The sequence below is a fragment of the Anarhichas minor genome, unplaced genomic scaffold (assembly GCF_050575085.1).
Source record: "Anarhichas minor isolate MPS153535 unplaced genomic scaffold, ASM5057508v1 ptg000021l, whole genome shotgun sequence".
Lineage (NCBI taxonomy): Eukaryota > Metazoa > Chordata > Actinopteri > Perciformes > Anarhichadidae > Anarhichas > Anarhichas minor.
Genome location: NW_027466467.1, coordinates 6,398,027 through 6,540,689, shown reverse-complemented (window position 1 = coordinate 6,540,689; position 142,663 = coordinate 6,398,027). Strand labels below are relative to the sequence as shown.

General features: G+C 45.8%; 4 protein-coding genes across 13 annotated transcripts; all 4 read left to right on the top strand.

The window, feature by feature from the left end:
• The first annotated feature begins 58,092 nt into the window (after positions 1-58,092).
• On the top strand, positions 58,093-66,984 carry sulf2a (sulfatase 2a). Of its 2 annotated transcripts, none has more exons than XM_076096010.1 (20): positions 58,093-58,291; positions 59,052-59,291; positions 59,385-59,536; positions 59,862-60,031; positions 61,524-61,674; positions 61,945-62,120; positions 62,231-62,359; positions 62,681-62,737; positions 62,868-62,991; positions 63,579-63,792; positions 64,251-64,509; positions 64,625-64,721; positions 64,837-64,934; positions 65,017-65,076; positions 65,160-65,326; positions 65,497-65,639; positions 65,793-65,901; positions 65,994-66,027; positions 66,509-66,562; positions 66,954-66,984. In XM_076096010.1, the coding sequence occupies exons 1-20, from the start codon at positions 58,093-58,095 to the stop codon at positions 66,982-66,984; spliced, it is 2,664 nt and encodes an 887-aa protein (XP_075952125.1). The 2 variants fall into 2 exon arrangements, with proteins under 2 accessions (XP_075952125.1, XP_075952123.1); XM_076096008.1 differs by having other exon boundaries at positions 64,227-64,509.
• Positions 66,985-68,995: 2,011 nt separating this feature from the next.
• Positions 68,996-98,895, top strand: arhgap46a (Rho GTPase activating protein 46a). 2 transcript variants are annotated; one of them, XM_076095730.1, is made up of 10 exons: positions 68,996-69,143; positions 78,903-79,412; positions 87,767-89,213; positions 91,598-92,234; positions 92,515-92,607; positions 94,721-94,794; positions 95,088-95,287; positions 95,906-95,997; positions 96,290-96,459; positions 97,318-98,895. In XM_076095730.1, the coding sequence occupies exons 1-10, from the start codon at positions 69,130-69,132 to the stop codon at positions 97,510-97,512; spliced, it is 3,432 nt and encodes a 1,143-aa protein (XP_075951845.1). In that variant the 5' UTR covers positions 68,996-69,129; the 3' UTR covers positions 97,513-98,895. The 2 variants fall into 2 exon arrangements, with proteins under 2 accessions (XP_075951845.1, XP_075951843.1); XM_076095728.1 differs by having other exon boundaries at positions 91,598-92,258.
• A 1,449-nt stretch (positions 98,896-100,344) lies between these two features.
• On the top strand, positions 100,345-111,437 carry LOC142954551 (PHD finger protein 20-like). Of its 3 annotated transcripts, none has more exons than XM_076095638.1 (16): positions 100,345-100,492; positions 102,451-102,557; positions 103,152-103,323; positions 103,654-103,738; positions 104,066-104,142; positions 104,233-104,827; positions 104,946-104,996; positions 105,088-105,339; positions 105,527-105,721; positions 105,811-105,906; positions 107,039-107,220; positions 107,307-107,406; positions 108,451-108,646; positions 108,779-109,217; positions 109,483-109,663; positions 110,051-111,437. In XM_076095638.1, exons 2-16 carry the CDS (start codon positions 102,475-102,477, stop codon positions 110,191-110,193), a joined length of 2,847 nt encoding a protein of 948 aa, XP_075951753.1. In that variant the 5' UTR covers positions 100,345-100,492; positions 102,451-102,474; the 3' UTR covers positions 110,194-111,437. The 3 variants fall into 3 exon arrangements, with proteins under 3 accessions (XP_075951753.1, XP_075951751.1, XP_075951752.1); XM_076095636.1 differs by having other exon boundaries at positions 108,776-109,217; XM_076095637.1 differs by lacking the exon at positions 100,345-100,492 and adding an exon at positions 101,349-101,551 and having other exon boundaries at positions 108,776-109,217.
• A 976-nt stretch (positions 111,438-112,413) lies between these two features.
• On the top strand, positions 112,414-141,543 carry LOC142954552 (protein NDRG3-like). 6 transcript variants are annotated; one of them, XM_076095640.1, is made up of 18 exons: positions 112,415-112,571; positions 122,761-122,873; positions 123,153-123,236; positions 125,435-125,467; positions 133,601-133,706; positions 133,828-133,948; positions 134,065-134,127; positions 134,223-134,283; positions 135,287-135,373; positions 137,088-137,144; positions 137,556-137,659; positions 137,977-138,042; positions 138,133-138,184; positions 138,273-138,320; positions 138,414-138,449; positions 138,538-138,589; positions 139,870-139,908; positions 140,442-141,543. In XM_076095640.1, the coding sequence occupies exons 3-18, from the start codon at positions 123,180-123,182 to the stop codon at positions 140,612-140,614; spliced, it is 1,155 nt and encodes a 384-aa protein (XP_075951755.1). In that variant the 5' UTR covers positions 112,415-112,571; positions 122,761-122,873; positions 123,153-123,179; the 3' UTR covers positions 140,615-141,543. The 6 variants fall into 6 exon arrangements, 5 of the variants coding, with proteins under 5 accessions (XP_075951754.1, XP_075951758.1, XP_075951756.1 ...); XR_012955732.1 differs by lacking the exons at positions 122,761-122,873; positions 139,870-139,908 and adding an exon at positions 138,830-139,012 and having other exon boundaries at positions 112,414-112,571; positions 140,442-140,564; XM_076095639.1 differs by lacking the exon at positions 122,761-122,873 and having other exon boundaries at positions 112,414-112,571.
• Positions 141,544-142,663: the final 1,120 nt, after the last annotated feature.

The window sequence follows — 142,663 nt, the reverse complement described above, 5'->3', positions numbered from 1 at the left end:
CACTCCCCTCATCCAGCTTTTGTTCAGCTGCAAAAGCTATCAGCACTTCCTACTGACACCAACAATAACTCCACACAGCTGGGCCCTTTTTAGCCTGTTTACAGCACATCAAGGCGAGGGGAGAGGGAAGACAGAGGGAAGAGGCAGAGGAGGGGAAAGAAAAGTGAAACATATTAGCTCCTGATTTTAACTGACAGAATAGCAGTGCCCTTTCCCAGCTCCCCTTTCCCTCCTCCATCGCTGACACAGAATTCACCTCCCAGCGGACTCATTACACGAGAGCCGATTATCACTTGCTATTTTATTGCTGCGACAGGCTACTGTTTGTGACAGTGCTGTTGCAACGTCCTGCATGCAGAAAAGGCAACACTTGTCTTTCTTTTGTTCAGGACATTGTGCTATATTTGTTCCAGCACACAAACCGTTTCCCAGTAGTGTTTTTCAGGATAAATTGTTCCATTTGGGGGAGAGGAAACGTTATTAGCTGATACGCCCTCTTTATCGCCACAGCAAATAGATCTACAAAAGCACACTTACAGGAAGCTGGTGCGGGAATTCACTCAGAGGAAATTCCAGAAATGCTTTCACACTTTTGCTGCTGTTATTATTGCTGCGGGGACAATAAGTAGTGTGCTTACTACTTCCTGAAACATGAAAGTGACCGAAGCACAATAATGGTAGAGGAGAATAAATGGTTTTCTTAGACGGAGGATTTCACTTCAGCATGATTATTGAGAGGCACTGATGAAAAGAAATGTTCAGGAATTTGATTATGAGAGGAGAGCTCCACATGCAAGTTTTCAACAATTTTTACTCACATGCACACAAACACACACACACACACACACACACACACACACACACACACACACACACACACACACACACACATGGGCCATCTCCTCGCAGCTGTGGGATTAGTTTCCAGTTCCCTGTCACGCTCTTCCTGTTTGCTTGATAATGATCACACCTGTGTGCAGGTGTGTGGAGAGGCTCACATGGGACTGGGAGGGGTGATTGCGGTGTCGGATACAAAAGCATTTGCCACACCACAGCGTCACATCTCTATTCACAAGCTGAGTGATGATTGACTGGTGGACGTCCAAGACTCATCAGTCACAGGTTCAGGTGGAGGAAGTTTGCGCTGAATGGGAGGTTTTGTATACTGTGTGTGTCACGGCTTCTGTGGGTGTGCGTTGTGTATGTTTTCTGCCCTGGATTCCTGGTATGTCCCCGCCGTGGCCTGGCACCTCCCTGGGCCGCCCACCCTCTGTAATGACTGAGGACCGGTGGTTGGGAGTCACTTCCTGTGGGAGTCCTGGTTCAGAGATGTGTCATCAGCAGCACAGACCGGCTGGAGCCTTCGCTGCCTGTTTGGTGTTTTTCCTGTGTGCAGGCAGCAGACTGGGTGGGTGGATAGATGCCCTTCCCTGAAAGCCAGGGGCAAGTTACAGGAACACTATCTCCATCGGATAGTTGATGTGCGGCAAAGCCTCACAGAGATCCTTGAAGCCCCACAGGTGTCCTCTGCTCTGTGTCCTTGGCCCGGGAGGACTCGCAGGGACAGCTTGGTCTCTCTCTATCTCCTTCTCTCTCGCGCGTTTATGTGTGCGCATTCACCGGACCCAGAGCTCACCCCTCCTTTACACCCCTGTGGCCATCTCCCTCCGCCTGGTTCCCACACACACTATCAAAGCCCTTTAATGGCTTCTAATTAGCTCCCCATCTGCTGGTGACAGCGCACTGGTGGCATGCTAAAGCACCCATTGAGAGCATAGGCATTGTGCTCTGGAATACTTTCCACTCCAGTGGCAATTGCCTGGAGAGAGAGCTTTAGTTGGGGGTGTGGGGTGCTGGGGTGAGGCTGGGTGAGGAGGGGGTGAGAGGGAGGAGGAGGAGGGGATCCTGGGTAGTGTTCTTTACAGTCAGGGGCTTGGGGGAAGGCAGGGTTGGAGGGATGCACAATGGGAGACAGTGTTACGGCTTGTTGCAAATCTAATAACGCCAGAGTCTCTTTTCCGTCCACTGGTCATCACCCCCCCCACACCACACCACCACCACCACCACCAGAAGCAACTATTTCACAACCCCACCTCACCCCTCCCGCTACTTCTTTCACTTTAGCAACAGTTTGCCGCTGACATCACACAGGGGATGGTCGGTGAGTTACATCTGACTCTGCGCCGAGGCAACGGTGAAACTGGCAACGCAACCTGATGAGGTGCTCCATTGTTCTGAGGAGCCCCCGGGCTATTGCTCCCCTCTTGGACCAAACAATAGGTGCACCTCTATAGAAACTGTAAATGTGGCCTAATGAGGCCTCTTCATTAGCAGAACCTGTCTACGAGTGAATGCGGCCTGTTTGTCAGATCCTATGAGGCCTTCTCCTTTCCAGGACTTCCAGCAGGGCCCAGGGTCCACTGGTAGCAGAAGGGGGGACCAGCTGTTCCCAGCTGGTGGCCAGAGGATGCCCATGGGGGACAATCCTGAATGCTGCTGGCCAGCTGCCCCCTACTATAGGAGGGAGATGAGGGACAAACAAATAACTGCTTCTGGGGAACCATGAGATCAGCTCTAGCATTGTCTATCACCAGCGGTTACTTATTTACACCCCAGACAGCCTTGTTGGACTGGATGTATATATATATATATATATATATATATATATATGCATATATCATTTAATGAAGACATTTAGTTGAGTTAATCAAGTGTATGAAATCAAGCCCAGGTTGTCATCATCAACACCCAACATAAAAGGGTGAGAGGTCAGAGTTCACCAGCAAATTCCCCTGAGAGTGTTCCTGTGATTCAATCAAATCGACAAAAAGAGCAATGAAATCAAGAGCCATGGAGATAAATACCTATTTTTTATATTCCCCAATAGAACTTGTGTTAAGAAAGTGAACTGACGTATTAAAGGCGGGGACTCATTCCAGTTGTTTTAGGATTCCATGGTAACAGAATTCACTACTTTGAAATGACCACGTAGTGCCACGCCAGTGTGTGTCTGTGTGAGAGGAATGGTCTGTCACCTGACCTCTCTCTCCATCCCACACACACACGCACACACACACACACACACAAACCCGCACATCCCCACAGCTGCACAGAGGCGTCCAGTCAGCACGGCCAGGGGACATGGGAGCCAAAGCCCAAAGATGGAGCATGGACAGTGGCAGCTGGGGAGCTGACAAAGCCCCATTCAGAGGGCCCAGGACTGGGGACAATGGCTGGGCCAGGCTGAGCCCTCTCCTCCACTCTTCCACCCAAAGATTAATACTTCAGATGGGCTTCCCGGTGGCAGGCAGGGCTAAAAGGAGAGCCCTCCTGTTTGTCATTGGGCATTGTGCGAGTCGCCTGAGAACCAACCTCTTGGATGGGCTTGACAAATGAGAGCCGCCATTGACAGTGAACAGATTGGGCCTGCCACTTTTGTTTTGATTGTGGAGCGGGTATAATCAAGTTATTTGGGCCTCGGGGAGTTTTTGTTTCTCTCTCCTGATGCTCTTGACACTAAAGTCCCACCTTAACAGCCTCTGCTGGTTCAGCTGTGATCTGAGCCTGCTCAAGTTTCGCCCCTTGTTTGTTGTTTCTTTATATGAAAGCTGTATAGGGGGCACAACAGCGAGAGGAAGTTAATTTTCTTGGGTGTGGGAATCTGGCTATCCATTCATGCGCCCTACAGAAGGCAGTGCAGGTGCAACAGGTGTAGGTGCGTGTATTCTTGTCACAGTCAATAGGGCTGCAGCGCAGACTTATTGTGATGTTTTCTATGCAGATGTCCCCTGTACACCTGACCTGAATAATGTGTTAAAAGAACAGCTCTAAGAACAGACTATAGTAACCAGAGACCCTGTTTCGGTAAGGGTTGGGGGTAAACACAGGCATCTCAGGTGTAAACCCCCTCCACCCCCATCCTCTCTTACCTTTTCTCTCACTCGCTGTGAGTGCAGCGCAGGTGTTTAGCCCCCAGCAAGGTAGCATTTCAGGTTAAACTGTTGGAACGCTGCCCCGCCTCTAACACCACAAACTAGAGCACACAGCGTCACATCTGCACACCTGTGCGCCACCCTGTGTGTGGGTGTGTGTTTGTTTTGCTGCTGTGATCACATCACATGATTTCCCAACAGGAAATATTCTAGCAGAAATTCTTGTCGGATTAGAGAGCACTCATTCAGTCAGCGGGTTGTATGTAAATGTCATTTTAGGCCCCGTAGCTAAATTAAACAGACACATTCATATTGCTCCACCACTCAACCTTTGATTGTTTGACAAGGCAACAAGCAAGGATTGAACGTTTGTTTTCATGTGCTGTGGCTACAGTAAGGGAGGCCTGGGGGCCATCTGCCCTGTCTGTTGTCCCGGTGTTATTGCTGTGCATCGACCAGCCATTCTCACGATAGAGGAATGTGCCCTTCTTGTAAACATGCATCGACCCCCCCCGCAAGAGCCACAAGCGCCATTCCCTGTTCCCTCCTCTCACCCACCCGAGTCTCCATCAACCTCTTATCCAACCCCCCCATGTCCCTCCACTACCAGTCCCCTCAGCCGCCCAGGATGGACCCTCCCCTGGTTCCCATGTAGAATCGAGAGACAAACATCTAAGACAAGTGCCCTGCTTTTAACCCAGGGCCCACTTCCAGAAATCTGCTTGTGTGAAACTTCGATGCAGCAGAAGGTGCCCTACTTTTAAACGTCATTCTTCTCCCTGGGATTGTTTCAGGGGGTTTAACAAAAGGCGAAAGAGCCTGTGTGCGGGTCAGCGGGGGTGTGTGCGTATGTGCATCTAGGTTACACTCGGGTGCATGTGTTCGCGTGCACGCCTGTGTCTATGCAACAGTGTGTATGCGTGTGTGCACGTGAGGGGAGGGCCGGAGGATTATAAAGAGGAAGTGAATGGGAAGTACACACTCAGTGACAAAATAAGAGGGAGACATTCCTTTGCTGCCCCTCCCCTCCTCCTCTCTGCTCCCTCTTTCTCTCCTCTCCCTCCGCTGTGGCAGGGCCCTGGGAAAATCAAACAGGTGGTTTGGGCCTGGCAGGAAAGCTGGCTGGGCCCGGGGTGGGCAGGCCTACAGGCTGCTGGGGGCTATCAAAAGCTCTTAGGCCCAGCTTTAGGCCAGCACTGTGAATGGCCCCAGGCTTCATTATCATGTGAATTCTGGGAACTGCCCCGGGCCCCCAGTAACACCAGTGAGCTGCCCATATGGCGTTCGCTTGGCAACTAGGGAGGAACCCCCCCCCCCCCCCCTCTCCCTTCCATTTCTGCTCCTCCATTCCAGCACTCCTGATATCAAAGGAGGACAAGGAGGAGAGGGAGGCAGAGGCCCGAAGCCCCCCATCCCCAGCCCTCTCCTGGGGGGGCTGGACCACACAGAGCAGCACTGGACAGTCCTTAGGGACCCTGGATAACACCGCTGCCCTACAGGGCACTACAGCTAGCCCGGCTCGGGGTGGATTTAGCTATTGAATTAACATTAAAGACATATTCTAAAGCTGTCAATTTAGCATCAGAGCCAAAGCTTTGACGGATAAAGATGTCGGCAGCCTCTCCACTTCATGAGGTCGCTCCTCCTTTCAACACACAGTTTCTCTTTTGGAGGCCAAATGTTTTCTGAACAATCACTTTTAAAGCCCAGTCATTTTAGAGAGCGACACAGCAAAATTCATAAGAAATATGTTTCTTATGAATTTTGGTGACTTTTTTGCAGGGCTAGCTGGAGAACTACTGTAGCTGGCAAGCTAACTTCTAAGGTAGCTAGCAAGTAACATGCTAGCACAGCTCAGTCACAATAGTTTGTCCTCAGGCTGTACATCATTTTACACAATAAGGGTTATCGTAGGTGGATAGAAGCCCTTCAAGCTTGTTAGCTTGGTTGCTAATGGAACAATACATTGACACAGACTATTCAAAAGATGCATTTGCACCATTGACTCCTGTCTCATATCTGTCTGAAAAAAACATTCCTTTTTTGTGGAGAGGTTTATGATGCTGAGTAAAAAGTTGATGTTGAAACACAGCTGATAGCCCTCCATTTCCTCAAAGGTCAGCACTGTCAAGGTGGCTTGCTATTTGGTCAACAGCGTAAAATCTCGTAAAATAAAACAAATAGTTATTGTAGATGTAGATGAATTGATTTTGGCCCCAACTTTTGCCATTTAAATGCTGACGTGACCAGGCCTTTTGTGAGCCGCAGCAGCCAAAACGCTAACAATAAAAATAAGACATCTGCAGCAATATGCTGTAGATGCACTACAGCCCCCATAAGCATTCCAGACATTAAGAAAGAAAGGAAATCTCAACGAGATCCATGTGAGGTAAAACAAAAGCTTGTGAGGCATCTCATTTTCCTGGATGAGGATGAGGACACTTCTACAGAGGAGATGTCACTTAACAACCGAGCAGGAATGCTCTGCTCCGGCTGCTGCAGTCAGCCACCTGCGTTAGAGTGGGGGGGTGAGAAGGAGGAAGTGTGTGAGCGATGTGGGTTATATGTGCCACATGATCTCATGCTGATGAAGAGACTTTGGATGCCTTCAGCATTGTTCATTGTGATACTGAGGTGTGTGTTTTTGTGTGTGTGTGTGCACACTGCTGTGAGATCGGGGTGTGATCATAGATTGCAAAAGTGGATAATCTAGTCAGCTTACTTCACTGCTTGCACCTGTGATAAACAAGGCGAGGTATGGAAAACAGAGGAGAGAGAGGAGTGTGTGAGAGGGAGTGAGAGGTACAGGGAGAGAGAGAGAGAGCGAGAGAGAGAGAGAGAGAGAGAGAGAGAGAGAGAGAAAGAGAGCCGAAAGCATGAACTGACTTCTGAGGAAACTTTTCTGGTGATTCATGCTGTTACACATGGAGCGATTCACTCCCTCTGCAGCTGTGCAGGCCACATGCGCAATATGATTTCGCAACATCTTCCCTGTCCTTGGAAATTCCTGTTTTTTCTTTCTTCATACAACCCTCTCACCCCCTTCCCTCCTGTCAGTGTGCTGGCTGTGTTACCCTGAAAGAGAGGCAGGTGCACGACTTAGTCATTCTTTTCTTCGCCGAACGGTTTTGTGCTTCACTAAGACTTTAGATGGCTAGAAGGGCTTGACCAAAAAGCCCTGTCAGAGTCATGTGTTTATCAGACAGACAGTAGGCTTCACAGTGCTGCTGGTGACGGTGTTGTTGTAACCACTCAGCTCATCACTCCTCCCTTCGATGTCAACACCGAGCTGGGAACATAACAGTCCGCAGAACTCCAGTGACTCAGCATTTCTAGGTTTTGGTTCATGCTTTTTGCCCTACAGTGTGTTTGTTTATCCCTTATCTTTACAGTATCACTCTCGCTCTACAGGTCGGTCAACTCCACGGCCATTTGTGACCCAGGGGTGGTGATCACACCCAGGATGACGTGTGTGTGTGTGTGTGTGCGTGTGTGCGTGTGTGTGTGCGTGCGTGTGTGTGTGTGTGTGTCTGTGTGTGTGTGCCCACAGCTGGCCCCCTGACCGTCTCCAGCTCTGCAGGAGCAACACAGCCAGCGTTCAGGCTGTTTACAAAAAAAACCCCAGCTCACAGCAGTGAGGAAACTAAAGCCGCTTTCGCACTTGGATGCCGCAATGATGCCATGTTCAATTATCCAGGTAACATGATTGTTCCGGGTAGATTAGGCTGCGCTCACGTGAGACTTGGCATCTGTGAGGCTTTGGTTTTGTCAAAGCTTTGTTGTCGTTCCATGGTAATGCACTTCAATGCAGAAACTAAATGCCATAGGGATTGTATATTCAACTACCCTGCTCTCAGCTAAACTAAAATAGCAAATTTTTTTACTTGTTCCTTGTTTGTGAACTGTGAATTCAGTAGGGATGCACCGATCCAATGCGCCGGATCTGAGCTGATCTTGTATCGACCATCCCAAATTAAATTAATATTTTTTTTTCAATATCCTTATAGAATTCTGTGTTTCCATCGTCAGTTACATTGATTCAGCCACAGCAACCAAGTAATCCCTAGACTCATGCTACCTGAAATAAATAATGAAATACTGCAATGAGTGCCTTGCAGTGAGGTATACCAAAAACAGGTATCGGCTCAGTACTTGCAGTACTTGTAGACATCAGAATCCTGTTCTTCAGCTGTCTCCCACCAACATGCAAAGTTTTTGAGTGTCCTTTAACCGACTCGCTCGTAAAAACCATGATCTCAAAGAACATTATAACCTGCTGAGTGCTCTGAAGAGTGCTTTAAAAGTGTCTCAACTGTGGTTCCAGTGACCACCTGACAAAAACAATGAAAACATCCATAAATAAGCCTAAAGCTTTTAACTCAAAACCAAGTGACTTTTCCACATTTGATTTTTGGATTTGGGGTGGTTGACTAGCATTGAACTGTGTGACTGATACTCAGTAGCTGATGAAATAATAGTGGTGATAGTGAAGCCAGTGATATATGATAGAAATGACTGAAAGAAAGATAGTACAAAGTTTACCAATGTCACGATATCGAACCGCAGTGCTTTTTTGGCGTTGCCTGGAATGCCTCTATGTCATTGAGAATCAAAAGCTGGCATCAAATGTCAACAATCTTGATTCTGATTAAAACGTTGCCAATTGTACACACATTTAAGTCTTTTTTTAAATTAAAAAAGGATTCTGTAGCAACACGTTTATGTTCCATGAACTAATATATCAGTAAAGTGTTTGTATCAAAACATATTGACTCAAGTATTACAATTTTCAAATAATAACCATCAGTTAAGACATTAATTAACTTTGAGATGATTTTGTAAAATATGTTCAATTTGTAAACTTTAAGTAACATCTTCAAGTAAGCTCACATTCTCTACATCATTTAAGTGGGTGGTGTCTTTAATAATAGACCTTTAATGAATATAACATCTTTGATATAGATGCATAGTATCTGATAAGAACTATATTCATTGATTCATTAAGCATTTCAATTCCTAATCCCCCTCTCCACCCACACACACACACACACACACATATATATACACCTCTTATCCCTCTTCGCGCCAAAAGAGCCAGCAGGAGAAACTGAAAGGGAAGAGAATGGGCCTTCGAATGGTGAGGAATGAGAGTTGAGTTGAGGAACAAGTGAGTGAGTTAGAGAATGAGAAAATGAGAGGGAGAGACAGCATGGATTCTTTTCTTTGGGGCCTTAAAGACATGTTTCCCTCAGATGTTGGCTCTTCTTCAGATGCTAATGGTTCACTCTTATTCCCAAGCTGGTCCTTAGCATAACAATGCAGTGGAAGTGAAAGAGCTAAACCTCTGCTTTATTTAAGAAGCAAAAGCTGGGCTTTTCTTGTGGACTAACGCCCCTCTCTCTCTTTGTGCTCCCTGTGAAAGGCCTGTGGAACGCAGAGGCAAGGTGATCACAGAGTTTACTGAAAATGAGACTGAAACAACACATGGGCCCGGGCTGAAATTGCATCGGTGGGGTCATTTTAAGCCAGGAGAAATGACCAAATATAGAGCAGCGATTCGGCTGGCCCCGAGCCAGAGTGCTCACTCTCATGAGTATGATGACAGTGGTCATTTTGAATATTATCAGCTTTTGCTTTTAAAGCTGTGCTGAATTATGTCTGTTGGAAGACTCCAACGCAAATGTTATGACTGTGTGTCTCGTGCTGACTCCAAGACGCCAGAGTCCAATCTGAAAAGCAGTTGCGAGCCTGAAGGGATTTTGGATGAACTGGTGCCTGACCTTGATGGGGCCCTAGTAGATACTATACTGCTGGAAGGCCCTGATAGCCTCTGATACCAAAAAAACAACACAAAGTATTCTGCTTCATCATTCAAAATAAAGGACAAGCAGGACATGAAGGCAAGCGTCACACTGGCTGTGCCGAGACACGACAACGTATCTGCGTTTGTGCGAAGTCAAACTGTGCGTTCTTATTATTCGTCATTCAATTTTCTGCCTTTCTGCGTGAGCGGCCTCTGAGAAATCTGGAGAGATCTCAAAGGGCACATTTTGAGATGTGGTTTCAAGACTGGCTGGGATTTTACGACGGCATGTTTATGGCATGGACGCTGGTAAAGATATTGTATGCTGAAAATATATACATGGCATCCAGTCTGTTCATAATGGAAATGTTTTTTATGATAATGGATAAGATCGACTTTATTGATCCCACGCAGGGGAATTACAGTGTCACAGCAGCAAATGGAAGTTCAAAAATAGATGCATAGGTCACCTAAAACATTAAAAAACCATATCAAATGTGAAGCTCAAACACTAAAGGTACTGGAATAGTTAAAAAGTGTTGCATTGGGATGGGGTTTAAAAAAATACTGGAAGAAACGACAGTAACTCTTATGAGTTAAAAGATATCGGCACTTGAAGTGACACGAGAACTCTAAGAAATCCAAATGAGGCTTCATCTGTTGTCCCTCAGGCATCAGGATGACAATAGTTGACTAAGTACCCCCCAATTACCAGGTTTTAACCCATTAACACCTCTGATGTTCCCCCTCTTCTCTCTCTGTCCTTGCAGCTCTCCTCCACTCCTCCCACCCCCCTCTCTCTTTATGCAGATGAGCAGTCGGCCAGGTGCAACACAGAGGAAGTTAGCACCTCCTCAGCACAGGGACACACTATTTACATGCAAAACGCCGGGCTTAGGCAGAAAATGTGTGAACACAGGTGGGTATGTGAGCGGTGGGGGTGAGCCACTAATCTGTTTGCCCTGACGTACTCTGCTTTGCCGTGATAGTGTTGAATCACAGCATTGTGTGAATAGATGACTTTTGGAACAACACATTTCAATTTTCTATTGTAGGAGATTGCAGAGGATATCAAGAAGCTGAAAACACGCCTCTCACAAACACAAGCCTGCATTTACTTGTGCTCAATTGGACTTGTTGTGCTCTTTCATTTGTGTGTATATATATGTGTGTGTGTGTGTGTGTGTGTAGGTTGAGAGGAAGTCAGTGGTGGCACCCAGTGTCATTTGAAGCGGAGCGCCTGGCGCCACAGCATCAGGCACATCGCTCCCTGGTGCCAGGCTCATTTTTATAAGCACTGACTAAATGACACACAGCTGGCGGCATGGAGACAGCTGTCACTGCCGTCACTACGCCCTAACTTGTCTCTCCCTCCCTCTGTGTGTCTTTCCCTCTCTTTTCCTCCTCTCTCACACTCTGGTGTTCAGCTGGGCTGCCTCCCTTCCTCCTCCTCCCCCCTCCCCTCCCTTCGGGGTCCAGACTTTGTGGAGCCGAAGCTGCAAAAACTCACTTCCTGTAGCTGGTGCTCACTTCCTTTTCTTCTGGTGGGACTTCCTGTCCTGCCTCTGTGATCAGGCCGGTCAGAGCGGACTCTCTGGGAGAGACTTCCTGATGCACAGACAGCTGGGGAGATAATCCCCTCTTTCTGCTTTTGTCAGGACTTTTTTTTTTCTATCTCTCTTTCTGTGTCTCCAGAGGTTTTCTTTTCCCCCTGTACTGTTTTTTCCATTTACTCTGCTAAGCTGCAGGTTTATTTTTGATACAAAGCAAAGCACATCTGATCCCCCCAGAGATGGATCATCTTCTGAAAGGGCAGACCTATGAAGGACATCACAGGGAAATGAGTCTAACAGATATCACACAGCCAAATGATATCTGGCCCAGGCACAAAGTACAGTTCATACCTGCTGATCTGAAGAAAATATCCTGCGATATTACAGCAGGCCGTCCCATCCATTAGGACTGATCTTCACCTCGCCCTCCCCTCTGGCTACGGGTGGAGGAATGTGGTGGGTGTGGATGTGTGGGCCCTCTGGTAGCGAGCAGAGACTGGCTCCGGTTGGTACGCCAAGCCTGAGAACAGGGTCCTGGGATGGGGCAGGAAGGGCAGAGCACAGACAGCCGGCAAGGAGGACGCCTCAGTGAGTGAGCAAGGACAGGCCTGCAGAGAGAAAGGGAGAAAAAGAGAGGAACGAAGCTGAAAGAGTGTGTAGGAGAGAAAAAAGTTTGGTTTTAGAGGTCTCTCTATCTGAGCTCCTGGTGTATCCCATCCTGCTAAACGTCACCAATCATCCATACATGTCGTTTTATCGGCACAACATTTCTATCTCCCATATTGTGCGTGTTGTCAACACATGAAGAAAATGGACTTTGTGGTAAAAGCAGTCCACTTCTTTTTCGGCAGCATATGTTCACCTTATGCCGCTTCCTCACCGTGTGTCCATCTGGCCACCTGGGCCACTGGTGACAGCAGGGTGGCAGGTCTGGGGGTCAGACCAGAGGAGAGGGGGCAGCAGGGAGCAGCACTAGTCTGGGGATAGAGGGGAAGGTCCTGGAGTGCCGGCCAACCCAACCTGTAGAGAGGCCAGTATGCCACCTCAGCCTTCCCCCCCTCGTGCTGAGGCCAAACTGTGAGGCCTCCTTTGAGGGATGTGGCTCACACATGGACTCCTTGCAGACAGAACACGTTGTGTGTCAGCAGGCTCTGTGCTTTGCGAAACAGACAAATGGGTTTAGTGTGTTGCTCTTCTGTTTGCACGGCTGCCCTCATGTGTTTGAGGTCCTCTGAGGGAATCGACCTGGCAGGGGCAATAAATAGCTGGACAGGATAACTAGTGTTGTTCCACCTGAACACTCAGTCTGTAGCCAAACAAGCCCAAAGCATACCTGTTGAAGTGTACAGCACCGTACGGTTTTAATTGCCTCAATTGACCGACACAGAGCGCATGAAGGGGTCTAAAAACTGAACTATGCAAAGAGAGCATAAAACACACAAGTGATTCTGAACAAGTGAAGGTGCCTTGGAGACATATCAGTGTTATGTAGCAATCTCTGGCAGTTTCACTTTCCTCACACAAAATAACAGCAGCAGAGATACAATCTCATTCTCAATCCATCATCATTAAAGTTGATGTTGTTTTCGGGAGTCATCCTCAGGGATGGAGGTGCTGGAGGGAGAGGGCTAAGAAGTGGCTCCTGCCCAGGACGTGGCCTGCTCTCTGGGCATGTTGCGACGGGATCCACCAGCTCTGCCGGGCTCTGGCCCCGGTCCGCCTGGCTCGGCCTAGCTGGCTGCTCTTTCGGAGTGCTGAGTGACAGGAGAACACGGTGGCCTCTCCACACGTCCTCCACTTCCTGAGCTACTGCTGGGCTCGACAGCCCTCAGGAGCTCCACATGGCAGCAGGCTAAGTACACACACAGGAAGAGGTGACATCTGAAACAGCAGATGCTGCAACAGTTTGTTTGTCGTCACTTTGAACTGGTGAACGTTGTGAGTGCGCGCACTGTATCCTCAGGCCGTCTCATCACACTGGAGCATCTGCCAAATAACAATATGGAACAAACTAAACATTTCATCGAAGTAAAACACTTGTGAAATTTGTGCATAATAATTTAAAACATATTGCTTTCTATGAGAAACATGGATATTTTTTTTGGAAGGAATATTAAGTATTACCAGTAAAAAAAGGAAAAGTGCAAGGAAGTCTACATTCAAGTCTCATTTTCAGTTGTGAAAAACAAATGTGTCAAAAATGCCAAATGCTAAGACCATGCTACATGTATCTCAAAAAGAGAGCTACAATTTGATTATCTGCTATGCAAGACCTATATGTGTTTGCTTCCAATCATTTAAATATTCTTGATAATTCCATGAAAAAAAAGTCTAATAATGACTTCCAACACCTCAAAGGTATTAACCAGCTTAGTTCAGAATGATTTTTTCTTATAAAGGGAGATGCTTTAGGAGAGCTCAGGGATGAATGTGTAATGAGCTTGAAATAACCCTAAAGCCCTATTTTTTCTCTTCTCTGTGTCCTCCCTCCCTCCTCCCCTCCCTGTCTTTTTTTTCTCCTCTTTTGGGAAACATGCCTTTCCCAGCTGCACAGCCCCCACAGCGCGAGGCCAGGCCAGGAGCACAGCTGGCCAGACTTGGTGGAGCCAGTCGACAGGCGCATGGAGCGCAGCCCGCCCAGGGCCCGCTTCCTTCGCAAACATGCCCAGGTGTGGGGCCTCTGAGCTGGGCTTCTGATCTCCACCAAACAGCACTGTGTGTGTGTGTGTGTGTGTGTGTGTGTGTGTGTGTGTGTGTGTGTAGGGAGGGACGGTGGGATGAGGGATCAAGAAGGCAAAAGGGAGGAGGAGGAGGAGGAGGAGGAGGGAGGGTGTCATGGTGTAGAAGGGGGTGTCCCGGCTGAAGCTGTGTAAACATTGTGTGTTAATGTGTGTGAGTATGTGCATCTGTATCTGCATGTGTTTGTGTTTCAGGAAGTGAGGGGTCACCCCCGGGGGAGACAGTGGGCAACAACAATTACTGCAGCATTGTAGCTAAATTGTGTCTGAATTGTTCGTCCCTGCCCACAGCCAGCCGGTGCCAAGAGAGAAAAGCTTAGAGTGGGTACGTAATTACTGTGCAGCAGCTCATTTGAAAGACACAACACTGCTTATTAGCATATAATGGAAAATAAATGATCACCTGCAGGATGAGTGCATACTCATTGCAAAGCTCAGAGGGCTGTTTGAAGAATGATTTTGCACAGATTACTGATTACTTCCCACAATATCGGTCTTCTTTCTGTAAACCCTGGGTTTCTGCAAGTTCTGTTGTGCTGGTTGAGCTGCGGTCTTGACACACTTAAACAAAAACACCCCCCCGAACATATCCAGCTCAGGCCACAGAGCTCGCCTGAGTAACTTTCCCATAAATCACTTCATAAATCACTGCACAAATGTACGCTTAAATGATTTCAGATTGCCTCGTAACAATGACATTACCTGTGGTTGATTTGATATGCAGCCTCCCTCCACTACCCCCACCCCCCTTTTATTTTACTGCATTACAACGGATGGTGACCTCACACTGGCCTGGTTGACATCCAATCCAAGCATTTAACATTATAACGAGATTCCAACACACACACACACACACAGAGACACACACGAGGGCCTTCAGTTGCATGCACACACACACACTGGAACACCTTCCACGCTCTGCAGCAGATGAAACATAGTGTAACAGGAGGCGTATGAGCTGGGGTCAGATCAGATAAGGCGAGGCTAGACTGCCTCAGATAAGCTCTTTGAACGGCTCTATCTGCAGCGTCAGGGAGACGTTCTCCCCTCCAGCCGTTTCACATGATGACTGTGGGCCAGGCGGCTGCTGCTGGCCCATTTGTGGCCTAGCCCTGCTACTAATTAACTGGGAGAGCCCAGGGCCCTCTGACTGACCGCCTTGTCTCCTGCAATCCCCCCACTCACTATTGCTCATGCATGCATACTAACAGACACACGGAAAAAAACACACATACACACACACAGACTCCTATCTGTTGTGGACCCCAGGAGGATCTTAGACGGTGAAGGTGGCCCTCTTGTGGTACAAAGCTGAGCCTGTTGATGATAATAAATCAGTCCTCAGTAATCCTCTCAGTTGTTGTTCGACTAAATGAGTTTCCTAAAACCTAAGAAGTAAATAATCACATTTAGGCTTGTTTGTGGATAGCTACATGCTATCTACGGCTGCAACTAACTTTTAGCCTACTTTCAGTATCAAATCATTTTCCAGTTATTATGCTACACAATTAATTGTTTGGTCCAGAGATCGCAACCAGGGTTACGTGTACATTACCCCTTTACACAATTGAGACTGCCAGTTGGCAAGCAAGCAGAGGAGTCTAAACTGTTAAACATAATGAATAAACAGTTCAAATTGTTAGCCAAAAGTAATAGATAAACAGTGGAAACTGATAGCTAAACTTGACCAAAGGTCAAATAGTTAGTTAAAAGTATTAGATAAACGGTTGAAACTGCAGCTAAATGGTTGAATAGTTAGTCTAAAAAACAATTGAACAGCTAAAAGTATTAGATAGATGAACAATCTAATGATAAGTGGTTGAAATAGTTAAAGTGATGGATATAGAGGTAATGGGTTAGCAGTTGAAACAGTTCAAAGTGGCCTACTAAATAATGAAAAAGCTAAAAGTTTTCATCCATCTTCCTGAAAGCAATTTCAGCTGTTGAAATATAGCTTAAAGATAGCTTAAGATAGCTAAATGTATTGTATACATGGTCAAATCGTTAAAAGTCATGAAACGGATGAATAGCCAGAAGTATTAAATGAAAAGGCTGACGGATGAATGATTAAAATAGCTAAAAGTGATAGATATTGAGATACTGGATTAACAGTTGAAAGGCTAAAAGTGAAGCTATTTCAGCGTTTGAAATGGTTTAAAGTTAGCGAGTGTTCACTGAAGGTAATGCCACTCCAAGTGGCAGTAGTGCAAATACAAACTTGATCAAACTGACCCAAAGATTGACAGTCCAGTTGTTTGAAAAAAATATTGTAAAAATATTTTTTCTTAATTAATAACATCCACCTTCAAATCAATGCTATTGAGCTTGAGGGGCATGGTGTTAATGAATGAGTTTTTCTGGTCATCTGACAAATAGATGAGATAATCCTTTATTAGTCCCACAGCAGGGAAACGTGCAAACCATGGGAACCATTGGTTTAGTTTCCCAGAGCTGACGACTTCAATTGGCCGCATTTTGACCGACCAATGGTCCCAAACCTAAAGATATTCACTAAAGTTATGAACATCTTGATAAATTACTTAAAAAGACACATTTAATTCCTGTCAATTTATCAATTAATCACTTCAGCCCTCCTACTAATTCATAAACATCCCCCTCTTTTTCATCTCTCTGTGTTTCATCATCTCAAAGGCATACTGTAAGTTGTAACCAAACACCATTGACTACAAATCTCACAGTACTGTGATACTTGTACAATTCATTGTGTAATGTAAGCTTCTGATGACATTCCAGTCAGGGCTCTGTGTTGTGTTTTAGCAGCGCTCCCCTCCCGAGGTGCAGAGGTTGAAGCCCAGTTAACCTCATATGTCCAGGAGCATTCCAACGGCTGTCATCTGTTTTATCCTGCAGCGTCCCGTACGGGGTCTGGGCCTTGATGCTGGGAAACCTCCCACCGAATCCCAACGACAAGGAACAACACAATCAAGGTGTTTGAACAAGGGAAGTGCACACCCTCACACTCACACACACACACACATGTGGATGCAGGAGGAGGCTGGGTGAGTGCTACTGCTACTAGAATCTCACCATGAACAAGGGTAGGTATGTTTAAGGGGATCAGCTGGGATGTGTGTGTGTGTGTGTGTGTGTGTGTGTGTGTGTGTGTGTGTGTGTGTGTGTGTGTGTGTGTGTGTGTGAATAGGAGTATTTGTGTGTTTCAGTTCCTGTGTTTGTGTCTACTGGTTGGACCGAAAATGGTGGCTTGCTCACCTGTTCACACACAGTAGACAGAAGGGGAGGCAGCCTCTTTTCACAGGGCCACAGTCACGGCTGAGTGTACACGCACACACACACACACACACACACACACACACACACACGCACACAAACACAGTGACCTCTGCATTTTTTTCCCGGCGCTCACCTGTTTGTTCAGAGGATGCCTGCAGCCGGATCAACTTAAACAGCGCTCCAATGTTTCCACGCTACCTGTTTGAACAGCTGAGTGAAGCGTTGACTTTAGCACTTTGCACAATAGCACGGGATTGGTTTGGAAACACACACAGGCCTCCTCCTCCATGTGCTCATTCTGCTCGCATGGACTTGGATGTGTTAAACGCTGCACGGTGACCCACTGAAGGACTCCTCCCCCCCTCCCTCCCTTAAAATAGTTCACTCTGGTCTGACGGAGTACAATACAAAATCTGGTTTTAAGTACATGTTTGCGGTCTGCATTACTTACTATATATGGGGCGGGCCTCCCAGTCCAACATCTAATTATGTGTTGAGCACTGATGGGAAAGGATTACACACACACACACACACACACACACACACACACACACTCACATCCAGCAGGAATCTGTAATTGTGTGAATGTTCTCTGTGGATGTTGGAGTGGATGTGAAGTCTGGGAAGCAGTGTGCTATTGAAGGCATGCCCTGGTGCCAGTGAGACTAGGGAGCGGAGCAGCAGACGAGCTGTGGTAGATCTAAATGTGGAGAGACGGCAGCATTTATGACACCGAGCTGCATTCCTCTCTGATCTATAGGCAGCCGTACCCTGATGCTGTACCTCATCTGCACTTATAGGAACACTCACACATGCATGCAAACACGCACTTAAGAAAACAAGAAGCAAAAACAAATAAAAAATAAGGTGCACAAGGAAAATGATGGCAATTCTTAAAACTTGGAGCCCATTCTATCTCATACAGGCAGTGTAGACTATTACAGGCTTAACGCGGCACAGTGGGCTCATCGGCGTCCGTCTGTCGCTGGCCAGGCCCGTTTTGGGGGTCCGTGCGGAGGGTTTTTGTGGCTGTGGTGCTGCCTGAGGCCTGGCTGGGCTGATTTACAGGCGGCGTGGGGACATGTGCCGGGGATACTCCCAGAGCAGCCTGGTGGGGGCCAAAACAGCCACACTGCTGCTGCCTGCACATCTGGAGTCTAGACTGAGTGGCTCTGCCGAGCGCCTCACTCCCTCCCTTCTTCCACATCCACATCCATCCATCCATCCCTCTGCCTCAGCTGCTGTCCCCCCCCCCTCCCACCATCATCCACTGTTTGCGTAGCTGCCGGGGCTCAATTGAAATTTAAGATCAGCTCTCACTTTTTCCTCTCTCCCACTCACTTTCCTTCACCCTTGTCTCCCTATTTCTCTTCTCCCTCCTTCTTACACAACCTCCCAACACATCTGATGAAGGACAAAGTAGTCAGAAGAAGAAAAAAAAAAAGAGTGCGCGTCATGGAGCGCATGTGGAAGACATCATAGAGGGGATTGTTATTCCTCTCCCTCTGAAAGCCATAGCCTAAGTGTTCACAGGGGGACCCTCTAGTGATCTTTCAAGAAAATGGTGGATCAGGCTCCTGAGCCAAAGAGCGGTCATATAAACATATTGGCTCTGACATTCATAATAAACAGCAGTGCGATAAACATGATACCTCACATATACTCGCTCTCTCTCGCACACAGCCGGTTTTTAACAGTGGCTCCTGTTGGTTGCTGTCAAGAAAAATGTTCCTCGTTCTGCTGAAGACGTTGTAAAGATGACGACTCGTGTCCGAACACACACTCCTGCTCTTCATCCTCGCCTCGCACACATCTTCTCTCACCATTAATCCCTCCTCTCTCTATCACACACACACAATGAGATAAAGTTAATAATGCTGATGTCGATTTTTTTTTTCTCTCTCCGCTTTCTCACACATACATCACATAAGGGAGCACTCATTACCTTTGTATGGCAGCCCTTAATGTGTAAACAGAGACATGTGTGTTATCTCTCATTACACCGACGTGATGGATGAAGCACTCGGCTCCATAAGATAAATATGTTTTGGTGGGTCAGATGGTCTTGGGAGGCAGTTGGGAACGTCTACTTTCTAGCTGAGACATGAATTGTTATGCAAATGATCCATTGTGCTCTGACAGTGGCTGCTTTCAATTTTATAACTGCTCCTCCAGTAAACAGCATGCATCAGGGTTTCCCCTTGGCACATGAGCACAAGCACAACTGTGTCTCCCTCTTGGAAAGTTGTTGTAGCAACAACTTCTGTCAGTATATCCAGAGAGGCAGCGTCAGTGTAATTTACTGCAGACAAACAGGGGCCTTTCTTTCTTTCCATGTTGCCTGATTTCCTCTCCCAGTAATGAACATGAGCTTTTTTTTTTACTGCCGTGTTCACCCTATCACATTCACACTGTGTCATGCTCTGCGGGATAAATGGCTGCGTTCAACTTTCTGGCATTAAACAGGTCATAAAAAACGGCTACATGATACCCTTCCAACAAGGCCTGAACCTGTGAGGCTGCTCGCCTGACTGTCGCCTGCCTGCCTCCCCCCTCCCCTCAAATGGAACAAATTATCCAGCTACTTGGGTAAAACAAAATGTTCATTTAAGAGAGAAAGAAGTAAAGAAGGACCTGCCAACATCTGGATAGCACTGGTTGCTGTTTGCCTTCTCTGGGAGCCATTAGGACAAACAGTGTTCCTGCTCTGTCACTCTCACGTTTCACCTTCCACATCCTCTCACCATCTGTATCAGCTCTGGTTCCCACCCTTGTTTTCCATCACAGGACAGATACTGAGGGCGAGAGGAGGGAGAAAGACACCAGATACAACAGAGGGAGGGGGTTATTTTTTGTGAAAAGTCAAAGAGAACACGTAAACCCAAGTGATAGAGGTGACCTATCACTTGGGCTTCCGATTACAGGTGCAAACCGTCTGCACGGCTCTCACCTGCAGTGAGGCCCCGGGGCTTGAGTGAAAGGTCGCGGCGACAGGTTTTTCTCCACTGTGCTGCTCTGCGAGAGTCACACGGCTCAACGGTTCTCCTCAAGCACCAACCTGACCCTGGTTGACTTAAAAACAAAAGGTGCTTTCCACTGACGCAGTAAAATACCTTATATTGCTCGCTGACAAAAGCATTTTTTTGACCTTTCCAAACAATACAGCAGTCGTCATATTGTTTATCCCTATTGACAGCGGCAAATAGAGCATATAGAGCTAAATGCCAAGTGATTTACTGCAAACCAGACCGAAAGGCAGATTTTTTGTTATTTCAAGTGCTGAATCATGTTGTAGTTGCACAATAAATATCCAAGAGAGAAGAGTGTGTTCTATGAGTCAAGAAAAAAGTGGTGACCTGTTGTTGCGCAAGCAACCGGCTGGCTGGCGTGTGTACCGTTGGTGTATGTTGAGACGTGTCAGATTGGCACAATATTGTGCGTGAATCATCAGGCTTACTGGGGCAACACCACTGTCAACAAACGCCTGCCAAGCCCCCCGTTGGGAGAGGCTCAACAGCCGAGGTGGTGCGCCCGCACTGGTATTAGCTGTGCTTGAGAGTTAGGTAAACACAGGCTCAGTGTGTTATCAGGAGGCTTAGAATAAACTCTGACGGGTGATAAAGTCAGGTATGAAGAAAAGCAATCAGACTGCTGCAGTAGGTGAGAAGTGCTGCGTATATGATCTGACTGCTGATAAAGTGGTGGTGGTGAAGTTATAAAGAAAGGTGTGAGGAAAAAGCAATTACACAGCCACAGTGGGCGAGAATGGCAGTGTGTATCGACCGCCTGGTCCCATGACATCAACAAATACTGATTCCTGTAAATGCTCCTTTTATGTGTTTGCATCATTCCTGGTCAATCAATCTGGTAAAAATGAAGAGAAATTGAATGTGATATCATCTTGCTGTTCAGCAAAAGTTACAGGGAGTTGCTTTGATATTCTGTGTCTTCACTGAAGCTATATCACACTTTTGCTGCGTGAGAAAAGGAAAAAAACCAAACTGCTGTCTTACATCCAATGGAAAATTCCACTGGAACGAGCTTTACATAATTACAGATGGACAGGCGGATCTACCAAACGTCTACTATCTGTGGGGTTAAAATGAATAATTGAATACTGTTTATCAAAGGCTGGTTTGGGACTGAACGTGGGAATTGAAATGAAAATGAAAGAGTTGTGTCAGCAGTCATGCCCTGTCAGGTAGAACCAGACCTGAACACTCTCAAAACAAAGATAATTGTTCCAAAATCTGTGTTGGGAGTGTCTTTGTATGTGTGTGTGTGTGTCTGCCAAACCAGTCAGTCACAGTGACTGTGTAAAGTGCTTTATTGCGCCTCACCATTAGTTGTAAACTCCTCCAGTGTGTTAACCTGGTTTGTAACAAACTGCCGAAAGAGTTTTTTTGTTTTTTTTACGACTGTTTTGTGGCGTCCTGAACTCTCCGCTGTCTGCTGGTGGCACTTACCCTTTCACTCAAACTCTTCTCTGTCCGGCTGTATCTTTTTCGCTTTCACTCATGGTTGGTCTCTTGTTTCTTTTTATTCTCTCATTTCAACGCTTGAACTGAAATGATGCATCCATGCACATACGTATCATGTGTCCTCCAGCTATTGTTGTCATCAGTGATCTCAACATGCCCGTGAACTGAAAAGCATTGGAGATACTTAACAAGCTCACGGTAATGCCTGTAATAACAGCTCTGCAGGTAATCACAACAACAATTCTCAGAGACATATTTAAACAGATTATGGAGCTTCTCTCCCTGGGTTGTAGGCTGTTGTGTCATCTGTTAAAGCTCCACCATCACCCCGAGAAAAAGCTGCAAACACAAATAGTGAAGCCATCATTTGGTCCCCATGGCTACAGTCGTTTTTCGAGACTTGAAAAACTTGACTGTTAAGGTTGAGCTTGTAGTTCGGATGAGACACTATTCACGTGCATGAGGCCTCTCTCCCAGGAGCTCAGTGCCTCTGGGAAATAATGAAAAATAAACACAGAGCCTTGATGTTGACTCAGAGAGAAGTGATCCACAGGTTATTACTGCACTCCTCTCTCCTGCTCTCCCATGGCTCTTGGATGAGTTTATGTAATCTAACCTCCCCCCCCCCCTCTGGCCTCCTGGGCAATAGCTGTCCGATGCTGCTGTCATGTCTCATTTACACCTATTGCGTTGCAGCTGTAATGGATAGATGGAGGGTGTTTATGATCCAAATCTTCTTAAGCTGAGATCTCTCACTTACGGCTGGGGTCGATTTAGTCAATCACATCAATACATGTCATATGCGAAAGCAGCAATTCCCTCTCCGTTCATTGAGGTTATAGACTCATGTTTCCCAATGTTTTCATAAGAAAACAACCTCCTGATGGTTTGATCTGAAAGAGAGCTGAGGGAGTTTCCTGAAATGTCCAATTTGTGTAGTCTTTTGTTTCTTTTACCTGTTAAAACGAAGGTCCAGCCCCAATGTTTGCTTTATATCCTCAATTTGTGTGTACTTGTATGGTGTCGAGTAACCTATGCAAAGTGCAAGAAGATGCAAAGCAAGGGAAATTTAGGGCATTCAATTACAACATTGAAAGGATGCTGAGACCCAGTGAGTGCACAGATAATTAAATAGTTAATAATCATTTTTAATTAAAGAAATTTAAAGATCTTTTGTAGAGGATGTTTGCCCCCTGATGTGCCTAAAAAATCCACAGAATAATTAAATTTCCCTTCCAATAAAAGACGAGTGATACCCTACATAAATCTATAAATATGACATTTATTATTAGAGTATTTCTAGATTTACAGAGGCAGTAGGTTGATAAGGAAAGACACTAAAAGAAGAGTTATTAGATCGTACGTTATTATTAGATTAGCCTACACACCACACATCCATAAAATCACACCCAGACTCAGTCACCTCAGCACAAAAGAAGCTTTTATTTTCATCAGAAAAACCTTCTTACGTTACAGATACACACATTTCCCTCTGTCCTGCCACCTGAAATGAAAAACTAGAGCCAGTATTCCTGCCTGCTTGGACTACTTGTGAAAATAATCCAAACTGGTGGCGCCCTCTTGTGTGTCAAATGGGCAAGTAACAATAATAAAAAGACTACCGGTGTTTTGTTTTATTCGAGATGTCTGTTATTTTACAGCTAATATGCTAATATCCATGCTATGGTGACACAGAATTGCTAATGTGAAAAACCCTAGACCTGACAGAGTGAGTTGTAAAATCACCTGCGACCGGATAACAACTCACATATCAATGCGCTGAGTTAAACGGCAGCCTGGCCTTGGTTTTTGCTCGACGACCTCGCCTTTAAAGTAAGCAAACACGGACTAAACTTATACATGTCCCATCTTTGGTCAGTCACTTATTGTTGCAGTACTATTGTTTTTATGAACTCATGAGAGTAGTTGTAGACAACAATAATAATCGACAGAGGTCGCTGCGAAACAATAGTAGCCCGGAGAGGAGCGAGGTTTGAAGACGCAGTAATTTAGATATAATATGACACAGGTGTGTGAATTTGTCTTTATTAATGACTTGCTAAGCACCTTGTGTGTGTCGAGGATTTTGTGCAACTGTTTCAAAATGTCCACAATGTCAAAGAAAAGGTAGGTCCAAACGTTTATCAACCAGCTTATAGAGACCATCAGTTAGCCTGCAACACCTGTAAACAAAGAGCAATTCGTGCAACATCACTGTCTTTTATTGAATGACACTTGTTGCACAATATTTATGCAATTTTGAAGAGTAAAGTCACATGAAAATAGGGATTCACTTGTAACAGTTGCAAACATATAGTGTGTGATAAGCTTAAACCTCCAGGCGGTTTGTTACACTAACAAACGTTGAATTCATGTGTTTGCAGTAGTGTCATGACAGTGACTTTCATCAGACTGCAAGTCGGTGAGCTTGATATTAATAGACTGTGAGTGATGTTTGCCGATTCAATAGACGGGATGAATTATAGATGATATATGTGCTGGAAAATATTTTCTCTAATCTCTGAACAAAACATTAGAGACCTCAAGAGCTGTAGTAGCCTGAGATTCTTCCAGTCTGCACGAAGACATGCAGCCAAGAAGAAAGGAGACGGGCTGTCTGTCTAACATGCTCCACTGTCTCTCTCATCTCTGTCTGTCTCTCTATCACACACACGCACACACACACACATGCACACACAGATCAGTGGCGTGGCTCGGCCAGTTGTTAGGTGTATTTGGTAATGTAATGTAAAAATGACTGTAATGGGACGTCTGTGTCTCAGTGTGGCTCTCACAGTAAGTTCATTCACTCACTGAATTACACTCTTTTATTCTTTTTATAGATGTGTCCTGTGACAAACACTGTAGTGAAGCAGCTCTGATGAGGATCTCAGTCTCCACCAGAGAGCAGCTGAAGCTGCGTTGCAGAGTTCATCCACGTGCAAGGCAGGAAAGTACTGATTATTGATTACAATTGCTGGAGGCCACATTGGTCATTTACTTAAGTAACTGTTGCAACACATCAATGTGAAAATACAGCCTTTCAGGTCCTGTATCCAAATTGTGTACTGACAAAGTGCACTTAAGAAAAAGTACAGGTGTAGAAGTAAAATTGTGAGTGTGTGTGTGTGTGTCGGGGGTGCTTATTACTCAACATGAGTAATGAGCCTTTCAGAAGCAGCAGTTAAATGATATTGCTGGTCCAGGAGACTGTATTGCATCACATTGCAAAAAATGTGATGCAATACAGTCTCCAGGAGCACAAACGTACAGTACTCATTGTAACTTTCAGTTACTCACACAACTTCCCCTGTACTGTCAGCATGTCCCAAATCCTTACTACATAGTATTTCTATTCAGTATGTCCAAAATACTAATACAAAAAAAATCAATATACTTTATCATTTTGTACTGAAAGGAAATTCATTTCAGAATTGATTTCTTATGATTTGAAAGGTAACTTTTAGTTTTCAAAGCGGTGAACAGATTCTCTCCTTTTTCTGCGGATTGCATTGTGGAAGATAAGTATCCATCGACAGCACACTCAAGAACTGGCTGCGGTCAAAAAGTATTTTTTGCTTCGAAAGGTTCCCAGCTGAGTAAAATGAGCCAGACAGCCAGCCTCCCTTAGCACAGGAAACACTGGACGTTCCTTTACGACAGGAAAGAAGAGAATGCCGTCCCACAATTCATTGTGGCAGCAACATTCAAAAAGAAACAATATGCCCATTTTGCATTATTGACATTATTAGTGACAACTATTTTGTTTCACTTGTATTTTTATTTATTTTAAAACATGTAAAAGACAAAACAAGACTAACAAATAAAAATAACAATAAATATAGCGAAATACATCTATAATCAACATAACTAAATATTTCATACCACAGGAGTAGGAAGAAGTATAGGTATATATATGGTCCTACCCCTTCTCCATAACAATGAACACAATATTTATCATGTCAGCTTCTGTGACTGGTAGCTTGTATTCGGTTTTTTAAATTTAATTCAAACTTTGGTAATGAAGTAACATTTTTCATTGCTTTGTCAACGTTCAAGATAAGATAATCCTTTATTAGTCCCAGGGAGGGGAAATGAGCAGTGTTGCAGCCGCTGAGGGGATAGTGCAATAACAAGAAGCCTCAGTTCAAAAAAAAAAAAAAATAGGCCAATACGAAATTGGCTAATTAAGCTGTAAAAAAAAAAAAAAAGCTCAGTAGACAGACTGAACGGTTGAATTCACATTCTTGCACATAGGAAATATGGATATTGAACAGAGTAATTTATATTGCACATTAGTGAATTGTCTGTTTTGGTATGTGCGGTCGGCTGGGAGCAGTGTTGATTGTAAAGTGTGACAGCAGCAGGAAGGAAGGAGCTGCGGTGTCTCTTCTTCACACACCGCGGGCGAAGCAGTCTGTCACTGAGGGAGCTGTTTATATAACCTGCATGGAGCTGAACATTAAGAACATACAATACAAGGCAAAGGGTAAAATGGCCTTTATGTTTTCCATCTTTTGGAGCATTGGAATTTCACTGTGTCACTTTACTGTTAAAATTAAATTAGGTAGCCTAGTGTATGTGCAGCTGGATTCTCTGAGCACTGTGGTTGGCTTTTCCTAAATCCTTGTGAGTCCTTATGAATTCTCCCTAAAGGACAAGTGGTTAGGAAAAGACATTAGGACATCATTTTTCGCAGCCGTTGTCTGTATTTAGTTTGGATACTGTCTGGTTTGAGTATTGGCTACTTTATTTAGTTACTTTTTCCAGTGTGAATACATCTACATACTCAAAAATCTCCTTATAGAATTAGTATGTAATATGGACTGGGACACTCCAAGTAACTATAAATCACAATTAGTTGATTTATTTAAATTCAGTTCAATTCAATAAATGTTTTTACAGCCCAAAATCACAAATCGCAAATTTGCGTCCGAGGGCTTTATAATTTGTACAACATACGACGTCCTCTGCCCCAGGACAGAACTACTTTGATAAGTCAAAGTAGGAAAAGCACATGTGCAAACAGTCTGTGGGTGTAAATAATAAGATGAACAACGGCTGAATCCAATTAGCTGTTCAGTTTAAGGAGTGTTTGTGCATGCCGGTTCTTTGTCACAGTGTTGTGGCTTACTGGGAAAATTAAATCAAAGATCAGTAGCAATAGTGTTTTTCCTCATTCAATATTACTGTGAAAAATGTCAAATTCTAATACCACACTGTGAAAATACTCCACTACAAGTAAAAGTCCTCCATACTAAATCTTACTGTAATCAGCAAAATATTCTTTTGTATCAAAAGCAAAAGTACTCATGGCACAGTCAAATGTTCCCCGTCAGTATTCTACTATTATATATGATGTTATGATGTCTTTGTAATCTGTTGGGTAGTTTAATCTCCAGCAATGCAGCATTTTCTATGAGATCTTCACATGTTTGTCGTCAACTTTTCATGAGCTCAGAGAAACAGCCCTGTATTCAGCTTTGTGACGATGCATTTTCCAGCTGATCCAAGAGGTGTTTTAAATAGCTTTTTTAGCTATTAGTAGAAGAGTTTGATCAACACATCAAAGAACACACAATCAGCTAATTTGGAGATGAATGCTTTTCACCGGACAGGAAGGGGATGAAAAATTGTAATCTAAAAAAAAGTAATTAAAGCTGTCAGACAGATGGAGTGGAGTACAACGTACGATATATGTCTCTGAGATGTAGTGGAGTAGAATTATAAAGTTGTGTATGGAAATATTCAAGTACAAGTACCTAAATATGTACTTAACTTTCTCCGTCCATGTGAATAAGGCCAAGAACGAGGTGGGACTGAGGGCTGGGAGGCAAGTAAAAAAAAAAAAAAAACACTAGTGCCTTCCTCTACGGGCCCCATGGGTGCGTAAGATCGGGGTAATTATATACTCGGAAGTCAAACTTCTTTTGGTTTATGAGCCACTGAGCAACCTTCATTGCAAAGAATCGGTAGCCGCCTTCAACACCGTATCCAGTTCTTGTTATCATCGTCGTAAACAATGGCGGCTCCTGAAGAGGTTAGCGTAGATGCTGCATTAGCTTGAGAACATTTCTTCATTGAAAACAATCACACTGAAGCCTTTTCCTGATGGAAAATATGTTGTTGCTCTCCTCCCCACTGGCTTCAGTAAGAGTTTGATTGACAGGTTGTTCATCCAATCACCTGCCACATATTTGTTTTGGAAGCGTCTGCCCTTTAACAAACAGTTCCCGATGACGGCTTCTCAGATGGTTCTGTGTGACAAAGCCTCTGGCGGGTCGGGTTAACACACACCTCCCTGGCCAAAGGTTGCAGATCAATTGATGGATGTTGGACGTCATGATGTTATTGGTTGAAATTGGTTGGTGCTAGCTTAGGTCAGTACACTTGAATATTGCACTTGAAAATGCTAAGAAATTGATATTTTGTAAAAAAAAAAAAAAGGCATATATTATTAAATATGTGCACAATATGACCGGGGATGTGATCTAAAAGGGTTAAAAAAAGCCCTTTTTCCATTTCATCTTGACTTTAAGCAGAGTCTTGTCACCTCATCTCTGCAGTAGATTTCTCTTGCACACTGTGTGTTGAACACAAGGTTGCTTCTCTCTGCTGGTGTGCCTTTGTCTCCCCCCCCACCAGTCCCTCCTATCCATCCATCTGTGCTCTTCGCTCGCTGACTTTGCCTCTCCTCTTGAGTGTGTTCCAGCCATACTGTGGTTTGAAATGTTTTCTGCCTCTAATGAGCCAATTGTTCTTGTGTTTTGTTCCCCCTCGGGGAGCGTTGTGTAGTTAACAACATTCTGCTCACAACCATTTTAAAACATATTCACTGCACCGGGGAGGGATTGGGGCCAACAAAACAATAATGCCTCGGAGCATGTGCAAAATGAAAAATGTGTTAATGACAGGCGCGCCGGCGAAGTGACAGAGCATTCTTTTCCTGTCAATTAGACCTCGGTTATTCAAAAGCAATTTGCAACTCCCCGCGGAGCACAATGTGTGCCATCTCCCAGGCCTTAGTGTATGATTGTTCAAGTGATGTGTTCATTCCATCTCTTTGTGTGCGTCCTACTTTGAGGCATAGCAATTGTATTAAGGTTAGAGACAAGCCACCGTGCTCTATCCACATGGCCATCTTCAAGAGAAGAGAAGAAAAGTGTAGTTCTATTTTGAGTTGTGTGTTTCTTTTGCGCTCATGACCGTGAACAAGGGGTATTGATACAGCTGGCATTCAACACCCTGATTAATTGCCATGGCATTTGGCTGTTCTCTGTAAATGCCACATCCCATGCTGAGTGCTTGGTTAATAGATGTCTGCCCATTGCAGGCCCAGCGTCGGCCTTTCCTTTCTTTCCTCTCCCTCCTCTCCTCCTTTCTTCCTCTCTTTTCCTCTGGCCTCTCCTCCGCCTCTGCTACATAAAAAGGTTAGCGGTGCTTTATCAGCGGGAATGAGTGGAATGATCCCATACAGATCAGACGTCCATGCTCGGGGGCAGTTTTGTCCAGAGAGGGCTTGCCGTACAAGGAGTCGGCCTCCTCTCTCTTTTGCTGGCAGCACCAGTTCAAAAGTATCTCATGTTTACGTCCTCGCCCTTCTTCTCTTTAATCTACACCAAATGTTTCATGATAAGAGCTGGGAAAGCACTCTACCTTCAAGTGTGTATACCCCGAAGACCCAATTTCGGCTTGTCTCTACATCTCTTAAAAAAAAAAAAAAGATATGAAGAATTAGCTTTCACCCCCAAGTGGATTAGTTTGCTCTATCTTAATGAGGTTTGCCATGTCAGAGGGAACAGTTCAGAGCCTGCATGCTAAACAGACTGGAATTGGAATAGAGTATTAGCTCCTCAACTGCAAAAAAATACCTTCTCTCTCTCCAGCTCTAATTCCAACACTGCCACGCAATTACCCTTATACACAATTTAATCTTGTCACTTCCAAATGGGAATAGAAGCGCAAGCAGAGGAGAAATCATTCTGTTTTTTTCCTTTTTTGAAAAAGTAATTCTAAAATCTAATTAACTGAGGGAAAAAAAAAAACATCACCAGTTTGACTGGAAACATCGAATGTAGTTATGCAAATGGGCCTGAGTGTTGTGGAATGTCATTTGACAGAATCTCATTGTGGATGGTGCGAGGCCAGATGGAGAGATTACTCAGCCGTATCTGAGTGGAGGGAAACGGGAAGCGATGTGCCTGGTAATTTATTGTGTTGGTATTTGTCCTGTATGACTTAAGACAGCTCATTAAGGGACGAGGTGTCACCCAGCAGGACAGAAAGACAGACGGGAGCGTTGCTCTAATGGAATTTCCTCTATTCTGCCTGCATCAGCTCTTTTCTGACTTTTGCGCTGCAGGCTTAATCTTTTGACTTTTTTTTTAATATGAGGTGCCGAATGAGATTTTACACAATTCATCATTTTGCTCCTCACAGGGGAGAGAGAGATGCTATTGCATCCTCCCACTTGTCTTCAGTCTGCTTACAGTGCTGTTTCAGGGCAGCCATGGCGAGATGCCCACGAGGCTGAGATAAGGAGAGGAGGTGTGTCTTACTTTTTTTTTTTTTTTTAGGAAACGGTGGAGAGACGACGTGTTGTGACAGTCTGTTGTACAGGAGTCATTCTGCTGTAGCCGCCTGGTGTTACTAGAGAGTGGTCCATATGCTGCCAGAGCACTGAAACTCCATTACCATTTGTATCAGCAGAACACACTCAATTAACTGACCCAAATCTAATCCTCATACATCAAACAACCTCATACAAAAAGCCTCCTCACTTAAGAGAGCTTTTTGCTTTTTCTTTCAGCCAGGAGGCAGCTCGTTGCTTCCGCATATGAAACGAGAAGTCAGTGTTGATATTTTTATCACGTAATTTGTGTTCTTCAGTAACTGCACTTCCGAAGTTATTTGAACCCAAATGACAATATTTTCTTAAACCTAACTAAGTAGGATTGTTGTCGAAACCCAACTGTTTTTTCCTGTGAAAGCGGAAGTTTATTTTGAAAAGCGTAAATTGGCACGCGTTGCTGGCTTTCGTAGGAAAACTCGTTGGAGAAATGAGGTGTAACTTTTCGTAGGATATCATAAGAACTGATGTATGAGGATACGTTTGTGATGAAATCATATACTGAGAAATCATGACACACAATGCCGTCTAAATTGATAATAATAAGCACATATTAACTCAAATATCTCAGAAAAGTTGATTTGATAAGAATTCTGCTTATGGGAATACCCCAGTTAAACCAAACTATCATCTTAATCTGATGACTCTGTAGCATGCAATGTAAACACACACACACACACACACACACACACACACACACCCACACACCCAGACCAACTGAAGACCCTCTCTGAAGTAGCACTTGAGATGGAGAGGTATTTCTTGGCCGTGTTACATGAACTCTGTGTTAGCATGCCGGATGTGTTTCCATTCTCGTACCCTACAACGGCGGTTGAAACGCCGACACTTCGTCCTTGCTTCATTTTTCTCACACAGAATGAGAACATGACTCGGCTAATGTCGCCTGCTTTTTAGCAGGTGGTTTTAGGGCTGCCACCGTCTGTGCAACTCGCAGTGCCGCACACATCTTCCACTCGGCTGCGTGCCTCTGTTTGAGATGCTGGAATAAATTAGTCGTGTTGTTGCTTTTAGTTGCCACAGACTACAGACAAGCTGTGAAGCGGACAGTGTTTTGCATTGGGTTGCTAAAGGGGGCCGCGCCTTTTGTGGGAACAAAATCCTCACTTTTTAAACGTATGCGGAGAATTTGCGTGTTTACTGTGAACTGCAGGAGCTCAGGTGAGCGGTGGCAGTTCTGTACCCTAATTACCAACGTTTAAGTAAAAGTCTTTTCATTTTTAGACATCGTCCTAAACAGTGAATTTACATAAATTGATCAAATTGATTTATGGCCCAGCTTTAGTTTATAATAAAAAATCTTTCTGTACAGTATAGTACAAAAGTAAACATACTCGCACATTATGAGAATGCCCCCCCTGCAGCGGTGACCTTTGGTTGTGATGTCAGTCCCGACACCAGGCTCTTCAGGAGCCCTCCTCACACCCCGACAGCTCCTAATTGCATGTCAGTGAGTGTTTGTTTGCAGACACAGACAGCCATACAGAAAAGAAGCGAAGTCCACTCTGGTACAAACAAGTAATTAATTATTGAGGACACCAAACACGGCTGCGTACTAATCTTCACAGCCGTGTAAAGCTCCACGATTTATAATTCAGGCCTTTCTTCTCTCTCTCCGGTGAGTGCCGTCGTTGGACGGCTGCACTTGAGGGCACTTGAAACTTCCAACTGGGTCAAGGTGTGACTTTTCAGTGAGGGTCCTGTGCGACTGCGTGCATTATGTGCTGGATGCAGAAGTACAAGGTATGCTTGCGCCGATCAATGTTAAAATAAACAAAAAGTTGAACGTGTGCACCAAGCAAGTTCACACAGTATTTGTAAAATTCACCGGTGTTTCACAGTAATTCAACTCCTCCGTGTAGCCGCCTTCACCACGTTTTAAAGTGATTACAAATGTATTTGTGCTAAAAACACAGGGGTGCCTTGTTAGGCAAACCCACAAGCGCTTCTTATTTAATATGTGTGGCAGATATTACACTGAGAGCTGTACATTAGGAATGCAAATAACACTGTGTCAAAGGGGCTTTAGTTAATTAGCAGGAGATGTGATGCTGGCTCTGGCCCATAGCGGCTTGTGTTCCTCGGGACGCAGACCTCGGCGGGGGGGGGGGGCGCGCTCTTTGATCTGTGGATCCCACGGTCTGCTAACGGTTCCCCAACCTCTGCAATGCCTGCTGCGCATGGACAGATGGGAGTGAAGTGTGTGGGTGTGTGTGTGTGTGTGGGTGCACCTTTGTGCATGTGACGGATCCAATCTGTTCTGTTGTTTTTACAACCTCTTCCTTTACTATGATTAATGAACGGGCATATAAAGTTGAATAAACTTTACAAGTTTGAGCAATGATAGTTAATGTTACTGTGATACTTTAATCTTTCTTCTTCAACACAGAGACAAATATATGCCCGCACTATATTAGATGGAACCCAACTGCTTTTCTAATTGGTTTCATTTCTTTCAGCAAAGATTCAGTTAATCATCAAATATCCCAGCACGCTAAAGATTGGATTCAACTGAATTTCCCTTTTCATTCTTCCAAAAGTATAATACTGAATTGTAAAAGGTATTGGAAGGAACACATGTAAACATGTGACAACGAAGGCTGACATTGATTTCCAAAGACAACAGCTCAGTACGTGCAGGAACAGAAACAAAGCACAGTTTTCTGCATCACTGTTTCAATGAAAACAACGAGATATTAATGAGGTATCACCATCTTTTTCTAACCAGAACAGTTGTCTGTGCAGCCTGAAAGTGATGCATACGTTTTTTTCACCCTAATGCTCAGTGGTTGATATATTCCTTCCAGGCCTGAGTACACCTCCCCCTGCTGGCTGATCATCAAACAACATGGGTTCCTTGAGTGATACTGGCAGGGTGTCCCAAATCTAATTACTGTGCGCTAATACGCCACGTACTCACTTTGACAGCACACTGTTTTGGCAGATAGAGTACTCAAGAAATCAATGTAGTGTACTGTTTTGTACTAACAAGAAATTAAACAAGCTTTGTGGGACGTCAACGAAGCCGCAGCTTGGGTCCAAAATTTTAAAAACCAAAACTTGCACTTTGAAATCGACAGACTGTAGTACAATTAACGAGGATGATGGCTTCCTCACAGTTGCTCTTTTGGAGATTTCATATTTCATTGCAAAGCTTTTAGTCAGAGGCTAGTTCGGTCTGAAAAACGTCTATAACAAAAAGCTTAGCAATTCAATTTGAAATCTGCGGTGTAGGAAACTTTGGAGAAGCCTCTATTCTTTTTAATTGTACCATTCAGAGTTGTGGGGCACTCATGAATGAATTATAACATCACCTCAGGATATGGAACCAACTGCTGGAAAACCGATGTTTCTCCTAACTGTCTTATTAACTATTCATATTTTCAATGGGAGCGTGTGATGTGACTATGACAGGAAGGATGAGATAAATAAGAGGAGAATACATTAGACATGGCAGGACGCTGTGTGGTGTGCATCATTTCCAGGATGTAATGATGTCGGACTATTCCACTAATTTATGTCTGGCATTCTGACGACCTTCTGCACCACGGGACAACACGAGCGAGGAAACGTGGTCCAGGAACAATGAGCACAGCTGCAGAATGACACTCATTCGACTATTTGCATTTGTAAATAGCCAAGAAAGCCGTCCTCTGGACATATGTTTAATCTTCTGGTGTTTGCGTGTGGTGTTTGTGTCTGGTCATTGTATTTGAATACACACAGGAGACATGTTTTTATTAAGTTTGAGTCTATACAAGATGAGCAGGAGGATGAGGTATGTGGCTGTCTGCCTCTGAAGCCACATGCTCAGAGGCTCTGCCTGCAGTAGCTGCTGGACTATGTTCAGGAGAGTTGTTTCATGGTACCAGGACTCCACGTTTTCAGCTCCTGGGCTTTTCATCGCGGCTCTCTGTTCCTCTGTCTCTACCTCTGTTTCTCTGCCTAATGTAGCCATGGTGATGTCGAGCTGTCTCTGCACAGGACCCACGTGCACATTCGCCCAGGGAATCACAGAATGGATGGAGGGCAGAGTGCAGGGGATGCGTGGTGGTGGTGGTGGTGGTGGTGGTTGACTACTAGCCCAAACCAAGACAATTATAGGAGGAGTGCTCTTGTAGATAGAGAGGGCTGGCGAGGAGGAGAAGACAGTGAGGGGGTTTGCCTCATTTGCACTGGAGTCCTCTCCTCTTGATGCAGCCAGCTGACAGGGGATATTTTTATCAGCCTGGCACACACAGTGCAAAAAAGGAACAAATTCATTTGTGGAAAAAAAGCACTCCCGGACAAGATCTCAGCATGATAAGCTATAGCTGTCTTTCAGCGCTATCAGAATGGAAATCCTTCATTCTTATTTATGCACCTGCCTCGACACTATCATGCTCAAGGCCTCACGCACTTTGTGTCCAATGAAGCAGAAAACCGAAAAGCTAAAAATGTGTTCCCCGAGGTCTGGACCTGCCTACAAAGTGCACACGTGTCTCTCTGTCGGCATGCAGACATTTGTATTCTTTTAGCGCATCTTGTTTTTTTCAATCTTTGTCTTTCCCTTTCTGTCTGTCTTTTCCTTCTGACTTTTTTTTGGGACTTCCGCTAAAGTCAGCAGGGTTGGAAGATATAATCCTGTAGTTTACATACAGAGACCTTTCCCTGCTCATATATACCGGTTTGATGGAGGCTACATCTGTCGATGTTAAACCCAATTAGAGGCAGGGTATGACACATCTTAAATATGCGTGAGAGCGAGCGAGAGAGTGGGAGCATGAATAAAGCATGTCCTAAAGTGGTGTCACTGGGCTGCTGTGCTGGCATGTCGGCACCGCTCTGGAAAAACATGGCCGTCTCTGGGGCATTGTCTGTAATCCGGCATGTTAGAGCAGCTAGATGGCTTCTTTATGTAAGCAGTCCCAGAGTCTCAGACATCATCTGATATGTTTACAGTGGAGAAATAAATAATTTCCCATCAGTATATTTTGTTTCAGGATGATTATGAATTGCATTAGAACAGGCTTAAGCCATGCTTACAAAGGGCTCATGGTTCCAATTGGCTTGAATGACAATACTTTTAATTTTTTTTTTAGGATTAGTGTTGAATGCACCTGACGTTACAGCAGGAAATATAATTGTCTTTATCCTCAAATGCCATGCAAATCCCCCGCTCTGAATAGTTTGCTTTGCATAAGCATTGAGACGGCTGGAAAAAAAAATACCGTCTGATTTTCTCAAAGCAGCATGTTTTCATCTCTTTGCAGTGACACAAATACCGTAGTGTGCCATGCTGACAGATAGATGATCCATTGCAGACGTTGTAATTGAAAACACCGAGAGGGGGGGTGGACAATTAATCTCTCGTTCTCTCCCGGCTTCAAATTTCCACGGGGAACCACCTCGAAAATGCAGATAATAGATAAGAGTGTTATTGATTGGATGGGTTGGGAGGAGAGGTGAGGAGGTGCAGAGGTTCTCCTTCACTAATCTCTCTGGCTGTGACTGCATCTAAATAACCTGCAGAGAGGGATAAACAGGCGCATCCATCATGGGACGGCTGGTGCGGACAGTGATGGATGCCTCCGCCCTCCGCCGAACCTTTCCCCCCTGGTCAGGGAAAAGAAGTGACACCGGCACTCAGGAGAAATACCTGGCTTAGACTGTGCAGGGAAACGCCTACTTCAGCTTTCTTCTAGCTCTGCTGAGATGAAAAGATTTGTCCTGGGCTTTGCATGTTCGTCTGTATAAGCTTGTAGAGTTGTCCCCTGTCCTCCGTCCCCTTGTCTCTTTGAGTTTGCAGGATTATCCGTCATGATAGATCCTGTTTGTTTTGTCAAAGAGGAAATTGGTTTTGTGGATTTGTGTGAGAGTGTGTGTGTATGTGTGAACTCACCCATGTATATGCCTTCTGTGAGCTTTGTGTATAAATTGATTTGGGTGTGCGTTTCTTCTCTATCTGCATGCCCGTGCACCGTGACCCCAAATCCCCTGTGCTGCCTGGACCCAGTGAGCAGGCGTGCCCACGCCAGTTAGCCTCAGAGGTGTGTGTGTGTGTGTGTGTGTGCGTGTGCGTGCGTGCGTGCCAGGCTGTGCCTTCCCTCCCCACCCCTGCAGCATTAAGATTGATCCCTCGTTCCCTCCCATTCCTTTCTCTCTCCTCTGTGTGCCTCTGCCTTTATGAGACTGTGAATAGGTGAAGCTCACAGGCTCCAACAGATGGCCGGAGCTGCCCTGTTTCACTGTCTAACACACACACACACACACACACACACAACTGCCCCATGAATGAGAGCCCAGAGAGAACGAGGGGAAGAGGCAGAGTTAAATGTGACAAGGAGAAAGAGAAGAAACAGACAGCGACACATAAGAAAGACTAAAACTAATGGAAACAGAGAGTCGGTGAGGAACAACACGCACGGAGGAGAATGGGAAAAGGAGAAGGAGCGACAGAGTAACAGTGAGAATGTACTGAAAGAAGAGAGAAGTAGAAGAAGACGGAACGCTGCTGAACAAGGGAGTGAGGGCAATATTGAATTGTAGATTGAGGGAGCCTCTCTCCTCCCTCTTTCCCTCCCTCTTTTATTTATCTCATGTGAAACCACGCCTCCCTCCTTTCACTTGTCAGAGCATCTATAACAGTGAGCTGTCTGCACCGGGCTGCGTGGCGAGTGAGACGAGTTCCTCACTCTGCCAGCACAGAGGACCGGATCTGAACGGACTGGACAGGACGGGACAGGACTGGATGCTACTGGACCGGCCAGAGCAGGTGTGTGTGAATTTGTGTCGGTGTGTGTGTGGATTTGTGCTAGATGACATGTGCATCCCTCAGTGTGGGAGCGCTTGTTCCTCACACAGGACTTGCTTCCAGAGTAGCATATCCAGAGGGTACAGTGCCGAAGCTCTGCCCTAGTTTACACTTGAATGCTCTCATCCTTCCTGTTCGCCTCTGAGATTTATGCATGGAGTCGCTAACGGCGCTGCTCATCAGGCTAAGAGAGATAAGACCTCTCGTTCATCACTGGACTCTTCTCCCAGTCTGAATCAGAGCAGTGTTGACAGGAGCTGCTGTTCATCGGGTGAAACAAGTTGGTAGTTTTTTGGGGGGCTGGACGCTGTTGACATGTGCTGTGTCTCTCGTAGCTTCTTTTTTGTTTTTGTTTAAGTGTCTGCCATCTAAGTGATCATGTTTCCACACAATAGTATCCTCCAGTCGGGAAATTATTAAATTACGACTGTGTTCCGAATCTGTCAGAAAACACATCGCTTCAGCTTTCACAGTTCTTTAGTTCGTCTTGATGTTGAATCTTTGTGATTAGTTCTCTTTGTCTTCCTGTTTCACAGTCTGTGGTGTTTATGAAATATGAAATATGGAACATTCATTGTCTCGGCATAGCTTTGTATTTACTCAGTCAAATATAATCCTGCTGCTGAGTGTGTATGTGGGGGTTTAAAATTGGAACTAGGAATTATTACTTTTTTCCAAAAGGCAGGAACGGTCCAGTTTTGGATCGTTTACCTCGTGGGGACCTTTTTTTTTGTAGAAATTGAGGAGGTATCCGGCAAACAGCATTCATTCAGGAGATGCCATTTCAACAGTTGCAGCCACTCCTATAGAAGCCTGCGCACGGCTTACGTCTACGAGGCTGGTCCCAGTGAATGTACTCACTATCAGTGTTTTGTCAATATCTTTATGGGTCAAAAGGCTGTGTCATCACCAAGCGGTGGCGGTTAAGAGCAGTGGAGTGGAGGGGGGGGGGGGTGCGAGCACTGACCTAGAGGCTGAAATATTTATGATAGAGACAGCTGAACTCCCCGTGCTGTTTGTAGCGATAAGGGTGGATGGATGAAAGAATGCGAGGATGGAGGGATGATGGATGGAAAGTAAAAAAGAGATTCCGAGATATGTTCTTTAAGCATTCATTATTTATCACAACCACTACTCTGCCATGGAGGCTCTAACCCCCACATCAACTGCCCTCTTTTCTCACTGAGGTGCCAGTGGACTGAAGGATGCTCCTGCTAAGTCTACCTGTCTGCCAGTCCCCAGGCATGTTTAGACTGCATGTCAGGACTCTATCTCTCACACACACACACACACACATTTATGCACAGACGCATAGGCCCACACCCAGATGTAGACGCGATTTTGTTCAGATTCATATTTGCACACTCTGAGCTGTAATTGCATGATTACACTCACAAAATGAAATGGTAAGTGCACACAAAGACATTTACTGTATTTCCACTGCATTAAACATCCAATTGCTGCACTCACACTGCATACATTAGTGTTCAAGCTCACACAACGCACACACACACACACACTCATTACATCCTTAACCATTTTATTTTGCTCACATGTTTCTTCCTCCGTTGTTCACACACTCTTTGAGACACATAATCACCACATACACACGCACACACACACACACAATCAGTGGGAGTGACGACCTTGAGACCTGTTGACGTTGTTTTGCGGCGGCTGTGCCGGGAATACATAAGAGGCCATGTGGGACTCCCGGCGAAAATGGGGCGCTTGACATTCCGTTTGTGAAAATGTGCAGGGGTGGGGGGGGGGCGGGGGCTGGCGAGGCAGTTGAAGGGAGACACACCGGCATGAATATGTATTGTATGCTAATGCCGCACGCCAAAGCTGTTGACTCAAGCTGTTGATGAAAGCAGAGGACATGTTCCCCCATCGCCACTCTCAGGAGGAAGCCCTATCGACAAACCCATTGTCAACGCAGCCGCGTCCCTGGCCGCGGGGGCAGTGTGGTGACAGGTGGCAGATAGCGGTGGCAGCAGCCAAGGTGACACCGCTCGATGGTCTCTGCGGGCCTCGCGGGCGGCCAGGGCAGCGCCGGTGTCTGCTCGTTTTTACCGCCGCCCTGACCTTTTGTGGTTAGACACAGCGAGGTTAGACTGGAGGGTCCTAAAGCTAATGTTTCCCATTAGCTTCATTCAGCCCTCTCAACGCCACAGCTTCTTCCACCTGCTCCACTTGCTGTTTTCTTCTATGCACATTTTTAACTCGCCCATAAAAGCCCTCAGTGGAAAACACCAGTAATGTAGGAAAAGCTCAAACAGTGCAAAAAAAGTTTTTAATGCTCGACTGAGGGGGAAAAGTTGGCGTACTGAAAAAGAGAAGATGCAATAAAAAAACTGATGGAAACATATTTTTCCAATACATCTTGGTGTTATGTACCTTCGTCTGCTGTAGACATGGCATTCATATCATTCTGCCATACACCGTTACAAGGCTTCACTCCACGAGAGAGACTCAAAAAAAGTAAAGAATAAAGAGAGCAGGGTTTTGGGGGCGTACATAAATATGATGTCGCTGGTTTGAAAAACATAACAAACACAAAATGGCATCTAAGGAAGGCGCAGCAATTAAATGTGATGCTATATCAGCGGTACCGGTGAGCAGCTTGAATGCGTATCTATACTGAAATATATTTGCATATACATATAGTTAATGCACACAGCTTTAAACTTGGAGGCACAGCTAGTGTTTCATTTCTCACACACAGGGCTCCTGTAGAAGATGTTAAAAGTAGCCTGACAGTGAGCAGCAGTCATGTGTTCCCACTCTGGAGTTCATCTGTATGTATGAGCTGCTGTTAACGGGTCCTGCTCTGAGACGGCATCCGGAGATAAGTGTGTAAATCTCAGTGCTGCTGCTCCTCTCTAATGATAAAGAAATGGCAGAGGGGCTCTTTGACGACGCCTCTCAAACACTCCTCTGTTAACAGCGTGTAGAGACCAGCGAGGAGTCCACGGCTGACGGGAGCAAATGAGGAGAAGCACATTTCCAGGTGTTTATACGTGCATGTCATTCTGTGTGTGTAGGCGTGATTCCCGACGTTCACGTGGGGACAGCCATTTGACTGTGGTGTTCGAGTGCAGTCAGATTTCAATCTCTTCCCTCTATATATGGCTGAGCTGCAGCAGCGGAGGTGCCCCACGGGGGAATGTAATCACACCCTGCTGGCCACAGAGCACGGGCTTCACTGCCCGATCCGTCTCAGGAGATGCAGCGGATAACAGGCCTCTTCTCACTTGCAATGCCGAACAGCGGAGACGTCACTTAAGCCCGGCTATACCTCTGAATTCTGTTTAAAAGCCACGATCCAATCTCCTCCCCTAATCAGCGTTTAGATCCGGGGGTTATCGGTGGCCTTTTGCAACAGTTTTGTTACAGTTGTGAATAATTAATGACAGAATTAACTGCGGTTGCTAAAAGCAGTGATTGGGAGATTTTGGAACGCAGCCAAAATCTAGCTCAAGTTCAAAGCCAACCGGTTTTCTGTCTGATAAGCGAAGTCTCATCACCGCAGATGTAATTATCACCACAATTATTTTCATCTGCATTTCCATTACCGTAGTTCCTCACGTACGGTGTTTTAATTGATCGATCTGATGTATACTCAATTCCATTTATCCTGTCTGTATTGCTTTCCTTCATGGCCATGTCTCCTCCACCGCTCGCCGCTGGCTCCGCTCTCGCTGAGGTGTGCGCCGAGATGATTTCCATTAGTACGGCAAAACAAACACACACGCACACACACCCCACTCTCCTGGATTTTAGGCAAACAATCAATGAAAGCACTCGGATAACAGCAGTCTAAGTGGCCCATTGATGTTACGACTAAATGAATACAGGATGCGGTGGTGATGGTAGGACACACCAGACCAAACCACGTAAAAACAGACTATTTTCTATTCCGGAATTCTATTAATTTGAACAAAACATCACTCAAAACTGTCTGGGAAGAAGGGAAAATATAGGAAACAAAAAAAGGAAGAGCAAAGACAAATTTAAGACAACATTGAATGGCATCGGTGGAACAGGGAAGACGTATTTTCTGACTGCTTACTGGCAAGTTGAAAATGTTACCCAGTGAATCTTAGTGTGTCGCCCCCTTTCAATATGTTGTACCGAGTCACGGTGACTAAGTGGAAGTGCGTCCGTGCCGGAACTCTTCTTCATTTCTCTGATTTGCTACACTGCGGCTCTACCTTAATCTCCACTACTGTGTTCGTCGTCACCCTCTCCCCGTCACTGTTTGGCCCGGTCACAACTTCAGCTACCCACCCCACTCACCCCTCCCTCGTGCCTCTCCCTCAGGGTGTTGCAGCTATTGTTGTGCCTAATAAGGTTTATGGAATTACAGATCTCTGAAATTGGATTTTCTCACTCCACCATAGCAGTGGGATTACGGGTTAAGGCCCGGTGCATCGGGGCACAACTGACCTGTGTCTGAACTGCTTCTTTTCCGACTGCACCCTCAAGGTGGGCAAATCGAGAGAGAGATTGATGTGCCAATAGCTCTGGTGAAAGCCGGGCAGATCCCTTGTATCCGTGTATGTACCTGGCAATTAAATTGATTTTGAGTCAGACGCTTTTTGGCTACGTCTGGATTTCGTCTGGATTTCTGTTTCTCTCACGTCGACCACTCTCAGACACTCCTCCTCCTCCTCTGTCGGTCCTCACAACTTTTGACTGTGTTTGATCTAATTCTAATCTCATGAATCTTTTGATCTTCCTCGTCTGACACCCAGACACATCACAGATTTATACACCCAGAGTAGCTCAATTCGTTCTAATCCCTACAATCTGGCTGCTGGAGACGCAATTGATTCTCAGCGATACAGAGAGTTAAACCGTCTACCCCTAGCTTACGCTTAATGAACTGTGGGATGCCTTTGCTAACACCCCCCCCCCCCCCCCAAAAAAAAACCGTGTTAGTGTTCAGATGTGACTGAGCATAAATCACAACTGGAGTGGAGGAGTAGTAGACAAAAGTGAGAAATGAAGTGAGTGAGAGAGAGGCTGCGTAGTGAATGCAACATTGAGATGTTGGCAGGAGGGTGGTGTTCATTAGGAGTGGTCCATAGTGCCGGCTTAGTGACCTCTTAATTGGGGAAGAGACAGGGCTGGGGATGAGGGGATCAATAGAGGCAGAGCCGGGGTTCCAACTCACTGAAATCAATCAGCGTCCTGCCCGACAGGGAGAATGCAGCCAATCATAGAAAACACGTCCTCGGGACTCCGCTCATTTACCCTCGCGGTCAAACTTCATCACGATCCACAGACAGATGGCTCATTCCGTCTAATGCCACTCAGAGGAGGATGGAGTCGCCTGATTGCTTGTATTTGACGTGGGCATTTGATCTCATCGCTGGAATGCTTCAAAATGCCATTACAGTTTTGGTGTAAAGCTGCCAAGAACAGGGGATCATTGCAACTAATAAAGCATGATTCATTAACACAGAAGCGCTTTATAGAAAGGAATATTAAATGAACCCCTGGCATATTTTTACTCCACTGCTTAAAATAGTCACTTTCTCCTCTTCTTCCTCTTGGTCTTCCTCCTCGCCTGGGTAATAGCCATCTATCTGCCCTGTCACTTTTTGATGTATCATCCTCTTATTCACATCAAGGACAAGGCCAGGTGTCGCATTTTCTCTCAGTTGCCACGCTTGTCACACTGCCTTGTCACCCACAGCCTGTTCCAATCCACTCCCTTCTTCCTCCCCCTCTCTGCTTATTTATATTAAATCTGTCACTCCTTTATTTTAGCGAGAGACAAGGAGAGTAAATCACTTTCACCATTTGCAGCCCGCGGTGTCTGCTGTATGCTGCAAGTTTGTTTGGATGTCATCTTTCGGCCAAATAGAATTCCGTCAAAAATAAACGACGTCTCTGCTGTTTTTTATTGTTGTCGCACAACTGACGTTCCTCTTCCTCGTTGTGTCCTTGGCTTCAAATGTGTTAAGCTGTCTATGAATATGCCTCACGGAGAAAAGCGAGCCTTGACAGAGGTCCTAGGCTTCAGATGGACAGATAGACGGGCGCAGGTGTCTGGCCACCTCTCTTTGATGCCCATGAGTGGCTGGCAGAGCTGGCTCCAGCAGAGAGCAGCTGGGGTCAGAGACGTGCCTTGGCAGTGAGATATACATGCGGGCTTATAAGGTTCTCCAGTGTATTCTTAGCCCCGCTGCACATACCAGACGGATGCATTTGTGTGTGCATCATCACATTGTTGGGTGCAAAAGCGGTTTTACCATATGACATATCAGAGGCTCCATCAGTAGATGGAGATTAAGGCCAAGATTTCACAGAGTGGTTGTGGAGATGTGAAAGCCGGTTTGGCTCGGCTCAGATGTTTACATGCGGGACACTGACACCTGTCCAATCTGAACATGGATCGGACAGCTCCACTGCTGTCAACGTGTCTTCACAGACAGACACAGAACAAGGCCTTGTAGCTTACAAAAATCCCAACTAGAGGCTGTTGGAGACGTGGAGTCAGTGCTGGGAAAGATGTGATGGAGCGGTGCTTACACAGCATTACAAACAGAAACTAATTATTATCACAATCGCTAAAAGTCTTCTGGAGGGGGAGAAGTAATTCTGTTGAAAATGTAAAAATTTCTTCCACTATTTCTGGCACAGGTCTAATTAAACCACCTCCTGAGCTATTTCCGGCTCCCTCAGGCTTCACAGCATCAGTCAAATATGGATTTTACCTTGTGCGAATAGCGTGTGGACCGATATGATGCGTGCGGTTGTTTATCTCCACGTCCTGCAGTTCGCCGCAGTGTTTTCCTCTAAAACAGATGTGTCACCATCCTCTGGGTATGTGTGAGGGAGGAGTGGTGGCTGGGAGTGGTAATGGCTTATGGTGTCTGATAGGGAGGACAGAGACAATGCAGGCCAGCATCAGGCATGGATAAACCAGAATGTCTTAAAAGATTCATAGATTTTTTAAAAACAAGACAGAATGGCATAGACACAAGATAGTCTGGCTCTGGTTGAGCTTCTTAGTAGAAGTTGCATGTTATGTTCCAAGTGTTCATCCACTCTGGACTTTGTTTGCTTACAGAACTTGGCAGTCGGGCGGATTTCTGTGGGAGAGGAGAACATCAGAGACAACTTGTTTAGAGAGGAAGGTAAGACTGTTCACCTCTTATACACTGTGAAAGTGAAATCTTTTGCCCTCTCCTTTCTCCCTCACATACACACACACACACACACACATACACACACACACACAGAGAGTTCACACTGTATGGATGCAGGTTTTTGTCCGATTGCTACAGCGACTGTGGGTTTCTGTATTTATTTTCCTCTGCATGTGAAAACGGTGCCCAACTGTGCAAGGTTCACTCTCTCCAGGGCAGTCTGCCTATCTATCTATCTATCTATCTATCTGGCTATCCCGAACATGAATCACATTCTAATTATTGTTCCTGTTGCTATGGATTCTACAGACCTCCGAGGAAACAAGCGCAGCGAGCTACAGTTAATGTCAACGCTTTGTCTACTGTGGGGGATAGATTTCCTCACCTCCAGAGGCGACGCGCGCATCACGCCGCTTCAGTCAGTCTCAAAATGACCTCATTTCATCCACCTTTGATTCAATTCATCATGAATAAAGAGGATGGTTGTTGTTGTTGGCCCCACAGAGGTGGTATTGAAGATCAAAGAGAGCTGTGGGTGTTGCGGTTGTGTTGCGGCCGCAGCAGATGCCCCCTCAGTGGCCGTCAGTCCAAATGGTAATTATGAAGAGGAGAGAAAAGGGAGCGGAATGATGGATGCAGAGAGTGGGGGGTTAAGGCTGCTGAGGGGAATAGTCATGAGAATTAAATGAGCAAGCAACAAAGCTGAGAATTATAAAAATCAATAGCTGAAAAATTGCCTTCGCCCCCTGTGGCTTTGGGGGAGCTTCATTTCTACACTAAAGAGCCAATGATGACTTCGGCCATGTTTTGTGCTTTAAATCAGTAGTTGGAGGCAAATGGAAATGCATTTGTGCTCACGCTGTTTTTAAAAAGATCCATAAATCTGCATGATCTGGACACATGGCCACTTACCACTGTCCTGTTGGCTGTTTACCAGTAACAGGCTTGTGTTGCTGCTGTGATCACAGTTATCCTGTGTGAACAGTTGGATAGCAGCAGATGAAGCAGCTCTCAGCACATGTGGGCATATTATGTACACAGCTGTGCACAGCTGACTCATTATCGCTGGCAAAAACATCAGTATGCACGACTGTAATCTGCTCTCCTTTTTTTGATTAACAAGCGACTCGCTACAAACGGCTCCTAATAACGCCGGGTTAGTTTAGTGTTTTGTTTGTGGGGAAAAAAACATGCCTGGCTACGTAATTCTTTTCTTCGCTGAGCATTTGAGGGAGCTGAACTTTGATTTTCCGTCTTGTCTTTGTGAAACTCGCAAGAGCAGACGGGTGAATGATACGCCTTTATTATGCTATTCTGTTTGAGGAGTGAGGACTGATCTCCACTTCAAAACCCCAGTGAGAGGACAGCATTCACCTCTCTCTTTCTTCCTCCTCTCCTTGCTGGCAGAGGGGCCTTCGGCAGTGCAGGATATAAAAAAAAAAGCAAACTCTTCAAGAGAAACTCTTCAAAGGAGCAGTTCATCTGCCTCGTGAAGACCTCATCAATTCCATTTTCGTCTCTTAAACCACTGTCCCTTCCACAGAGCTCTGGTTGTTTATGAACAGCGTTGTGATCTTTCTCCTCCAGTCCTTGCAGCTCGTTGCGTAAGGTGCTTTTGATATCTTGTGAGTGAAGGAGGGATATTTTCCCCCAATACTTTGGGAGATTAGCCTGTTGTTTGGGGCAGTTTCTCTTCAGACTGATTCCTCACATCCTCTCGGGGTTACGTGATGCACATTGCGGGGCTCTGGGAGTATTTTCCTTTCCCTCATTTTCCACATCAGCAAGACGGGAACTGCTAGCTTGCTTTCATGCCCCTGCCTGCCTTCTGCCCGCTGATTAAAAGTCAAATATTAAAGTGCTCTGTTGTGAGCTTGGCCTAATTGATTCTTTCCGCCGGGTGCACACAGAATGGGCTGACAGCAGGCGATACCAGGCTTTGTCAACATCGGGCATGCTGCCTGACGGTCAGGACGGCACCCCCAATAAAGCCCCCTGTGAGTGTGCCAACCTGCGGCGCCACACACAGAGGCCACTCGGCACTCTGGCCAAGCTTTATAGTAACAACACAGAGGCAGCCCATTCTTTTGCTGCGTGTCAGCTCCCATCGGCTGGCTGGGAAGTCGTGTGTGTGTGTGTGTGTCTGTGTGTCTGTGTGTCTGTGTGTCTGTACGCTTGAAAAAAATAAAAATCTCTCTGCTCACTTGCATAACCACTCAGCCAACTTAAGCTATCTGGGGCGATGGTGCTGAAAGGAGGTTTCATCTGAATTCCACAAAAAGGCCTTCTTCTTCTTCTTCTTCTTCTCTTCCGATGCCCAGCTCTCCTGCCGTTCAGAAAATTGCTTTAATAGCTTTAAATCACAGCCGTGTTTAACAAGGGGCTTTCCAAACACCGGATGGCACCAAGTATATCATCGCTGCCCACCCTGTAAGAAATGCAGCGCATCTGGTTGCGATATCTAGAGATATATACCGTTCGCTTGTCTTACCCTCCCTTAACTACAATGTAGAGATAATTAATTGAATCTCTGCAGCAGTAAAAGAGTGACCCTCTCGCCTCCATATAGGCCGAGGGTGTGTAATTCTTTCCCTGTCTTGTCTGCTTACCCTATGAATTTACAGGCCATTTTATGCGTGTCTCGAATTGGCTGTACTCCCCATTTATTTTTAATGCTTTTCTACTTGACATATAGGAGAGTGCAACAGTGATCTTGCCGCTATACGACGCTCATTAAGTGCAGACATTCATCCATGACGCTTCTCTCATGAATCTGATTGACCTTTTTGCTCAGTGTGATCCACGGTAAAAGGTTATTAATCCCCCCCCCCCCCCCCCCCCTCCCTCCATCACCCGGTTGAAAAGCTGGCTATATATCCTGTCCTGTCTGATGCTTAATGTTCCATCTGAGCTGATAGGAAGGTGTGATAAGAAAGGTTTGTAGGTGTGTGGGGGTCTGGCTATTGAGGTCAGAGAGCTGGCCGGTAATTACTCTATTACCAGAATGGGCCCGCGCTCTGCGCTGACACCGCACTAATTACAACACAAGGGTGATGAACTTGATCAAAGCGCTGCTAATTCATGTTTAATAAAAGAGAGCGGGAGAAAACCGAGACAAGAAGGCAAAGCAGGGGGCGAGCGGGTTGCCTTCGGGTGCGTCGACAACATTTTCACGAAGGTCATAATCACGACATATACCATTTCCACCCGTGCAAATCCAGTGCATTCGGTACTTGAATTTTTTTTTCACATCGCATTTCAGCGTGACCGATCGGCAGCACAGTCGTGGAATGGTCTCTCGGCTGCTTCAGTAGTAAAGGCCACTGAAAAGTAATCACAATGTTCTCTCCCCTGATTACTGAGCAGGGTTTCATTTCTACCTCCATCCTGTTACTTCCCTGCTGTAGATCCCAAGGGTGTGGGGGGGGGGTCATGATCACAACCATAGGAGAGGGGGGCGCGACAGCTGGCTAACAGCTAACAGGAGCCTAATAGAGGTCTAATAGGAGAGATTCAGGTCCCAGAGACCACTGCTGTGACCTTGACATGAGCCTGTGGAGGCAGGTAAAGAGGGGGGGGGGGGACAGAAAGGTGAAGTATCATTATGGAGGGTGACAGGCAGGTGGTTTAAATATATTCTTCTCCTCCATTTGTCTCTCTCTCTGACTCTCTGTCCATTTGAACTTTGCATACCCTGCTGTCCAGTTAACTGACCGTACAGAGAAGTTCTGCATAAAGGAAAGTGTGTGTGTGTGTGTGTGTGTGTGTGTGTGTGTGTGTGTGTGTGTGTGTGTGTGTGTGTGTGTGTGTGTGTGTGTGTGTGTGTGTGTGTGTGTGTGTGTGTGTGTGTGTGTGTGTGTGTGTGTGTGTGTGTGTGTGTGTGTGTGTGTGTGTGTGTGTGTGTGTGTGTGTGTGTGTGTGTGAGTGAGTGAGATGCGTCATTACTGTTAGTTGTCATTTCAGCCGTTCTCTTTACTGAGAGAGAAGCTTGAAGCGTTTTTATTTCCTGTGTAAATGCTGATAAAGTATTCTGTTTGGGGAAATAATTATTGAGATTACAGCAACTTTTTATAACGACACGCAGACTAAAACGGAACAGATTTTTAACTTTGGAAGTCAATTTCAAGTTTCAATTATGTCGTAAAGTTTACTGCCAGTAGTATTTTAAAGTTGATGACTCTGGTGACTGCGAGTCCCTTAACGGTTACATTTTGTTTTAAGTGTTCCATGACCACTGCCAGCTGAAACTTTATGACGCTCCAAGGCAGAGAATGTTTGTAACAAAATATTTTGCCCGTGACTTATTTCAGTTACAACTAACTACAACTAATATTCCTCCTGACAACTTGCACATTCCTACATGAGTGTATTTGTGTGACTGTGTACTTTGTGTAGGTCTCCCTCCTCACTCAATGATACTAATCAAAGGAGGGGGTCAGGCCAACAGGGACAGCCAATGAGCATCATCCGCAGTAAGAGCCACTACCGCCTGATCAATCTGAGCTCTCATTAAAAGGCTGCCAAGCCCTTTGCAACCCGATACAATATCAATACTGTAGCACCACAGAGAGACCTCCAGAGCTGTTCGGCAGGCCGCTGGCAGCTTAGCTGTCATTACCGGGCAGGCAACATGCCAGAGACCCCCTTCATGGACCACTTAGGCTCCCCCCCATGGTCCCAAACACAGGTCAGCACAGACAGATGGGCTGTCTGGGCAGCTGTCCAGGGGACGAGGCAGAGAGAGACGGATACCGACCTGTAGAGGAGGAGACAGCCTGTGCTCTCTCGCAATATGAAGGGACGATGTGGGCTGTGTGTGTGTGTGTGTTGACTGCGTACAGTTACACGTCGCTGCGGTTTCACCTGAGGCTTGTTTGTTTGCCGTGAGTATTTTCTGTGTTGGTCGATTACTGTGGATCGTCACACATGTTTAAACTGAACAAATTACAGAGTTTAGTTTGAACAAAAAAACAAACACTCGATGTACGCTGTGTTGTCACAAATTTATTTTGGCACATATCCCAAGTTTCCTGCTGGGAAAACCACAAGCATTGAATTGAATCTGTGGTGATTTCTGAGTAGAGCAAATGGGGGTAATATAAGTGGCCATACATAGAAAGCCTCTGTAATCCAGATCTTTGTGTGGAGGTCTCCCCTCTGTGCTCCAGTCTTAACCCCCTGTGTGGTTCCGATAGGGGAGGGCGGGATCACTGTGTGCGTCTCTAAACCCCCAGTAATCCGCCGACAAAAGGCCCAGGAGAAAGCCTGGCTAGCGAGGGGTTGAGGGGTTAGGACGGAGAATGGGCGGAGTGAAGAAATAAAGAAGTGGTCGTCGCCTCTCCAACCCCCAAGGGTATGCTTAACACCAGAGAAGACGGTCCCCACTGCGCCCACAGACCCCCACCACCCCAGGGTAAAACATACCTCTGCTGCGTAGGGCCTCTTTGAGTAGTCCAGAGCTGTTGTTTATCAGTAGAGTGAAGGAATCCCGAGTCTGTAGAAGCGATCACTTCATCAGCAGCTGAACTGTAACTTCCAGACGGCGCATTGAATCATCTGGGCTATAATTTATTCAGCGCGCTTGGCAGCAGTTGTTTACTGAAAGATGAAACCGATATTGTCTGTAATAGTCATAAAGTCAGGGCCATTAGGATCAGTCCCCACTGCAGGTGTTGATTTGATGATGGGAGATAAATGGCATGTAATTAAAACACAACAAACGCCAGCTTAAAATCTATAAATCCTAAGGAATGTAGTCTAATTTTCACAAACTATAGGGATAATTGCATTATCCCGAGCAGATAAATATCACGGTGTGCACCCCAATAACGGTCCTCTCATTAAGCTTCTTTTTGTATTCTGCAGTTCGAAGCAGATCATATTTTGCGCTGTCTGATTTCTCTCTGGTGCTCCAGCCATGCAATGTCATGCAGAAGTCACTTGGCTGCACCGAGGCCTCGGTGAGGTAGTTAGTTCTGTGGAACAATCGGCCCCAGCTGATTTGTCTGTAATCCATTTAGCTGAGATGTGACACACTGTCGGGGGGCTTTGCCTCTGGTCAATAAGTGCCAATAAGAAACAGCCATCACTCAGCGGGCTGCCCTGTCCACCAGCTTGCTCACTTGTTTCAGCTGTCAACCTCTGTCTCAAAGGAGCTGGCAATTGTGCCGCTCTCTCGGGCGCGCCACAAATGGCTTTCCCATACGAACCTCAATGGGACAGGAAAGGCAAGGACACTCGCAGACTGCAAAACAGGCGCATTTCCCTCTGACATCAGAATAAACCCATCTGAAGGGGAAAAAAAGCTACGTATTGACAAAACACCATTGACAGTTGCTCATTCTCTCAGTCCTAAAACTCCTGGAGGTGGGGCTGTGGGGGGTTGAACCCAAGTCGGGGACAATCGGGGCTCTGTTTGTGTTTTCTCTAACACCTCCGTGTTCTCTTTGGGCTCTGGTGGAGCGTACTGCAAGGGGTGCAGAAGAGGAGGGGTAAATGCCATGACCCTGCCGTGGACCCTGACTGAAGAGCCCCCCCACCCCCACAAAAAAAAACCTGCAGACCACCACGCTAGCCCTACATGCCACTCTGTTGCTGCTGGCAACAGCGAAGTGGACGTGTGTGGATGAAAGAAAAAAACTGGCGTCTTGAGAAGATGGAGACCAAAACATCCTCACTGCAGCAGGTTTTGACGTTGTTTTTTTGTGGTCGTGGCTGCATTCCAAGCTCATTATTGAAGAATATCTTCACTGTTTTAGTTTGTTGAACCTGGAGGAGACAAAAAACGCAAGCAGTAGCTGTGTGATGGCCCACTGGTGCTGCTGGGGCCAAACTATTTCAGAACAATACAACAAAACGATGCTGTTCATTTCCTCCAGATTCTGAGATAATTAGCCGAACTGCTGTTCTCTCCTTTTATGTCCCCTTGTTGGAGAGAGATGTTTGAAGTCTGATACGCAGAGTGTGGGTGTGTTTGTGTGTCTGTCTGTCGCTGTGTGTGTGTGTGTGTGTGTGTGTGTGTGTGTGTGTGTGCGGGGTACATTTATAGTCAACAGAACAGACCCAGGGAGTCTGTCAGAGCTCTTTGTTCTCAAGCGAACACATCATGACTGGGCCTTTTGTCTGAACTGACACCATCATACAGTCTCTTTCTCTTCCTACCTCTCTCTGTTTATATCTCTTTCACTCCTCCTCCTCCTCCTCCTCACCCTCAAATTTTTTTCCACCAAACTATTCACCCGGCATCACATCACTCGCCGCACCGTTTCAAAGATAATGGGCCCCGTGGATTATAGAGTTGCAGCTGAGATGAGCCGAGATGATTTTTCTTCCTCGTGTCTGGGTGTGGATCAAGCTAACCGCATGAGGCGTCTTCCAAAGCGAAGCGTGACCAGAAGGTGACTTCTGAGGAGAGTTTTCGACTGTGCCTCTCTGCATTTAGAGTGTATCAGGTTGTTTATTTCCCTATTTCCATGTCACTTTCACTTAAAATACTACTTTGTGAATATAATTTGCACCATAAATCTTAAAATCCCAAATAAAATAAAAAAGTACATTGCATGGCCAAATGTAGAAATTGAAATTGTGTGCTAAAATCATGAGCATTAATAAGCTGCTATAACAGCCTCCACCCATCTGGGAAAGCTTACTTCAACATTTTGGAACCTGGCTACAGGGATTTACTCCCATTGAGCCAAAAGAGCTGTCGTGAGGTCGCTCACCAATGTTGGGCGATAAGGCCTGGCTCACAGATCAGAGCTGTGCAGGCCAGTCAAGTTCTTTCAAAACAGACTTGGAAAACCATTTCTTTATGGACCTGGCTAAATTATAATTTTATCCTGGAGCATTAAGATTTCACTTGCTTGGAGTTTAGGTGCTTTGCCCAAATCATCAAAAAAAAGTCCCATACCACGAATGTCCATGTACTTTTGGCCATATAGTGTAGATATGTGGATATGAACAATTGGAATGTGTGTGTAAGATAAGTTGCTGTGTGTGTGTGTGTGGGGGGGGGTGCTTCCAGCCGGAACACATCACGGCTTCACCCCTTTTTTCAGGGCAACAGACTCTCTGCAGGATTAATGATGTGTTAAGTTCTAAAATGACTCTCATTCATATTTCACTGTCTGGGCAGCACATTCCACACGGAATTAAAGGTTAGGGAAGAAGATGATGTATAAACAAGAAAAAGAAGAGCACAAATGTGAGGCAAGCACTTTAACGGTAACTGTGGAAAGAAATATTTCCCACTTGAGTCCCCTCATTGCAGCACACATCTCCCTTTCTCACTTTTAGAGGCTAACCACGGCTCTTTGTGTCTGCGTATTCAAACGTAAAATTGCTGTGCAGGTTCCGACTGCCATCTTAAATGTCTGCAGAGTACAGAGCTTATCGGAACCTGGGGGAAATCTAAATTAAATCTTCCCGGTGAATGGGATCAGCCTCTTCATTATCTCTTGTCATTCTCAACTATTAAAGTTAGTTATTAGAAAGTAAAGACACATTTGTCAAAGGAATGCGGAGGCACGACTTTAAAGCAAATAGCGGTTGGAGAGTTATTGAATATGATTTCAGGGTTATCAACCAGGGACTGGAGAGTTTCGCATGCTGACCTGTTAAAGGAGCCATTGTTTTAGATATCAGCAAACCAGCATTTATTAATGATAAGATGTCATTGGTAGAACAGATCATGTGGGATGCAGCTGTACCGTCAAAGCACCTGTCATGCAGCGGTTGCTGGTTGAAACAACTCAAAAGTACCCATGTTTAGATTTGGAAGCAAAGCAGGGGAAAGTAAAGCGGTAGGTGTGAGATAGTTGATGGGCACATAAGGCGTTTGAAATCAGAAAGCCCGGTTTGTTTTTGTCATAAAATGCATCACGAAACTCTTACCGACAGTTCACATTTACCCATTACCCTTTAGCCATAATGGAAGTCTTTCCCCAAGTTTAACCAAGTTAAGTTTAACCAAGCGAGGGTTTGCTTGTGGAGATGAACGAGCTCCCCGAGGCTTTATGAAGCTCTGTAGCAACACTCATTCCCGTTGCATCGTTTCCAGCCGCAGCAGGAAGCTCTGAGAACCTGCTGTACACTAAACAACTTAGAGACACAGTTTCACAGGCAAACTGGAGCATTTAGCAGCTAAGGAGCCATATATTTCCCTCAAGAGCTGGAAGAGACCAAAAACAGCTAAATAGATGGTTTAGTTTAGGTGGACAGAAAGATGACTCCTGTTGAATGATCATGTTGCTCTGCATCTGCTGGATGTTAAATAAGCAACTGTTCACCATCACAACATTGTGTCAATGTCGTGTTCCCGAGTGTGGACCCCTGCAACAAATCAGTTATTGCATGTTCGACCATACCTCTAACTATAGGGTCAAATGAGCAGAAAATGCTCAAATAATGATTTTGCAGCTGTGTTTTTTTCCAGATTCTGTTGGTGGAGCAAAGATTTGCAAGCAGAGAATGATAGATGAAGAATGGCAACAAACCACGGCTTCTTATTATCATGAAAAAAGCATTCCATACTGTATTGAGAATTGCAAATCCCTCCTTCTGACGGACACATAGTCACACACATAGGCATGCACACACACACACGCACACGTTAACTTCTCTGAGAGAAAGTTACTCTCACATAGATGCATACCGTTGCAGAATTTGCATCTGAATGCCAACTTTTGTTGGTAAATTCAAGGGTCCTTGGAGATTTTGCACATTCTGTTCAGAGCTAGGCAGGCCAATGGGAACAAAGTCACACATTAGCAAAGCCCTGCCAGCCTCAATTATGACCGAAGGGATTGGCTCGATAGTGCTGCAGCGGGCTACATTCAGAACGGGATGTGTCTATTTAAACTTTTTTTCCTGGCCGCTTCCTTTATGTTTTCCAGCACTAGAATACATTGGATAGCAAAGATGTGGAGGTTCTCTGCTCCCGTATTCTGTTTTATTCTCCTCTATTTCATACCTTCATGCCTTGCTCTTGTGAATCTAGTTTTCATGTTTGGGAAAAATCCATCTGCAATGGTAGTGCTCAGGCTTTGTTCTCTCCAAACTATATGCCTAGAGCTTCTTTCCCTTTCTCACGCTCTCCGTCTTTTTCTCTCTATCTCTCTCAGAACACTTGTGATAGAGAATTCAGGAGTCTGGCTTCGAGCTTGTGGGCTTTCTCCTCCATATTTCATATGCATTATGAGACACGGCTGATTAAATTGCGAGTGTACGCCATGACTCGTCCTCCTTCAATATGTAATAAATGTCAGTTTTTTTTTCCTCGGTTTTCTCATATTCCGTCTGTGTTTTGTGCCTTCTCAGGGAGCTTCAGATTGGATGAATCAAACTGTATGCCTGTTTCAAAGCCCAAGGTGTTTTATTTATAGGGGGAAAGTACATTAACGCCTCTGCAAAGTATTTTGGAGATTTATCAAGCACTCTCCCAGCTTCCTCGCCGCCTCACTGGAACTGTAATACTTGAAGTACAGATGTGTGTTGTTGGCCAGTGTAACATATCTTACTGCCGGTCTGGTGTGTGTTTTCATCCCACGTCTTACCATCATGCCCGTGCTGTGACATGGCCAGCTCTGTGTTGCCACGGCCATTTATAATTCAGTCGTATCAATAAGAGATGGACGGCATTAAGTTTTTATCTGATGATGCAGTGCTGCTGTCTCTTAGAGCCCCTTTACAAGCAAAAGACTGAAGAGCTAAACTTTCCTTCTCTGTTCTGACTTCCAGGCATCACTTGGCATTAGTATAACCTGAGATGATCCTCGTTCCCACAACATGCTTTTAGAAGCGTATTCCCTGTGATCTCATATTCTGCTAGCTTACTCCCCAGCCCTTCCTCTCTGAGCCCCCAGCCTTTTAATGAGTTTTGCTGAGAGTTATATTTACTCGTGTTGTCTTGTGCTTCTGTCTAAATGGCAAAAATTCCTCTTTCACTCCGCGCTATCGGGCTGAATCGGCATTGTCGTTTCGTAGCTTGCTCAGTGGAAAGAGCTGATGGGGGCAGAGCTCTATCAGGCAAACGGGCTCTAAACCATCCCAGTTTACGGAGACAACATGGCTCGTCTTGCATTATGAATGTGTACAAACCATCACATTGGTCTCGTTGATGGAGACTGAGAAGAGCTTGGATAGATACTGCTGTTTTCCAATGGTTGTCCATCTCTGCTTCTCCACACATCTTCAAGGTATAATTGCTTCTTCTGTCTGTTTGGACGTTACGGTTTCCTCCTTTTTTTTTTTTTTCTTCTTCTTTTCTTTGCAGTTTCATGTCGCATCTGACACCCAGAGAGATAAACAATACGGGTAGATAAAAGAGAGGGAGAGAGCAAACTGGAAAGAAAGGACTGTATGTGTCAGTTAGAGCTGATAAAAGCCCGAAAATCCAATTAGTCCTCAGTATCAAGGCGAAAGGAGGAGGCCTCATGGGGGAGGTGTCAGAAAATATCCACCACCGTAGCATGTCAATAACACAGCATTTACATATTTAGCTATTGATAGATCGACGTTTAAAATCGAGCTGGATGTTTTCTTGTAAATCAGGTCTATATTTGGTACTCTTCCCTGACGGGTTTTTGCCCACATCAGCTTTTTGAACAGATAAACAACTATCAAAGGGAATTACTGTACCTCCCACAGCACAAACCACTCTAAAGAAGGGAGCCAATGGCAGAGGACTCTCTCAATTTGAGCACACTGAATCTATTCTCTATTCACGGTGGATGTCCTGGAATCCATTTTGGTGATGGGGGTATTCACTGCTGATTGCAGACAGAGCTAGTTAAATCTGTGTTGTTCTTTTTTTTTTCTTCTTTTTCCCCTCCTTGCTTGTGTCTTGTTTTAATCCCATGCCAAGAAATGAAAGAAGGATGCAGGCAGGAAGAGAGCACCAGAAAGGAGCGAAGGACAATATCAAACAGCGCGGCAACTCGGGTCAGAGCTCATGTGTTCCTCTGGGGAAGAACCGCATGCCCTGGGAGTAGGAAGCCAGAGCAAACACAGCTGCCGCTATACAGTCTTATTCATATGAACGTGGTGTGTATGTGTGTGTGTGTGTGTGTGTGTGTGTGTGTGTGTGTTTCGTGGAGGAGGATAGAGGACATGTGTGGGTGTGAGGGAGGACCTTAATGAGCACAATCTGAAAAAACAGTTTTGCGTTAGACTGAGGAGCGAAGTTTCTCTTCTGTAATCATCTTTTACATTTTTGCATGTGTGCATCTGTTCCTTTCTTATCCTGCTTATCCCCCATGTCGGACTGTACTCCAGGCGGGTTGTCGTTAAGGAGGCAGGAGAGAGAGGTTGCCATTGTTGTGTTGTCCTTGTCTTCATACTCCTTATGGACTCACAAACACACACACACACACATGCTCAAACCCCCACCTTACCTCACTGACAGCGGAGCATCTCAGTGGGCAGACTGATGCTGCTGCTTGTAAACTGTGTTTATGATCATGGTCACTGAGGCATATTGCTGCTCTTATATTATGTGTCATGATAAAATAGGCACAAAACTCAGCTCTTGTCTTAAGCCATCTTATCTTCATTGCCATAATACACGTGTGACAAATTTCAGCTCAATGAAAGATATGTGGATAAAATGATTTCATTTTATTTAGCCTACTTTTATTTAAAACTAAATCTATCAATATGCATTTCCTATCTAATCAATAGTAATTGTTTCAAAATGACACGGTTTTTTAAGACTTATCTGTTGAGATTTAATATGTAGTTCACGTGGTTGAACAGTATCAATCTAAAAGCGTAACAATGCTCATGTTTCTATCGCTTTGTTTGCTATAAATCATTCGTTCTGGTAGTCGGGTGCTACTGCTAGTTGCCATGGTGAACTCGGAGGGGATATGCTGTTAATGAGGAAGAGTTAGGAGAGAACTAATAGGATTGTAGTGTAATTTTTGTAAACTGCATGTAGAGATTAATTATGAAAAAGCTCTATTAAACACGTACTTGACTATAATTGTTATGTTAAACTCGTACACGGCGAGCAGAATTTGCAATTTTCCGCACATCTGGAGGCAGTTTGCTTTTATTGTCTTTAGTGATATTGCCACATTAATATTACCGGCTTTCTTTTTCCACATTTACTTCCACATTTCTTTCCGCCACACTGTGTGTATAGTCGGTATAATTTGAAGTCAGCGTTTTCTAATCTTTAGAACTGGAGTCTTGTCACTCTGCTCATTGACCCCTGTCTTTATTTTCCTCCTCTCATCCCCTCCGCTTCTGTCTCTCTCCTTCACCTCTGCCCCCCCACACCTCCACCCCACACCCCTCATATCCACCCTAACCCTCTCAGGGGGAGGTGAGTCCTGAGCTGGCCCAGGGCCCAGGCCCATTAGCCCCAGCCTGGCAGCCATGTGCTCATCACCAGAGATCATTACACCCGGCCAATGACACCACTCTAATGCATCATTAATGATTGATTAACGAGCTGAGCTCAGCCCAAACGGGTGCATATGTACGGAAGAGCACCCTGTAATGGCTGTCCAAGGCTTGCATCGGCTATTTTTCACCATGTTTTGTGTGTGTGTGTGTAGTGTAGTGTGTGTGTGTGTGTGTGTGTGTGTGTGTGTGTGTGTGTGTGTGCGTGCAGTTTTATTCTTATCAGTTCCCTCTGTGCCCTGTCTTTCAGGTTGAGTGAGGGTGCTGCAGACTCCTGTGTGAGAAACGAAGGACTGAGGAGGTGACTGCAGGCTAGCGTGATGGCAGGGCGGGGGCTCTCCGGCCCTCTCCCTCTTCTTCTCCTCCTTCTCGTCCTGGTGGGAATCCTTCCTGTGGCCGATGGCTCTGGCTATCTGTCTGGTTATCGGCAGAAGTCGCGCCTGCAGAGGGACCGCCACTTCCGCAACATCCGACCCAACATCATCCTCATCCTCACCGATGATCAGGACATAGAACTGGGTAAGACATGTTTCCGCCATTAATCCTTTCCTGTGTGTTTGTGCAGCTGTCTCTCTCTCTGTTTGCTTTATGTCTGTGTCCCATGGGTGTGAGTACTCTCTCCATGTGTATCCAACAGCATCAGCGAGGGGAAAGTCAGCCTAATGCTGCCTCTTGGCATCATAACAACTGGCCCACTCAAAGTCATGTGCTCCCTTTGCCAACTCCTCCAATGCTGGCATGAAATGAGGGCGGCCTATGGCTTCCATTGTCTGGGTGCCAAATCCTGGCCATCTCCCTTCCCGCTTAAGTCCTTTAGCGGCGTATTGGACTGGAGTGGCTGCATAATGGCCTCTGTGACATCTTTTGTCCTCCTGTGATCGCTAGTGAGAAGACTCTCATTGAAAAGCAGGAATTTATGGTCAAGCATCTGTTTTCCCAAACAATCACCATCAGCCTGAAAAGCTTTTAGTACACAGGAATCCAAATGGGTTACACTTTACCACAAAGATTTATTTCCTCATTTAGTTTCCCCCCTTCCTTTTTTTGTACCATGTCGATAATGGTTTTAGCTTTTTACCCCTCGTGCCCTATATTTATATTTTTCACTCACAGTTTTCCTCAATTTCTCACTCGTTTTTTCTCTTCTCCAACCGTTTTATATCCCCCCTGCGTCCCTTTCATTCCACTCCTTGGCCTTTGAATCTCCTCTCACCCTCCTTGCCCTTCTTACAACCTCTCCCCCCCCGCCTCCTCTCTTTCTTGCACTGTTTTCTCCCAGGCTCAATGCAGGCCATGAACAAAACTCGGCACATCATGGAGAAGGGCGGCACACATTTCTCCAACGCTTTCTCCACCACGCCCATGTGCTGCCCGTCCCGCTCCTCCATCCTGACGGGGAAATATGTGCACAACCACCACACCTTCACAAACAACGAGAACTGCTCCTCACCCTCGTGGCAGGCCCACCACGAGCCGCACACCTTCGCTGTACATCTCAACAACTCTGGCTACAGGACAGGTGAGCGCCGCAAGTCTGGAACAGGTATACTTTCACTGGTGCATTGAGCCTGAGGACCAGAAGTAACACACTGCTTGTCTGTTCCTCACTCAGCCTTCTTTGGAAAATATCTGAATGAGTACAACGGCTCCTACGTGCCCCCTGGCTGGAAGGAATGGGTAGCACTGGTGAAGAACTCTCGCTTCTACAACTACACCCTCTGCAGGAACGGAGTGCGAGAGAAACACAGCGGCGTCTACTCAAAGGTATTCAAACACTCCACCTGAGAGATATAACACAAAGTACTTTTAGGTTGCTTTGAGAGATAAGTTAACATTGAGTAAACCTTTGTTAACCATAATTAATGAATAGTTTAGAACTAAAAAGCATCACCAGCATTTAAAAACGACACGGTCAAACGGCATATTAAGTCCATTGTGGGTAATTATTGAGATACATTATTGTCATTGTTTTCATATACGTACTAGTTCAGGTCAGTAATGGGCACTGGCCCAGCATAGCACCGAATGCTCTTTCACTCCCTCCGTCACTCACCGAGTGCCTGATGGACAATGTCTGCTCGCTCTGCAGGACTACCTGACAGACATCATTACCAACGACAGTACCAACTACTTCCGCATGTCCAAGAAGATGTACCCTCACCGTCCCGTCATGATGGTCCTGAGCCACGTTGCTCCTCACGGTCCAGAGGACTCCGCCCCTCAGTACAGCTCTGCCTTCCTCAACGCATCACAGCACATGTAAGAAAAATAATTACGCTTCAAAACGCCGCCATTGCAGGTTTTGGGATACTCTTCTAGTTTGAACTGGACTGGCTTTGCCCATTTAATGTGTACTGATTTGGTTCATGTTAGACAAAGCAGACAAACACAAGGGTAGGTTTTTATTAAATTTTTTACAATTTCACATCCACAGCTATTTGCTTGCGTATGAGTCATCCACACTTTCAGGCTCCCTTTTTTTCATTTGACCCAGAATGACACGAATTCCATAATCTCAGCTCGATCTTATCTTCCTCCGCCTGCGGTACGCTCTTGGCAGCTGAGCCCTCTCCACGCACAGCCCGTGTTTCACTCCAGTATATTTGGCTCGTGTGTTGTTCACATTCGTGTTACCACTGTAAGCCCTGCTAATTTGTACCATTTTTTCAGCCGTGATTAAAGAAAGGCATGAATGATGTGTGTTTAATGCATAGGTAATGATCCCACAAACACACGCATACACACACACACATAGGCGCACACACACACACACACACACACACAACACTTCAGCCATTGTCTTCCTGACCCTCCATACTCCTGACTTTCTGTCTAGTGCTGCTGGCTAATGGCAGGCCTGATATTGGCCCCCAGAGACAGATCCAAGGCCAGTAATGAGACTGCTGTTTCTGCCCCCTCCTTCCAACTCAGACCCGTTCTCCTGCTTTGTCTAATCCCTCTAGCATCATTAACCTGTGCCGCGCAGGCTTTACACACAGAATATTCTGTATATTCAGCCCCAGTGTCTTTGTACAAACTTATAATTGCTCTTTCTCCATAAATTTGCTCTCCCTCGGGTGATGTTTCCTGAGAGCGCTTCGGTGGCTATTTTTCTCACTCCATCTCCCTCCACCCTTATCAACCAAATTAAGAGAGAGAGGCTGTAAAAGTCCTGCACTCCTCTGGTGATAAACCTTCTCCTCACCCTGGCTCCTTGCAGACACATCTTCACACTACATTAGAGTTTCCACTGTGGGACATTAGCACTTCTTAAAAGCCGAATCGATTAGCTTTAAACGTTAAATATATTTTCTTCTCGGATCCCATTAGCTATTTAGCAGTGTTTATTCTCAAATAATTAAAGTTCCATATGGCTCGGAGTTAATTATTGATCAAACTGTGCTCACTGTGTTCAGTCCTATCGATTGCACCGCTTCGCATTTTACACGGTCTATGTAACCTCCAGTTTAGCGTTGCATAAACAGTTTTCTTGCTACTTTCGAAAGAATAGGAGACATCAGCAGACACCGGCAGAGGATATTGCTGTGAATCCACAATGTAACTGTACACACGCTGGTACATTTTTCTATAATCCAATTTACAGATATAGAATATGAAAATCAGATGTGTAGAGATGGGAAAAAAAACAACTGAATGCAAATGTCTGCTGATTTTCTTTACAAAAATGAAATGTTAAGACCGCATTGTTTTTTCTGTGTGGTTTAGTTTGATGTTTTTCTACCTCTTTCAGAACTCCCAGCTACAACTATGCCCCTAACCTTGACAAACACTGGATCCTACGCTACACAGGAGCAATGAAGCCCGTCCACATGCAGTTCACCAACATGCTGCAGCGCCGGAGGATGCAGACCCTGCTGTCTGTGGATGACAGTATGGAGAAGGTAGTCGGACATGCAGGCAGATAGACGTATACTTAAACACACACGGACACTTAAACACAGACACACACTCACACATTCCATCTGACAGTCTCAAGTCCTGTGAGATCTGTGCCTGTTCTGAGAGGGACTGTGTAATATATTCACTGACACACTTGGTAAATTGTTCAATCCCTTTTCCTTGAAACCTGCACAGGAGACTTGAGCTATTGAACATCAAGTATAACTTTTCACACTGTGTGAGTGTTCAATGAGTTGTATCCTCCTCCGTAGCTGTACAACATGTTGGTGGAGACGGGGGAGCTTGACAACACCTACCTCATTTACACCTCCGACCACGGCTACCACATCGGGCAGTTTGGTCTGGTCAAGGGCAAATCAATGCCTTATGAGTTCGATATCCGTGTTCCCTTCTTCGTACGAGGACCTAATGTGGAGCAAGGGGCCATGTGAGTGACACAGACTGCCACTTTTCTGTTATTCATCAAATTGACATTGTGATACTGTTTTTCTACAAAAATTCCAATAAAAATATCCCCTCACTCTTGCTTCACTGCAGTAATCCTCATATAGTGTTAAACGTCGACTTGGCACCAACTCTGCTGGACATGGCCGGTCTTGATATTCCTGCAGAAATGGATGGCAAGTCTATCCTCAAGCTGCTGGACACAGAAAGGCCAGTCAATAGGTGAACACACCACACATTTATTTTACGCAGTGTCCTGGCATTCAACAGACATTTCAAGAATGACATTTATAATGTTGCAGATTAGATGGCTATGTGCCAAAAAAAGCAATTTGCCTGGACTTCGTAAAGTTGTACTTGACCTCTGTTATTTGTGTTTTTCTTGGACATAATGAACAATCCAAATATAAACGTATAACACTACTTTCTTTTCAATGCAACACAAGGATGGCATTTGAAAATGGAGAGCGTATTTGTTCAGTGCAAACATCAAAGAGTGGTGTGACAGGATGTTTTTTTTCTTTCTTTTAAATCATTTTCCAGGTTCCAGTTGAACAGGAAGGGTAAAACATGGAGAGATTCTTTCCTGGTGGAGAGAGGGTATGTTTTATTGATTGACCTTCTGCAGCACATGTTCTCAGTCCTGGCATTGTCTGCTGCTGACATCAGACTCCTTGTCTTTGGTTGGTTGAAAAAAAAAAAATATGCATTTGTTTTCCTGTTCTTTCAGGAAGCCTCCGCACAAGAGAGGGGAGGAAATGGCCCAGGAGGAGAACTTCCTGCCAAAATACCAGCGGGTGAAGGACCTTTGCCAGAAAGCAGAGTACCAGACCTCCTGCCAGCAGCCAGGACAGGTACCTGACCTGCAGGAGCTCAGAGAGAGAGGTTATTAAAGTTTCAGGGGAACAACATGAGGTGTAGCTCATGCAGGGTGATAATTAGCAATCTGTTTGACAGTTTACTGAGTATAATATGCAGTCATTGTACTCTCAGGGTTCAATTTGACTTCAAAGTCTCTCTTTTAATCCCTTAAAATTAGGTGTGCTAGGTATAATGTGTGCGGGTGTGAATAAGTGGCAGAAATATGCTTATTTTTGTGTAGCTGAGACCTGTAGTGACTTTGTGTACGGCGGGAAATTGGGTATGTCTGTGTTTATTGATTGTGCACAAAACATCAAACTTTCAGAGTTTACATTTAATCAATTGTTATTATAAGTGTACGTGTGTGAGGAAACCAATGCTTTGGGCTAAATTAAAAGACTCAATGGATATTTTAATTAATTTTTATGGCTTTTTCAGAGCACCATTAGAGGTATGTGTTGGGTAATTTGAGCACAAACCCAATTTAAGTCGATTGGTTTCTACGCATCAAAAATGATGCTCTGCTGTAGTTAAAGCCTAAAGACCCAATGGCATGAAACTTCCCTCTGCTTTGTTTCAGAAGTGGCAGTGTGTGGAGGACCCGACTGGCAAGCTGAGGCTGTATAAGTGCAAGGGCATGGCTAGTCTCTATGCTCCACGTATGCAGGCTCTGATGGCCAGCGGTGCCTCCCACGTCCAGCTGTCTCCCACTTCTGACTCCGACAGCTGCAACTGTGACGACGTGGGCTTCAAAACATCCGTCCTGAAGAGGAAGAGGCTGCTCACCAAGAAGAGTAAGTTCCTCTTGTCACTCACGTACACCATTGTTCTGGTGGTTATTAATAGATCTGATTTTGTTCAGAAAGACACTTGTGCTGTACTTTGAAATGTCCTTGCAGTAGCCTACAAATCCTTGCCAAACAGGGCCATTGATCTCAAGCTAAAATAACCAGCTTTTGAAGTATTCATGAGAGGAGGAGCATGTGTCGGTGCTGCCATCAAGTGGTGGACTAGAATGGACAAGTGAGTCTTTAATCATCGGGCTTTGAAAGAAACAATTACAGAAGATTGTAAATTATACCTGGAATATGACACCAAGAGCATGGAGCTCTTGTCTCATATCATCACTATTTTCTTTTGTCATGTGCTGGTCTTCACTTGTCTACATCATCATAGATCTTGATCTTCTGCATCAAAAAAACGAATCGCTCTTTTTCATCTTACTCAGGTCCCTCTGTGTCGTCTTATTCAGAGATAAAATCCAGCAAGACTGTCTCTAGGAAGCGCTGGGCCCGCTCTGTGTCGTTTGAGCTGGATGGTGACCTGTATGCCGTAGACCTAGAAGATGGCTACCGGCCCCTGGGCTCCGGGAACAGCAGCTGGGCCACACACAGGAGGAGAGGAGAGGGGAATGAGGAGGACAACGATGAGTTCAGTGGCATGGGGGTCACAGCCAAACCCACCGACGGCAATAAAACCACACCACCTGCTGCTCTTAAAGTCACCTACAGGTGATTTGGCGTACATCTATCTGCATTAATGTGCAATCTTTCTCATGATAGATAAAACTTAGACAGCACATGAGTCAGAGTGGTGCTATTATGTTGTTGTTTTTTTATCCTGCAGGTGCTCTATTCTTATGAATGACACAGTGAAATGTGATGGCGGCCTCTACAAGTCTCTTCAAGCCTGGAAGGACCACAAACTGCACATTGAGCATGAGGTACCGCTGCATTGTTAAATCTTGCCCATTAATTAAACCCATTTCACAGGTTGTCAGTAGCTCGTGGTATGTAATGGGTGTTGCCTGGCTGTGTGTTTGTTCCCACTGTGTTTAGATCGAAACCTTGCAGACCAAAATCAAGAACCTGCGTGATGTCAAAGGTCACCTGAAAAAGGTGCGGCCAGAGGAATGTCAGTGTAACACACCACCCAGGTGAGAATGTGTCCGAACCGCACCAGTCGCCTGCATGTTGATCTAATTGCATATGTGACGGTTGTTTTTTTTGTCTTTACAGTTATATCCTCAAGAACAAAGAAACGTTCAGGCTCAATGCAGGGCGCATGCACTCAGTCAGGTAAAGATTTACATTGTTTGACAATTATTTTTGTATATCCTCTCGCAGTCTTCACTGTATCTAATTTGTTTGATTCTCATCAGGATGCCATCAAAGCAAAAGAATCTGTGGCTGCAGAAGGAGCAGAAGCGCAGAAAGAAGCTACGTAAATTCCTCAAGAGGCTCCAGAACAACGACACTTGCAGCATGCCGGGCCTCACCTGTTTCACTCATGACAACCATCACTGGCAGACCGCCCCCTTCTGGACAAGTGAGGAATAACACATGGCTGTGTAAAAAGATTTGAAGAATATTGTTGTGGGACTTTTAAATATTTTTCCAAAGCAGGTATGGTGAAATATATTTCTGGGACGCTATTGTAATACCTCTTGTTTTCCACTCTCACCCCTCCCTTCCTCACCCACTCCCTCCCTCCCTCAGTGGGTCCATTCTGTGCATGCACCAGTGCCAACAACAACACCTATTGGTGCCTCAGGACCATCAATGACACACACAACTTCCTGTTTTGTGAATTTGCTACTGGTTTCCTGGAGTATTTTGACATCAACACTGACCCATACCAGGTATGTCATATGTACAGGCACACTGTACTATACGGCAGATACAGAAATAACTTAACCAATAACAACTATAAAATGATCCCATGACGATTTTCCAAAGTCTTCCAGAGATTTTCCAAAGCACTTGCTGACATTTTGTCCTTATTGTTCCTGTAGCTGATAAATGCTGTCAGCACCCTCGACCGCAATGCTCTGAATGCAATGCATCAACAGCTCATGGAATTACGAAGCTGCAAGGGACATAAGCAGTGCAACCCGGAGAAGGGTGAGTGGAACGCCTCCTGAGGCAAACATGGTTGATTTTAGTGTCTCCAGTAAGTTTAGACTGAGACTTATGTAACCTCTACTTCCTTTCAGGAGGAAAGGAGCGAAACTACTTCAGCGAATACAGGTATTTTCTTCTTCCTCTTACAGCACAGTTGATTACTTTTACAAACACCGCAGATGGAATATATGTCACAGTTTTAGCTCGGGGAGGTTACAGCCTCCCTAGTGTGCCTTTTGGTTATGTTTCTTCTTACTGCAAGTCATCTAGGGGAGTCAAGAAAATAAAATACAGTGATGTGCTGAATTTGAACCTTTTTTCAAGCTGGTTCCTTACTGTTGTCGTCAAAGCCTTTTTAGCACGCAGAAGCCAAAGAGGGCCAATACGCCAGTCTGCTTTTCAGCTTCTGCTGTTCCCTTTTTGTTATGAAGCCTAATTGCCTGTCTCTGCTGTGCGTGTGGGGGTGTATGTGTGTGTGCCTGTGTGTGTGTGTGTGTGTGTGTGCGTGCATACATGTATGTGTGTGAACCTGTTTGTGTGTGTGTCTGTGTGTATATATACCTGTGTGTTTGTCTCCATGCACGTGCATTTGCTGTGCATGCTTCAGGCCAGTTCATCGTCGAAAGAGGCCAAAAGTGAAGAAGCCTTCCTCCAAATCGCTGTGAGTTTGTCATAACCCATCTGTTCCTTTGTAGTCAGCCAAGCTTTAGTCCTATCTCCTACCAGATTATTTTCAGCTTGGTCAGATGACCCAGCAGCATGCCCCCCCCCCCCCCCTCTCTCCTATTTACTGTAATTCTGTACTCCTATACTTACAGTAATCCTCATGTACCTGCATTGCAAAGTGCCATCTTCTTTTGTCATTCCCTCGCTCAAGTCAAATTCAATAAAGCAATGCAGGTGTGACATTGTCTCGTTACGTTGTGTTCTCAGTCCTGTTATTGTCATTACTTACTTTTTCCTCGCACTGTTGGTAGGGACAGATCACAGCTGGAGCCATGGTTTCCAGTGAATGTCACATTTAACTCACAGCATTTGTCTCCTCTGCACAGAGGGCAGATTTGGGAAGGGTGGGTTGGGTAACCACCCGCATCCCTCAGCCCACCACATCGGCGACAGGAAGGAGAAGGGGGAGTGCAGGCAAACCCTAGGACCTTGACCACACTTCGATCGACCATAACCCTGAGATACTACTTCACTCTAATCTGGGTTTTCATTTTTGAGAGAGCTGCTCTTCGTAACTCTAACCCAGGCAAAGGAGACGCTGAGACTGAGAGGACGCTTAAAGACTCTCCAATTTGTCAGTTCTACCTTTCGCGCACATTTCACTATCATCTTCTGTTACCCCTCAGCTGTCAGTACCTTTAACATTAACAGGATGCTGTGAATCACGTGGGACCGTTTGATGTCCACAAGCCATTCGGTCTAACAGTACTGCTTGTACATAGTATATATCAGCTTTAATCAGCTTTCTTTCTTGTCATACGGGACTGGGCGGAAAAAACGTGATGAGTTACATGTCAACTCTGCTGCTACTCAACGATGTCATGGCCTCATGATGTCTCTGTGGCGAATGCTGATTAGCTAAATCATTAACGCTCGGAGTAACAACAAGACATATTTTTCTTTCTCTGCACCAACGTGTCTGCACCATGGTCTTCGCATGGAAAGTGGTACGGACTTTTGAATGGCCGAAGGTACTCTCCGCCATAATCTTTTGTATTATAGTTGATCTTAACGCCGATGAATGTCCTTTTATGAAGCATCATCTTCATCAAAGCTGTGAGATGTGGGGTGACTAGATATTGCCTGCCTTCATCCAACCCCATCCGGAGTCAGCCACACCCTGAACAGGCATACAGTGATCACCATCTCACAATGATGCAACCCAAACCTCCAGAATATTTGACCACTGGCAGAATGCGTCATTAGAGAATGCCATTTTACTCCTTTGTGTTGTCAGTACCACACTGTAAGAAGTATCCAAATAGTTTGTCCAGCTTGCTATACATGGTGCTACAGGATAACAATACAGAAGGGAAATGTTGCTGTACAGTACAGTATGTATTTGAATGTATGTTGTGCAATTAATATAAATGTTTACAATATTTTTTATAATACTGAAGAGGCAGACCTCCTTGTATGATATGGGGTGACAAAACGGACTTGTGAGGAGAAATGTAGCTTGAGAAATGTCATTGCCCGGAACTTGTATGTTTGTCCTTTTCTTATTTACATCGGAAAAGCACTTAAAGGGTTCACTGTGAAGAGATGCGCCCATGTACGTTTAATGGATATATAGTTTACTCTGTGCCAGAGAACACAACAGTGTAATACTTATCGATGTGAATGTTAGCTACCTGCTTCTTTGATTTTTTTTTTTTTAGCAAATATTTCCATAGACCTGAGCGCTGATAATAATTGTGAATAAAGTGTTGTTTGACCATTACCATGAGCCGACTTTTATTCTGAAATTTGCATGGTGGTTTGTGTTCCTGTCCAGCAGGTGTCTCCGTCTGCTCGTCCACAGGCTAACACCAGGGTAACATGGTAATAATAACTACTTAAAGCTCACTACTATCACAATAGTGGAAAGATAAAGGTCCTCAATTTCTATGTCAAATGTAGGGCAACCTGCCAAAGAGCTGCTTCTATGACTGTTATGTTTAAGTATCTCATAATTATGACTTTCTATCATAATTGTGACTTTTTATCTAATAATTTTTACTTTTTATCTCATAATTTGACTTTTGAACTCATAATTATGACTTTCTATGTTATAATTATGGCTCTCACAATTTCGACATTTTATCTCATAATTATGGCTTTCTATCTCATAATTGTGACCTTTTTGTCTCATAATTTCAACTTTCTATCTCATAATTTTGACTTTTTATCTCATAATTATTTCAATTCACCATGGGGATATTTTTATAATCCAGTCTGACTTTTCATCTTTTATTTATTTGCTGGCAGAAATGGGCTTCCACAGCATAGGGGAGGGGGGGGGCAGACTGGGTGACCCCCCCCCCCCCCCCCCCCCCCCCCTCATCCCAATGACTCTCGTGCGGAGGCGGAGACTCCGTATCGGATCACCACCGGGAGGACCGTCCCGTACTCACTCGTCGGACCCGCTGTGTGTGCCTCAGAAAATTTACCTTCATCCCGACAAACAGCTTAAACACCGTTTTCTCCGTTTGTTTACTTCTTGTTTACAATGTGAGGAAGATGGCCGGAACAAGGTAAGGTGAACTTTTTAATTTAATAAAAAGGGACACAAAACATTTAAAGCGGAGAAAGTTACGAAGCTAAAGCCTCGATATCACTCCGCCGCCGACAGCTCGAACGAGACCACGCTGCTCAACGGACAACACTGTTTAAGCACTTTACAGTGTGTGTGTGTGTGTGTTTGTAGTTTTAAAAGTTCGCTAAATAATAGAGGGACTTTCAAGAGGGTAGGTGTAAAAGGATTCATTTAAAACTTAAATTTAAATTGCATTTTTACAAGTGGTGTCGCTATTTTATTTACTTTATGACGCAACGTTTAGCAGCTCTGAACAGCTGAACTATGTTATCTATGAGACACTGTGTTTGACACTTGGAAGTTAAGTTTCGCCACCGTTTAGTATTTGTAGTAGAGTCGCATTAGCTGAAGCGTAGATTGATTCTACTTCCTCTGTTATTCTATCACCACCAGCCCCATCTTTATATTGTTTTTCCTAACCCTTTGCTGCGGTGAAGAGACCAATACCACAGACGGAAGGCAACAAACGTCCCACAGCCCATTTGTTGCTCCCATGTTGGTTTTTACTGGTGGAAGGTACAACTGGGGCTCTCAGCTTTTGGCTCCTGGTTTGATCTCCACATGTTTACTTTCTTCAGCATCTGCTTTTACTGCATTCAAACTTTTGTTTAGCTTTTGAGACAGATGGTTTTGCTTTAGTCCTCGCAGACTATTTAAAGCTACTGAGACGTATGGGATAAGCTACTTTCAGACTTTTATTGGCTCTAGCTGAAGTTCTGGGGGAGTCTTTGATGTTTTAATATTCCTCCTCCATATGCGTATTGAATACTGGATATTGTTGGACAATTAATAAGCTACCCACGCAGATGTCATTTGTATAGCCTGGAGCGGTTAGTTTGGCACGCCAGGCCCAACCTGACTACCTGGGTGCAGCAAGTTTCGCCATCTTCCTGCCAGCTGGTGCTCGCCTGAGGACAGCGTGGTGTTGGTTTAATGCAGACGGGGTAACTTTTCTATTTATCTGTCCGGCACTACATCACAGACAGATAGGGCAGGGTGGCTGGGACAGGGGGACAATGGTCCATTCCTTAAACATGTCCTCCATTCGTCTTAGCTTGTCAATGTGAGCAGCAGGAATCACAATAGGATGTTGTCTGACTGTTTGCTCTGTTGGCTCACTAAAGTAGACGGGACAACAAACCGTGCGTTGACCCCTAAAAAAAAAACAGATGAATCAAACCTGTGTCTTTCAACGAGGACCAGGCAGGATGTCCACCCGACAGACGGTGTGACAATGGACAAGATTGTTTGGAGAGGAAGTGATTTTGAAGCTTGTACTCCAGTGACAGCGGTTTGTTGTGTGCTGTGACATGTTAATATGTGTGAGACATAATGCTTCAAACCATATTTTAAAATCTTCTCTGCTTTCTGTACTGTAATGCTGGTTTACATCCCTGTGGATCAGTGCTCTTAACGCTCCACACACACACTTTTCATCTGACTTTGTGATTCTTCGCGATTTGGCAAAACACATTGAACTGTACCTGGACAGCCACTGTTTTCAAACCGTTCCCCTGCAGAGATTAAAGGCTGGTTTTACTTCCCACACGCTGGCGTGAACCTGATTGTAAGAGTGCTGATCAACACTCGCGAGCATTACAGGGGATAATAACTTGTGGGATGGTCATACGGCTGTAAAGACGGATGAGTAATCTGCTTCTAAAGAACAAGTCTGTAATTGTAGTGAGCTGTCAGTGCACAACATAAAATAAGCTTTGCACAAATGTAAAAAACACTTTAAACGGAGTCATTATACACAGAGATGTAACACTGAAACAGACGGTAAAGAAAGTCTTAACTAGAAAATAACTTTTCCTAGTGTCACAGGTATCGCCCTCTATTACAAAGCTAAAACTGATGTTTGGAAATATTAGTCTGTCCCTACGCTGCTGATCCCCAGCGATGGCCTCTTAAATCATATTCCACCCTGCTGGTCCCCCGGGGGGCCCGTACAGACCCCGCGTTAACATCTTCACCAGGCTGCTCTGCGCTCTGAAGCTTTGGAGGGTTCTTCACGTCCTCTAGAGGACAATCCGGACGTTTCTTTCCTGTGCGGCTCCTCCGGCCGGCCACTCGGCTCTCTGGGATTACGCTCCGGCCTCGTTTGTCTTGTCAGCAGGAGGGGAGGATTCTGGGGGGGGGTCAGATATTCATACTAAATGTTATTCTGACTGCGAAAGAACATGTCTTCATTTTCTAACATGCATGACCCTGAACGAGCTGACGAGATAATGTTTGGACATTGAATGTTGGGGGTTATTAAGCACAATTACATCCTAATAGGCTCTCTCATTTCTCTTGTTTGGACAAGTGACCCCATTGTTCCTGCTCCGACAGCTGGTGCACTGGACAGAAAGGCCGGCCTGTATGCGGTAAACACCCTGATCCCGCCCGTCCTCGGTGTCTCCCGCACATGTTCACTCTCGTCCAGAGTCTTATATGTGACCTGAAAAGTCCCCCCTCCCTGTTGCTCTTCAACCAAGGAAAGGGGTGGATTTAAGGAAAGGACGGGGACTTCTGTTTGGTCAGGCTTACCCCTATAAAAAGGGAATTTATTGACCCTGTTGCTGAGCTGTGTCTCAGACAGACAGCGACTGTTCAGCAGAGCAGTAAAAAGGGGGCCGGAAGTTTCCCGGCATTTCTGCTGAAAGCTGCGGCATTTGTTGGAGAAGGGGGAAGACAATACTCTCCATACAGAAATCTCAGAGCGATGAGTTTGTAGGCGGATTACAGCGACGGGTGTCTGAAGTAATGTTCAAGACACGCCAACACTAAAGCGTCCTGCCGGAACCGGCGACGAGGTAGGCACTGTTATCTCACATCGCATGAAGAATCAGTTTGTTGTGGGGGGTGGGGGGGGGGGGCATGTAAAATCGCTAGTTGGAAAGCAGCATGGGAAAGACCTGCTTTGCTGAAGGTTTGCTGAACGACCTTGTGAGGTCCAGTCTGATCGGTGCCAGTGGAGAGGGGGAAACCGTCTCTGGTTCTGGGTCATGGCAGCTGTTTGAAGGAGGTCACCCCAGACCTCGCATACACATCCCAATCCCCCCCCCCCCCCTCCTCCGTGGCTCTGATTGGCTGTGGTACCCCCTGTGGAAGCACCACAGAGAGTTCTCGTTAGAATGAAGTCTGCCTGTTGATCTGACAATAGTCTGCATTGTCCTGATCCATCGCGGTCTTCAGAATAGGGTGCATTTCACAGGCTTTGTAATGCATATGACCGTGAGTCATCACAGCACATTCCTGTCAACTAGGTAACCATTTTTTCTTCCATTCCCAGCGAGCCTACAGATTAATGTATAGCAAGAAACTGTCGACTACTGCAGCTACAGGGAAAGTCTTTCTGTTCTCTCGATCTGATCAGTGTGTTCATGTGGCTGTCTCTCATAGGCGAGCAGTCAACTTTGTAGTCCTTCTTGCTGAAGACAGAGTATAGACTGTGCAGAAAGCATCAAAATCCACTTTGCATTTTTTCACCCCGCCATGGTTTTAAAATAAACCCCATCGTCCCAACAGTGGAAAACATTGTTATAAGCCCAGCATGTAGCACACAGACCAAAACTGGATCATCTGGTTCTTGTAGTTTTTTTTTCGCAGCGTGCAGTCACTCTAGAACTCAGAACTGCCAATCACGCTGTTCTCAGTTGATACCAGACAACATTGAAAGTGTATTTACTCATCTTCACTGAGTAACGGCGACATTTCAGATGACAATTATTGGATTTGACTGAACAGAAATTGGCAGAAAGGCTCTCTGTTCATCTCCGTCCTCCCATGCCAGCCTTGTTGTCTCTGCCGGGCATGTGGATGTCTGGCCGTTAGGTCTTGAAGTGCGTTTACCTCTCCTCCCCTCCTTGGTAGTCTGCAGCCGGTGTCGGCTCACAGAAGGCCCGCTCTGTCAATGGCGTTCGTGTTCTTGGCGTGAAAGACGACCCCCTGAGCTCGTTTGCCGATGTTTGCCACACGAGGAGTGAGGAATGGACACTGACAACTGCTGCTGAGAGGGGAGGAGGGGTGAAGCAGAGGGAACGAGTATGAATCTTTTTTTTTTTTTAGGCCGTGTTCCCATTAATGTGGTTCAATTTGGAAAAATGTGTTTATATGTCAACGCTACAGGTTTTTTATACTCATTAAAATGCAAAAAAAACAACTCTATGCAACTTCTTTATTTCAACACAATCTCAGTGTTATAATTGACAAATCTATATAATAACTATTAGTAGGTTTTTGAAAGTCTGCGTCGTATGGTCATCCATCCATTCAAGGTCTCATTTATCAACACGAGTTCTTGTCCGTTGATTTTTTTTTTCACGTCCCTATGATCGTCTGAATTCCTCCGGGGCTGCACAGGAGATGGATAAACTTTGTCCGCAAGGCATAGCAGCCCCACAATGCGCAGCATAGAGTCGATAGAATGATCTACAGTATAAACGTAAAAGTAAAAGTAAAGTCTGACCGGGGGGGCAATAGAGTAGACGAGACAGGCAGAACGCAGCCCCGTGGGTCTGGTTCACAAAGCACATCACTGTTAAAGTCTGAGAACAAGATAAGTGTACAGCATCCTAAACCCCGAGCATTAACTTTATGAGTGGGGGATGGACGCCAAGTTGCCTCTCAGAAGTCCATTACTCTATAACTGACTCGGCTGCCTTCTATGCAAGTTTGTTTGTTGTTAAATGAAATGCAACACACGCACACACACATTGACCAATAGGCCGTGTTCTACCGACCTCTAACCCTGGTGACACGGCAGGAACGAGAGGTGTCAAACAAAAAAGGGGCCAAAGAATGTGTGTGCGACAGGTGCAGGGCTTTTTTTTTTCCCTCTCTCATCTGAAACATGTGCACTCCCCCCCTCCCCCCCGATTGTTTTGGACTCCTGGGCGGAGTCTAGGAGCCTATCCTGCACAGAGACGACCCACATACACCTCGTCCCAGCTTCTGTTTCCAACAGAGACATTTAGTTTGGCGGAGACTTCCAGGAAACAAACACACGGGCCTTTTGCAGAGGAATTATGCTCCTTGATGAGGACAAAATGAGCCTCCCATCAAACCTGATTCATGTCATCACTATCCACAAACACCACCTGCAGTGGAAACATATAGGAGGAAACCAAGCGGACCTATCATAATCATCAGATCACATCTAGCACCGCCTGGTTTACGATTACTCACGGCTACTGGCACCGCTGCCAAGCACTCGGTAGTCAGTCTCTGTCTGTTTTACAATATTTAGATAAGCAGGTTGCCGAGCAGCCATGCTGAATAGACTTTGCACATGATTTATACATAATCAAACAGAAGTCTGCTTAAGGCAGATCGTCCCTTCTATTGTATTGAGTTACAGGCCTCTGCTTGCCCCCGAGAGAGCAAATCACCACAGGTTTCTCTTTGTTACTATATTTTTAATAGTGTTGTACCTGTGCGGCTAGGTGAGTTTAAACTCCTTCCTCTTCTCTCTGAGAAATGACTTATTTCACAGCCAGTATCTGAGGAGAGAGGACGTGTGATGTCTGTAAATAGAAAATGGCAGGTCTGTAAATATATACCTGCCAGCGTGGACCTTGCACTTTGTTTTTTTTCTTGCTGTGCCTGGTGAACAGAGTGCTAAGATTTCCTAAATGAATGGCGGGCCCTGTGTGAGAGCTCAGCCTGCCTCGGGCCCACAGGGGACCGTCACAAGCTCAGAACAGGCTGTTGTTGGTAAATGTCAGAGGTTACCTTACAACAGTCCTGCTTGGTAAATGGGAGCTGATCAATTCACCGTAACACGTATATATGGACAAATGTAATGCAGTTAAACCCCCGTTTGGCTCAGTATCTGAAGGCGTCCTATCTGTCCATCTGAAATGCCACAATGGCACTGAAGCACGAAAGCTGCATTTCAGCCGTTACTACATTATCTGATGAAACCGTAGTTTGTTCAAAACTCGACGCTACACAGTATTATTTATCTCTTTGACGAAATCAAACGACCACACTGGTATTTTGAGTTTGTTTGGAATCTAAAGCTGGACAATGACACAAGGCATCTCGTTGCCCTATTTCTAGTGACTGTATTGTCCAGTCCTCTGTGTTTTCCACTGTTGGGGGGGAGAAGTACCATTTACTCTTTGGCGTTGGCTTCGAAACAATGGGGCAGATTCCATGAGCTGTATTCTGTTGTTTCCCTCACTCTGGGAAACTGCTCTGTTAGTTATTTTTGGAGCGAACTGTAAATTCAGTATTTCTTCTTCAGAAGGGAGACCTCTGGCCCATTGAGAAAGGGAGGAACTAACTAGATGGTTAAGAAGAGGTGTGTGTGTGCACGTCTGTGTGTGTGTGCGTGTGTTTGCATTGGCCTCTTGGTCTCTGTGGCAGGCTCTGTTTGCAGAGATCTTTTTTTTTACAATTTGACGAGCTTTATTTTTAGTCGCTGTGGAATACCAATATGCTGCTGATGCATCTCCTTGACCCAAATGGGAGACAAAGACCCTGTGTGCCACGGGAGGGTGTGTTATTACACACAAGAGCAAAGAGGACATTGTATTTCATACTTAAATTTCCAAATGTTTCAAAGCTGTGGGCAGTTGTTTTAAAAAATGAATGATAAAACTCACTGTGAACAATGTAGGTTAGCTTAAAAAACTAGTGCAAAAATAGATTCATTCGGGAAAACCGATCCTGTTTATATTCAAGAAAGTCTTTTGTGAACTAGAACTTACTATTAACGAAAATAATCTGTAAAATCCTACTGTTCCTGTGGTCACTGAAGGCAATCCGGTTCTGTTTTAGCACCACACAAACCCCCCAACACAGGCCTGCGGCATGCAAGTCCGCTTCAATTAAACTGAGTTTCCCCAGAGGTAAAATCAGGTTGTGTGTGTGTGTGTGTGTGTGTGTGTGTGTGTGTGTGTGTGTGTGTGTGTGTGTGTGTGTGTGTGTGTGTGTGTGTGTGTGTGTGTGTGTGTGTGTGTGTGTGTGTGTGTGTGTGTGTGTGTGTGTGTGTGTGTGTGTGTGTGTGTGTGTGTGTGTGTGTGTGAAGTTCATTTTAGTCCAACATAAAACATTTCTGTTGGAGTTGTGCTTTGCTGAGCTCGTGCAAGCTGCATTCCAAACCATTTATGAACATTTGAAGCACGTGGCAGGCTGCCTCGGTTACTTGAAGTGCTGCTCTGTCCTTTCATGTATGCCTCTCTATGCCAGGGAATCACCTATGTTTTGAGAGTGAGTGTGAATAGGTAGTTGCGGTGGAAATAGTTCCATTTTCATTTTAAATGTGGAGAAATCAAAGAGTGTCCACCTCAGTCCTGGTAAATTCTGCAGTTGACAAGCCCCTCTGTGTTAGACAAACTCATGTAATGGACATCACTCCTGTTGTTTTTGAGTACTCCCAAAAGGGATGTTCCAGGAATTTTTCCGAACCTGAACACTGGTCCGTCTTCCTGCTTATCTGGTCGTGTCAACAGAGCCCAGCCGGCTCGCTCTCAGCTCTAACTGCTGTTTATTTACCCAGAGGGAACGGTCCGTGCGCAACCACGACACCCCGTGCTGCTGAAGTCATCAGCTGTGGCCTCCGCGGGTGACCCTCAAACCCTGGTTTCCTGTTGGGGTGTTCAGGACCTGGTCGGGCATGTCGAGTTCTGTGCTGGTTTTCCTACTGTCGTGGAGTTTCGGGGACACACAGCCTCAGCTTTCTGTCACTGCGCGTTCATGAGGGATTGGTTTATTTGGATTCCGATATGAACGCTGCATTTCCAGAGAGAGTGCCGACAAACACGAATCTGAATAACAAGGAATGCAGTGCGGAGAGATCGGTTTGTCGGAGTGGGAAGGCCTTCTTTTTGGAGGCTGGGAGCAGCAAAAGGATGTAGGCTCTGGTATGTGTGGGGTGGGATTGACTCTTGAATGCCCCATTATTTGCGAGGCTTCCTTCCCATGAAGCGTTGCGAATCTAATCAAGCCTGCAAGTCATCTTCTGATAGTTGGGCCTCGTTTTGTGGTCCCTCAGACTGTGAACACTGTTCTGCTATATAGAATCCATCCCCTGCAACACAAACACATTCACACACTTACTTACACTTTTATTTTTCAGGGAGGGGGGAGTTAAAAACCCAATATAAACCCACCCTTCACGTAGAGTCCACTTGGGTCAGGGCTACTTGCCCGGTGTGAAGGATTGGACCAGATGGCCTCCCAGCATAGAGCACTGGGACACATGGGAAGACCTTATGTGAAAGGCTCCTATATCCTCTCCATGCTCCATGTTTACCCGGCGGTTAAATCAGCCAATGGAGAGACGGGTGCTGGTAGCACATACAAGAGATGTAGATCGATATGAACAGGTAGGTCACAGTCACTCAGGGCTTTTGCGGTTAAAAAGAGGAGAACAGCTGTTGATCCCAGTGAGTAGTCGTCATCACGGTGACATTGCAACCCTGGCAGACCCGGCTGGCACCGCCTCTCCGTTTCTATTTCTAAGCCCTGGGCCGCACACCTCAGGGTTGATTTGGCAGGCACATGAGAAACGAATGTGGTGCATATATGTGGTGGACATTGTCGGCACTCTTATCCATGCTAAGCTCCGTGCCCCCTTTTTCTGATCATCACAGGTAGCCTGGACAGCAGGCTCCCTGTCGCAAACAACCGTGACAGGGAGAAGAAAAGCTTCTCTGTCCTGAGAAAGCTGGGAAAATATCCAAACCTATGTCGGATTGTTGTGACACTAATTCCTCTCCACTGGTACTTTTCTCTCAAAGATACTAGGCTAGAGTTTTGTGGGATAGAAGAGAAATGACCTAACCTTGGCGAAACCCTCAAGTGGTATGAGAGACAGTAAGTAAGGAGCGTGGTAATTTATATTTCGAGTCCTTTCTCTCGCTCTGATCTTGACATCTACTGTGTCTGAGACTGGGGGGGGAAGGACTCTCGCTGGCTGTTTGCAGTCGTCCTGTTCCCACATGGATTTGCTGGCACAGTTGAGGCCTGCATCAAGGAACTAGATCAAAGGAAACTAAAGAGTAGCCTGACCTGGATGACTGCAGTCCTCACTTATTTGTCAGACACATTTGTTGACCTTGATTTTTATGTAGGTAGCTACAGCACATACCTGTTATATGGGGGCGATATCATTCAATTACAATAATATGCCGCACCCTTTAACACAGATAGTGTCCTATTATTTCTCTGAAATTCAGTTCATGGTCTAATTAAATGTAATTGGCTCTCCCTCCTATCTGCATGTATGCTTTCCTGCAATCTGGGTTGTTTCTATCTCTATTTTTGCACCTCCGCTATCTCTTATTTGTTGCCTGTGTGTATTGTGCTGAGCTGGCTGTTGCCGCTCTGTGATTGCGGTTAAGCTCGATGGGTTTTTAGCCTTAGTGGCACTCTGAGCGTATGGTTCTCTTTGGGCCCTTGCTGACTCCATGCCTGGTGTCTCGCTGAGAGTGTCCACCTGTCCCCTTATTAAGGAAACGAAAGAGATGACATCATTGCTAACACATGCACACACACACAGATGGATGCATGTAGGGGACACAAGCATTGACTCTCTCCATATGGGCATCGTTGGGCCTCTCAGTCTGCAAAACAGTGTGAGTTGTTTACAGCTCGTTGAGCTGATTAGTACCGAGGCGTGACCTTGGCCTCTATTGCAACACAGTGTCCTGTTGGTGGATAATCTGTTAATGCTCCTGCCTTGTTTCTTCTCATTCAGCTCTGATTGGGTGGAGATCCTGGAGCCCCGCTCCCGCGAGCGCATGTATGTGAACTTGACCAGCGGTGAGTGCGGCTGGGACCCCCCCTCGGGCGTTCCTGTCCGCCAGGCCGACGGCAACCAGTGGTGGGAGCTCTTCGACCCCCAGAGCGGCCGCTTCTACTACTACAACTCCACAGGGCGCCGCACAGTCTGGCACCGACCCCAGGGAGCCGATATAGTGCCCCTCTCCCAGCTCCAGGCCATGAGACGATGCAGTGAGGCCAAGCGTGCCGGAGGGGGCGTGGACAGGCACCACCAGCACGGGACCACGGGGAGTATCGGCAGTGTAGGGAGCCAGGGGCGCTTCACACCTCTGCCCGAGCAGGACCGAGACAGCCCCGTTCCCGGAGCGCCGGAGGCCGATGAGGAGGCCGCCAACCCGGAGCTGGACCCAGCGGTGGACAGCAGATCGCAGGGAGACGGAAGCAGCACTGAAAACAGCACCGACGGCAGTAAAGACCCACAGAGGTAAGCCTGAACCAAACCTTCGGTAGCCTCTACAGTAAGTCTGGAAAGGAAATTGTGCTTAATCGTTAATGGATCAAATTACCAGGACAAAAGTAAGGAAATGCGATAGTCATCGCAGCATGTGTGCGATGGTCATCGCAGCATGTGGCATTGTGAATCGTAATGACTTTTAAATGCTTCTGCTGTGAGAACTCGCAGGATTATTTTGACTTTTGACTTTTGAGCTCAGACAGCTTTTTTTAATTTTCATTCTCACTTATCTGAACATTCCACATGTCCCGTGTTTCCATACTATCATCGCCTGTGAACCGTGCTCAGCCATTTCAGCAAATCGTTACCAAATGGGGAGAACGGTCAGTTATACTACAGAACACGACATCCCCCCCCCCCCCCTCCTCCTCCGGTGCAGAACGGCCCCTAACAGTAAGTCATTCAGAGACCCCATCATGTGCTTGGCTTTGGGGCCTCGTCCAAACCACCGTCTCTTCCCTCCAAAGCCAGATTCCAGACATGCCACTTGTGTTTTCCCTGGCACGGGGCCACCGAGGCCGTCTCAGTGTCCTTCTGTGTGCTCACCACCACCCTGCCCCGCGCTGCTCCGACGCTCACTTCATTTTCCTAAAACAAACCCAGGGCCCCAGGCCCTTTAAAGACTAGATCTCCTCTTATGGGTGAGAGCTTAAATGCGCATGCACGAGAGGCATGTAAGAGAGTGTTGTCTGTGGTTAATAGCAAGCAGAACCGCCACATTCCAGCTGCGTATAAACAAGGCGAACCCTGCTGCTTTTCAGAGGCTCCCTCGCGGCGACTGTGGCTCTCCGGTTCCTCCCGGCTCTTCGTGCACCTCACCTTGGCCCTCAGGAGGTCTCTCCTCTGACCCCGTCGATCCTGTGGGATTACGTTTAGACGGAGGGGGAACTAATTGGTCGGCCACGGCTGTTGAATGACACTACTGGAGGCCTCGTTGCATTGCCTCTGGTGTGTGTGTGTGTGTGTGTGTGTGTGTGTGTGTGTGTGTGTGTGTGTGTGTTGGGGGAGTGTTAAAGCCCCCCACTGGGTCACACTTTGCCCCAGTGATTCAACCACTCCCAGAGCCTTTTCTGTCTCCCCCTTTAAAACAATGGCCAGCTGTGTTCCTCGGAGGAAGGGTGAGGGGGTCTTTAGCCCACAGAGGCTTGATACCCTACTTAGCCATTTGGCCCCTCAACATGCTCACCGGCCTCCATCTCTTAGCAGGTAATTAGAAACCGCCACAAAATGCACAGAGACGGTGGAATGTGACGGCTCAAAATGGATGAAAACAAACATGCTTGTTTGCAGCTGGTGGCCCGCCTCACTGATAATGACAAGGATGAAGGGGGAAGAGCCAGGGAGAAAGTCTTAAATGAAGAGTTGGAAAGGGCCACAGTGGTTTGCGGTGAGCTAATTGTTCTGTCCCACCCAAAACATGGGAGTGTTGGGGGCTTTCATGAGAATGTCCTCTTCCTCTATTTGATCATGCTACTGCCGGTCATAACTTTTTTTAGTTAGGGTATTTCATCATTTACAGTTCCTCAGTGAACGTCTCAGTTCTTTTAGACATGTCGTCACATGTTTCCCTTTTGTTTTCTTCTCTTCAGCGGAGATGAAATGTTATTAGCTTACGGCAGTTGAAAAACAATAGTGTTCTTTGTGGAGATGGGACAATCTCAGTTCTTCCAACGGCAGTTTCCCTTTTGTTTTGTGCTATTAATAAATCTGTTCATTACAGATAGAAGAGTTTCCACACAACACACCCTGCGTGTTATTCTAAGCACCGGTTGCTTGGTGCCGCTTCCTGTCTTTGTAAAGCTCATATCTTTGCATTTGTCTATGTTCATTATTATAGAAGCACACACTTTTTCGAGGCCTTGAGTGCCAAATCTGTTACTCATTGCCCAAGTCTTATCACATGTCCTGGGAATTTCTGGGTACTTTGAGTCTGTGGAGCTCATCAGGGAAGTACCGTGGTCTCCAGAGGTAAACATGTCAGTCACATGTGGTTATTGGGCACAGGAAACTGAAGCAAACTCTCTTTCCATGATGTAGGTGTTGCAGATCAACCGGCTTATGACATCTGTATTGAATTACACCCACCTTTCAATGCACTTATGTGTCCGCGTGTTGTTATCGTCAACCTGATAACATCTGTATGGGATTTCACCACAGTGTGCCTGTCTTCACTGTGTGTGGGCTCCTCTCCCCCGAGCTTTCCAGCTACAGGAGACCTGCTGAGGTTTGAGTGGATGTTAAAAGTCTGCTGAGGACACATGACCGCATGGTGTAAGACAACCCAGAAGTGACCCACGGTGGTTCACATCAGGGTCACAGACAGCACTCTTTTGTCTTATGGGCCGGCCTGGGGCGTATAATGGACCACTAAAAGGGAACAAAGGTTCTCACTTAAACCCAGTTGTCCCCCATGGTCAGCTGAGTCCTTTCTCTACACAGTGAGTCTAGGTATGCTGAATGGAGAAGAACACCAAATGACTTGTATGTTCCCTTTCATTTAGCCCCGTAATGACATAGCGGTGCACCGGCATTCAATCTCTGCTGACATTGGACACTTAGAACTCGCTTTTCCTGATTGTCGACTGGCTTTGTATTGCTTTTTAAGAAGGTTCAGAAAGAGTTGGGTACATCAGTACCTAAAACCTCAACTCTGTCTGCGTTGTTTCATGAGCTCATACCACAGTTGAATCACTGAATCACACATTAAAGAGGGGACAAGGTAGCTTGACTTTTCATGAGTGTGCAACAAGTTTAGTAAAAGGAATGTTGGTGTAATTTCAGTCTGACTTTAGGGAAACTAATGTAGAAACCTCTACCCTAAAGTGTCTGATGACACAACCAACAAAACTGAAAACATTTCTACTTTGGGGAAGTGGTTTTTTTTGTTTTTATAAAACATGCAAGGTGAAAGCAAAAGTATACAAAAAAAAAAGCCCAAACAGAAGAAGCTTCCCCTCGCGTGCTTTGAGACTGTCTGGCTGTGAGTCATGTCGGAGATATCACCACTGGGTTTATTTAGGAAACGAGGGGGCGTCTTATGGGCTAGATAAAGTTTTTAAGTTGCTAATGAGTCACACATTGTCTGCGTGTTTACTTCGAGAGCGCAAGCCTCTCGTGCTTTTGATCTTCCGCCGCAAAATCTTTTACGCACACTGTGAAGACATGTTTCATCTGTACGCTCCTGGTGTGGTAAGCTCATTTTCAGCCCTTTCCAGATGGTCTTTTAAGTCTGCCTGTATTTATTTTTCCCTTTGCGGAAAAAAAAGTTGCACTTTGAACTGGGGATCCGGTTGTGTGCCTACGCACCTTGGTCTCGTTAACAGTGGCGATGTCCTTATTTCTCTACACGTCCCGTGTTTCACTCTCTTTTGAACGCTTAAGATTTTATGGTATTCTCGAGAGCGAGATCACAGAGGCACAGTTTTCTTTTAGAAATAATTGAAACGCTGCTTTTACGTCTGGTGCTGTTGTGAGAATATCGCCAGTGTTTTCATGAAGAACCAGTGTCACCGCGTGTGAACTGGCCTTAGGCATGCTGCTCTGACTGGATCAGCTGACTTGCAGCATGCAGACACGGTATTTTTCAGGTTGCTGCTTCCATGGTTTCCACAGGTTTTGCGCATCCATTTCTTAACGGCGATGATGATTATTGTTAACATATCGTTGTTTTTCTGCTCTTTTGTGTCCCTGATCTTATCTCAGAGACTTGAGACTGGTTTGAACAGGTTTTGTGTGTGCGGTCCAGTTGTAATCATCCAAAGAGTGTCTTTTAATGGGATCAGAGCTTCAGATGCACTTTAAAATTCCAGAGGCGGGGTCTCTCTGGAATTCCGTTGGGTTTGGCCTCATCCTGTCCCTTGAAAAAGCTCCTAGTGGCTGTCCTCTGGCCCAGCCCAGCTCTCTTCTGGATGTCGGGCAGCGGGAGCCAGAGACATGCACAACTGGTAGACATCTTGGCTCAGAGGAGGGAGGTGCATCAGTTCAGCTGTTGCAGGACAGCTGGCTCTCTGGAGGGGCCTGATGGGAAGCAGGGGGCTACCAGCTTCGCCTTAAGCCCAAAATGTCACTTCATTCTTCTGCTTGATATTCTTATGACCGGTTTGTTCAAAAGTGAGAGAAAAAAAACGAGGTCTGCACGCTGACGAAGTGGATTCAACGTCCTCAGCGAATCCTCTTTGTCTTTTCAGTTTCCTTCCTCTGCTCAGATCGCAGTGATCCCATTGGTTGGTGCTCCGAGGTGTTTGTGCAGCAGAAGCATGGCCTGTGCGACCCCATTTCCTCTTCCTGTCCAGTCAGTGTTAATAATAACCCCTGTTTTTCAGACCCCCTCTATTCCCAGGGGGTATATTTAAGAGCTTCCAAATCCATATCCCTCTCTCTGCCAAAGTGACTCAGCTGATGGCTTTTCCAAACGACAGTTATTCCAGGCAGGAGCGTAAGGAGAGACAGAACATCTGCTGACAGCCAGGTCCCCATAGTATATTTAGTTGGTTATTGAGACGACCACAGCAATATGCAGAACAGCGACAGAGGTATCTGGGACTGTGTTTGTGGGCGTGAGACACCAGAGCTGCTGAGACTAATTGAGATTTGCTGACTGTTAAATTGATTTGCTGCACCAGAGGCCAATCAGATTATACCTTGTTGGTTTCCAAAGGGCCCCTTAACTTCATTTTATCGCACATTTCACCATCTTCCTAAAGCTCTCGCATGCCAGCTTCAGACTCTGACTGAAGGGATTTGTACGACGCAGGATAGCTGTGTGTGTCTAATCACGTGTGCTTGAGCAGTGGTTAAAATGGAGTTCATATCTTTGCAAACAGCGAGACATTTAGAAAAATCTGATGGGAATTTAATTATCATGTCTCTTAACTTCTGTGATGAATTGCAGTCCGTAATCCCCACCTTCAGCTAACATTCAACTCTTTGACAGATGAGCTACTAGCAGGCAACACACACACGCCCTTTCCAAACAACTCTCATTGTGAGTCGAGTAAAGTCCAGGCCTGTTCAGTGTTACGTAAGAGCCGGCCTGGTTTCCCCTGTCTGACTCTGGAGGTTAAAGATGGCCTCTTCCCTATCATCTTTCTCTCCCCTCCTCCCCCCATTGCTGTTGTTTTCGGAGGCGTCTCCGTGACGATGGCACAGCATTCATTGTGTGAGCCCCCCCCCACACACCCCTCACTACCACACAGAGGCCCCTGAATGAGCCCTGAGGAATGCCATCCTTCCCGCTCATTCCCTCGCTGAACTCTCCCACGACTAATCCCCACCCCTTCTCATTTACACATGCTCACACCCTCCTCTCTTGTCTCCTTAGCTCTGTTGTCCCCCCTCACCCCAACCCCCACCAATCGTCTCCCCGCTCTCGGGCCCGTTGCTGTTTTCTCACCATTGTACTGTCTTTGTCCCTCGTTCGGCTCGGGGTTTGTAATCATACTTTATTCGGTTGACCTGAGGTTTTACTGATATGCGAGTGTTGTTCTCGCTGTGTAATGGGATTAGAGACTTTAGGTAAGAGATCGAAGACACCGTAAAGACTTACTGTTGGAGTTGGCTCCCAAAACCCCCTTTTTGCGATCGCGTTGAGCATCACACCAAACTCCCTGCTGACAGCCAACATAATGTGCCAGCGCTGGAGGGGGTGAACGTGCTAGACCTTTGCTGATCCTGGGTGGGACAATGGTCGGCAGACAACAGAGACAAAGCCTGACAAAATCCCTCTCTGCCAACATGATGAGCTGGACTTCCTCCCAGGCCCATGGATGTGTTCTGTTTCAGTCCCTGAAGAATAGGTTGTTTAATGTTTCTACTGAATTTATCATAAGATATCATTTAGTGTTTTGTATGGACAGGAAGGAATAGTAAAGACACTTTGAGTGTTTGTCTTTTTAGATATGAAGATGGAGCATCTACAGGATATAGAATTTCCCATGTATGATGTGAAACGTTTTGTAAATCTGTACATAAGCTCCCTATAATTAAGATTTAGCCCACACTTCCGCCCTGGGAGCAGTGTGTGAGCATTGCATGCGGCATTTCCTGTTTGTGTTACACATGGGGAAGCCCTCTACGACCCTCCAGAGGACCTCCTCCGACAGGAAGTAGTGGTCACTACTATCTCAGGGTCAGTCCTCATAAAGTACGTCACCCACCCACCAAGAAGATAGAAGATGGAAGATAGCCATGTTGTTTTCTTACAGTCGGCCATTACATGAACCCCAGATTGTTTTATGTGTGAACAACGAGGTTTGATTTGTTGTTGGATAATGGAAGGGGAATTTGATTATTGTGGTTTCATGTGTGAGGTCCGCTGTGTTCTTTGGCCGTCCAATCCTAATCGCCTTGATGTTTCATGTGTGAGCTGTTCCTGTTCCTAGCAAACCGGCGCTAAACAGTCAGCTGCTGAGGTGGGAATGATTTTTGGAGCGTTTGTATCACCTCCTCCCGCCTGACAGGACCAGAGTGCGAAAACATACACCGCTTCAAAGAGTACAAACAGTGGCTTCTCATGTTTACAGCTGTCACCTATCAACCCCCCCTTCTCCACCCTGTGTAACCACACACACTTGCTCGTAACTACTAAACAGCGGTGGTTTGGGGTGAATCCCGTCTTGTCAGAAGCTTCTTGTCTTCACACGTGTCTGTCTTTGTGTGTGTCATTTAGACGGTAAACCTTCTTGTGTTGGTCTCGGGGAGGGTGGGGGCCCTGGAGCGTTCCCAACAGCAGTCCTCGTGCTATGCCAGGTGGCTGAGAGCCAGCTTGTTTATAGCCCCTGCCTGGATGGCGAATCTGTGGGACTGTTGGAAGATGGGAGCCTGTTTACATTCAAAGAGGTGGTGTGACTCACTCTATAGACGGGGGTGGCAGAGAGAGAGAGAGAGAGAGAGAGAGAGAGAGAGAGAGAGAGAGAGAGAGAGAGAGAGAGAGAGAGAGAGAGAGAGAGAGAGAGAGAGAGAGAGAGAGAGAGAGAGAGAGAGAGAGAGAGAGAGAGAGAGAGAGAGAGAGAGAGAGAGAGAGAGAGAGAGAGAGAGAGAGAGAGAGACTGCCTGCAGCTCGGAGGACTAGAGGAAGTTTACCGTTGGCTTCAGGACCTCAGGGGAATCATTTTAGCATTGTTCCAGGGAGAGGGGGGGGGGGGGGGTTACTCCGCCTCCTTCCTCCTCCCTCTGTGTCCTCTTTCTACGGTTACAGCCCAACTCTCCACTTAGTCGTAGTGCTCTTCTTGGAAAAGGGAAGCCTTTGAACACTTGCTCTGGCTTTTATGTTTGGATTCACAAAGGACAGAAGGTGATCCACCGTGATCGAATTAATTACCCCCCACTGAATGTTAAGAAGAGGTTGCAGGGAGGGAAGGTAAGTCTCCTAACGCATTGAGACTACCTGCTTGACCTTTTTTGATAAAGTCTACAGAGCCTCTGTGTTCTCTACTGCGTCACATGTGTCTCACTGAGGCCAGCCGCCAACTGTGTCCACGTGCGATAATGCCCACTTTAGACACACTCTTTTGGTTTTAAAAGGGCAAGTTTGTTGATCAGTCGAGGAATGAAAAGTCCTGATTGCAGGGGGAGATTATGAGGGGGCAGCCGACCAGAGCAGCGTGACCAGATTGATGGCAGATTGTTTTACGTTGCTGGGATTAGCAGTGGGCCATTGGGCTTGAGGTTAGCCCAGCCGCTCAACCACAAGGAGAAGAATTAACCTATGGACCCGAGTGAAGATATTCTCAGCTGTGAACTACTACCATCCGGACTTCTCCCACATCAACCTCTTTTCATGTGGCCTGCTGGTTTACTGTCCAAATGTTGATTCAGATGGCCGACTTTTATGCCATGCGATGTAACCACCATTAGCTACTTCACAGGCATTTCAACTACCAGCAATCGTTTCACTACCCCGTGTATATTCTCCAGACCCAGTCCCACATGTTGGACGTGTGGATGAGCTTCAGTGAGATGTGCTGTGCTCAGTATTTTTAGGCACTTGGTTTGCACAACACACACTGGAGTTTTCATCTCAAGGGTTTGACAAGGCTTTTATGACTGCCAGACTAAAAATGGAGTTAAGTCTTTGGAGGTCAGTGAAATGTTTGGAGAAGAATTTGTGGATTGCTGCTGACTTTCCCAGCCCTGTCAGCTTTAGATTCTTTATAACAGATGAAATATAGCCAGTGCCTGTACATGATTGGATATGATAATAGTGCTTTTATGACACTGTCTGTTGACTTTAGGTTGTTTATTTCGGCTCTATATATATATATATATATATACTTTGTTTGCTCTGATGTCAAATCTCATTCTGCTTGTGTTTTCTCTCTTTTTAGGGATGCCTCTCAAAGATGGCAGCCTGCACCTGGTTCTAAGGCAGCCATGCTGGTGAAGGTGAACAGCATGAGCCGTAGCCAGCCCATCCCAGGCCCGCAGCAGCAACACCTCCAGCACAGTGCACATGGCAAAGCCAACACCTTCACCCTGCACCCATCCAGCAGCAAGCCCCAGGGGGGGCACTCAAACTCTACCCAGGGATATAAAACTGCCCCTTCTGGCAAAATGGCTGCCGACACACGTCAGGCCCATCACCTGAGAAAAGCCAGCAATGGCAGCTTCTGTTTGGTGTCGTTAGACGGTAGCCAACCCAGTCCGCTCCTTCACAGGTCACAGACCAGCACACCGTGCCCCGTCTCTCCCCAGTATGGTTGCACTACCCCAATCTATGACGAGCCAGTTACAGAGTGTCCCATATATGATGAACCCCCGACAGACATGGAGGTAGAGGGGGCGCACCTGTACAACGGACACCCTCTGTCTCGCCTGACACCTACCCATAGCCTACAGAAACCCAGACAGCTCCAGCACCCTGGTTCTTCTCATTCAGGGTCCAGACACAAGAGGAACCCTTCTGCCTCCGACTACAGCCCAGCTGGTCTGGAGTGCATCAAGCACATGATCAACGTGGACCCCAAACAGGGGCTGCTATCCGGCTCTCCTGTACCCACACGTACCCCTTCCCCTACCTCCAGGCAGGATCCTGTCTTGACCCAGCCTCAGCCACATCCCCAGCCCCAGGCCCACTCTTTGCCCCAGACTCGAGGCCCGTTGAGGGACAGAGAGCCAGGGACCCCGGGCCCAAGTACACTGGACAAGAAGCAGAACTGGCGGGTCCTTGAGGCCACTGTCCAGCGCGCCATGGAGGCACGACACAGCAGGCAAAGCAGCCAGGCCTCGCAGGACTTCCCCTCCTCAACCCCCACAGCAAACCCCACGGCAAACTATCAAGACTCCGGTTACTCCACCGGCCCCTCTCCGAGTCTGAGAAGGAAGAGCAGGAGGAGGGTGGGAGCCGGTGGTGGTGCTGCAGGAGGCAGGCCGGGCTCGGTGGGCAGCAGCGGGGAGCTGTGCGCCCTCAACGAGAGGCTCATGGCCGAGATGAGGGAGGTGGTGAGTCGCTCCAACACCATGAGGGAGGTGAGAGCCGGGCTTGACCCGGAAATAGGCGAGAGGGGGGTTGTCGTACCCCGGACGCGCTCCCCCGCCGACTCACTCAGGTGGTACGGAGGAGGCGGGTCGGCCAGCAGGTGCGCATCGCGGGAAGACCTCCCCGGGGCGCCCCGGTCTCTGAGTAGGGTGGGCAACCACGGCAATCCGGCACTGACGCCTCTGGAGATACCGGGGAGGCAGAAAAGGACCTTTGAGAAGGTGGACACCTTGGAGATGAGTGTGGATAGCCAAGCCAGCCTGTCCTCGCCAGAGACCCCAGGGCCGCCCTCTCAGGTAACCCCTCCTGTTGTCGTGTGTGTGTGTGTGTGTGTGTGTGTGTGTGTGTGTGTGTGTGTGTGTGTGTGTGTGTGTGTGTGTGTGTGTGTGTGTGTGTGTGTGTGTGTGTGTGTGTGTGTGTGTGTGTGTGTGTGTGTGTGTGTGTGTGTGTGTGTGTGTGTGTGTGTGTGTGTGTGTGTAAGGCAAACAGCGAGAAAATAAGTTGTTGTTAATAAGTAGGAGAACACATCGTAGCTACTCCAATATTATGATACTTTCCCGGCTGATTAAGAGCTCAACTGTGACCGTGTTATTGTGTGGTCTGTTTACCTCAGCAGGTTTGCTCGGATTCTGCCTTGTTTGGTCTAGAAGTGCTCCGATTACTGATGTGTCTCCAGATTAGAGAAGAATTCAGTCTCAATGTGTCAAAGCATCTGCGTATTATGGGAATATTAAGCTGCTGCTTTTGTATTGTGTAATGTGTCTGGTTCTCAGAGAGCTGTTAAGCAGAAGAATGGACAGATTGTGTGACTGATCATAAATATCCCTTTTGACTACGGGGGCAGATCAGATAACACAACAGAGTTGGTTATAGTTTGACTAAACTACAAAGAGGGACATGTGGAGGTCACGGTTGACTGCTTATCTTCACGTCCTCAATAAAGCGGCACATGATCAAAGATGGAAGAAAGGTTACATAAGTAGCAATAAGTGGAGCCAGTTTCAAGATCTGCTACTTCTAATCTCCAAATCCCCTCTTGTAGCAGAATCACACCCCATACAGCAATATTACATTGTTGTGTTGTTTTTAGAAGCGGCCCCACTTCACCTCTGCACCTATGATAATGAATGTTTGGTCCTACAGGCAGCTGTGGGATGAGCACAGTAAGGCTAATCATCTCTTTTAAAGAGAACACTGAGCATTTTGTGAGTGATGCCTTTTACGTTCCAAATCTTGAGTCCCTGAATGTCCCCAGGACAGTGGGCGGGCTGGGTACTGCTGACTAGAATGGCCACAGTCCCAGCATTACCTGTCATCCTCTTACCACCGTCCATCTGCCTTGCACTGCAGGTACTGTGTACTCGCATGCCAGCTCTGTGCTTTTGGCATCTGGGGCCCACGCCAGGCCAGAGAGATTCAGGACACGGCTTCCCTCGGTCAGGAAGGAGGGCCGCTGGGGCCCATATGGCCCAGGCTTGGCAGGGAGATGAGGAAGGAAGAGGAGGCAGGCTGGTACCACGGCGTATTGGTACCACTGTAGCTTAAGCATGTTAGACAACAGCCAAGGAGCACTGAGCGGGCCCCCTAAGTCTGTCCTGGAATGTTCTTCAGACCTGCTGTTATATCACACACACACACACACACACACTCGCTCACAGATTATGACTAGCTATGTATGAGCGGCTCTATATTTCCATATTTGAACATTCTGTTCTTGCTGAAAGACCTTATGAACTAGCTTGTTCAAAGTATGCACTCAAACCGTCCATTTCCCCCCAAAAGAAACATGAATAATTCATGTTTTTTAAAGTTGTGAGCATTTTCCACTGTTTCACTGTCTCAGTTCATATTTTGACTAAATGACCATCCTGGGCTTTCACATCTGGAAGCTATCTGTTAAACAGTGTAATTTACCAAAAATAGAAGTTTACATTCCCATTCCATAGTTAAACATGTGCTTTGTTGCGTTTGATCTTCTGGAGTTGACCTCTGTCACCCATTTTATAAAAACAAAAAACATGAAGTTTGTACGGCTGTAAAGACTCTCTGCCAAAGCCAAACCTCAAATCTGCTCCATTTCATTGAGAAACCAAAAAGTCCAGCTTGTCTTTCACTCGTGAGCTCCTCATTACATCAGGGTCTCATGGAAAAGACATGCCAAAGAGTTTTATGTCCCATTAGTAAAGTTGAGCTTTGATTCTGGCTGGGGTTTGGTGTTGTTCCTGGCTGTTTGCAGAGAATATCTGGGTTACTGTCTTCCTCTATTAAGGGAGTTTGAGGTGCTCCTCAGAGGCTTAAACTCCACCACAAGGGATCTCAGGGACGTATCGAGCATAGCGCTGGTTTTGCAGGGTAGGAGAGGTAAAGACTGACGCTGCTATCTGGTCACCTGCTCCTGAGGCCAGGGTTCATGAGGATTTGGGAACATTGTTTTTTTTCCAGTACAATTCTTTTCTGGCATCAGGAAATGAATGTGCCGCTCCGGCAACAATTCCCCCCTCGACCCCCAGCACTGCAGAGCAAAGCTCGGTAGGTGGAAGGCAGCGCAGCTCCGAGGGTGACACAGTGAAGACTCTGCAGCTGCACACACACACACACAGTTTGTACCTCTGCTGCACTCTTGCCCCCCCCCGTCTCCTCTTCTTCTCCATCTCATGTCCACCTCTTGTCCCCCCTGCAGGAGGGCACCCTTGAACTGCAGGCTCAGTTGGAGAGCCGGAAGAAAGGCATGGTGGATGGGCGGACGGCTTCTCTGGGCCCTCACCGGCCTACCAGCCACGACAACAGGGAGGGAGGTGACGGGGCGGGAGGGAGAGCGAGCTCCTACCAGCTCTGCTACGCCACCCTGCGGCAGCCCCCGCCTCCCGACACGGGCATGGAGGACTGGGCCAGCAAGCACCTCAACATGCACACGCAAGGCCTGTTCCGCCGCCGCGTCTCCATCGCCAACATGCTGTCGTGGAACCGCGGCTCCATCAAAAAGCCCATGCTGGTCACCAGCAACCGCGCCGTCAGGAAGGAGGCCTGCGAGATGTTCAAGCTGGTGCAGGCCTACATGGGAGACAGGCCCTCGCGTCTGGACCGCCGCCACTGTGCCCTCCTCGTCATCACCAAGTGCTGGGACATGCCGGGGCTGCGGGACGAGCTGTACGTGCAGCTGGTGAGGCAGACCACGAGCAACGCCACCCCAAGGAGCTTGGCGGCGGGCTGGGAGCTGATGGCCGTCAGCTTGGCGTTCTTCGCCCCCTCTCCCAAGTTCCGCTGCTACCTGGAGGGCTACATCCAGAGACACACGGAGCCCACCAGTGACAAGAAATGTGAGTCTCACACTGAGCAAGAGGGTGGGTCAACTTTCTTTCTTCTGTACCTCCCTGCGTTGTTTGATAGTCAGCATTGTTTGTGCAAGCCAGAGAGATTCACGTTTAAATTGCATTTGCATTTTATTACCCTTTCCGTTTTGATTCAGAATTGTAATTTAATTGAGTTATTATGATCATGAGAGAAAGCACAGTATTGGTATTGACGAGCCCAATGATCTGATTGTCGGCCTTGTGTTCGTCTAACTATCTATCTTGTGTTTTCTTCTGTTTCGTATAGTGACTCAATTCATATTGGAGCAGCAGGAACTAAAGCTGAAGAAGAATTCAAAGTCCAGAAAGAAGAGGAAGCAGAGTACAGATGAGGAAGAAGGTAAATCTTTTGTTCATTTACTTGGTCGTCGGTACAAAATATCACTTTAAGAACAACTGGATCCCATTTTTACAAGTGTATCTGTTTAACAGAGCACAAAGTAGGCAGGGGAGGAACTCCCAAAGATGTTTTTATACTTATAGTCTAAGCCGTGGAAACCATTACAGATCTAAGGTATCGCTCCCTGTAGAGTGACCGCTCTGAGTGGGATGGAAAATTCAACTCTGTGCAGTTTGTCAGATGAGTGCATGCTGATGTACTTGCAGACACAATGAATGGGTTTAACAGAAAGCTGAGCTGGAAAAAAAAAATAAAAAATATGTAGGATGAGAATTTTTAGAACGTTCTCTGTGCACACAATGGACCACACTGTGAGTCATATTAGTGGCCTCTCTCTTGGCACTCGCATGTCCCACAGCCATTTAAAAGGATACCTACTCATCGGCCCGTGCGCTCATTAGAGCAGCCCACACTGCCAGCTCTGGTGGTGACGTCATCTCACTGCAGACACCACAGCAGTGGCCTCACACATTGTACTTCAGTGACTCAGACTCCAACTGACTAAGAGGTCAAAGAGAGAGCCCGCTGAACGTTTCTGACTAAGTCTGAAGGTCTTTTTTAGAGAAAGGAATCTTGATGAAAGCCAGCGAAAAAAAAAAAAAAAAAAAAGTCTCGCGTGTGCAAAAACAGCATAATGGGAGCTGCTGTTTGCTTGATGCATGGAGGAGCTGGGACACGTCCATTGTGTAGGACCAGAGTAATGAGCAGCTGTGAGCGGTAGGATTGGGAGTCACGTGGAGGCTTCTTTTCAGGACAGACCAGGTCTTGGCTTGGAAAAGGACTTCTTTGGGCTCGGGGCCCGGGAAAGCGCTGGCTTCGGCCTGCACTCGGTTTAGTGTAGACTTGTCTCATAAACAATCCCCGAGATGAGACTAAAGTTGTCTCGTCGACATCCTTTAATGGCTCTGTGTTGTTGTTGTTAAGTGCATGTGTCGACAGGTGTCATGCTGTTCTCAGCCTGGTACAGTACACTCAAGCTCCTAATGAGCTCCTATGTCTCCTGGGCATTGGTTGCCTGGTTGTTGTTGTTTTCATGCCGTCAAACCTGATGTAAATGTAGACCACCGGTAGTGTTTGAACCCTCTCTCACTGCAGCAAAAGGACTCTGCACTCTTGCTTTTCTGCGAGTGGGTGTACAGCATCTTGTCTTGGGAGCCTTGGGGGGAAAAATAGCCCATCTTTGCCAAGATCAAGGTCTAATTAGACATACTTATAGTCAAACTCGGTCAGATTAGCAGCAGTTGTGACCGGGAGTCACCTGTTTGCCATAACTCTGGGGCTGTAGAGAACATGATGGTGGAAAGTGTCTCATCTGTGTGGATTTTTTTACCACTGGCCCTGATTTAGGCAGCTGATACAGTGGAGAGTCTGGGAACGGGAACCCGTGTTACCACAGCAATGAAAGATTTTCATTTGTGCATACAATGACCCAACAATCAGGGTTTTCTGCTGGCTTTTTGCTTGTTTGAGAGCTAGAAGTGTACAGTATCTCGTAACTGTTTTAAGGAGAGATCAGGTCTCACGAAGGACACCGTCAACTCCGAAAAACCACGTCGTTCCTCTTCCGAAATAGATCCGGACCCTACAGCAGCTACAAAGGGCAGGTAGACAGCAGACAGGGAGCCTCTGCGCTTCTCGTTGTCCTCGGAGCACTTCATGTCTGTGTATGCTGATGAATCACCTGAGCGTTGGACGTGTAGGCCGGATCCTGTCTCTAAAGCTTTTGTTCAACAGCAGTAGTAAATCTTCCCTCAGCCTGACAGTTTAGCCGGGCCTGCTCTAATCCCCATATGCCAAAGTCACACCGTCAACATGCCTCTCCAGTTACCACCGCCTGTCTCTCGTACGCTGTGAGACATCTGTGGGAACCAAAAACACAGTTTTTTTTCCATGTTTGTGGGAAAGAATTTAAATAATTTATTATTGTGTGTGTTCAGTAATGCCTGATGCTTAAGGGTGTTGCATAGGGCGCTTTGAGGTCATAACAGTGTGCATAGTGTTTCTTGCGGACTCTGTTTTCAGTCTCGAATTGTCCTCCTCTGTCAACCTACAGGTCTGCCCATCAGCACATATTCCAAGTTCTGCTATCGGAAACTGCAGAAGGTGGCGATCACCGGAGGCAAAAAGGTAAGCCGAAAGAAATAAAGAAAGGGGAGTAAAATATAAAAACGTTCACATGATAAAAATAGGACGCATCAGATTGAAAGTTGCGATTCGGCAACTGAGTCACCCTGGGTACCGTCACAGAGACGCATAATTACAGGCCCACTGACAGTCACAGATACATAAACACAGACCCAGTCATAGTAGCGCACCTGCACACACAGTCATGATTAGTATCATAGTCCCTGACACAAACACACACTCACACACACGGGTAGTAAATCTCTCTCCTTTCCTTACCTCTCTCACCCCTCCAGGGTCTTCGTAAGCCCACCTTGGAGGAGATCGACCACAGTAGGCGGGCCATCGTCACGCCCTCCCTGTTTGGCAGTTCTCTGGAGGAGGTGATGGAGAGGCAGAGCGAGCTCTTCCCCGACAGGAAACTGCCCTGGGTGCAGGTTCAGCTTTCCCAGTATGTCCTGGCTCTGGGCGGGGCTCAGACGGAGGGCATCTTCAGGTAAGACGGGCTTTACTAACTCCTAACTTGCATGCCTCGACTTGAGCAACGTGAGAGAGGGGAGGAGTTAAGGAAATTAGACGGAGATCTATGTACTGTTTTGTGCTTTACTGTATGCGTAGTGTGCATAAACAACTGTGCGTGTGGTCTCCTGTATCACTGTATTTCAGAGTGTGTACAGTACACACAGCAGACAGCAGAACAAACACAGCCCTGAGACCAGCACTGTTTCATTTGATACTTCATAATGTGTGTTTACGTTACCACTTAAGCTTACAAGCACGTGGGAATTACACAGCCGTGTGTTTGTGAAGGGTTTTATCCAGCAAATATAACATCTTGACTTGTTTAGAGAAGTGTCGGATCTCCCTGTGAAACTCACAGCTCCTACACAGGGACTGTTCTGAGCGGCGCGTGTTATGCTTATTCCAGTTTTCTGTTTCGTTCCAAAGAAGTACTGCAAGAACAGAGTACTTTTAGCCACCAGGGCACATTTGAAGCCAATCGGGTGTGCATGAGTAACGGATTTGCCAAAGGGCACGGAGAAGCTGTGACGATGGAAGTAGAGGTCCCTCTTGTGGCCACTGAGTGTAACTGGTTTTTTTAATACATTTTCAGAGTGCCGGGAGACATTGATGAAGTGAATGCGCTGAAGCTCCAAGTAGACCAGTGGAGGATCCCAGAGAATCTCTCTGATCCCAACGTTCCTGGTGAGGAAGGATGTATTTGGCTTGTTTGTTATTGTGTGTCTGTGTTAGGGCTGCACAATATGAGGAACATATGCCAATACTTTGTTGAATATCACGACGAAAATATTAAGGTGTATTCAGTTCTGCCTTTCTGCTGATTGAGCACAAAAGGCAGCAATTAAAAAAAAAAAAAAAAGAAAGAAAGTTGATGCAGTTTTCTACGGATACTATTTTTCAACTAGCTCCAAAAAATCCCTGAACAATATCGCAGTCTTTCACAATGTGTTTATCGAGTACCTTTTGTCTTGTTCAGCCTCTCTGATGAAGCTGTGGTATCGGGAGCTGGAGGAGCCTCTCATCCCCATGAACTTCTACAAGCAGTGCGTCAGCAACTGTGACGACCCAGCGGCGGCCATCGCTGTGGTTCAGTCCCTGCCGGAGCTCAACAGGCTGGTGCTCTGCTACTTCATCCACTTCCTGCAGGTAAACCACCATGTTGACAAAGATTTATGCACACAGCCCATAATTTACCCCAACCAGGGTCCATATTCCACATTTTGCACCTGTCGTTTTCTTGTGTTTCCATGTTTAGTTTATTTTAATGAAGACGCACCATGTTACCTTTTCTCACACACACACACAGCTATTTGTAATATTATATTCAACTCTGAAAGAAAGGTCATTATTGCCAACGAAAACAAAAATGATATACTTCAGGAACTAAACTAAAATTGAATAAACAAATTAACTAAAACCTAATGAAACATGAAATTCAGGATTAAAACTCGAGGTCGAATGATTTTAGTTTTCGTCTTTTTTAAAGTGAAAACCCACAACTTTTTAAACCCCCCCCCACCCCCCCCCCACCACCACACACACCGGTGTTTCCAACTGGCATTATTGTTGGCACCGCTGTTGCGAATACAACCAGCTGGATTTCTGTTTTCCTCCGAGCCGAGCAATTACCACCAACACAGGACACACTTTATTTCCACAGTTTGTTCCACCGTCCGTCATTTCCGCTAATGGAGAAAGTAACGGCCAAGAACCTACATTGGTACTTTTAGGTGACCGGGGATATCTACTGTGAATTCCTTTTGAGTACGATGTTGTTGTGTACTTCAGTCTTTTACCCTGAAAATGTATTACTCCTACAGACATATTAAAACTAAACTTCAACTCAAGCTTTTAAACCGATTCAAAAACAGGAATATATTTGAGCTCTTAACTGATTGTGACTCATCCATTGTTCGCTGCAGGTCAGAGGTCGGCCTGTGCACTCAGCCTCGCTCATTGCCGTCTCTCTCTCTCTCTCTCTCCCTCCGTCCTGATTATCTCCAGGTGTTCGCTCAGCCGTCCAACGTGGCTGTGACCAAGATGGATGTGAACAACCTGGCCATGGTGATGGCGCCCAACTGCCTTCGGTGCCAATCCGACGACCCGCGGATCATCTTCGAGAACACGCGCAAGGAGATGTCCTTCCTGAGAATGCTGATCGTTCACCTGGAGACGGGTTTCATCGAAGGGGTGGTGTAGCATCTCCAGTTACACATTTGCAATCATGCGCAAACACTGTTTCGGTTCAGACCACACTGGAAACTCTCTGGGTGAGATATTACAACACTAGCACTGTGAAAACAGCTCAGACTTTGGACCGCTTGTTCTCGCTTTAGCTTTCTCACTGAGAGACAAATCACATCACCTTTTAGGTTTTCACTGTTTCTTTGATACTAAAATCAACAGCGACGGCTTTAAAGTGTAAGCGCTGCATGTGAAAACAGATTTACTCTGAATGGGTAGTGCTACAGTTTCACAGGACAACTGGGCGGTGAAAAGTGAGAGTCTTAGAGTATTTTCTTCCGAAGTAATCGCATTCACAATAAACCTAAACACGGCAGTGTTTACATTCTGTGTGTGTGTGTGTGTGTGTGTGTGTGTGTGTGTGTGTGTGTGTGTGTGTGTGTGTGTGTGTGTGTGTGTGTGTGTGTGTGTGTGTGTGTGTGTGTGTGTGTGTGTGTGTGTAAGAAAGACACAGCCTCCCTTAATCATGTACAGAAAAATTTAAAATATGAAAAAAAGTAAAAACTCTTGTAATGGTGTCTTATTAATAAGCTTGTGCTGTTTCGAGTAGTCGTGCTGATGGCTGGCCTCCTCGTATTTCATTTTACGAGGCACAAGAAGCCGCTCTGAGCACTGAGCCTTCATTTCAAAGCACAAACTGGAAGGATGTGCAGAAAAGCTCTTTGTAACGGCCATTTCCTAAGAAAATAATCTTGGAAGTGCTTTGATTTTACAACTCTAAACACTCGAGTGAAGAGTGTTGTAATTACAGTTCATGTCATAGCGATGTGGGAGGTTGGTAATTCAACTGACGATACCCTTTCTCTGTTATCTATATATAAAAAAAACATCTTTCAATTGGATTAGTGTTCTGTTTTGTTTGCGGTCTGTATGTGTTTTGGCTCAGGTCTTCTAATAAAACGGGTGTTGGATGTGATAACTGTACATGTTCTCCCTCACAGACTGAACATTGAATCTACCACAAACCCCGATACTAACAATGGAGTCTCGTTCAACTGTCGAGCACTACGAGAATGTAGATTAAGCTTTTTGTGTCCGTTCTCAGGCTTTGCCTATATGTAAATAAATTATCTGTGTAAATAGTATTAACTCTCCTTAAGTGTATTCTAATGATCCAGGTTAAGGGTGAACTTAAACGTTGCTGTAATTGTTTTTGTAATTAACTGTTAATTTCTCTGCTGTAACCGCCTGCCTTTTGAACATAGGACGGATTCAAACCACTCTCCATGTGTGTGTGCACGTGTGTGTGTGTGTGTGTGTGTGTGTATATGTGTGTTTGCATACATTCTTGTTATAATATGGAATGACTGTCCATAAATAAAGATCTGTTCAATTGTAGATCGGATGCCTTGTGTTTATTTTGATAGTGGTTTGCAGAGAGGAGAGAGTGCAGGGTCTCTAGAGAACATTTCATCTGCCTCTTGTGAAGAATTTTTTCTGAATTAAAGTATTTCTTCATGAATTAAATGACAAAAAATGCGAAATAAAGCTTGAAAAAATGTAGGATATTCTCCTGACCGTCTACATCAGTGAGATCATCTGGATTTGGTCTTAAATACTTGCAGGTGACAGTGATATTTTAAAGAATTCTTATTTTTACCTCGGAGCATTGTTGAGGTTAATTTAATTGGGATCTTTTATTCATTTCAGTTGGAATTTAATAATATTTAAACAGTATTTGTGAATTAACACCTGAAATGTGGGCTCATTAAAAGGCTAAACTAATTGATTATTACATAAGTTGTTTTAATGAATTATATAAACAGTCTAAGGTGTCAAATTCACAAAATAATATTGCATGTATTCCTTAATTTGGATCTTGAAGGACCTTACCTATCAATCAAGGTGAACACGCCATTCAGAAGGTTTTAAAATCGATTTGTCCAGAGTTATGAAACTCTTATTCCTTTTGTAGCTGTGACTGCACAGGCGAAAGGTTTTGGCAAACAGATACAAACCTCTCCCCATCCTGTCACACAGCATCACCCTCACACTCAACTGATTTGTCCTCTCATGCACATCACTGCACAAAAATCACTGTCACCTGCGTCATCTGCCACTCTCTCTGTAATCATGTATACCTGTCCGGCACTGGTGAGAAGCTCGGTAGGCAACAGAGAAAGAGGACCTCTGGCCTCAGCTTGCGGCTGACCAGCAGTTTTTATTTTCAAATCGTCCTCGACTGCAAAAAACATCAGCTTTACTTTCATTATTGTGTTTATATGAACTATGGTTTCACCACAGTGTGTTTCGTTGAGTTTATAGTGTCACAGTGTAGTTGTATCACATGTGTAAATAGTAAACCATACGTGTTGTACTTACTTTTTAATGTTTTTAAAGTAGATAGAGCGATAGAGGGAAACTCACCCACTAAATTGAGTTTAGCTTGGTCACCCTCTACTCCTGTAAATAAACAGTTACTCTGTGTGGACGATGGGTGGCGGTATGCGCCCAGAGATATTTAAATGAGAACCTGAATAATGACTTGCTCAGTGCCTTTCCTGACGTATTGGATCCAAATGCATTAAAAGACTACCAAGTTATAATAATGGCCTCCATTTGATTAATGTTGAGAATATTATTTGGTGTCAAAACACGTCCAAAAAGCTTGATTTGTTAATTTTAGATCCATTTATAAAGTATTTAAAGTGGACATAAAGATGTTAACATGCTAATGACAATACACAAACATGGCTTTTTTAAGAGCAACACAATTTTGCTTTTGTTATTTTAGGTGATAAATGCTTGAAGGCCATGGGTTGTTGGCGCATGCGCAATGTAGTGCCACAATGCCCGCGCGGGTGGTGAATGCAACTGGGAGAAATTCAACTGCGTGATCTGGAAGGAGACAGGCGGAGGCGGCGGGACCTGCACTTTGGAGGTGATTACACGGCAGATTTTATACCCAACCGGACAAAGAGGGACTGGAGAACAGGTAAGGAGCCCGTACCGAGTTCACAATCCCTAAACCGAGACCGAGGCGGGTTTGGGGGATGCGTCAACGGGTTTTTAGATGGTGTAGGTGCCGCATGTCGGCTTCTTGAGTTCAAAACAAACGTGACGAAGTAGCTAATAAAGCGTAACGTTTAAACATGGCGTTGTTATGTTCGTGTTGTTGTTGTCTCTTGTGTCGTGTCTGTTTCCCCACTTGGTGCTTTTTGAATGGCTACGTGGGTTTCTTGAGTTGGGGGGGAAGTTTATAATGCTTTGCATTTCCACGCCGCGCGTTCACAGCGCGAAAAAAGTATGACAAAGTAGGCCCTAGCGCGAGGCCCCGAAGAGCTCTCTCCGTGAGTGACCTGCTGCTTAGCCAATCAGATGCGAGTATTCCGCCCACATCAGAATCTTTCCGCCAGTCACGTTCGCCCAAAGCGCTGACGTAGGCGATGGTTTCCTCTCTCGCGCTACGCCCACTGATTATAAAAGGCTGGACAATAAAGTGGTTAAAGCAGCAGACGTCGTGAACAGTTTAATATATGGACGAACATGTTGTATTATGTTAAATGTACAGTTAATAAAATTTAAAAAAAATAATAAAAATGACGCGAGATGCTGTCCTCTCAATTTTTTATAACAGTAGAATTAAGATTAAATGAATCTTTGCAAAATATTATTGGTGTAACATTTAAATTAATCCGTTTCCTGCTTCGTGATCGTTGCATCACAAAATCTCGGTCTGTGTCGCTATCGTCTCTTGTCTGGGTTTCTTTGTGCAGGCCCATTAAAACGCACCTTTTTATATTTTACACACGCTATATTTAAACTGAATAGCATATTATGTTTGCTCTCAGATAACGCGGGAGGTGTGTGTGACTTGTCGCAGACGGAGAGCCATTAGGGTCTTTTTCCACCGTCTTCTATTGTGTCTGTATGCGTGAAATCGGCTGACCAGAAAACACGTGGGCCGAGCAGTGCGAAGATATCCGGTTTGAACGCCAATAGCTCCAGACTGCCTCCGCGATGGGGAACCGAGTCGGCTGTAACGCGGAGAACAGTAAGACGATTCTAATATATATATCATATATAGTGTAAACCTGTTTAATAAAGGGCGCCGATATCGCCCCTCCGTACTGCCTGACAAAGGAGGCGCTGTTATCCGGACGGAGTTGACGTTTTCTAGGCGAGACCGATACGATTAACCGCCTCCACCAAGCCATAGATATTCAGCAGCAGGACCCGCAGTCTGCATGTGTGATGAGACGTTGTTCGATGAGACAATGACCCAATTTACCACCAAATATACTGTTCATCTGACTGAGTATAGGCGTGATGCATTACTGCCTGATGACTGGACCAATGGGGGCTTACAGGAGGAAGTGAAAGCAAGTTCTTGTAGTCGTTCTTCTTGATATAGGGCCTGAAATAATAAAGAATACTCCGATATTGTTCATTTATGATAAAGATGCTCTGAGGAACCTGTGTGAGGTCGTGCTTAGACACCCCCTGCTGTCTCAAACCACTGGAACATCTGGTATTAGTTACGCATTTCATCACCATTTGAGGTACATGGCTCACCGTGATTATGTCACTTTCTTTTATCCCCACTGCGTTTTTCAATTTGTTTTAAAACGTGTGTAGCTGCAGTGTGTGGTTAGATTGGTAATATGTTTTTTTTCTCTCCCGAGTCTGGACTGCATCATTGTTCATACAGTGGGTGGGCCACACCAAAGATTGCTACTATGGTGCAAAGCTGTGATTTGGTCAAATAATTGTTAGCGACGAGCCGAGAGAGAGACAAGGCCGATTGCAGGATAGTCTGTGAAGGCCTTGATAGTCGAGTGTGTTGTGTGCTTGGGTTCGGCACAATGTGTGTTTCTCAGTAGTTGTACACAAAGTCATAGGAGGTTGAGATATGATTGGTATGTTTATTGGTTAATGTGTGTGTGTGTACAGGAAGGGAGCCTTGATGTGGGCAGTATGAGTAAGACGCCCCCTAACAGAAGAGGGATATCTTTTGAGGTGGGAGCTCAGCTTGAGGCCAGAGACACCCTCAAAAACTGGTGAGTCATGGCCTCGCTCATTCCTCCCCCATCCCTGTGACCGTTCACTTCCCCTCACTCTCACCCTCCCCCTCATAAATTCTCATTCTCTCCATTTTTTGGGGCCCGGGTTCAGCCATTGTGTACGTCCCACCAAAACGTTAAAAAAAGAAGGAAGCCAGTAAAAAGCAGTGAAGGCAATGAAATAATCTGTGACTGTTAAATCGTATTATAAATCATGATGATGGTTTTAATATGCTAAAGATAGAAATGAAGATAGTCATTGTGACATTTTTTAAAAGCAAACCACGTGAATTTGGTGTCAAAAGCACAATAATGTGAGCAGTGTTTTGGAAAGACCTCTCAGCAGTCTTTTTGACGGACAGACACAAAACATACAGTTGAGATTGGTCCTATTCAACTCCTGGCTGTACTGAAAAACATTATACTAGCGTGTCCATTCGCACACCATCCTCTCATGATTCTTTAGGTTTTTGACGTTTTCTAGATTGACTAATCTCTCCTGACCTCTATTATATGTTTAAAAAGGATAAGGAACTTGAAAACCTCTCCCCCGTCCCATCACACATCATTGAGTTTCTTTTTGTCGCGTAGGTATGCTGCCAACATAGAGAAGGTCGACAACGAAGAGGAGAAAGTACTTATCCATTACCGCCAGTGGAGCCACCGGTACGACGAGTGGTTTGACTGGACTAGTCCGTACCTGAGGCCCGTGGAGAGGGTTCAGCTGCGGCGGCAGGGCCTGAACGACGACGCTCCCGAACCTGTAAGCATTCAGCGCTTCTCCTGCCAGCTTTGGCCTCTGTTACATAAAGAAATTATACATTCTGCCTTATTTATTGGTTATGTTGTGTTCCTCTCGCCTTTGTTTGTTGTGTATATCTGCATTGAGGGGTTCTTAAGCTTTATCTTTTCTCCAAAAGCTGAAACATGATACTGGGGTTTTATTTGCATAAGCTAAATGGATATCTGTTACTTTTACCCACGAGTAAAAATTGTACCACTATGCCGTCGACAGTGCGCCGACAGTGCTGGTTTTGTTACTATTTACCAGCTCCAGTATGTCCCTGACCGAGTGTCTCCGTCCTCCTTCCAGGACTTTCAGGTGAACGACAAGGTCCTGGCTAGCTGGTCCGACTGCCGCTTCTACCCCGCTAAGGTCATTTCTGTCAACAAAGATGGTGGGTACCAATAACTTCTATCTATCTTAAAACAGTTTAAATATATGGAGACATACTACTTCAGGTTAAGATCTTTTTTGGAGGACGATAACACTTTTCCTCTTGTTATTCAAGTTGTGTGCTTACAGTACAAGATTGTGCAATATGGAGCACATGGTAGACTGACATGTTTATAGTTTCACTTTTGTTTTTAAAAAGGAAGCTGTGGCTTTCAATAGTGTCTGATGCACAAGTACAAAACTCACACTAACAACAGAGATAACTGTTTAATGGGCTACTTGACTGGCTGGCTCTGGTGTAAAACATGTTCTCCTTTGTCCCCCTCAGCATCCTACACTGTGAAGTTCTACGATGGTGTAATCCAGACAGTGAAGGGGATACACGTGAAGCCATTTATTAAAGAGGTACATGTAAGAAGTGAGCATAAACGTCTGTAAAAAGTGCCATTTTCTGCTCGTTTTCCTCAACTTCCTCTCTGTCCTGCCTCCAAATAGAGAGGTGGTGTTGGTGGAGCAGGGAAGTCTCGGTCCTCTGAAAGGAACATGGTTAGGAGGGCCCCGAACCGCAGGGACCGGAGGCCCCAGGAGAACGGAGGCCCCAAGAACAAGCGGCCCAGACGCAGCACGTCCGACCAGGAGGAGGACAGCAACAGCGAGGACGAGGAGCGGGACGAGGGGATGGTCAACGAGAAGAACAAGAAAACAAACGGTGAGGTCGAGGCCGCGCCCACGCCCGCGCCCGCTATCAAACAGGAAGAGGAAATAAAAGAGGAAGCAGACCAGAACAAGGCCGGGGGTGTAGAAAAGGGAACAGGACTCACAAACGGGGTGACAGTGAAAGAAGAAGAAGATGAGCGTAGCGAGGACAGGTGTCACGTAAACGGAGAGGTGAAAAAGGAAGAGGTGGAAACGGAACCGAGTGGAACAAAGCCATACGCAGTCGTGTCCACGCAGACGTCGGCACAGATGGAGCAGGTGCCTGTCCCTATGACAACCACAGAGTCCAATGGAGACGCAGAGCAGAAGCCGAACGTCCAATCGGAAAGCGCTCAGCCGGCAGCGGATGTGCCGCCTCCCCAGCCTGTGAAACGTAAGTGTTGATGAAGTCGATTAGCAGACGATTCATTGGATCTGTAGAGTTGTGAAAACGGGCATATTTGAAGGCGTAAGCGAATAAAATAAGTCTCTTTTCTTTTGCCTTTCGGTAGCGGTAAGAAAACAGGGTTTCCACAACCCCAACAGATTCAGCAGGGAGCCATGTGAGTACAACGCAGAACCTATCGCACACATACAGCCATCACTGCCATTCTTTGATGTACTTTATTCACTTCATGTCGCTCCTTGTTTCAGTGTACCGAGTAATCAAAAACCAACCTCCCCCCGTCTTGTCCATCAACCTCGACCACAACCCGTTTAAGTGCAGCGCTCCCGGCTGCACGAAGTCATTCCGAAAGGCCAAGCTGCTGCACTACCACATGAAATATTACCACGGCGAGGAGCAGCCTCTGGAGGGGGTCCAGACCCGGGCCTCCGAGAAGCAGGCCGCCCCCCCCACCGGGTTGGACGGCCCGAAAAGAAGGAGAACCATCTCTGCCTCTATGCGTGAGCTCCTCTCTAGTTTCACCTCTGTCCTGATTGAAATGCTGAATCATGACATGCTTTAATTGATGAGCATCATTTTCTTAATAAACAAGGCTGCGTTGTAAATATTGCGCTTCCAGCCACGCGATATATAGATCAGGGTTTTTGGGCTTTTTCTTTGATGTTTTTTTTTTTTTCTTTTCCTCAGACTCTGTTGGGCCGGCCACAGCTCCCCGTGGTGAGGTGAAAACTGCAGGCAGGCGCACATCAGCCCCACCTGCAGTCAACACCCAGGGCCACCAGCAGAGGGCGCTGCTGAGGGAGAAGAGCAAGGAGAACCAGCTGGACAGGAACGGATGCCAGCAGCAGGACAAAGACTTGGACAGGAGTGGCTTTGACGTTGGTAGGTGTCGTGCAGTACGAGTGGAGAGAATGAATTGTGATTACTGTGCACATGCGAGGCTTTAACTCTTGCCACATAACGGTCCCCAGGGTCGGTAAAAGATAAACTGAAGGAGAAACCGAAACAGAAGGACTTCCTCCGCATTAAACTAAAGAAGAAGAAGAAGAAAAAGAAGGCCAAGTCCGGTAAGAACGGGTTCCCCGGCGTCGGGCCTCCTCTCATATCTGCTGCTCTGCATGTGCACCCACTGTGACTCTCCTGCAAAGCATTGAGCACTCCTCCATTCACTGCTCTTTGGTGTGCTGGCTGAGCCTTGAGTGTGTGGGAGAAGTGTTGCATCTGTCGCTGGCCTCTTGTCACTCAATCCGAACGCTCCAACTCGTTCCTTTAACGTCGGGGCTTCTCGCTTTTGCTCTCATATATACGACGACGCGGCTGCGGATGAAAAGCCAGATTTAGTTGTGATATTGCCTAATCCACACACAAATCAAACACCGTTCTCTCTAGTCCTAGTTCGCATTCACATGTAGGTACAGTAGCTTTGGCAGATAATGCCAGTTAAAAATTTAAATGCCTGGAAGACGGGCCGCTATTGATTTTTGTCCCCGACTGTTCTCGAGTCTATTATTTGTCCATGTTTGTTTTGCCACAGTTTGTCGTCCCCCCCCCCCCCCTCCCCTCCCCCTGATGGCCGTTTGTTAAGCATTTCCAAAGTTGACATTTTGTTCTACATCTGCTTCCCCTCCCCCTCCCCTCCCCTCCCCTTCCCTGTATTGACAGACTACACAGGTAGTGAGGAGAATATTGACATCTCAGTATTGGGTCTTCAGTCCAAATTGAATTTGCCACTCAAATTCCCCCCCTCACACAATCACAAGCCTGAGGCCTACGGCAGCAGGCCCGGATACAGCTGCTCACAGCAGATACATGTGGATGGTGGGTATCTGTGTGTGTGTGTGTGTGTGTGTGTGTGTACTGCACGTGGCTTCCTCTCCCCTCCATTCCTCTATTCCCTCTGGATTCAATCCATCATGTTGTTCTAGTCTGATATGCATCATACCTGTTATGTGTCCAAATGTTACTCATAACAACACATCATGACCTGCAGAGTGAAACTAGCTGCTGCTGCAGATCAAATCAATACTTTTTAAACGCTTGGTTGATTGAATCCTGAGCTGTTCTTTGCTGCTACGGCTTGCTTCGTTAAAACTCGCACAATGCGACAAGTTTTGAATCGGATAAAGAACATGCATTTAGCTAAATCGTGTCATTCTCGTAACAATGAAACAATATGTGTGTTTGTTCCTGTTACGGTAGATGAGGACAGCATCAGTGACTGGTCCACTGACAGCTGTGGGTGGAGCGACGATGACTTCGGGGTGGATTTGGACGTCACCACGCCTCCCCTGAGCGTGGACTCCGGGGCCGTGGACACAAGTGACCAAGAGATCGTGCGATGTATCTGTGAGGTGGAGGAAGAGAATGACTTCATGATCCAGGTGAGTCTATTTTTAAAGCGTTGAAAGCTCTTTTTGTGTTAGTCTTAGGGTTGCATTTCTATAAAACATGCGTGTCCTTCCCTCAGTGTGAAGATTGTTTGTGCTGGCAGCACGGCACCTGCATGGGCCTGCTGGAAGACAATGTTCCAGACCGATACACCTGCCACATCTGTAGAGACCCACCAGGTGAGGGGGGGGGGGACACATCACCACCTTTTAGCTTTAAAGTATACATAATTCAAATGTGTTGACATCAGAGCATCCGTTTGGCTGGTCTGGTAGAGAGCACTGCAGGCTTCCTCCTCCTAACGAAGCATCATCTGCCATCTAGTGGACAATAAGAATAATGACAGTGTGTACAGTTAACAGTGCGTTGTGTAATAATGCTGTGATTCTGAAATTCACAGTTTTTCAGTGCTTCAGATAAACTGAAGCATGTTAATTTGCATTCATCATTATCATCAAACAGGGAAACTTCAGGATGTTTGCAGATTGTCTTTTGGCTCATTGATTTGTAAAAGAATAAGAAGTATAAGTATCGTCCCCTGGCCTGAACACTGCTGGCCATGAATTCTTTCAGCATTAAGCAGAAAATAGTCAGAGATAATATCGGCGTATAGAGGGCTTAGTGTGTCCACAGTAAATGTGGAAATGAAGAGAAAAAGATAAACTTGTTTTAGGAGCAAACGCTGCCACGGTGAAGGAGAGCGAGCTGCTATTCATGACCAGAGCAAGTGGAACACATCGCCTATAAAACCGAGAAATGTTGACCGACTCAGCACTGGGCTTGTTCTTATTGCTGATTGGACTAATGTTCTCTGCCTTACATAAGAGTAGTTAATGTTAATGGGAATTATTTGGGTTGTGATATTAAAGATAAGCTCATAATGTTGAACAGAACATGATGTGATATAATCTCACCCAGCACAGACACACACACGTTTAACAGGGAGCCGTTGTTTGAACGGAGGAGACATTACTCTTTAATAGATTTTTTTTTTAAGTTTAAATACTTTAAATAAACTCTTAAAACTATTTTAGACTTGTATATCTAACTCTACTGCAGAGAGCTTCAAGGTTTGATCATTTCAAAGCTCAGCCAAGCCTCAGGATGACTGTTCAAAACCTTTGATCCAAATGAAATTGCTCTTGATCGCTTTACTTACTAGTGCATTTTGCAATTCAGTCATTGCATTTGATAAACATTTGCAATGTGTTCGTTATTTCCAGGTCAGAGGCAGAGTCTGCGCTACTGGTACGACCGTGAGTGGTTGAGCAGTGGTCACATGTACGGCTTGTCCTTCCTGGATGAGAACTACTCTCACCAAAACGCCAAGAAGATCACCACCACCCACCAGCTGCTGGGAGACGTGCACCACGTGGTCGAGATTCTCAACGGGCTGCAGCTCAAGATGAGCATCCTACAGTGAGTACAGCAGGAAGACACTCACAGTACATGTGGATCATGACAGAAATGATTGTTTTCTTGCCCGGTTTCTATTAAACGTTTCATTATTTACTCGTTTTATTTTAATCTTTCCTTTTGGCTTTTCAGTAGCAATACCCACCCAGACCTGCAGCTGTGGCGGCAGCCCTGGAAGCACTTGGAGCGGTCGCGGACCGCCTCGGACTCGTGGCGCGGCAGTGACGCCGCTCCATCTCCCGCGACTCCCGACGAGGACATGAGCCGAGGGGAAATTCTAATGTCCAACGCTCTGGAGAAGCTGAGCCGGGCGGCCACAGCCGCCACCACCTCCTCGTCCGGCTCCTCCTTCCCCTTCCCGTCCTTCCAGGACTCGTACATTATCAGCGAACATTGCTACCAGAAGCCGAGGGCGTATTACCCGGCAGTGGAGCAGAGGCTGGTGGTGGAGACCCGACAGGGCTCTGAGCTGGAGGACAGCATGAGGAGCACGGAGGAGCTGTTGGAGCGGGAGCAGCGCTACGGAAGCCTGCTGGAGACAGACAAGCCCAAATCAACTGGCACCAATTACAAGGTTAGGACTTGTTCCACAAAGTGCAGTCTGTGTGGTCACTATAGACGAGTGAAATGAGCTCACACCATTCTGTAGAATGTTACATTAGATGCAGGTAAGTGACGGTGACATTACAGCTGAGTCACTCCAGCGATTCAAGGTTTTGTCTGACCACCAATCTCTAAATCTTTTTGGTTGTTTTGTCTCTTGTGTGTTTGTATAAAGAGGTCTAAACCTGCTTGTTATGAAAAATCTTGTCTTGCCGATTTCCCCTGAACGCCACCAGGCTTCGATGGGTGGCTCTTGGTCCCAGGCTGAGACGAGGGAGGAGGGAGGACGAGGTCCCGGAGAGGCTTCCGATAACAGCAGGCAGCATCAACAGAGGCAGATCAACCTGCTGGATCACATAGACTCGGTCCAGGATGAGGTCTCGCACCGGATGGACTTCATTGAGAGGGAGCTGGACGGTAAGACCTATGGAGGCGTTGACCTGGTCTCTTTAGCAGGCCACGAAACTTTGAGCCTAGATGTAAAGAAATGTTGAAGATGACGCCTAAAAGGCTTTAACAAGGTTCGTCATTCCTGACTAACACAGTGTTGAGAACTGGGTCAGGCACACATGTACAATTTAAGAAGCACTCGGAGTTGAGCCCTCAATAAAGACACATTTGCTTTTGATGATTCATGATATTATTCAACAGCTCAGAGCACATTGTCAGGCACTAGTGGTTGAGAGGATTGCATCAAAGCCAGCATAATGAAACACTCCCAATGCGGTGTGTCTTTAAGAACAGGATAGTGTTTGTGTGTCACCATGGGCTCTGCTAACCTCTGGTTCTTCTGCCCCCCCTCAGTGCTGGAGAGCTGGCTGGACTACACCGGGGAGCTGGAGCCTCCTGAACCTTTGGCCCGTCTGCCTCAGCTCAAACAACGCATGAAGCGGCTGCTGACACAGCTGGGAAAGGTGCAGCAGATCGCCCTGTTCAGCTCCACATGAGGGCGCCAGAGAACAGCGTCAGTCAGTCAGTCAGTTGGTCGGGCAGTCGGTCGGTCGGTCGGTCGGTCCCCACACGGCATGCAGGAGCAGTGCAGCGGAGGAAAGCCCACTGGTCTCTGGCTGCAAAGATAACGACGATTAGTGCAAGGCTTGGATTGTTCCGCACATTCTCCGTGACCAGACTTAAAAAAAAAAAGGTTCTGTGTGGTGTAATCTGATGCTGCAGCCAGCCAGTGTCATATATTAACGTTTTATATGAACATGTAATGGAAAGCCGGCATCATAAATCAGGACGAAACACAAAAAGTAACCTCGTAAACGCAGGAGAAACTCCTCCGGACTAGATTCCACTTCTATGGTTCCCATGCAACTCTAAACCTAATGAATGCCTTTTTGTCTGAGCTACTGCTTAACGTTGCCCTGTCTCTCTCTCTCTCTCTTTCTCTCTCTCTCTCTCTCTCTCTCTCTCAGTACACAGTGCTTTACACGCAGAAGCTTTATATTTTCAAATTGCAATTCAGTTCTTTGCAATAGTTTTCAAATGCTCACTGTTTGTTTTTTTTCATCAACAATGTCCCAAAGTTCCATTTTGGTCACCCGTCACGTCATACTGCATAAAAACTCTTTGCTGCAGGTGTGGACAGACAGTAACTTGAAGACACTGAAACAAGCTGTCTCTACAAATAATTAGTTCTGCTTTTGATCTACTCAAGGAGTTTGTTTTTTTTACTACACTGTGAAGTTATTTCTGTCTGGAATCAAAGGCATCTTATTGTTTTCTGTTTTTAGAGACGTAACAAGTGTGATTTCTGTTCCGTCTGAAACGGTAATGCTTCTTCTTTTCTAACGGTCTTCTCACGGGTGTTACGGTTTTATAAGTTAATCTCTCTGTGTTTGTTAGTTACTGCATCCTTTACTTCAGTTTAGCATCGTTTAGCATCGCTGACCCACGATTCACTGTAACGTGGACGTGTCTTTTTTTCAGCTAGCATCTCGTGCTTTGACAAATACGACTGAAGACATGCAAAGTTTTCTTTTCCGTTTCGTCTGTTTATTTACAGTATTTGGCTTGTTTGTAAATATGTTATTCAAAGAAATGTGCTCTTCTTTATTGAAAACATCCTCCAAATCCATTTATTGTATGCTACTGTACTGTAAGTGTGTGGCTTAGAAGCAGGGAAATGTCAAAAACAATGCAAACAGATCTGTTGGTACATAAATAAACTATCATTCTTATTAATCACCACGGGCATATTCTTGGCGTTTTTCAAAAAGTTTGAAGATTTCCTCCTCGTCCTGTTTATCCCTCTGACATCAACACCACCAGTGCTGTTAACGGTTGCATCATTAACATGTTTGTGCTCTTATACAATCGGATTGAAGTTGAGGGCAGCGGGTAGTAGCCTCGAAGGGCTGCGCTCAAAACTAGAGGAAACTCTGCTGATGTGCCACTGAGCAAGGCATTCGACCAACAGCTCTACAGTAAAGCTGCTCGTGACCAAAAACAGCCCTGGTTGCACTAGACTGCTGCAGTTTGGGTGAATTCTGTAAATGAGAACGACTTTTATGGAAGATTGCGTGCATACTTTGATGAAATGTGTTTTTTATTACGTAGCAGATTTGGGTTGGTTACATAATCAGATTGAAAATAGAAACTTGATGGGAATTCTAATCGTTAATCTCCAAAATTTGAGCCAGCATCATGTCAGTCGGTCGGGCATCATGTCAGTCATCAGGACAAATATGTTCCTCACGAACATTGTCGTTGGACTATTACCAAAACATGGGACAAAGACAAATACCCTTAATTAAAAAAAAAAAATGCTATTATCTCACCACCTCTTATCAAAAGTGAGCATTTACTCTCAGACATGTGCTGTCCGCCTTCTATTTTAACCCAAGACTGCTGAAATAATGTTGGTATATACATCATGAAACTAACTTTAAGGTCGTGAATGCAGTTTAAATACATTTTATTTATCAGAAACAGTACAGGTAGTGCGAGCCCTCTTCATGTTGCTTCCCCCGAGTCTCGTCCTCGTCATTTTGGAGCGGAGTGAGACCTCCTACTGCCTCCTCTTATCTGTTGTGCAACGCCTCCTCTCATTGGCTCCTCCTGTCTGTGCTGTGCAACGCCTTCTCTCATTGGCTCCTCCTGTCTGTGGGTGTGCACCGCCTCCTCCCATTGGCTCCTCCTCGGTGTCTGCGACGCAGCGCGTAGTTCCGCCCCAGAGTCACATCGAAATACTAGTTGAGGCAGACGAGAGAGAGAGCGGCGTGTACTGTACACCTAAATATTAACATTTCCTTTAATACTCAACAATATACTCGGAGAGGAATTAGCCGGAAGCCAGCCGACACTCATTTTTACCGACAAGGTGAGTCTTAAATCCGTGTTTTCGCGGTAGTTTCTTCCCGTTTATCTGCAGATGTGCTCGATGCCACAGGAGATTATCTGCAGCTCAATTGAATGGAGTTTATTTCGCTGCTTCTCTCAACACTAAATGCGACATGACGACTATTTTCACACCGTATGTTCATTGTTGTCGATGCGGTATGTTTTGGTATTAGTTTGTTGTTTTCTGTTAGATTGTCTACGTGCTAAATAATAACTTAATATAATGAAACGAGGCCTGTCACGATGCGTTATACATCGTGAAATTACCGAGCTAAAAACAGCTGAAGAAATGTTGTCGAATAGCTTAAAGCTTGATGAATTTTAACACAGTGATACAGTTCAAACTCAGGAATAACGTCAGGTATTATCCTAATATACTGATAAGTTACCAGTTTTAGGTTTCTAGGTTATAAACTCATTGTCATGTGTAATCAAATACAAGCTTTACAACCAGGTTTATTAGAGGAATATTAATATTGTTTTTAGTTTGAACAGGAACTCTTGAACGCTACTTAAAAAGGCCCAAACACTGTGTGTTGAATGTGTCTTGTCTCTCATGGTGTCACTATTCTGTAGATTAATCTGCACATTTTTCCAAAACACTTCGACACAGTCACGAGTCGACACATGTCAGATCCATCGTTATCCACCAGATCAGTCATGATGATGATGATGTAGCTGCAGGTGTGACACCATTCAGACACCACGTGACATGTGACAATGTCAGTGGTTACCATGTGAAGGTCACCCAGGTGGGAAGTGTAAAAGAGAGAGAGGGCTTCAGGTGTTTCCTCAAATCCCTAAAATAACCACATCTGGGGATGTATTTTAAAAAAGGACATGTTCTACAGTTTCCCCAGTAAAACTAGTAAAGTACTAAAGACAGTAAAGTAATCATAGTTATAGGAAAAATATTAAATACCTTTTTAAGTTTGCATTAAGTACCACAGGCACAGAATACACAATCTGTGTATTACAGCCTTAATTCTGGCATCTAACAGTTTTTTTTAGTATGTATTGTTTCATGGTGTCAATTCAGGTGTTCTATCTCCCACAATGCCCCCCAGCAGTGTCACATGATCAGTAAGGCTTGAGTGGTGCTTACACAACAAGCAACTGCCCGGCGCGTTTGTTGTCTTTGACAACATTGTTGTAAAAGACGGTTGCGAAGCCTTGAAAAACAGAATAAGTACGAACAGAAAGCTTCTGTCTTTTGTTTCGTTCGCAGGAGAACGAGCAGGCGGTGGGTACAGTTTGAGGTTTATTGCCGTATCGTTAGAAGCAATCCACTCCTAGTTGATTATTAGGCCGAGTGAAAACGTACTGCCTAACTAAAGGGAGTGTTCAAAGTTGTTAATTAAGCCGCACACAGGACACGTGTTAGCCTCCAACGACATTTGAGTAATTTGGAATGGATTCATGGGATTTAAGTCCTCAGAGACATTAAAACAAACTTGCCTGAGCATAATGCAACAGTACTTAATATTGCATTAATTCTGTAAGTGAATGATCTAAAGTATCACCGTCAAGAAACGACACTATTAAGGTGCCTTTCGGGCTTGTTTTGCTACTTACACGTGCATTATTTCGGGGATTACAGAGCACAGGACAAGCGAGAAGTGCTGTTGTGTTAGAAGAGGATTTGTTGCAGGGATGAATGTCGGGATGTGAGGGAATAACGCTCACTAGAGAGAGACGGAGACAGTAATTAAGCCACTGTGCTGACAGTCAGTCTGCCTGGTGTTCACTCTCACCTCAGCATTCTACAGCAGAGCAAAACACAACCTGCGCCACAGACACGGACATTTGCCGGGACTTCTTGTCACAGTTGGAAATAAACCCCAGGTTTTTATGAGGAAAAGCTCTCTGGCGCTGCTGTTGTGTGTTTTTGTAACCGGACTGCATCTGTAATTTAAGCTGCACTGGGCCCGAGAGTTTCAGCACAAAAACAGCTGATGCAAACTATTCCAGGTGAGCTACTTCTATTTCCCTTGACCCCAGCTGAACTCGCTCCGTCGGTCTTTACTCTGGGATGAAATTGAGGATGAATATACTTGTAGAAAACAAGGAAATGACAAAAACACGAGAGCCGGTCGCTAGCGGGGTTTGTGTGCAGTGGTGGCGGGGTCCACACATTTATCAGACACCCTCATCTGCTGAAGGGACGGCTCTTGTCTGTCTCCATTTTCTTCATCAACATCGGCAATAAGATCAGCAGGTGGTGATGAGGAGAGGCAGAGAGAGCACAGGTGGTGAGCTTGTTGATCCAAAGTGTTTGGCTACGAGCCAAGCTGGACCTTTCGGACGCCCCGGACCGTCCTTCAGTGCCGCCGTTCCTTTAGGATCACTTTGTGTGTGACGTTCCTGCTCTCCACTGAGACGTTTGTCACAGATACAAATAAGCGAACGCACACTGAGCTCTCTCAAGCAGATCTCTTTACGCCGTCTTATTATAGATCATTTCATACTTGGCCGGCTTTAATGGTTTTGGGATCACCCGGGAAAGTTAAATGCTTTAGTGGTGGTTTATCGTGACCGAGCAAACGGCAGAGACGGTGCCCTGGTGGTTTGAAGACCCCCCCCCCCCCCTCCCCCCTGTGTTTCTACTCGGAAGCTTTTTCAAAATTCAGGCCGAGACAAACCCCAAAAGCCCCGAATCATCAAACGCTCACATTTCACTTGAAGAGATCGCGTCCCTGGTGAGAGCAGCTCAGCCCCGAGTCGTGACTTGTATATGTGATGTGTACGGGGTGTTGATGCATACGAGGGAGATAAATTATTGGTTATGCCTTTTTATGACTCATTTGATGCGTTATCGCTGCACCGAATGTTAATGAGAGCCGAGCAGTAAAGCATTGGTTGTTGTGATGAGGAGAGAATAGCTTTATGTAAATGATGGTGGAAAAGGTCATTTGATTTCAGAGGCAACAACAACCACCGTGTGTGTGTGTGTGTGTGTGTGTGTGTGTGTGTGTGTGTGTGTGTGTGTGTGTGTGTGTGTGTGTGTGTGTGTGTGTGTGTGTGTGTGTGTGTGTGTGTGTGTGTGTGTGTGTGTGTGTGTGTGTGTGTGTGTGTGTGTGTGTGGCGGGGGGGTTGCCAAGGACACCGCCAACCTCCACGTCGAGCATTCGTAAGATAAGTGGGATGCCAGAGAAGCCACCTCTGTGGGAGATCGAGTTGTCAGTAATCAGTCATTGAGACCACACGGATAACTCTGTTAGCAGAGGCCGTGTTCCTGTGAGGCAACAGGCCTCTCGGCACTGATTCACACACTGAAAACAAGCCGAGACGTGTTTCTATTCAGAGTGCTGGGTGGATCCGAGAGGTCTTCACTCGGGCTCTCATGTCTCCGTGGTGCGTTAATATTTTATGGAAGCGTTTCTTAAGTTTCCACCCCAGCTTGTTGAACGGGATTCTGTAGGTGTGTGTGAGAGATTGTTTGTGTGTGTGAGCTAGTGGCCGGGTTACACAGATGGCCTCTCTGCTGCCTCCACAGCTGCCCATCGGCCAGCCTGACCGCGGTCGACAGATCCTGGTGAGAGCCTCCAGCAGGACTCCGCTACTCTGGAAACTGCCCACTCACATTAACCAGCTGGGACCCCAGGACACTCAGACACAACCACAGACCCCAGGACACACACACACACACTCAGGCCCAAGGACACACACACACACACACACACACACGTAGCCCCCTTCTCGCACTTTTATCTTCCTCTTCGCTGTCTGCACAGCTAAGCCAGGCAGAGGAAATCCCCACAGACTGAGCGGCAGCTAGCCTAGCTTAGCGGAGTAGGGGCAGGTACTCTGTTAGCACCCCTGAGTGCAGGTCCGGCAGAAGCAGCCATTCAGTCTTATTTATAGCGGAGACCAGGAGGAGCCAGCAGAGGCTCATTCAGTCCTCTCACTTCTCTCTGACCCCTCACAGCAGATTTATCTCGACTCATCGGTCTCTCGGCGCCCCAGTGACTATATGTTGTTGTTTTACCTCATCCTCCATGCCTTCGTTTGTGTGAGACTTGTCTCTGCTAGTGTGTGTATTGATTTATTGATGATGTGTGTCATGTAGCTACAGCTATCTAAATTGCTGTCTGTATTGCCGCGTTCTCTTATTAGTTTATTTATTATCGTTTGAAAGGATCTGCTGTGGCAGCTCCCTTTTGGCTTTTATTTAGAGTCGAAGGAAAGATGAAAAACACAATTCACGTGTCTGTGTCTGCGCGTCCGCACGTGCAGGCCAAGCACAGAATTAATATATTTAATATATTGCTATTGTCCCCCCTTACAGCTTGTAATGTGGAGCCATTAGTATCTTTTTTTTAAAGCTGGATAATAATACATAAATGCGTAGTACTTTGTCTCTGATATCTTTATCCTGATGGATTATGAACAGCCAACGTGCCATAAAACAAATGGGTGACGTACGGTGACTTCATGCACTCTAAAACAAAAACACATAAGATTTAAAATTGACATGCAGCTCAGTGCAGGGACTAGTTCTTTTGCAGGAAGAGCAAATTCAACTCTGACTGTGTGGCTACAGTACAATGTACTGAGCAGAGGCCTTACATATCATACACATACAAAATTCATAACATATGACTACGCACACTTCCTTGTCTGATACGGGCTTAATGGATGAATTGAGTTTCCAGTTTGCTGGTCCGAAACATTACTTCACCAGTGGGGGAAATAATCTTGCTGTTGATCTCCGGATCAGCGCAGTAAATTTAGCATGCCGCTGGAAGATATGACAAACCCACCGTATTTAGGAAGCCACTCGGTCCTCGGCTGTGTGCGTTTTCATGAGCATGCTGATGATGCCGATAGATATGTGGTTATAAATCAGTTCAGCTCGATGGAACTCTTTAATCTCATAAGACCATTAGCAGATAAAGTGGCCCCTCGAGGAATAAGGTAATTCTTTAAAAGCCCTCGGAGAGTAATGGGTGGGGTCCTGCACTCAAGTTGCTTTGCAGGATTAGAGAGGTGTGTTCGTGTGTATACAGTATGTGTTACTGTGTGCGTGTGTATGTTGTGTTCTGAGACTGTGTGTGTCTATAGACTGTATATAAGAAGTGGACGTAGTCGGCATGATGTCACCCAATGGTTTGTGGCCATTGTGAGCGACCTGTATCGCCCTAAAACATATCCTGCTTTATATTCTGTTTGACTCTAAATGGACTATAAATGCTAAATGAACATCGGTCTTTATTGAAGAAGAATTGAAACTAGCGACTGAGACCATAAATTGATGTTTACAATGTTTACAGAGGTAATATATCAAGTGAGAAGTAGCATCATTTTCTCATAGACTTCTATACAACCAGAGGAGTCGCCCCCTGGTGGCCAGTAGAGAGAACGCAACTTTAAGGGACATCCTCATTGGCTTGGAGTTTGCCGCCTGGTCTTTAGATGGAGTTTGTGTGTCTGTTTACATGGCTGTCTGTTTGTGAGCGCCACAAAGGCTGACCCTAATCCTGGGTGAGTATAGAGGTCAGGGTTTGGGTTGTTGTAAAGGGGGGGGGGGGGGGGGGATCAGTGCAGTGGTAGTGGCTGCTATGTGCTAATGAGTGTCTTTGCTGATGAACCAGCTTTTTCCTCTCAGGCACACACAGAACAATTCAAGTGACGGACGATCAGTTCAGGATTTCCTCTGTTAAAAAAGATGCAGTTGTGCGGTTCATTAGACGCATGTTTTAAGAGACAAAGACGTGCACACCGTGAGAATATATCACTTCATGGTCATGGCATTGGCTTTGTGTGTCTTATACTTTCACAGCAGCACCCGCAATTTATTGTGTGTGAAGATATCTCGTGTCCCATCCCAAGTAAAACCTCTTCAACATCTTTATCACTTGCGTTGTGAGTTATAGCTGGCCACAGGCTCAGGATATTAAATGTGGGTCTGCCAAATAAGGGGACGAGTCAATTATAGTAATGCAGTATTTAGCATTCATTAGATCTCTTTAATCTCGGAAGGTTCAAAGACGGAGGTCGGTGTTCCGTTTCTCCTATTAATGGTCTTAAAATAGTTTTGCAGATTGAGTTGCTTATCTTTCTTTTGTCTTTTCAACGTTCATTTTTAGCTTTGTCTCATATTCAGCGGTCATCGACACACATCTGTGTGTACACGGCCGTTATGTGAACGTACAGCTGAGCAGCATCACGTCTTAAAAGTGTTTTCAGTTTGGTTTCAACAGCAGAGGTGGGTGTTGTTCCACATTTTGGATAAGAATAGACTATTTTGATAGAGTCATGACAGAAGAAGACATCAAGAGAAGTGTCTCATCGTGAAAAAGAGGAAGAAAAAGAAATCTCTGTCATCGTGTGTCAAGAGACTCGTGTAAGCTGTGAGGAGGATGATGGAGCCTCTGGAGAGCAGCTGCCATTTAATTAAGTAGACGTGAAGCTGTGTGCGAGTGTGTGTGCTTTCGGTGTATGTGCGCGTTCAGCTGTGTGTGTTTGCTGACAGTATCAGCAGGAGGTGATCTGTAGAACAAAACAGCAAACTCCAAAACAATCCGGTGTTACCCCGCCGCCTCTAGAGCAGAACAGAATCCAAGTATCCTGGTTGTTGTTCAACCGGACTTGTTTGCTAAACAAATAGACTTCCCTCTTCTAATTCTCTTACCAAACCGCCCCGGTTTAGAGCAGTAATCTGGAACTGAGACCCGTCACGGTTCATTAGCTTTACTCCGGCGGGGTTTGCTGCCTCCGCAGACTGTAAACTGTAAACAAAGGTTTGGCCTGGTTGCAAAAAAAAGTTGGAGGGGGAAAGAAATTTCTGATGACTAAAAGTCTCCCGAGGTCTGAGAGGAAGGCGTCACCGCACCGGTGACGGTGCAGGGGTTCGTTGTTTTCACCCGGTCTGTAGCTCTGACGAAGGGAGGACACAGAAGCGAGGGCTTTCTGAGTGGCTGGCCGGCGGCTGTTATTACTGGAATTCGTGCTGGCCTATTTTCTGTTGTGATATGAAGCCCGGTGAAGGGTCGATTGAAGACCGAGGACAGACGTGTGCGTGTGTGTGTTCCTCTGTAATAGTAACGGTCATTAGAATAATTTGGCTCCCAGAGAAAGCAGACGGGCGGAGGACAACCGGCTACTTCCTCTTGCTGGAATTGAATTTGCAATTAGCTGTGCCCCCAAAATCAAGGGCAGGATGTTCTGATTAACGCAGCCCATTAAGATGAGTCCTTCGGAGGCTTTGTAGCCCCGACTGAACCGGCTCCTTTTTCTCTAAGGACCATGTTTCATATGGTACAGTGGAGTTTATATCAGTGTTCTTCAAGTTTGGGCAACAGAAGGCTTATTTGGGAAAGGCACTGTTGGTCCGTTAAGACGTGTTCAGTCTAAAAATGCAGATTTTGGAGGACCCAAACCCCTTACATTTCGGACATCCAGCAATGCTCTCTCTGAACCGTCAACAAACATTCATTTAAATCTGAGCATTTTGCAGACTGATTTCAAGCTAGAAACCCTGCACCATGTCCTGTTTCACAGCTTCCATTAAGTGTTAAAATGACACTAGAAGTGACACAAATATATGTCTACATGGAAACCAAGCATACGCTCATTTTATCACACTTTCACAGTATTGTTTTATGTGGCAAATTGAGTTTAATATAAATATTAGCGGTAAACCTCTCCATGGAGACCCAGAGGTAGGTTAACATGAGGTCACTGTGGTGACATTCACCTAGGTCAACATGGAGCCCAAGAAGGAGGTCAGAGAGTCGGAGCACGGCCATGATGTGAATGATGAGGACCGAGAGGAGAAGGGGGGCCTAATTGAAAGGGCTAAAAGTAGGGTCAGCATCACAGCTGGGCTCTCAGTCGTCCATCATGCTGCCTGACGGGCCAAGGTGAGATGGAGATGGATAGATGAAGATGGGGAGAGAGTAGAGGAGGAAGAGGAGTAAAGGATGTGTTCATCGATCACTCTGCACCGTCTGCTGACATGGCAGCTACAGGGCTCCCTTTGTGTTGGCAGAGACACTGTATATCTTCAGTATAGGTGTCTGTGCCCACACATGCATGCATGCATGCACACCTGCACCTTAGCATTAAGCTAAAGGTGTGTCCTCTCTCTCCTGACAGCCATAGAGGCCGGATGATGATGTGTGCCAGCTAGACAGGGGAGAGGGAGGGATGCTAAATAACTTATCCGTTTATTAAGCTGACATACTTCAACACGTCTTTGCTGTAAGTCATTGTGTCAGAGTTGCAGACGCTTCAGTCTCCCAGAAGGCAGCGCTGACGCTAGGCTGCAGTGAAGGTTGACCTGTTGCTGCGTTGAAAGAAAGGGCCTCGCGTGGTTTGTGTTTGCTGACGATTGTTCAGCCTCCTCGTCCCTCGCTGCGTGGCATTATGAAGCACTGAGATGAACACTGTGTGGGGGAAATAGACCCGTAGAACAGATTCAGGGAAATCACGTGCGAGAGTCCATCATGCAATTCGCGTGTTACTCATTTGCAAGAGCGGGAGAGCCGAGTGAAACGGATTCTGACGTGAGAGCGATCCTGCTGTCGAGGCCAGAGGGACTTGTTCTCCATCATCGGCTCTCTTCTCCCGTCCCGATCCACGAATGGACTGGTGTGAATGTGGGACAAAAGCTCGCTGCACAGATTACAAACTGGAATTCCCCTTACTGTCATCTGGGACTACTTTTCACTTACCCACAAAGCTTTGCTGTCATATCTCGACATGACTGCATGGCTCATTTGAGTCCCTGTAATTGTCAGAGGGGGTAGTAAATGCTGCTGAAAGCGCATATTTTCGAGTTCTTCTCGTGTCTACCGCTATTTATTCCCCTCACCTCACATCTGTCCCCTCGGGGCTAGCCCGGCTTAGAATAAACATTGGGCAACCGGCTTTGTCTCTATGGCAACAGCTGCGCATGCTGGACGGTAGAGCGAGCGTGGAGTAGGAAGGGAAGGAGGTGGAGACGATGGCGCATGTTGCTAAATGGGATCTATTGTTAAATCAAGTGATTTTTGGTGCATTGGTTTAAAAGGGTGTCTGAGATCTGAGAGAGCCCAAAGGATTCAATGGTTTCAAGCGAGACCTGACCCCGTCGCTCTCTCTTAACACCTCGATTACCCGGCTAGGCTGTTTACAATTAAAGCAGCTTTGGCCTCCATCCCACTTACTGTGACAGCCTGAGGAAACGTTGGATTGATCCGGGCCAATACGCTCAATCCGCTCGAGCATGCAGAGTATTTGTTATTCTTTTTTTCCTCGGTTCACTTGTCTAAATATTATTTAGCTCCGCCATTGAGCCGGATTTGTCAGCAGGGGATTCTGCTGGGCATGTTTTCACTCCCCACTCGATGTTTTCTGCCTTTTTTTGTTTGTTTTTCATGTCATTTGAGGATTGTGCTCCACTGTACCCGTCTGCTCCCCTGGTTGTTTCCAGAGCAGGATGACCTCTGACGCGGTTCATGCATCAACAGACAGCTGTCTGCTCGGACCTTGTTCAGGAAATTAAAAGGATAAAACTGCTGGTAACACAGATATATGTGGCGTTACGTCATCGTTGCTGGTTCCGCTAGCATGATCGCTAACCAACCCTGAAGGTTATTTGATACCAGCGTCTCCAGGACGTTCCAGGGGGTCGGCTCCGACTCAGGAAGTGATCGCAACCGCTCCTCCGATTGGCTATTCCTCTGCTCAGTTTGCCCTTTTACTTCCTGTTTGTCTGTGCGTTATGTGCATCATTCTGTATCAAGGCTGTTTGTGGTGCGCTGCGGGCCGTTTTTGGCTTTGTCTTCCAGTCGTAAGCATTGACCTAAAAAAAGCAGACGCTCCATCTGCTGTTATGTGCAACATGAGACTCTCTCCTGGGCAGGTGGCAGGTAATTCAAAACCACTTCCTGTCCTCACCTTGAGGAAAGGCAGAAGAGGTGCCATTTCAGGGAAAGTGGGGGAGGGGGGGGAGACACTTTCGTCTGTCTGTGTTCTTGTTCAATAATTATGTGCAGGGACACACGGCTGGCTTCAAGGGGAAAACAAATGAGGTGGACTTTAGAGCTTCTTGTTAAACCTGCGCTGATCCATCTTTGTGTGTGTGTGTTTGCACACCACCTGTGTGGACTGGAAGTGTGACCTTTCCTGCAGAACTGATGAAGAACAGGCTCATGTGTCATCATGTACTGTACATATCGCAGGATGCCAATATGGAGTCAAGACGGCAAGGTTTCCAAGAGAAATGCTATCGGGGCTGACTTGTGACCTGCTGCCACCTCCTTCAGTCCCACACTGATCGATCAGTATCGGATAAGTAGGTTGTGTTGCCATCAACTGCACCTCGTACTGAATAGATTAGTCGATTAATTGTTTAGAACTGCTAAACATTTCCTGGTTCCTGTTTGTTATTTTTAGTTGTTTTATACCGTTGACTTTGATTCTGACATCTTGGACTTTGAGAAGTAGTGATGGGCATTTTTTTCCCCTTCAGAAGCTGCAAAACAATCCTCACAATGTAAAGTTTAGCTTTCCTGACTTCCGACGCTTGTTATCAGCACGTGATGTGTCTTCTCTCTTTTCTCTCCTTGGACAGAGTGGTTTACAGTGACGAGACAGGAAGATGGATGAGCTGCAGGACGTACAGCTGACCGAGATCAAGCCGCTGCTGACCAATAAGGTGAGTTGTGTGGGGGAGGAGGTCAGGAGCTGCTGAGGCAACAGGCACGCAACTCCTGCACCTGAACCAACATGCAGAACCACACATACAAACTAAACAGACACGTGGTGCACATTTAAAGTGACTGAGCACCCCATATGGTCCTCTCAGGCAAATGCATACGCTGAAAACTCTGCAGTCCTGTTCATCAAAGTGAATTATTCATATCCGCTTGACTGTGTCGAGTGGGGAAAGAAAAGAAGGGAGAGAGCAAGTCAAAAGGATAAAAAAACAAGGTTGTAGACTGAATGAGGCAAGAGAGTGGAAGAGACAGCATCTATAACACAAGACAGAGAGTCAGAAGAGACAGACAAGCAAGAATGAGGAGACATCAAAGGAGAAACTTAAAGAAAACTCATCTTTATTTTTAAGTGAGCGACGGCATAAAACAGAAGGAAGCCCAGTGGCAGATCAAAGCTCTTCCCATCCTCATCTGGCCTCCTCCTCCTCCTCCTCGTCTTCCTCTTCCCTGCTCCATCTCAACAGCTGATTAGCTGATTAGAAAGACTGTTTTGTTCTCTCCCCAGGCAACTGTCACAGACAGTCAGGAGGGTCCGGCGCCTCACAGGAGAAGTGAGCGGCGGAGTATCAGGTCTGAGGAGGAGGAGGAGGAGGAGGAGGAGGAGCAGCTGCATGCTGCGTATTGTAGATGCCTCATGTGACGAGTATAGTCCTAAAGAAAAAGATCTGAATGAAGGATAGCGATACTGACCTCTCACACCACCTAGTGGCCAGCTCTTTAAAGAGACCAACCAGGAGTCTGAAAAGCAGATGGAGATCATGACAATGATAACAGTGATGAAAGAGGATTCTCATTCTCTCTCTCTCTCTCTGATCCTTTGTAGAAGTGATGAGAACACATTCTGATTTCCACAACGATAATACATTTATGATGCAGCCAGGTACAAGTATGGCCTGCAGCAGCAAAGTAGCCACAGCAACAGTGAAAATCTCAGTTGGAATAAAAAAAGATTTACGATAATAAAACAAAGCAAAGTGTCTCCCCTTCTGGTGTCCACGTGGGACAATATGTATGGTAGTCAACAGCGAGAGGCATTTCAGAGAAATATTTTTCATGACCCTGTTTGTCAGTTCAAAAGATAATCTGTCACGTCAAGAGGGTTGTAGTTTGTCGTAGTACCATTTAGTTTAGTGAGCTACATCTCTGTACGTCACCAGCACCAACATGGCCGTTACCTTGGCTAGCTAGCTAGGTAGCTTAGCTACGCTCCGTGACTCGTTTTATTTCGTTTTATCAGCCATGAAGCAGAGGATTGAAACACATATTTTCACGGTCTTATACGTCAACACTTTTATGACAAAATGCATCTTTCTTGATGTGCAGGATTATCTTTTAAATTGTCAAACATCATGTATGTATGTGGGACTTTCTCACGTTTATAAAACTGCATTACAGCGATGGAATAGTGCAGACGTTTGGCCAGAAACACGTTTTTATTCCGTTTTCCGCTGCAGAGCTATTTCAGCAGGAAGAAGAAAGGGAGTGCTTCAAAGCCACCATCTGCCTCCCCACCAACATGTACCCTACTGGTCTGGCCCACTACTCAATCCCCAAAAGACTCTTCCTTTATCGTTGCTGCCCACTCTCACGTTTCTACCCGTCTATCCTGCAGCTTCCTGCTGCAACTGAGACGATACTCTCAGTAACACTGCTTCGACGTTACTCGTGTTACATGCATAAAGAGTGAAGTTATGATATTAAAAACTAAGTGGTAATGATGAGGATTTATGATGCATGGAAGAACACAATTGTTTCTCAAAAGCGCGAGGTTCAACCAGCAATAGATGGATCCGTAAACAACTAGATCTACATTTTAAAGCTGTAATGTGCGTCAGGTACAGCAGTCTGGTCACAGTTCTTTACCTGAATCCCTCGACTGAAATAAGGTGAAATCGAACAGACCAGACATGATTATAGGAGCATAATGCCAAATGTTGAACTCTAATTATCACGAATGATATTGGCAACCGTAAGTCATTAAGAGCTCTTAAAAACTTGGGACTAATGTATTCTATTTGTTCTCACATGAATATTTCTACAAGTACAAGTACAATAGATATTATTATTATTGGCTTTATGTGTATGGCATATAAGCCTATGCTATATTTTAACTCTCCTCTTTCACTTTGTCTTGCAGAATGCGCGCAACTTTCAGGATTTCGACTGCCAGGTGAGTGTTGCTCACTGCTCCTACACAAAGCCCGGACGGTTTGTTGCGTTAGTGGAAGGGGGTCGTTGCATTTGGACGTTGTTCCCATCCCCCCCCCTTCCACCACGGAACCCATTTATTTGTTTGCCCTACATCTGATCACATTCCTCACGGGCAAAATCCAGTTTTACCGCACACCAATGGTGAAAATATAGGTGTTTTTGGGGTATCTTCTAGGATAAATTGATGAGGGTCGTCCACCACACTGGCCATTAACTCAAGTCGAATGCATTTGTCGAACACATTTTTATGACACTGTTTGTCACTCGAATCCTGTTTCGAATCCTGTTTCGTGTCATTGTACTAGTCAGAGAGAAAGCACAAGGACACCACCCGAGTCTAAACAGACAACAATACTGAAGAGCGCGAGTTATTTGTTGGAATGTAGATTCTTGGCCAATAGCTTAATATCAGGAATTATGTTCAAGGCTTCTTTGTCTGGCATGGATGCATACTGAACTGTTACATTTATGGAATGTGGATCTTTTATACTGATATGAAAAGCCAACATCCAATCACATCGGTGGCCTATTTCTTTTATTTAGGGCAAGGAAGATTTAGAGATTAGCATGTTTGTCATTCGAAACACGAAGCATTAAGCGCAAGTCAACCCACTCTCTCTCCCCGTGTCACTCTGTACTGTCAAGCCCTGCAACAAAGCAAAATACCTCAAAGTAAACACACTTTTGGGAACTTGTGGTCTTTCTTGGAATCAGACCGTTTTTGTCTTCCTGTGTAGGGCTTTAGGAACAACGTGGTGAGTTGTGCCGTTGCCTCTAGAGACCCTCGCAGTGTGTCCTCTTCTAGTAAATGTCAGGGAGAGATGTCGCCTACAAGTGCATCGATTTCAGACCTCTTGTGTCAGCTAGTGTCTTCCACAGTTAGATTGTGGTCAGGTCATTTATGTGATAATGTAAGAATAATTATCACTCAAGGAAACGGAGTATCAGCCTTGAGTGGGTTCTGTTCCAGATGCCTTTCCTTTGATGTTTTTTTTTTGCCGGCCTTCTGCCTCTGCGCTGTGCAATCTTTTTCTTGCATGAGACTTCCCACAGGCAAGCACTCCCCACGCTGTGTTTCACAAGCATCATGGCCGCAAAGGGTTAAATCTTTCATCCCTCTCTCACTTTCTGCAGTCATGGCTGCTTCCAGCATCCCACCAGAGCTAAATATAGCTGCTGCAGGCAGAGGGGGGGGGGGGAGGAAAGCATGTTAGCTGGAGCAGGTGTGCTACATGCTCCAGTCCGGTCTGCTTTGTCACTAAAAACAATGAACACTCAGGTGCTCATATTTTCAGTGCATTTCAGTGTGTAGTGTTTCTTTCCATACATCCTCTTCTGATTCAGTTCAGCTGCTGCAGCTGCACTTAAAGGAAAGACGTGTTCCAGGATTTGTCCCAGTGGTATCGAGGGTTGCGTGTATTTGACCTTATTTCCATGGCAGCCATTTTGACCTCACACGGTCAGTCTTGAAGAGATGATTAAGACACATCCGGGTATTTGTAAAAAAAAAAGTCCATTTAAATAACGCTACTTCAACACTTAAGTGATAACTTGATAGATATAATATATAATGATAATAGGCCTTAGAGGTGTTATGAGTAACGGCAGAGCTTTTTCCTACAAGTCAAAATTTATGATGTGAAAAAAAAACAGGAATTTCTATTTATATCTCGTGCGTTTTTGTGTTCAAGTGGAGGACGAGGCTCGTCTTGCTGCTTTCAGATGAACTGACATAAGCTCCATTCTGATGTTATAAAAAAAAAAAGCCAGTTATAAAAAGGTCCGTCATTTTTCCTGACTCCCAGTTTAATAATACAAGAACAGCCGGAGCCCACATGCAGTATACGGCATTAGCAGCAGACTCCCTATGAATATATAGTACGCGTGTTGGGGGAGGGCGTCCTCACCGCTACACCGTCACTCTGAGCACTGATGTGACATTCCAGCAGCTGGAGGACAAATCCAGCTGCTCTCCTCTTTGACTGGTACTACAGCGCCTGCCACAGGTGGTTCCTGGGTACTGCAACGGTCACAGCCAACACTGTCTGCACCTGCAGGAGGAGAGAGAGAGAGCGAGAGAGGCGCTGGTGGTGGTGGTGGTGGTGGTGGTGAGGTGGGGTCAGAGAGGAGAAGCCGGAGGGTGTGGTGCTGCAGTCTTGTGTCTCTTAAGCTGCTCACATCACTGAGGGGAGGAAGGTGTGAGTCAGCCTCACCCACCCATGAACACTGACTCACCTCGTGGAAATGGCCGACTGTACATTTTGAAAATAGAACATCTTAGTTGGTTGATGGTGTTGGCTGTGGGGAGATGCATCCATTGAATATGGATGCATGTGATGTTTCGTGAGCTCATAATTGTCATTATTAGATCGTAATATTTGATAGTAATCACTCACTAGGTTTCACATTTTGTGATTTTGATTCTACTTCTTCTCTTATTCATTCTAACACCAATACTAGAAGAAACTGTCTGCTGCCAGGTCACGTCTTTGGCTTTTTAAATCACCGTCTCATTGCGCTCAGCAGAGGGCGCCATAAGTCTGTCCGCTGTGTGGCTGGAGGACGATGTTCTCATGTGATGTGTTTATCGTCCGCTGTGCTTCTCTCGGTGTTGATCGTCTGTTTCAGGAATGTAGAGTAGTGCACAGGTGTTGCTCAGTCACCATCTTAGAAGAGGATAGAGTTGACCATGTAATGTAACACGCTGTGTCGTGTCATGTGCTCGACGGTTTAATACCAAATGTTTCCCCTGAGCTTGTGCGTTTTTATAATATGCTCGGACATAAAACCTTAGACGCTGGCTGTGTCGATGCAAAGCTCTGCATTCAGGTGAGCTCTGCAGACCAGAGTGTCTCTCCTCTGACTGCAGTGTCCTGCTGAGACATGACTCAGTGTGTGTGACACAAACCGGCTCTGTCGAGGAAAGGCTAGAAACATAAGTTCAGTCACGACACATCATCTCCATGAGCCGATGTGACGAATCACATGTCCACCATAATCTGGCATAACATCACTGCGTACGTACAATTAGTCATGTTCTCGCCACAATCTGGCTTGAAGGAGACTACTGATGCTCCTCTCTTGTGGCATCCTTTTGTACAGACCATATGTGTATTTTTCATACCTGTGTTATATTATTTGTCTAAACCGTACGTCGAGTTATTTATTTCTCGTAATGTGCAGACACTGCATGTTGTGTCAGTGGCACCCTCTGTGTGTTAGATCAGGAAACATTTAGAGGAGAAACATCAGCACACCACCAGACACGCTGCAACAAAGACGAACCAATGAAGCGCCCCTTCTCTCCTTAACCCCGCCCACTCTGTGCTGCTTGCATGTGTGCCATTGGCTGCACAGAGCAGCCTGTCTGAAACAAAGGCGTGAGGCCAAGCACTGCTGGCAGAGGAGAGTAGGAAAAAACAGAGATCAATAAACTACGAGGATCAAATGCTTCAGAGGCAGGTTTAGAAGAAATGGATCCTCTCATGTAGGGTCGTCAATGTAAATAAAAATAGTTCATTGTGGGTTTATTTTCTGGTAAGCCGAGAACGTAACGAGGGTTATCGTCTGAATGTCAACACACGATGAGCCGACATTTGCTGCAAAGCTATTTTTGTGTACATCAGACTGCTGCAGTTCACGCTCGTCCTGCTGGGTAACTATCTGTCAAATAGAAGTTATTAACCGGGTCTTATTGTTGGGTATTCATGTTGAGGTGTTTCTAGTGTGGATGCCAAGGTCACTCAGTCGTCTGCCTCAGCAAGGTGAGGCCAAAGTGAACCTCGAGACAATTGTTGCTAAAGTCTCAGTGACCAGCAGCCATTTTGCTGATGCAAAACACCGTCCAGGTCAGCCTCCTCTCTCCTCACTTCATCAGTATCACGCTGTGACGTCAGCAGCCTGCCCATTTTTACAGGACTGCCTCTGCATCGTTTGCACCCCTTCACCTCCTCTTCATCGCGCCCCCCCCCCCCACTCTGCCTCCCACTCTCCCCCCCTTCCTTCTCTCTTTTCTCCTCTAAGCCCCACCCTCTCCCTCTACCCACCTGACCCTCCGCAGTCCAATTAGATGCACCGGTGGCTGGATGTACGTACGCGCTGTGACTACTAAAGCTCAAACTGCAGTCTCACTCTCCTCCCCCTCGGTCTCTTTTCCTGCTCTCTTTCCCACCTCGTGTCTCTCTCTCTCTCTCTCTCTCTCTCTCTCTCTCTCTCTCTCTCTCGTTCTCTCTGCATCTTATCCAGCCCCCCTTCTTCTGCTTTCCATTCAGATTGTTTACCCATCTCCTCCTCACTCCGCTGCGTCTTTCTCCTCCCTCTCTTCTTGGTTCTTCCTTGTCGCTGCTGCTCTAGCCTCATCACCCTACATCCCTCCCTTTCCTACCAGCGCTCCCGCCTTCCTCCTCTTCCTCCTCCTCCTCCTTCTCCTCCTCCTCCTTTTTGGAGATCTTCAAAGCTGCCCAGCACACACTTGCACATAGCATAACACACTCCTCTCCTGCGTGGGAAAAACATGTCAGCTATTCTGGACCTGGACCAGATTGCATGCTCAGGGAATGGAGCGGTGAGTGACAAATGCATCTTGCCTGCCTTGACACACCTGGCTGGGTCCATGCAGCAGGGGCTGCTGGTTGAGATTAGGGTTTGGAGGTTGTTGTGCAGTTTCCCCCAAAGAAGGTGACAGCAGCTGGCTCGAGGAAGGGAAAAGCTGGTGTGGGTCTTTTCCTGGCTTTGCTTGTCACCACCTTCACTTTGGGGTGTGTGTGTGTGTGTGTGTGTGTGTGTGTGTGTGTGTGTGTGTGTGTGTGTGTGTGTGTGTGTGTGTGTGTGTGTGTGTGTGTGTGTGTGTGTGTGTGTGTGTGTGTGTGTGTGTGTGTGTGTGTGTGTGTGTGTGTGTGTGTGTGTGTGTGTGTGTGTGTGTGTGTGTGACAGACACAGTGCCCATGTGTGCAGTCTGCTCAGCCTAAACATGCTGAGGGTGCAGTGGTGGATTTTAATGTGGTGATATGAAAGATGCATGTGTGCAGTGCTTACGGTAATCTGCAGATGCCACAACCAAAATGATGCGTACGTGTGTGTCAGTGCACGGCTGTCCTATCAGCACGATTGTTGGTACTTGTGTGTTTTTTTTAGGATGCATGTTTCTGAACATCTCAAATGTGTAGCTGTTTGTGTTTATGCATATAACTGCAGGAATGTTTTTGCCTGTGGATGGTGCATAGTGCTAGCATTGTGTTCCTTATTCTGTTATCACTGAAAATAGGGAGGTCACCCCTTCCCTACAGAGACTTGAGTTTGTAGTTTCAACCCACTGCTTCAATGACACACATGCTTACTGTATGCGGGCTGTGTTTGTGTCAAAGGAGAGCGGGGCGGGGGGGGGGGGGGGGGGGCACGTACCTGGGATGATCCCACTGGAGAACATGCATACGAGACGTGGATGTGCTTGTGTATACATTACATCCATTTGCAGGCTGTTGGGTGGTTCTTGCCCTGTAATGCTGCTCTCAGGGGTGATGGATGTCGTTCCCGGCAGGGCGTGAAAAACAGGGAGGGGGAGGAGGGATTGATAAGAGAGGGATTGCGGGAAGAGGAACAGCATGACATACTGCTCTCCTTTTTCTTTTCTTTTTTCACCTCCCTCACCCAAACCCAAGTGCTTACCTCCATGTTTGCCCCGGTCAACCTCCTGGAGCCTCCTCAAAGCACAAACCCCTACTCAGTATTCCAGTCTCATCTACAACACACACACACACACACACACACACATACACTTATTGTCCAACTAACCAAAGATGAAGAGGGGTTGCTGCCATTGCAGTGCTCTCCCTGTTTTTTTTCTTTCTCCCCCTCTAGCTGTCCAGGCTAGCAGCCCCACCCTATGTATGTTTTTCTTGAGATGCTGCTGTGTGTACATAAATACCAATATGTGTGTCTGCAAAAGAGGCAGCGCTCCCCGATCAATAAGCTTTTAAACTATGCCAAGAGCTAAATGGATAAATTAAAAAGTCCTCTCCCTCACTCCCTTTCCCACAGCCCCTTTTCTCCACGATTCTCCACCCTTGTTTGTGCCAGGACTTGGCTGGAGAGGCACGATGAATTGAAGCAAAGCGCCCCTTCTGTTTCAAGGCACATACCTCTGTTAGTCCTACAGGACTCCCTCCCCCTGTGTCACTCTGTCCCTGCTCGCTTTTCACGCTCCATTTCCTCTCATCCACTTCCAGACTCCCCTTCCCTTGTGCTATCCATCTCTACATCTTCTTACTTGATGTCTTCACCTTTTTCTGTTACTGGTGGGGCGTACACGCCTGCTTCCTCCGTACACACACACACGACAGAAGGGAGGCGTTTGCACAAATGTGTTTTTGCCTTTTTACTTCGCGCAAAGCCTCCATTTCTAGACCGAGTGTCCTTGACTCTGTCCTTGTCTAATAAAGAAAGAAATCGGCAGCAACACAGCCATCATGAGATTCCTCAGTCTATAACTGGTTATTGCCCCCCAAAAAACACACACACCAGGCCGAGGTTTCAGAATCATTTTGTTATCTGTGAAAAGGCCTCCGATAAACGCAAGGCTTCCTGTCAGCAGGAGACTTTCTTCTGGGTTTATTCTATTTCCTGTTGGGAGGTTATATCACGGTATCGGCAGACTGTAGCACACAGTCAGTGACGGTGGCTCTGTGTGCATAGCTTTCATGTTTTATGTGACTAACACCCACACGCATGAAAATATCTCATTCTGGTACTGACTAGATGTGATGTTTTTTTTACAGATTGCAGATGCAAATTACTGCAGCCTTGTCCTTGAGAATATACCTCTGAAGGGACTGTGACACATATCCGTCAGACAAAATGTCTGCAGTGGAACCAGTCAGAGTCACAGCCTCTGTGTCTGTCTGCCATAACCTGTGTGTGTGTGTCTCTCGTCCGCCCAGGCTCGTTCTCTTTCATTATTGATGACCACTGGGCCTTGAGACCAGGCAGGCGCTGGGCCCCACCCAGGCTGTCCTGCTAGGAGCAGTACACACACACACACACACACACACACACAGAGCTGCGCCATGCACACCCTCGTATGCAGCACCAAGGCATGCTGACCTTGGGAATGTATGTGTATGTGTGTGACTCTATGATTCTGGAAACTGACTTTACTTACTGTATATGTCATCACTTCCTGATTTTGCCACAACATTCACGAGAGCCTCTGATTATTTTTGCCATGTCATCTTTTAACTAATTCCCCCGATTTATCTTAATCACATTTCCGTGTCTTCAAGTCAAATTAGGTGTCAGTTGAAAATGACCCGAAAGCCATTTAATGTGCTTTCAGTTGCACTGAAGCACTGTGATATACTGACGTAGGGCGTCCTTGTGCTCGATAAAGAAATATATTCAAAAGGAAGCGATGGAGAGAGAATGAGGCTGGTGTGACTTCGTTGAATTTTAATGGGTCTTTCTGCAAAGACAGTCATTTTTGCAAAGTCATGCTTATGAAAGCGCTGTGCGTCTCAGGCCCTAGGATAAAAGAAAAGGACTCGTTTCACAGACGGCCCATTCTGTGCTTTGTTTGTCCAGGGGAACGAGGAATGTGTGGTGGAGAAGAGGAGCATGCTCTGCATCCCCAATCTGAGATCATGTTGTGGTCATTGGGTGTACTTTACAAAATATGTGTCTCCTGTGTCTGATTGTTGTGTCCAAGCTTAGTTCAGGCATTTCATAATATTTATTGTTTCTGTCTTTTTTTTTTTTCTTCTTCTTTTTTATGGCATAAATTGCTGTAATTGTTCTGAGTTTGTGTCTGTTGTGGCTTTGTGCTTGGCTGAGATAATGTTAATGTTTAGAGGGAAACGCCCACACAATATAATACATATTCCACTGCTGATAAAACTCCACAAAACTATATCAGGCTTGAGCTACAAAGATGTAATTGTTGTTTAAACGTGATAAGATTGGCCACAGACAGACGACACACACGTCACATTAAAGTAGTGCAACATTAGGTATTTTACCTAAAACACACCATGTATTGTTCCATCAGTCCTAAACAGTTATCTCTTCTTCTTCTTCTTCTTCTTCTTCTCTGTGGCTGCAGGAGCATGACATAGAGACTCCCCATGGCGTTCTTCACGTGACGATGAGAGGCGTTCCAAAGGGCAACAAGCCCGTCATCCTCACCTATCACGACATCGGCCTCAACCGTGAGTCCGCCAAAAATAGAGTCATCGATGCACAATGTCCTGGATGTTTTAGTCTGTGCAGTCACACACATACAGGTCCTCCACAGAGTTTAAACCCCTGAACTGTTGGCACCTTTTCCAGACAAATCGTGCTTCAACACCCTGTTCAACTATGAGGACATGCAGGAGATCATGCAGCACTTTGCAGTGGTTCACGTGGACGCGCCCGGCCAGCAGGAGGGTGCTCCTCCCTTCCCCAGCGGGTGCGTGTCAGACTGTGTTTGAATTCATGATAAACTCAGTTTCTCTGGTTGATTCAAACATGAGGAAATCACCCCGTACTAACACAAGGAATCACATGCCTTTCATCTTTCTCCAGGTATCGCTACCCGACCATGGACGAGTTGGCTGAAATGCTGCCCTCCGTGATGACTCAGCTCAAGTCAGTGGCTCCCGTGTTGCCAGCCGATCAATGATAATGTGTTTGGATTAACTATTCACGTCCAGTCCCACGGTTAACCAGTGCTTTCTCCGCAGGGTCAACAGTGTGATCGCCATCGGCGTGGGAGCGGGAGCGTACATCCTCAGCCGCTTTGCGGTGAGTCCCCGTCTGTACCAGAACGTCGACACTTTCAACCCCCATTATTTCTTTCTAATCTGACCCCCCCCCCCGACCTCTCGGCTTCGCCTGTAATAATTAAAGGTTTTCAGGGCCACACAGCTTGTTACGCTGAACATTAAAGCCTCCCATCAAGCCCACACAGGGCTTCAGCTTTCTCCACAGTCTGCTGCATACGCTGCCGGTCCCCAAATGATGAATCCCCTCGGTGATTCTCCTTTTCAGTTGCTTACATCTTGTTTCCGCACTCAGCTCAGTGGGGCTAAAATAAGCCCGATGTGTGTACAGCAGAGCAGAAAGATGAATAATGGAGAGAGAGAAGATGGTGGTCAGGGGTAAAACAGGGAAGGTGTAGGGGTTAGCAGTCACATTCCCAGCCTCCTTATGGAGAGTCTGCTCTGGTTTGGAATTAATGAAGAAAATTTATTCTGAATTGCATTTTCTCTAACCGGCTTGGAACGAAATGAGTTTACCTTTGATGGATTTATAGCAGCTGTTGCTGCATTGCATTTGCATCACATTGAAAGCAGCAGCCGCAGTATTCCCTCAACATCGGACAGGATGGATCTTAGATTTCCCCTGACGCCCTCTTGTCTGTCTTCAAGCAATTACAAAATCGTGGACCCTTAATTTAAAGGCCCAGGATTCCATCTTCAGTGTTTCATATCTTCATTTAAAGCAACAGAAATGCTTCACTTTTTACCACCAAAACACTGCAGTGGTTTTATCCGATATCTGCAATGTTCAGGGAATACGCAAAATCCTGAGCAAAACATTTCAAAACTTTTAATTGTGAAGATGTAGCTACTGATAGGCGCGATTCCTTTAGTTCACTGGATCAGACCGAACCACGCTGTAGGTTTGAAGAGTGAAAACTGAAAGTTGTGAGCACAGCACGCATCATGCTCGATGTCTTATTGGTCAAAGTGTCCACTAGTTGTCCATATGGAGTTGGGACTGACGTGTGTTCCTCTCCTCTCAGCTGAACAACCCGACCCTGGTGGAGGGGCTGGTTCTGATCAACGTGGACCCATGTGCTGAAGGCTGGATCGACTGGGCAGCCTCAAAGGTCAGTGTTACCGCTGCAGCACAGAACGTCCTCTGAAGCTATTTCTTAAATAATTAACCGGCCATTTTGAGTTCAGTTTCCAGCCATTTGTCAGGCTGTTATTAATGAATGCCTTTTGTAGTTCAACCACTTTCCTGCTCATGCTCTTTACTATTACCGGACTATTTTAAGCTCACGGTTGTTGAGTTTATTCCAGTCTATTCTATATGATGAGATTATTAGTAATAAAATCATGGAGGCTGACACCAAGTCTTCAATACCAACGATATATTTGATAAATAGAATTATATTTATTTAGAATATTTTGGTGAATAGAATATTGTTTTGAAGAGATTTAAAAATGATAAGTGTGAGATTTGTAAGCGTTGATTAATGGCATTAAAACTACATTCGGCAGGGACTCTAATGTAGTTTCTAATCTCAATAACAGCTCTCCCTCCAAAGTTAATCAAAACTAAGCTTTACTCAAATGCATTTTGATCAGTTTCAGTCAATCAAAGACAAATATATACGGAGGCCTAGCGATGCCTTCCAAAGACACGGCTGTACCAACGTCTCCACAGACTGGTAGCGTGTGCTACTAAACCTTATGTTGGTTAAAACCAAGATAGAGAAAGAGTCATTAAGCCGACAAATAAATTCATACATAAGATTTCTGAAAACAGTTTGAAAAGTATTGACTCCTGCAGCCACGAACATTTCACTGGCTCTACTCCATCTCCGTCTCTTTAGGAATATTCTCATGGCGTCATTATAAGCTACTTCAAGTCTCTGTCACCTTCTTTTTTTTTTTTTTTTGTAGTTAGACCAGAAGTGTAGAGTGTTGTACAATATGCTCTGAACAGAGATATCTGTACACGTACCAAACATGCGTCACAGAGTCTTTGCTCGTGCATACATCCTACGACATTGCCTCGAAATGTCATTATCATCGGTCATGTGTTCTGTTATAAAATGACCAAGATACTTTACTTCATCACAGACACCAAGATCGTTATCAGACAATTCGAAGTAGACATTTGTCCTCTCTGGCTCTACAGATCAAGATAGCACTCTTACTGGCATTGTATTTGATGTCATGCTCCACACCATAGACAGTTTACTTGCATAGTCTGGTGAACATACCAGTGAGCCAGAATTCTCACAATGTATTTGGGGACAACTCTTTGGCTCAGTTTAAAAAACAGTTTGATTTTGAGTAGAATAATTTGCTTACAAGTGCAATACTGTCGTGTCTGTCGTGTTCACTTTAATGCTGTGAACTGTACATTGTTGTGTGTGTACTGCACAAGGTTGTTCAGGGGAGAACATTGTTTGGCCCGTTATTGTGGCACACAGTCATGGAACCACGATGTGTCCCATACAGATCAAAATCCCCACATTTCATCTGTTCTCTTGTTATTTGGCTCAACAAGCCAAATATATAAAAAACAATGATAGAGAGGAGACATCCTCTGCTTTTTTTTTTTTACAGATTTTTTCTTTAATGACGGTATGTGCCACTACACCTACTAGGTCTAAAAGTCAAATATGACTTCTTTGTGTATTTGCGTCCTTTATAAAAGTCAAAATCAAACATTAGAGCTGTCAGTGCATCCACTACATGTAAACACAGACATGCTTGTACAGCCATAACCATGAGGTTACTGCGTAAATAGAACAAAGTCTGCTCTTGTTTCTGTCTTGACGTGATGCGTCTTCCTCTCGTGTGCAGCTGTCTGGATGGACCAGTGATTTGGTGGATATCATCATGTCTCACCACTTCAGCACTGTGAGTTCCTCCTGCAGTACATTACTCACCATGTGCTCATTTTTTGTCATTTCTGTTTCTGCTAAATAGTGATGGTGACCTTTTTCTATTGACGATGTGAGACAGAACCTCAAGAGGCTTTTCTTGATTTCCCTGGGTACCATTTACCTCATCTCGCTCTTATAACAATTTACTAATTATTCTATTTCTGTCCTCCTGGATATATCGACTGGTAGATTGTGACACGGAGATTACAGACTCTGAGTTAATAACTGCCGTGCTGAAGCTAAGCCAACTGTATATACTAATCCCACGGTTTGTCTGGATGACTGATGGTTCACGTGCACATTCACTACATGCTGCTTAACTGCCCTTTATGTCGGCTCTCCCTCTTATTTCATTTGAACTCATCTGTTTTTCTCTGCTCACCAGGACGAGCTGACAGATAACACGGAGCTGATCCAGAGCTACCGCCTCCACATCACCCAAGACATCAACCAGGACAACCTGGCCCTCTTCTGTGGCTCCTACCAATAGTATGAAGCAATACATTAGTACACACTGTACATGCATAGCTTTGTAAGCAGCGATTTCCCCTCAGTTGTTGTGTTCTTGATCGCATTTATAGGTACAGTGGAGGCATGTAAATTCTGCTTCCAGTATCAAAACTTGTAGAAAGCCAGATCTGAATATAGAAAGAAGCAATGCATCAAACACTACAAAGGACGAGGGTATAATAATAAATTCTGAGGTTCACAAAAAATCCGGATTCCTGCCAAGTCGCCTTACATTTTAGCCGGATCGCATTGTTTCTGCTCCTCTAACTAAATCATAATTTGTCTCCCTGCACCAGCCGTCGGGACCTGGAGATCGAGAGGCCAATCGTAGGTCTGAACGAGGCTACAGTTAACACATTAACGTAGGTTCTGAGGCTAAGAACACTCTGATGAACATTTGTCTCTTGAGTGCTCTTGAGAATATTTAAACCTCGTGTTCTCTTCCCATCCAGCTGCCCTGCGTTGTTGGTGGTCGGTGACACGTCCCCCGCTGTGGAGGCTGTGGTGAGTTACACTCCGTCATCTCAGCAACAGAAGGGTCTTTGGGAAGCGTTTTTTGAGCTCAGTAGTAACTCTCCTGTTCATGTTTCAGGTGGAGTGCAACTCCAGGTTAAATCCAGTCAAGACCACACTGCTGAAGGTGAAGCTTTTTGCATTTCTTGATGAATAAAATATATGATATTTCTTTTGACTGAACAAAGAAGTTAATAATGAGACGGATCTTTTTCTCCAGATGGCTGATTGTGGAGGCTTGCCACAAGTTGTGCAGGTTTGTTTTTAAGGTTCTAGGTTTAGTCATTTAGCAACTTCCTTTGTCTAAATTATCTTCTAACTTTGATAACTTTATCTGTTCACAGCCAGGGAAACTTGCCGAGGCCTTCAAGTACTTTGTTCAGGGAATGGGCTACAGTAAGTACACATGCTCACATGTGTTTAGCTACTTCTGGTTTGTCAGTAAAAACATCTAAATATGAAATAATACCAGTTCAAACTAGTTGACTCTATACTGAATGTCCAAGAATTGTTTACAGGCTCAAACCTTTCGGGGTGACGTGCTTGTGGTCGAGGTTTGTCTGTTTTTCACAGAACTTCCTGTTGACGTGAGTGCAATGACAACAGTAACTTAAACGAGGATTGTTTTCACTACAGTCTCCCAAAGAGCTGTTGCTAAACACCCCTGCTGACGGGGGGTTGGACTGTGGCCAGCAGTGCATGAAAAGACACAGTTCTTTGTCAGCCAGGTCACGGAGAGGCAGCCCGAGCGCCTCAGAGGATGCTAACGCCATTTCCTCTCTGCTCTTTGCAGTGTGTGGTCCCCACAACCCTCAGTAGGTGAGGTGTGAGTGCTTCTAGCATGACTGAAATGACAGTGGCACTCGAGATATGCTGAACAGCAATTCACGTCCTGTTCAGCTGGAAGTGGGCGTCAAAAAAATACCCTTTTGTTTTGCCTTGTGTGATTTTTCTTTTCTATCCAGACCTGTTTAATGGTGCAGTCTCTTTCTAGAGAGACTCGTACTTAAACAGACCTCCAGGTCACTCATCTGCAAAGAAAAACGACACATTTCTGCCACTGACTTTCAGATGCACCCACCAGCCTCTATGGATGGATGAAATCGTTGCTCTGGGCATACAGATGACGCCTGTCTCTGTGTATGTGTGTGTGTGTCTGTGTGTGTGTTTCTGTCACGCTAATTCTCTTCTGCTCTCTCCCGTTCCCAAACCCTTCACCGTGGGAGGCACCCCCGGGTGTAGCCAGTATGTCAGTGCCTCAGTGTTGCTATAAAGGCCACCGAGTCCCCCTGTTGAGTAAATGCCACTGCAGGATTAAAACTGATTAAAAAAGAGTGCTTTCACGCAGAGAAAGTGTGGAAAATAAATCTCAAACACCTCAGTGTGTTTCTGAAAGCTGCTTTTCCGTCATTAACACGTTGCCGCAGTGTGAAAAGCAAAAGACAAACAGCCAAAGAGTACAGGAAATTAAGATTCTAGTTTGCACACATGCTATGATTTCTTACCTGTTGTTGGTAGCAAACAGCTTTTTTTCTTCTGTCCTCAATGACCACAAGCTGCGACGGATTTTCAGCTTTAATCAGAAATGCACTGAGGTGGAATAAAGCAACATTAGAGCTATCGTTTCAACATGTCTCTCCATTCTTCTTCCTTCCTTCTCTAATCATTGCTTACAGTTCCCTACGTTCTTCTCAGTCACCTGAGCAACGATTCAGGTATCTGGTTTTTGAGCAACAGTCAGACTAGAACGCTTTAAAACCCGCTGGCCTCGTATTTCTGCACAGTGGATGAATGTCAATGTATGCAGAAATTCTCCAGAGAGCACTGGCTCATTTTGGTATTCAACAGCAGCTCGGTGTGGTGGACACAGTCACAGTACTAAACACAGTGAGATCGTTCTGCATACATTCATCTCCCTGCAGGAGTTCACTTTGTCCCGTTAGCATGGATTCTGTCCTCGGTGTCCTATTTTGTTGCATGACAAGCTTCCTCGGTCACTTCAGTTGGATTGCTGTGTTCTGCTGTTGCACTGCTTTTTCATGTTGTTGTGCTTCCAACAGTGGACACACACGCAATGATTTTCTGTTTCCATATTTTGTTTATTTTATTAGTCTTAGTTTTTGAGAATTGTTTGCATGGTGCGCACTTCTGTTGTTGTGTCCGAGTGTTCCCACACTGCACTGAGTCTCCTGCGCCGTGTGAGTGGAATATTAATGCGCGTCTCTCTTCTTTTTTTTTTTTTTTGCAGTGGCGTCAGTAGGAATGACTCGTCTGGCTCGCTCACGCACCGCCTCCTCCTCCAGCATCACCTCCATGGACAGCAGCCGCAGCCGCAACAACCATAACAGCCTGCTGGAGGGCAGCGTCACCGGGGCCTTGGACAACCAGGCCGGACCCCAGACCATGGAGGTCTCCTGCTAAGCTCCGCCCTCTGCACATTCCCATAGTAACTTATGTGCCCTCTCTTTCTCTCTCCCCCCCCCCCCCCTCCCTCTCTCTCTCTCTCACCGCTCCTAAGCTACTCAACGCCAGGAGGATCTGTAATAAACTATGTGATTAGAGAAGATGTAATAAATATATTAACAGATGCATATTATTAAATATTGAATATTTAATACAGTGTCACATTCTTACTAGAAACTATAACCATGTTCAAATGTGTTGCGTATTCAAATGTTTAAACCATTATTATTGACTGTCCAACCCCAACCCCTTCTATTTATTTTTTTTTCACATCGTCTTTGATTTGAATGTCTTCACACACACACACACACTATAGAAATGCTCCATGTGTTCAAAATAACATTCATTGCAAGGTACAACACTTTTACTATTCTAGCTGGTCTCGCCTGTTGTGATCTCTAAACATTGATTTTGAGTCACTATCTTTGTTTTAATCCCAAACTTGCTGCAATGCGAGGCCGATTTAGTCACAAAGTATACAGAGAGATCACGGAACCTGCTGTAGCTGCAGATATGTAGGTAAAGTGATATATGTAAGAACCATCGCAGACTGTAGCACAATGTCAGTAACACTAAACTACAGCTGTGGTGAGAGCTGCTTTTTGAACAACGTGAAAGAGCGTTCAGTGTAAAGTCACGTACCGGTGTGTCAACTCCTTCACTTCACACACATTAGTTTATTTTCTATTATTTTTGTGTCCGAGCTCGTCTACTTTTCTTTCTGCTTTGTGTTGGATGCTTTTGTTCAGTTGAATAGATTATTCAGTGATTGTTTTAACAACCTGCAACAAGTGGGTTCTGAAGTGAAAAGTACGAGTCCCTTCACTGAGGGACTGTCTGCTGATTCAACTCATTTATATTACGACTGAATAAAAGCTACAACATGACAGCATGGCTGGTGTTTTCATTTGTCAGTACATCGCCAATAATTCTGACAACGAAATGCACATAAATAACAAGTAAATGTGTTTGAATGACAGAGAAAGAAAGTACTGTATGTCTCAGTGCTGCGAGTGCTTGTACTTTTCCTCTCCTGTTAGTGGAAAAGTGAGGCAACAGTGGTGAGTTAGTTTCCAACCACAGTGTGACAACTTGTGTTGTCTGTCACAGATGGGGCTGTCTATATTTAGCACACATTAAAAAAAAAAAAAATTATCAGCTGCACCACAAATGAGATGAGATTGATTTCAAAATGAAAAGATGTACTGCCATAGGAATAAAGCGCTGAATCTGATGTATTACCCACTTCTGGTATCTGATATATCATTTTCCTCGTTGTGCAACGCCACAATTTGCCTCAATTGATTGCAAAGAGGAATTAACCAAGCACACAGTTAGATAACGGGTTATTTGGAGTAATTGGTGAACCAATTTAGAAAACCATTTGGGAAAGATAACCCCCACACTGATATGGAATGATGACATTAATTGATCAAACATTCTTTCCGTCTTTTGCACCAACATGCATTTCTCAGTGATTATGGCACACTCTAAAGCAACTCACAGTCCATCTGATTAAAGACGACTAGAGGAGATCACAGAGAACATTGTTACTGCTTTAAATTATCAGGACTGTGAGCGTGAACGTCTCTCTTAGCAGAGACTGAAACAAAATTCTATTTTTGATTTTCTTCGACTGTTTTTTTGTACACCAAAATGATTCTGAGTACAAAATCCCCAGTCATACTGCTGCACTACGACTGTTTACTGCAGTGTCAGTATGATGGATGAGCTTTATGATTGCCCATGAATCAGGACAGGAGTAGGCAGGCAGGGGAACCTTCGTCATGCTTCTGCAGAGGATTAACTCTTATCTGATTTGTAGCATGGCTGACAGTAACTGAATGTAATCGGAGCACTGGACTGAGGAGGAAATGTGGTCACCGTTTTCCACTATCCAGACATCGCAGTTCAGCTGCAACATCTACAGACACATAAGATGTAGTGTGGACCAGTTTAAAGCCTTAAAGACACCAACTCTCTGTGTGCAATTGATGTCGCCGCTGA

What these genes read in the sequence shown, in the direction of transcription:
- arhgap46a (XM_076095728.1), top strand. An exon ending in CCCCAGGGCCGCCCTCTCAG is followed by an intron (nt 89,214 to 91,597) that starts GTAACCCCTCCT and finishes TCCCCCCTGCAG; the next exon opens with GAGGGCACCCTTGAACTGCA. An exon ending in CTCTGATCCCAACGTTCCTG is followed by an intron (nt 95,998 to 96,289) that starts GTGAGGAAGGAT and finishes TGTCTTGTTCAG; the next exon opens with CCTCTCTGATGAAGCTGTGG.
- sulf2a (XM_076096008.1), top strand. Translation starts at nt 58,093, where the DNA reads ATGGCAGGGCGGGGGCTCTCCGGCCCTCTCCCTCTTCTTCTCCTCCTT. An exon ending in AACTGCACATTGAGCATGAG is followed by an intron (nt 64,722 to 64,836) that starts GTACCGCTGCAT and finishes CACTGTGTTTAG; the next exon opens with ATCGAAACCTTGCAGACCAA. An exon ending in CAGTGTAACACACCACCCAG is followed by an intron (nt 64,935 to 65,016) that starts GTGAGAATGTGT and finishes TTGTCTTTACAG; the next exon opens with TTATATCCTCAAGAACAAAG.
- LOC142954551 (XM_076095636.1), top strand. Translation starts at nt 102,475, where the DNA reads ATGAGTAAGACGCCCCCTAACAGAAGAGGGATATCTTTTGAGGTGGGA. An exon ending in GAAAAAGAAGGCCAAGTCCG is followed by an intron (nt 105,907 to 107,038) that starts GTAAGAACGGGT and finishes CTGTTACGGTAG; the next exon opens with ATGAGGACAGCATCAGTGAC. An exon ending in CTCAAGATGAGCATCCTACA is followed by an intron (nt 108,647 to 108,775) that starts GTGAGTACAGCA and finishes TTGGCTTTTCAG; the next exon opens with TAGCAATACCCACCCAGACC.
- LOC142954552 (XM_076095639.1), top strand. Translation starts at nt 123,180, where the DNA reads ATGGATGAGCTGCAGGACGTACAGCTGACCGAGATCAAGCCGCTGCTG. An exon ending in TTCAGGATTTCGACTGCCAG is followed by an intron (nt 125,468 to 133,600) that starts GTGAGTGTTGCT and finishes CTGTGGCTGCAG; the next exon opens with GAGCATGACATAGAGACTCC. An exon ending in TCACGACATCGGCCTCAACC is followed by an intron (nt 133,707 to 133,827) that starts GTGAGTCCGCCA and finishes CACCTTTTCCAG; the next exon opens with ACAAATCGTGCTTCAACACC.